Source organism: Ascaphus truei, unplaced genomic scaffold (genome assembly GCF_040206685.1).
Source record: "Ascaphus truei isolate aAscTru1 unplaced genomic scaffold, aAscTru1.hap1 HAP1_SCAFFOLD_737, whole genome shotgun sequence".
Taxonomy (NCBI): Eukaryota; Metazoa; Chordata; class Amphibia; order Anura; family Ascaphidae; genus Ascaphus; species Ascaphus truei.
Genome location: NW_027457072.1, coordinates 1 through 105,000, shown reverse-complemented (window position 1 = coordinate 105,000; position 105,000 = coordinate 1). Strand labels below are relative to the sequence as shown.

At 51.6% G+C, this 105,000-nt stretch overlaps 2 protein-coding genes across 2 annotated transcripts in view; both read right to left on the bottom strand.

The window, feature by feature from the left end:
* Window positions 1-17,413, bottom strand: part of FAM20A (FAM20A golgi associated secretory pathway pseudokinase) — a 47,047-nt gene extending 29,634 nt beyond the window's left edge. Inside the window, exons 1-2 of the mRNA XM_075584758.1 lie at window positions 15,608-17,413; window positions 1-16 (exon numbers count right to left, since the gene is read on the bottom strand). The exon at window positions 1-16 is cut by the window's left edge and continues 169 nt beyond it. Coding sequence (XP_075440873.1) covers window positions 1-16; window positions 15,608-15,933 — 342 coding nt within the window. The 5' untranslated portion in view covers window positions 15,934-17,413. The remainder of the gene's footprint in view (window positions 17-15,607) is intronic.
* A 16,760-nt stretch (window positions 17,414-34,173) lies between these two features.
* LOC142486098 (cilia- and flagella-associated protein 337-like) lies at window positions 34,174-104,139 on the bottom strand (the record flags this gene model as incomplete). The annotated part of the gene is made up of 16 exons (XM_075584759.1): window positions 34,174-35,226; window positions 36,289-36,435; window positions 39,040-39,125; window positions 63,953-64,101; window positions 66,836-67,053; window positions 74,269-74,414; window positions 74,931-75,069; window positions 76,304-76,427; window positions 76,780-76,964; window positions 81,295-81,444; window positions 82,440-82,604; window positions 94,863-95,123; window positions 96,350-96,541; window positions 98,788-98,976; window positions 101,405-101,602; window positions 103,987-104,139. Coding segments are annotated over 16 exons (2,718 nt in total), but the record flags the coding sequence as incomplete, so codon positions are not given.
* Between the last annotated feature and the right edge of the window lie 861 nt (window positions 104,140-105,000).

Genomic DNA, 105,000 nt, shown 5'->3' with positions numbered 1-105,000 from the left:
GTGCGCCCTGCGCCTTCTGCAAAACACGACACGGAAAGCTCAGCGCGCGCGGTCTCATGGGGGCAGTTTGCTGCATGACACAGGTCACCGATAGGCATTTCCAGCCTCCTCTGCACAGCTTTCTAAACTGCTATAGGGCCTTGTGGTCCATATGACAAACAGTGATAGTGCCGATCAGCATACTAGCAGACGGAAATTCCTATTGATTTTGATACTGCCCCGATTGGCACTGTCACAGTTCAATGAATAACTCCTATAGACTCAATGTGAGCCGCACCTTTTACTTATTTCTGATACGACTGTGTAATATATATGTGTAATATATATATATCTCAGACAGCAGTGTCACACTGGGGTATCACAGCCCGCACGGGGGGGACAGATTGAAGGGAATCACAGTAGGGTCGTAATATACAAAACATGGATGATATGGCTTACACTCGCACGTACATTTACACACACTGCTACACAGCAGGCCGACGAACACACACACACAAATAACAGTGTCAGCTGACTCACATATACACACATACTGATACACACAGGTCAGACTGACGCAGATACACTGATACACACAGAACAGACTGACTCACATGTACACACACACTCACAGACACACACACACTCTCACAGACACACACTCACAGACACACACACTCACAGACAGACAGACAGACACACACAGTCACACACACACACACAGGAGACAAGGGATTTCGCACGAGACAGGTACTGAGGGTTTGATCTCCCCGGGGGACCCGCTGTAATTACCTGCCCGGGGCTCTCCTCTCTCCCCTTGTCCTCCTCCTCGGCAACAGCACTTCCACCTGGGTCACCATAATGTGACGCATGTGCCGCGCTCCCCCCGCCACCCGAGTGCCGCGCTCCCCCCCCCATGCCCCGAGTGCCGCGCTCCCCCCGCCCCGCCAGTGACTGCTCAGAGAGGCTGGGGAGGAGGAAATGCGCTGCTCAGGGAGCCGGAGGCGGGGTAATCTCCCGCAGCAACATGAACGCGCCTCCGGCTTTTTTTCCCCTCCTTCAGCGCGAGCGGGGGAAATTAAACAGCAGCACGTGTGCTGCTTGGGTCTATCGTCAAGGGGCAATTTTGGGTCGCCCCTGGCGACCAGGCGATTGGATTTGTCGAACACTGTAATACTGTATATATATATATATATTCTAGTGTCATTGTATTGCTTGGGATGGCAGTGCTGCTTGTTTATAGGATTACTTCTGTACCATTCCAAGATGGTTGAAATACATCTCCAGATGGTATGGGCAATTCTGCTTTTATTCAAAATACAGTTTTGTAGAAATTCACGAGGGGCTTTAATGGTGCTGCAAATCTCAGCTTTTCTGAAGACTGAGTGTATGGAATAAATATTGTAGAATTAGGCTAAACAGCTGCTGATCTCGGATTCAGTGCGAACAGCACTAAAGAGAAGAGCTTTGAAAACCAGGATGACATTTTTGCCAAATCCAGGCTTTGGAACGAGTTTAATAATCCTGCTTTTCGAATGCTGCAGGGGAAAAAAAAAGAAGCAATTAAGCTTTTAGGGGTTGCTTTTAATTTTAGTTTTTCGCCCTAGCCGCGTACGTAGCAGTCGAATCATTCAGTATTTTACCATTTCTGGAAAAAAAAAAATACTAACGGCAAAAATCCAACGTTTCCCCAAGGCTATAAAAACAGACGTTAAGTTATCATCTAAACATACAATGTGTTGCGTGTTTAAGAGGCGTCATGTTATGACAGATCTGACAACGGATCTGCACTTTGTACTTATTGCTATACCGAAGGCCGACTACGCTAGTGTCAGGTTAACCTTGACATAGAGTAGGGGTGGTCAACTCCGATCCTCCTCGACTGAGCCTCTGATTGAGCCACCTGTGCTGAAGCAGGGACATCCTGAAAACCCAACCTGTTGGTGGCCCTTGAGGACTGGCGTTGAACACCCCCTACTCTGATGGAGCCACCTGTGCTGAAGCAGGGACTGATTGAGCCACTTGTGCTGAAGCAGGGACTGATTGAGCCACCTGTGCTGCAGCTGGGACTGATTGAGCCCCTTGTGCTGAAGCAGGGACTGATTGAGCCATCTGTCCGGAAGCAGGGACTGATTGAGCCACCTGCTTTGAAGCAGGGATAAACTGAAAACCTGACCTGTTGATGGCCCTTACGGACTGAAGTTGGTCACTCCTGACATAGAGCATGTAAACTCAGGTCATTTCCCTGCATTGTCTGGAGCAGGACAATGTTCCACCCCCCCCCCCAAATAAAGTCCCACTGCAGCAGAATGAGACCCTGTAAAGAGGCAAAACAATAATTGCCCCAGAGGAATTCAGTAATGGGGTTTCTCTCTTCTGCAGAGATTAATGGAGCCCAAATGCGAGTGTGAAAATGTATAAATCACACCCAGAACCGTGTATGTGTCTAGATCGGGGATCGGCAGGATCGCTGGAAGATCCCCGCGGATAGAGACGATAAATATGGGGCTTTGAATCTGTGCAGCATTCAATTAATAACTATTTCTGTCACCTTCCAAATGAAACATTTCATAAGCGGGAGGGCTCAACCCCAGCCCTCAAGCCTCCCCAGACTGGTCAGGTTTTCAGGATATCCCTGCTTCAGCACAGGTGGCTCAATCAGTCCCTACTTCAGCACAGCTGGCTCAATCAGAGGCTCACCTGTGCTGAAGCTGGGATATCTTGAAAACCAAACCTGTTGGGGAGGGGGCTTGAGGACTGGAGCTGAGCACCCCTGTGATAAAGGATTTCAATGCAACGCCTTGTATTAAAATAGATTTGGGGGAGGGGGGGGTCATTTTTCTATTGCACACAGGATACAGAGGAGGGGGATCCCAAAGACCATTTTTTTGGCTAAGGGCAGTTTACAAACATGGGTAACCATTGTCCTGATGATGCAATGCTCTACCTGCACTGCTGAGAACCCTATGGAATGAGCACGGACTGCACACACAGCTGTGTGCACCTGCTGAACGAGCGGCATCTATCACACAGGTGATGAAAGCAAGACGCTGACAGCACTGTCAGCAATTGGAAATCTACAGAACAAGAATTAAGATGCGACTCCCCCTGCTCACGTAGCTATGGGCATCTTTATGTATATAGCGTCTTCCGTGAACACAGCGCTTTACAGCAGTAAAACGCATGATATAACGGGAAGGAGTGCTTTGTACATAAAAGTAACATGAGGAAAAGGGGTCTCCACCCCGAAGAGTTTACAATCTAAGTGGTAAGTAGGAAGAACGTACAGAGACTGTAGGAGGGTGTTCTGGTACAGTAAGTGTGTCTGCAAGGGGTCAGTGCCTATGAGATGTATAGTATCAGCCAGGGGAGCTACCCATATACTTCGTTGAAGAGGTGTGTTTTAAGAAAGGTCTTAAAGTGGATAGAGAGGGTGTCAGGCGGATATTGAGGGGAAGGGCATTCCAGAGGTGGGGAGCTGTGAGGGAGACAGGTTTTAAGTGAGAGAGGGTTTTAGATACAAAAGGGGTAGAGAGAAGTCATCCTTGAGCAGAACACAAGAGTCAAGCAGGTGTATAGTGAGAGATTAGGTTGATGTGTAAGGAGGAGCAGAGGAGGGTGTAGTGAGATATTAGGGTGAGATATAAGGAGGGACAGAGGAGGGTATAGTGAGAGATTAGGGTGAGATGTAAGGAGGGGCAGAGGAGGGTATAGTGAGAGATTAGGGTGAGATATAAGGAGGGGCAGAGGAGGGTATAGTGAGAGATTAGGATGAGGTGTAAAGAGGGATAGAGGAGGGTATAGTGAGATATTACGTGAGATGTAAGGAAGAAAGTATTAGGGTATAGTGAGAGATTAGGGTGAGATGTAAGGAAGGAAGGATTAGGGTATAGGGAGATATTAGGGTGGGATGTAAGGAAGGAAGGATTAGGGTATAGTGAGAGATTAGGGTGAGATGTAAGGAAGGATTAGGGTATAGTGAGAGATTAGGGTGAGATGTAAGGAAGGATTAGGGTATAGTGAGAGATTATGGTGAGATGTAAGGAAGGATTAGGGTATAGTGAGAGATTAGGGTGAGATGTAAGGAAGGATTAGGGTATAGTGAGAGATTATGGTGAGATGTAAGGAAGGATTAGGGTATAGTGAGAGATTAGGGTGAGATGTAAGGAAGGATTAGGGTATAGTGAGAGATTAGGGTGAGATGTAAGGAAGGATTAGGGTATAGTGAGAGATTAGGGTGAGATGTAAGGAAGGATTAGGGTATAGTGAGAGATTAGGGTGAGATGTAAGGAATGATTAGGGTATAGTGAGAGATTAGGGTGAGATGTAAGGAAGGATTAGGGTATAGTGAGAGATTAGGGTGAGATGTAAGGAAGGATTAGGGTATAGTGAGAGATTATGGTGAGATGTAAGGAAGGATTAGGGTATAGTGAGAGATTAGGGTGAGATGTAAGGAAGGATTAGGGTATATTGAGAGATTAGGGTGAGATGTAAGGAAGGATTAGGGTATAGTGAGAGATTAGGGTGAGATGTAAGGAAGGATTAGGGTATAGTGAGAGATTAGGGTGAGATGTAAGGAAGGATTAGGGTATAGTGAGAGATTAGGGTGAGATGTAAGGAAGGATTAGAGTATAGTGAGAGATTAGGGTGAGATGTAAGGAAGGATTAGAGTATAGTGAGAGATTAGGGTGTGATGTAAGGAAGGATTAGGGTATAGGGAGAGATTAGGGTGAAATGTAAGGAAGAATTAGGGTATAGGGAGATATTAGGGTGAGATGTAAGGAAGGATTAGGGTATATTGAGAGATTAGTGTGAGATGTAAGGAAGGATTAGGGTATAGGGAGATATTAGGGTGAGATGTAAGGAAGGATTAGGGTATTGTGAGAGATTAGGGTGAGATGTAAGGAAGGATTAGGGTATAGGGAGAGATTAGGGTGAGATGTAAGGAAGGATTAGGGTATAGTGAGAGATTAGGGTGAGATATAAGGAAGGAAGGATTAGAGTATAGTGAGAGATTAGGGTGAGATGTAAGGAAGGATTAGGGTATAGTGAGAGATTAGGGTGAGATGTAAGGAAGGATTAGAGTATAGTGAGAGATTAGGGTGAGATGTAAGGAAGGATTAGGGTATAGTGAGAGATTAGGGTGAGATGTAAGGAAGGATTAGGGTATAGTGAGAGATTAGGGTGAGATGTAAGGAAGGATTAGGGTATAGTGAGAGATTAGTGTGAGATGTAAGGAAGGATTAGGGTATAGTGAGAGATTAGTGTGAGATGTAAGGAAGGATTAGGGTATAGTGAGAGATCAGTGTGAGATGTAAGGAAGGCTTAGGGTATAGTGAGAGATCAGGGTGAGATATAAGGAAGGATTGTGGTATAGTGAGAGATTAGTGTGAGATGTAAGGAAGGATTAGGGTATAGTGAGAGATTAGGGTGAGATGTAAGGAAGGATTAGGGTATAGTGAGAGATTAGGGTGAGATGTAAGGAAGGATTAGGGTACAGTATAGTGAGAGATTAGGGTGAGATGTAAGGAAGGATTAGGGTATAGTGAGAGATTAGGGTGAGATGTAAAGAAGGATTAGGGTATAGTGAGAGATTAGGGTGAGATGTAAGGAAGGATTAGGGTATAGCCTTTAAAGTGATGAGGAGAATTTTGTAAGTAATATGGTTTACTGGCTCTGTAACCCAGGGTGTGCTGAAACGCTGTGTAACACGGCAGGCGTACGTTTATAGGGGATTCATGTTAAAATGGACAAGAAGCAAAAAGTGACACACAGTGAGTGCTCATGTGCATGCCATTTCCCAGAATCCCTGGCTGCAGTGGAAGCACTGTATGCTAAGAGATAATGGGGAAGGGCAGGGCTGCAGACCTGTCTGAGGCGTGTGAATGTGCTCACAAGTGATATTTTTATTTGCTGTAACTAATATGTGATTTATCAGGAAGCCAAGAGAGAGAATTCAGCAGGAGAGACGCAGAGACAGATGTAGGAGAGAGTAACATGATTCTAGCTGCAGCGTTTTGTGCATACGTGTATATTTTCAATATAAGGCTGCGGCCCGTTGCCTGCGCTGCACGTGCGTTTGCCAGGCAGGTGGCGCGTGCAGCTGAGTCCCCCGGTCTGCAGTGAGCTGCAGGGGGGAGTGACGGGGGCGCAGCCGTGACATCATCCGACAGGTTTGCCCTCATTGGCTGAACCGCCGGGGGCGTGGCCTAGCGCTCTGTCGCGACTCCTGCTCTCAATTTTTTTGAGAGCAGGAGTTTCTGGCGGTGCAGCGCGGCGGCCCCCCCTCGCAGCGGGCCCGGCCCCATTGTGGGGCGGCTCTCGTCCCTGCAGCGTCCGCCACAGCGGGCGCTGCAGTAGCCAGCGGGGACCTGGCCTTATAGAGATCAGTGGCGAGGCCTTCATCCAGCAGTGTGTAGATCAGGGTGGTAGATTCATCTCAACCTATTCACCTCGTCTACATTCAGTGGGAATAAACCGTGCTGTACACATCCAGCCGGTGGCTCCCCGCTGGACCTGCTGAAAGGCCACATCTGTCTCTTTGCAGACGGATTATTCACTGGAAAGCATTCCCTTGGCCAACACACATCAGTAAGCACAGGACACAGACACAGCAGGGCTGCAGCGTCGTCATTCTGTACATCCTAACACTGTCCCACTGCTACATCCTAACTCTGTCCCACTGCTACATCCTAACACTGTCCCACCGCTACATCCTAACACTGTCCCACCGCTACATCCTAACACTGTCCCACTGCTACATCCTAACACTGTCCCACTACTACATCCTAACACTGTCCCACCGCTACATCCTAACACTGTCCCACCGCTACATCCTAACTCTGTCCCACTGCTACATCCTAACACTGTCCCACCGCTACATCCTAACACTGTCCCACTGCTACATCCTAACACTGTCCCACCGCTACATCCTAACTCTGTCCCACTGCTACATCCTAACACTGTCCCACCGCTACATCCAAACACTGTCCCACTGCTACATCCTAACACTGTCCCACCGCTACATCCTAACACTGTCCCACCGCTACATCCTAACACTGTCCCACCGCTACATCCTAACACTGTCCCACCGCTACATCCAAACACTGTCCCACCGCTACATCCTAACACTGTCCCACCGCTACATCCTAACACTGTCCCACCGCTACATCCTAACACTGCCCCACTGTACATCCTAACACTGTCCCACTGCTACATCCTAACACTGTCCCACCGCTACATCCTAACACTGTCCCACTGTACATCCTAACACTGTCCCACTTCTACATCCTAACACTGTCCCACCGCTACATCCAAACACTGTCCCACCGCTACATCCAAACACTGTCCCACTGTACATCCTAACACTGTCCCACTGCTACATCCTAACACTGTCCCACCGCTACATCCTAACACTGTCCCACTGCTACATCCTAACACTGTCCCACAGCTACATCCTAACACTGTCCCACCGCTACATCCTAACACTGTCCCACCGCTACATCCTAACACTGCCCCACTGTACATCCTAACACTGCCCCACTGCTACATCCTAACACTGCCCCACCGCTACATCCTAACACTGTCCCACTGCTACATCCTAACACTGTCCCACTGCTACATCCTAACACTGTCCCACTCCTACATCCTAACACTGTCCCACCGCTACATCCTAACACTGTCCCACCGCTACATCCTAACACTGTCCCACTCCTACATCCTAACACTGTCCCACTGCTACATCCTAACACTGTCCCACTCCTACATCCTAACACTGTCCCACTGGTACATCCTAACACTGTCCCACCGCTACATCCTAACACTGTCCCACTCCTACATCCTAACACTGTCCCACTGCTACATCCTAACACTGTCCCACTCCTACATCCTAACACTGTCCCACCGCTACATCCTAACACTGTCCCACTCCTACATCCTAACACTGTCCCACCGCTTAATCCTAACACTGTCCCACCGCTACATCCTAACACTGTCCCACTCCTACATCCTAACACTGTCCCACTGCTACATCCTAACACTGTCCCACTCCTACATCCTAACACTGTCCCATCGCTACATCCTAACACTGTCCCACTCCTACATCCTAACACTGTCCCACCGCTACATTCTAACACTGTCCCACTCCTACATCCTAACACTGTCCCACCGCTACATCCTAACACTGTCCCACCGCTACATCCTAACACTGTCCCACCGCTACATCCTAACACTGTCCCACCGCTACATCCTAACACTGTCCCACCACTACATCCTAACACTGTCCCACCGCTACATTCTAACACTGTCCCACCGCTACATCCTAACACTGTCCCACCGCTACATCCTAACACTGTCCCACTCCTACATCCTAACACTGTCCCACCGCTACATCCTATCACTGTCCCACCGCTACATCCTAACACTGTCCCACTGCTACATCCTAACACTGTCCCACTGCTACATCCTAACACTGTCCCACCACTACATCCTAACACTGTCCCACCGCTACATCCTAACACTGTCCCACTCGAACATCCTAACACTGTCCCACTGCTACATCCTAACACTGTCCCACCGCTACATCCTAACACTGTCCCACCGCTACATCCTAACACTTTCCCACTCGAACATCCTAACACTGTCCCACTGCTACATCCTAACACTGTCCCACCGCTACATCCTAACACTGTCCCACTGCTACATCCTAACACTGTCCCACCGCTACATCCTAACACTGTCCCACCGCTACATCCTAACACTGTCCCACCGCTACATCCTAACACTGTCCCACTACTACATCCTAACACTGTCCCACCGCTACATCCTAACACTGTCCCACCGCTACATTCTAACACTGTCCCACCGCTACATCCTAACACTGTCCCACTCCTACATCCTAACACTGTCCCACCGCTACATCCTAACACTGTCCCACCGCTACATCCTAACACTGTCCCACCGCTACATCCTAACACTGTCCCACCGCTACATCCTAACACTGTCCCACTCCTACATCCTAACACTGTCCCACCGCTACATCCTAACACTGTCCCACCGCTACATCCTAACACTGTCCCACCGCTACATCCTAACACTGTCCCACCGCTACATCCTAACACTGTCCCACCGCTACATCCTAACACTGTCCCACCGCTACATCCTAACACTGTCCCACCGCTACATCCTAACACTGTCCCACCGCTACATCCTAACACTGTCCCACTGCTACATCCTAACACTGTCCCACCGCTACATCCTAACACTGTCCCACTGCTACATCCTAACACTGTCCCACTGCTACATCCTAACACTGTCCCACCGCTACATCCTAACACTGTCCCACCGCTACATCCTAACACTGTCCCACCGCTACATCCTAACACTGTCCCACTACTACATCCTAACACTGTCCCACCGCTACATCCTAACACTGTCCCACCGCTACATCCTAACACTGTCCCACTGCTACATCCTAACACTGTCCCACCGCTACATCCTAACACTGTCCCACCGCTACATCCTAACACTGTCCCACCGCTACATCCTAACACTGTCCCACCGCTACATCCTAACACTGTCCCACCGCTACATCCTAACACTGTCCCAACGCTACATCCTAACACTGCCCACTGCTACATCCTAACACTGTCCCACTGCTACATCCTAACACTGTCCCACCGCTACATCCTAACACTGTCCCACCGCTACATCCTAACACTGTCCCACTGCTACATCCTAACACTGTCCCACCGCTACATCCTAACACTGTCCCACCGCTACATCCTAACACTGTCCCACTGCTACATCCTAACACTGTCCCACTGCTACATCCTAACACTGTCCCACCGCTACATCCTAACACTGTCCCACCGCTACATCCTAACACTGTCCCACCGCTACATCCTAACACTGTCCCACCGCTACATCCTAACACTGTCCCACCGCTACATCCTAACACTGTCCCACCGCTACATCCTAACACTGTCCCACTGCTACAGCCTAACACTGTCCCACTGCTACATCCTAACACTGTCCCACAGCTACATCCTAACACTGTCCCACCGCTACATCCTAACACTGTCCCACCGCTACATCCTAACACTGTCCCACTGCTACATTCTAACACTGTCCCACTAATACATCCTAACACTGTCCCACCGCTACATCCTAACACTGTCCCACCGCTAGATCCTAACACTGTCCCACCGCTACATCCTAACACTGTCCCACTGCTACATCCTAACACTGTCCCACCGCTACATCCTAACACTGTCCCACTGCTACATTCTAACACTGTCCCACTAATACATCCTAACACTGTCCCACCGCTACATCCTAACACTGTCCCACCGCTAGATCCTAACACTGTCCCACCGCTACATCCTAACACTGCCTCACCGCTACATCCTAACACTGTCCCACCGCTACATCCTAACACTGTCCCACCGCTACATCCTAACTCTGTCCCACTGCTACATCCTAACACTGTCCCACCGCTACATCCTAACACTGTCCCACCGCTACATCCTAATACTGTCCCACTGCTACATCCTAACACTGTCCCACTGCTACATCCTAACACTGTCCCACCGCTACATCCTAACACTGTCCCACCGCTACATCCTAACACTGTCCCACCGCTACATCCTAACACTGTCCCACTGCTACATCCTAACACTGCCCCACTGCTACATCCTAACACTGCCCCACCGCTACATCCTAACACTGTCCCACCGCTACATCCTAACACTGTCCCACCGCTACATCCTAACACTGTCCCACTGCTACATCCTAACACTGTCCCACTGCTATATCCTAACACTATCCCACCGCTACATCCTAACACTGTCCCACTGCTACATCCTAACACTGTCCCACCGCTACATCCTAACACTGTCCCACCGCTACATCCTAACACTGTCCCACCGCTACATCCTAACACTGTCCCACCGCTACATCCTAACACTGTCCCACCGCTACATCCTAACACTGTCCCACTGCTACATCCTAACACTGTCCCACCGCTACATCCTAACACTGTCCCACCGCTACATCCTAACACTGTCCCACCGCTACATCCTAACACTGTCCCACTGCTACATCCTAACACTCTCCCACTGCTACATCCTAACACTCTCCCACTGCTACATCCTAACACTGTCCCACCGCTACATCCTAACTTTGTCCCACTGCTACATCCTAACACTGTCCCACTGCTACATCCTAACACTGTCCCACTGCTACATCCTAACACTGTCCCACTGCTACATCCTAACACTGTCCCACTGCTACATCCTAACACTGTCCCACTGCTACATCCTAACACTGTCCCACCGCTACATCCTAACACTGTCCCACTGCTACAGCACCAAATAGTTTGGGAAAAACTCAACAGGCATGGAAACAATGGAGACCCTTAATAGTCCGGCCTCAATGTGTTGCAGGGTCTAGTGCTGAAAGGGGTTAAAGAGGCAGCAACTCATTTAGAGTGAGTTCCTAAGGCCTGGGGGGGGGGGGCAAACTCCAGTCCTCAAGGGCCACCAACAGATTAGGTTTTCAGGATATCCCTGCTTCAGCACAAGTGGCTCAATCAGTCCCTGCTCAGCACAGGTGGCTCAGAGGCTCAGCCTTCGACTGCCTCTGATTGAGCCACCTGTGCTGAAGCAGGGATATCCTGAAAACCAGACCTGCTGGTGGCCCTTGAGGACCGGAGTCGCCCCCCCCCCTGACCTAAGGCGATTATTTATAACACACGCACACAGTATTAGAGGTACCAGCATCTAAGTTGGTGGGGGACCCCCCCCTCTCCCATACCCACCTAGAAACCTATACCAGAGAAAAAGAAAGACGTAGCGCACTTAAATATACCCGCAAAATATACGGAAATAATATACTTGGCAGAAAAAAGACATTCTGATTAAATACATTTACAATAACGCAGCGCAGACAACCATACCAATTACACAAAAAAAGAAGGGGGGACTGACGTCTGGATGACGCTGCGGCGAGTGGCAGGATGCTTCGGGGGTACAGACTCAGCCGCTGCCCCGCGTGGAAGGGTTAGCAATTTATTTCCGCGCTGCCCTGATACTGAAATGTGCGCGGACTATCACGTGTGTGTATTCGCATCGCGGCGCTGGGCTCCCTCACCCACCTTAAACGCGGACCCCTCCGAGTTACTCATCGTGCGGAGACGTCAGCAGCTAAGGGGTGAGCCGGAGTAATGAATTTCCCAGCATGCCGAGGTATGCAGTGTTGGCGTTCCTGCGAGACGTGTGTCAGTGGACGGGACCTCCGCCTTCGTCCCGAGAAATCTGTCTGTCTGCCACATTTTTCTCTAATGACTAAACCTTTTTTCTTTCCTTTCCGGAGCCGTTCAGCTGCTGAGGCCGAGTCCTGAGAGCTTCCCTGTGTCCCAGCTTTTCGTTGCGTGACATCGGGAAGCATCATATAAATCCGGGAACATTAATGAGGCAATCCAAGCTTTTTATTTTTTTTTTGTACATGGGGTTGAAGCAGGGGGGGGGGTCTCCGGAGCTGAACCCCGTTACTCTCAGCTGCGGGGACCCCCTGCATCCAGAGATACAGACCCTCCGTAGGGGGATCGCGTAATGGCGGAGTTTCCAAGCTCCCGCGTCCTGACCGGCCAATAGGAAACCGTGATGTCATCCGGTGCGGCTTCCTTATTAGCCTTCGTGACGCGGGAACTTTAAACCTGCAGGAGATACCGGCACCCCCTTCGGAGGTCTGTGTCTCAGGAAGCAGGGGGTCCCCGGAGCTGAGAGTAATGGGGTTCATCTCTGGAGACCCCCTGCTTCAATTCTACATTAAATTTTTTTAAAGGTGTCATAACTACTAGAGTGTATTTAAAGAAGATAAATACTGGGAAAAGTAGCGCCGGTATTTCCATGCATTTCACTCACCCGCGTCACTAGAATGTTCCCATTGTCACAGCAGATTAAAACCGCCATTTTGTTTCCCCTTTCAGGGGTGAGGACCCCCGACTTCACACCCATGTTTAAAAAGAATGGGGAGACAGTCCCCTTTCATTTTATTCTTGGTTTTGAACCCACCGGTTTGCGTCCGGTATAAAACGGCTCCTCCCCTGCGCACACGGCTGACCCCTCTCACATCAACGGGGTGACAATGTGGGCCTAGATATTCTCCATGTCTGACTCCCCGTAACAGTAAATCAGGGGGTGGGCCAACTCCAGTCCTCAAGGGCCACCAAACACGGCAGGTTTTCAGGATATCCCTGCTTCAGCACAGGTGGCTCAGTCGTAGATGCCAGCAGAAGCTGAGTGTCAAGGGTCACAAGTGACCTTTTTGCATATATAAGGTATACACATAGTTTGTGTATATATATATATTTTTATATTCACCCCCCACTTACCTTGTAGTATATATATATAGATAAGACCAGTACTCTATTTTATCTTTACTACTGAGATGCAGAGTTTTGTGTGTGTGTGTGTGTGTGTGTGTGTGTGTGTGTGTGTGTGTGTGTGTGTGTGTGTGTGTGTGTCAGTGTGTGTGTGTGCACACACACACACACACACTATTTATCTCACCAGCAGTACAGAAGTCATCTTTCGGACGGACATTGCCACGAAGACATTTAATGACACGTCATTAATCAAAATGCCAAAATGCAAGAAAATAAATAAAACAGGTGGCATCCTTAGACAAACAGGAACTATTCTGTTCTGTTTGTTTTACGCAGGGTTAGGTAATATTTAACCATTTTGCTGCTAGAGAGTGTGGCATTGACTTAAACTTCAAATCCCAGTTAAACTGACCCATTTATTCCTAAAACGTGTCCGTTTCACCTTTTGAATTTTAATTGAATATTGTACAGTGAGACCCGTCCCGTTTAGTGGAGAAATATAACGTGAAAAGATTTACATTGTTAAAAAATAAAAAATTAAAGAAATATCTTTATAGGTCAGGATTGATATGCGGTTTATGATATGTAATGTAAATATAATAAAATAAATGTGTATATATACCCACACCTTAATGATTATCCATCTATCTTGTATATAGGGTCTGTGTATAGAATTGTGTTTATATAGCATGAACATTGTATGCAGCCCTTTGCAAAGTTACAATATAAGGTAAATAAATGACACACTATGGAGGTAAGCGCAACAGGTACATAATAACGTGCGGGAGATCCTGCCGTGAAGAGCTTATACAGATATGCCTGTATATAAACATATAGGTAGGTTCATTATAGAAAACTATGGCTATATGTATGAACATATAGGGATATTAAAACCATGTACAGATAATGTAAACCATGTACATGTAGGGTATAGATAAATATATGAACATATGTGATCATAGATATGTGTGTGTGTGTGTGTGTGTGTGTGTGTGTGTGTGTGTGTGTGTGTGTGTGTGTGTGTGTGTGTGTGTGTGTGTGTGTGTGTGTGTGTGTGTGTGACACAGTGTGTGTGTGACACAGTGTGTGTGTATATATACATATAGATGGATTGAATAATTATAAGAAACTATGAATATGCATGAACATTTATGGATATTGGTACACGTATATACACTTATGGATATAGAAGATAGAATAATATTAACATACAGGTAGTCCTCGTTTTACAACGCTTCGCTTTACAACGAATGGCTTATCCAACGCTGTGCAATGCATACCTATATTCATTTTTACAACGCCAAAATGGCTTATCCAACGCTGTTACGACTTTTTGCAACGTTGTGTATGTGTGTATATATATACACATTCACATAAACAACGTTGCAACGCGTCGTAAGAGCGTATATATAATATTATACTATATAATATTATATTATACTATATAATATATTATTTATTATGTTATATTATATATATATTACAGTATATACACTATATCATTTATGTGTGTGCTGCATATCTTATTGCCTGCATAAAATATTTGGTGTATTTTAGTGTTAAAAATGCCTTCAGGAACGGAACCTTTCATTTAAACGGTGTTCCTATGGGAAAACGTGTTTCTCTTTACAACGTTTCGCTTTACAACGCCATTTTGAGTAACGCATTGTGTCGGATAACCGAGGACTGCCTGTATATGGATACAGATGTACCTGCGTGTATATATACAGACAGGTTGTTTGCTTATAGGAAGCTATGGATACATGCATGCACATATTGATACCTCTATATATACACTCAGATATAAACACGATTTAATATGAACTATGAACACACGTGTGTGTGTGTGTGTGTGTGTGTGTGTGTGTGTGTGTGTGTGTGTGTGTGTGTGTGTGTGTGTGTGTGTGTATAGAACCCATTTCTGTATAGGTATGTGTGTATATATGTCTTTTATATGACTCTATAGATATATGTATGAACATTTAGTTATTGTTACCTGAATATATACTTATAGATGATGAAATAATAACATATATGGATATACACATATGTATGTGTACTACACACACACCACACATGTTCCCTCCATTCAGATCACTACAGAGGTTAGGTTACCTACATTGATTCCCCCCCACCTCACCCCAACCAACCCCACCTCACCCCAACCAACCCCACTGTGTATTAACCCTTAACCACTGTCACCCCCTGACCCTGGGGGGGGGGGGGGTATCTGCCCCTCACCTATTGGCACTGATCACCCTCTTGCTGTAGCTGCGGGCGGCCTCGGTGGGGCTGAGCAGCCGGTCCCGGGGAGGGAGCTCTATGTCCGGGGTCCGGTACAGAGGGTGAGACAGGAGGTCACGGAGCTTGGAGCCGGTGCCTCCCTGATCCTGCCCCAGGGAGGAGGCGCTGCCCCCGCCGGGAGGAGGCGCCCTGCACTCACAACCTCCGCTGCCGCGGCTCAGACTGACCAGGAGTCCGGGCCACAGGTGGAAGTAAATATCCGCGGCCAGGAGGGAGGACAGGAGGCCGACCAGGAGCACCCGGTCCCGGCGGAGCACCCACATACTGCCCGGGGGGTGCGGGTGGGGGGCACAGGGTGCTATGTCCTGGTGCTGGTGGTGGGTGACAGGGTGCTATATCCTGGTGCTGCTGGTGGGTGACAGGGTGCTATATCCTGGTGCTGCTGGTGGGTGACAGGGTGCTATATCCTGGTGCTGCTGGTGGGTGACACAGGGTGCTATATCCTGGTGGTGCTGGTGGGTGACAGGGTGCTATATCCTGGTGCTGCTGGTGGGTGACAGGGTGCTATATCCTGGTGCTGCTGGTGGGTGACACAGGGTGCTATATCCTGGTGCTGCTGGTGGGTGACAGGGTGCTATATCCTGGTGCTGTTGGGTGCTATATCCTGGTGCTGGTGGGTGACAGGGTGCTATATCCTGGTGATGCTGGTGGGTGACAGGGTGCTATATCCTGGTGCTGTTGGTGAGTGACACAGGGTGCTATGTCCTGGTGCTGTTGGTGGGTGACAGGGTGCTATATCCTGGTGCTGTTGGTGGGTGACACAGGGTGCTATATCCTGGTGCTGTTGGTGAGTGACACAGGGTGCTATGTCCTGGTGCTGTTTGGTGACACAGGGTGCTATATCCTGGTGCTGTTGGTGGGTGACACCGGGTGCTATATCCTGGTGCTGCTGGTGGGTGACAGGGTGCTATATCCTGGTGCTCTTGGTGAGTGACACAGGGTGCTATGTCCTGGTGCTGTTTGGTGACACAGGGTGCTATATCCTGGTGCTGTTGGTGGGTGACACAGGGTGCTATATCCTGCTCCTGTTGGTGGGTGACAAAGGGTGCTATATCCTGGTGCTGTTGGGTGACAACTATATCCTGGTGCTGTTGGGTGACACAGGGTGCTATATCCTGGTGCTGTTGGTGGGTGTCACAGGGTGCTATATCCTGGTGCTGTTGCTGGGTGACACAGGGTGCTATATCCTGGTGCTGTTGGTGGGTGACACAGGGTGCTATATCCTGGTGCTGTTGGTGGGTTACAGGGTGCTATGTCCTTGTGCTGTTGGGTGACACAGGGTGCTCTGTCCTGGTGCTGTTGGTGGGTGACACAGGGTGCTATATCCTGGTGCTGTTGGGTGACACGGTGCTATATCCTGGTGCTGTTGGGTGACACAGGGTGCTATATCCTGGTGCTGTTGGTGGGTGACACAGGGTGCTATATCCTGGTGCTTTTGGTGGGTGACAGGGTGCTATGTCCTGTTGCTGTTGGTGGGTGACACAGGGTTCTATAATGTCCTGGTTTTGTTGGGTGACAGGGTGCTATGTCCTGCTGCTGTTGGGTGACAGGGTGCTATGTCCTGGGTGCCTGTGCTGGAAGTTGCATGCTGGTGTGGGTGCTGTACTCCCGGTTTCTTGGCTGCAGGGTGATTGTTAGTGCAGGATACCCAGGGTGATGTGTGTGCTGTAAACTGGATGTTGTGGATGGGTGCAGAGTGGTGGGTGCTCCCCGGAGCTGTCACTGTGTCCCGCAGTCTGCCCGAGAGCTGCAGAAATGAGAGCAGCCGGAGCTTAACCCTACACTGCACCCTGCACTGAGCTCCCTACTTAACCCTACCCTGCACCCTGCACTGAGCTCACTACTTAACCCTACCCTGCACCCTGCACTGAGCTCACTACTTAACCCTGCACTGCACCCTGCGCTGAGCTCACTACTTAACCCTACCCTGCACTGAGCTCACTACTTAACCCTGCACTGCACCCTGCGCTGAGCTCACTACTTAACCCTACACTGCACCCTACACTGAGCTCTCTACTTAACCCTACCCTGCACTGAGCTCACTACTTAACCCTTCACTGCACCCTGCACTGAGCTCACTACTTAACCCTACACTGCACCCTACACTGAGCTCTCTACTTAACCCTACCCTGCACTGAGCTCACTACTTAACCCTACCCTGCACCCTGTACTGAGCTCACTATTAACCCTACACTGCACCCTGCACTGAGCTCACTACTTAACCCTACCCTGCACCCTGTACTGAGCTCACTATTAACCCTACCCTGCACCCTGCACTGAGCTCACTACTCAACCCTACCCTGCACCCTGCACTGAGCTCACTACTTAACCCTACCCTGCACCCTGCACTGAGCTCACTACTTAACCCTACCCTGCACCCTGCACTGAGCTCACTACTTAACCCTACACTGCACCCTGCGCTGAGCTCACTACTTAACCCTAACCTGCACCCTACACTGAGCTCACTACTTAACCCTACCCTGCACTGAGCTCACTATTAACCCTACCCTGCACCCTGCACTGAGCTCACTACTTAACCCTACCCTGCACCCTGCACTGAGCTCACTATTTAACCCTACCCTGCACCCTGCACTGAGCTCACTATTTAACCCTACCCTGCACCCTGCACCGAGCTCACTATTAACCCTACACTGCACCCTGCACTGAGCTCACTACTTAACCCTGCACTGCGCCCTGAACTGAGCTCACTGCTTAACCCTACCCTGCACTGAGCTCACTATTAACCCTACCCTGCACCCTGCACTGAGCTCACTACTTAACCCTACCCTGCACCATGCGCTGAGCTCACTACTTAACCCTACCCTGCACCCTGCACTGAGCTCACTATTAACCCTGCCCTGCACCCTGCACCGAGCTCACTATTAACCCTACACTGCACCCTGCACTGAGCTCACTACTTAACCCTACCCTGCACCATGCACTGAGCTCACTATTAACCCTACCCTGCACCCTGCACCGAGCTCACTATTAACCCTACACTGCACCCTGCACTGAGCTCACTACTTAACCCTACCCTGCACCCTGCACTGAGCTCACTATTTAACCCTACCCTGCACCCTGCACCGAGCTCACTATTAACCCTACACTGCACCCTGCACTGAGATCACTACTTTACCCTACCCTGCACTGAGCTCACTACTTAACCCTGCACTGCACCCTGCACTGAGCTCACTAATTCAGCCTGCACTACAACCTGCACTGAGCTCACTAATTCAGCCTGCACTACACCCTGCACTGAGCTCATTACTTATTCCTACACTGCACCCTGCACTGAGCTCACTACTTAACCCTACACTGCACCCTGCACTGGGCTCACTACTTAACCCTACACTGCACCCTGCACTGAGCTCACTACTTAACCCTACCCTGCACTGAGCTCACTACTTAACCCTGCACTGCACCCTGCACTGAGCTCACTAATTCAGCCTGCACTACAACCTGCACTGAGCTCACTAATTCAGCCTGCACTACACCCTGCACTGAGCTCATTACTTATTCCTACACTGCACCCTGCACTGAGCTCACTACTTAACCCTACACTGCACCCTGCACTGAGCTCACTACTTAACCCTACACTGCACCCTGCACTGAGCTCACTACTTAACCCTACACTGCACCCTGCACTGAGCTCACTACTTAACCCTACACTGCACCCTGCGCTGAGCTCACTACTTAACCCTACACTACACCCTGCGCTGAGCTCACTACTTAACCCTACACTGTACCCTGCGCAGAGCTCACTATTTAACCCTACACTGCACCCTGCACTGAGCTCACTACTTAACCCTACACTGCACCCTGCACTGAGCTCACTGCTTAACCCTGCGCTGAGCTAGCTGCTTAACCTGCACTTCACCCAGCACTGAGCTCACTGCTTAACCTGCACTGCACCCTGTGCTGAGCTCACTACTTAACCTGCACTGCACCCTGCACTGCTCACTGCTTAACCCTTCACGGAGCTCACTGCTTAACCCTTCCCTGAACTTTGCGCTGAGCTCACTACTGCACCCTGAAGTGTGTGACAGGTGGCATGATATACAGGTAGGTGTAGTTTTGGTGTGTAAGGCAGAGATAGTTGCAAGAGAAAGATTCCTTTAGAAACGAATGTTTCTAATGATATAAAATATGTACTGAATTTGTTTAGGTTGAAATAAAAGTACTGTGTTCTTTCCAAGGTTACAATACAAGGTTACAAATCCTCTCCAGCCCGTGTCTCCCCACTGCTGGATGAAGCCTCCCCAGTGATCTCCCCGGTCCTGTGGTTCCAGCCTCTCGTCTCCACGTCGCTCCCACACATTCCCTCATCTCATCCTCTCCAGCCCGTGTCTCCCCACTGCTGGATACAGACTCCCCAGTGATCTCCCAGGTCTTGCGGTTACAGCCTCTCTTCTCCACGTCGCTCCCACACATTCCCTCATCCCATCCTCTCCAGCCTGTGTCTCCCTACTGCTGGATGAAGCCTCCCCAGTGATCCCCCAGGTACTGCGGTTCCAGCCTCTCTTCTCCACGTCGCTCCCACACATTCCCTCATCTCATCCTCTCCAGCCCGTGTCTCCCCACTGCTGGATGAAGCCTCCCCAGTGATCTCCCAGGTCCTGCGGTTACAGCCTCTTCTCCACGTCGCTCCCACACATTCCCTCATCTCATCCTCTCCAGCCCGTGTCTCCCCACTGCTGGATACAGACTCCCCAGTGATCTCCCAGGTCCTGCGGTTACAGCCTCTCTTCTCCACGTCGCTCCCAGACATTCCCTCATCCCATCCTCTCCAGCCCGTGTCTCCCCACTGCTGGATGAAGCCTCCCCAGTGATCTCCCAGGTCCTGCGGTTACAGCCTCTCTTCTCCACGTCGCTCCCACACATTCCCTCATCTCATCCTCTCCAGCCCGTGTCTCCCCACTGCTGGATGAAGCCTCCCCAGTGATCTCCCAGGTCCTGCGGTTACAGCCTCTCTTCTCCACGTCGCTCCCACACATTCCCTCATCCCATCCTCTCCAGCCCGTGTCTCCCCACTGCTGGATGAAGCCTCCCCAGTGATCTTCCAGGTCCTGCGGTTACAGCCTCTCTTCTCCACGTCACTCCCACACATTCCCTCATCTCATCCTCCCCAGCCCGTGTCTCCCCACTGCTGGATGAAGCCTCCCCAGTGATCTCCCAGGTCCTGCGGTTACAGCCTCTCTTCTCCACGTCGCTCCCACATTCCCTCATCCCATCCTCCCCACCCCGTGTCTCCCCACTGCTGGATGAAGCCTCCCCAGTGATCTCCCAGGTCCTGCGGTTACAGCCTCTCTTCTCCACGTCGCTCCCACACATTCCCTCAACCCATCCTCCCATCTCACTTTGAGTCTTGATATTTGACCGGAATTCAAAAGGCCATTTTGGTCCAACAATGGTCATTTCTTCCTGCGATATGACTGACTGACACACACCTACCTACCTGGGCCTTGAAGACTGGAGTTGAGCACCCCTGGGATAGGTTACCCTCTTATGACATATTGTGTCTGTTTTACAGATACCACGAAGCTTCCTTTGAAATCCCTTCTGGTGTCGGAGTAATGGGGTTAGAGCCCTCTGCCTTTGAACGTGGTTTTAAAGCAGCAATACTACATTCCCCCCCTTTCTTTTCTTATTATTATTTGTAAATCTGTACAAATCTTCATTGTGTGCCTAACATAATGGCCGCCTTTCAGTTTCATTCAATCCTTCAGTCAGTGTAACTCAGCAGCTACAGTGTATCCTGATATCACTAAGGTAACACTATCCATTGTTGCAGTTTGCAGCTCAAACTGCTGGGAACATTGGCAACAAATGATCACAAACAGGAAAGTGTTGCAAAGATCTTGACTGCTGGGGAGGTAGGCTAAAGCCTGCTATACGTAGAAAAAGTGGCGGTGCATCTGCTGCTGGTGAAGAAGAATAATGGACCAAAAACTGCAAAGAACTAGGTGCAAAAATGTATTAAACGCACATTAAAAGCAGCAAAAAATACCTCTGACGCGTTTCACGTGGAACCCCACGCTTTATCAAATCAAATCAAAGGATGCTTTAAAACTTATTGAAAATGTCATTAAGAGTTGAATAATAAAAAAAGGCAGTAAGTATTATCTAATACTACAGAACAAATGTGTATATATATATATATATATATATATATATATATATATATATATATATATATATGTGTGTATAATAAAGATTTCACATGTTTTGATGCTTTAAGCAGCATTTGCTGTCCTGGAATATGCTGCATTATAGCACAGTGCTGAGTATGACTGCACATTTCCACCAGTATAAAGATGATTGATATAAAAGGCCAGTCCTTCCTAGGAGCAGAGTATTAATGGCATAGACATGTTTAAAAGTTTCCCACCTGCCCAGGGGAGGGGGGGGGGGTTCCAGGATCTTCAGGGATCCACTGGCTCACTAGATACCAGAACCGGGCAAGGATTCTTGCCCAGTGGACATAAAATGACCACGAGGTAGATCTCGCTTTAGTTGGCAGGGGTCCCCGGAGGTTGAGGCACATGGCAGGCGCCACGTCACTTACGTGTCTTTGTCGATGTACTACGCTCAAGCTGCGTTAAAAAGTCATTTATTTTTGGCATACAGATATACGTATGTCTGTCTCTGGCAACAGGGGGTCCCCCGGAGTTGAAATGAATGGGGTCCACCTCTGGAAACCCCCCGCTTCAATACAGTATATTAAAAAAAATGATTTAATGGCAGACTAGTGTATAAGAGCTGCTCAGGGAGACACAGAGAGAGGCTGCTTCTCTCGTGGACACGGAGGCAGGAAATCTTCCTACACCTGCAATGGTATATATTCAAAATATATGTGTCTGAGCGCACAAAATAAATGAAATGCGTCACAATCGTCAGCCAAGGTAAGCTTGACGCAAACCCTAAAAAGTGTCAATAGTCAAAGCGCAGAATTAAGTTGTATCAGCCCAAAATGTTGTTGACACGACTAGGATGTATTATTATATAAGTTGCCAAAAGGTTTTCATTTCATAGTATGGCTATTGTAAATAACAGTATTTACTTAAGAAAGAAAGAATCCCGTTGTTGCTGCACCAGTGTAACCCTCAGTCGTGTAAAAACTTTTTATTCAATATATCTAAAAAATATACACGTGTGTTTCTATGTTTGTAACGACGAGAACAATAAAATAAATTGAAAACGAAAAAGCCGTGATTGGTGAAACGTGTGTCGGGTGCGTCGGACGTCACCTCCCAAGGGGCGACGGCTTATCGGACAGGCGCGCGTCGCGGTCCTAGTCAGAGTGCTTAGGAGACCGCACCGTGGGCAGCAATAACGCGCCGACATACTCTATGTACATCATCTTGTTCTATATTCTAATAGTGCAGCGCAAACCTGTACATTGAAACAGTTTATCGGCCAGCTCGTCCATCCAGTGTATCCTCAAATACTAGTGCACGCTTAAACCTAAAGCGTCCACCAAGTGTGATACAGCTGAGCAGACTAACTGCACACCCAGCACCGGGGAATTTGCACCGCTGTGGGTACTTGCCGCCATACTGAGTGGAATTCCACTGCTCTATTTAAGAGAATATAGTGCAGTGTATATCTTATTCAGGGGTGCGCAAACTTTTGTTGGTGCGTGTCCCCGCCCCTGCCTGCTCTCGTCCTTTGATGCGCCCCTCTCCTTACCGTGTGGGGCGTCACGTGACCCGCGGCATCATTTGACGTCATGTTACCATGGTAACCGTGACATCACGTAACCCCGCCGCGGCATTTGACGGCGCGTTGCCGTGGTCACGCGTCCTACAGCCGGCTGAACCTCGGTAAGTAGAGGTTGCAGAGGCCTCACGCGGGCCCCCGGCATTTAATTTAAATGGGAAGAGCGCGGGACCTCTGCAACTGCCCGCGCCCCCCCTTAAAAAAGTCTCGTGCCCTGGCCATACATGTATCCAGATGAGGTCAGCCTGATATAAGAGTTTTACATTATCTGTGTCAGGTATAACTGTGCAAGCTACACTATACCCAACAAGGTCACGTGAGCATGAGATACATGTATCTAGCTATAATATATAGCAATATATAGAAGATTGCACACGGGATACTAAGTTCACTTCTATTGATTTACCCAATATATATATATATATATATATATATATATATATATATATATATATATATATATATATATATATATATATATATATATATATATATATATATATATATTATAATAAAGGGATATAGAAGATCATTTGAACTATTTGAGCTCCCATTACTCTTAGTGAAAAAGCTTATTTTTCACAAGTATGTTAAATAATACACTAATAATCTGTATATTTACTGGTACTAGTTATAAATAATATGACATTAATACCTGATAATTACCAACATTAGTTACAATTTAAATTAAAGAAGCAATCCAAGCAATAAATAAATCCGTTCTGTAGTATTAGATAATACTTACTGCATTTTTTTTAAATTCACCTCTTAATGGCATTTTAATGAGTATTAATATACGGAGCATCCTTTGATTTCTATAGCAGGATTTAGCCCACCTCCCCAGCAGTGCAAGTTCTTTGTAACACTTTCCTGTTTGTGATAATTTGTTGCCAATGTTCCCAGCAGTTTGAGCTGCAAAGAGTAACAATAGATACTGTTGCCTTATTAATATAAGGATACATTGTAGCTGCTGAGTTACACTGACTGAAGGATTGACTAAAACTGAAAGGTGGCCATTTAGTGAACCCTGGGAAGTAGGATATTCGCTGATCGATTGGTGAACGACTCGATCAGCAGCTTAGGTAATTAGTTTTCAATAAAGGTAATCAAAGGCTGCATATAAAAAAATGATACTTTTTTCGTTTTCATACGTGCCACTTGCGTTGCCTCTTTAAAACAGAATTGTTTGTATTTCTTCTATAGATCAATTCGGAATTCAACATGAAACGTGTAAAAAATGCTCAACTCCTGTCCTCAAGACACCCCCCAACAGGTCAGGTTTTAATAACATCCCCGCTTCGGCACAGGGGGGTCAATCAGTCTCTGCTTCAGCACAGGTGGCTCAATCGGTCCCTGCTTCAGCACAGCTGGCTCAGTCGGTCCCTGCTTAAACACAGATGGCTCCATCAGTTCCTGCTTCAGCACAAATGGCCTCAATCAATTGAGCCACCTGTGCTGAAGCAGGGATATCCTGAAAACCTGACCTGTTGGGGGGGAGGGGGGTGGGGTGGGCTTGAGGACTGCAGTTCTGCACCGCTGGGATAGAGGACCTAACTGTTGTGAGTACTTCTGTACATTACTGGTTAGCACTGAAATTTTGCTGCAGGAAACAAAAAAACTGAAACAAAATCTTAATATATAAGCCTCTATATATTGATTTTCATAACATACAGCGAGCTTACACAGTCTTTCCCGGGTCATTTACAGTATATCATCGCCAGGCAGAATGAGACTCGGGCACCCAGTCAGTTATAAATCTCAGAGAATCGATAGCCAGTTCCAGCCCTGAGAAGGCGCAGTTCCAGCGCCGCCAGAGTGAATCATGGCAGGCGGATTACCGGGACAGCAAGGCGACTCTAACCTCACAAAAGTTACAAGCGTGAGGAGGCGGAGCACCTGACTCAACTAGCAATACGCTTAATGGGTTAACATGGGCTGTAGAGGTTTGCGGAAACTGTCCGAAATGTAGTTACAACATGTCCTTAAATTAGATTCCTTACACCAGCGGTTCCCAGCCTTTATCACACTGCGCCCCCCCTGCTAGAAAATATCAGTCCCGCGAGCCCCTAATGAATAAATCTTATCACCGACTCCTCAGACTGTCGCTAACACGGTGTGACCGATCCCAGATTATAGAAGTAAACTACTTGTATCACCCACCCCGTGCCCGTATTCTTCTCGCCGTCTGACAGCAGACCACGTGTGGCCCAGTAAGTTATTAATAGGGAGTCAGGCCCCAGCTGTAGTCAGAAGTCTGAGAGCTTAAAGTAGAGGGGTTACACCAGGGGTGCACAAGATTTTTTGGGGGGAGCCGCGGCACTGGCCAGGGGATTGCGCGCGAGGCCTCTGTAACTCGTTTACCTTGATTCAGCTGGCTTCGGGCGACGCGTTGCCATGGCAATGCAGCGTCAAATGATGCCGCGGGGGTCAGGTGACGTGACATCGCAAGACCCTGCGGCATCATTTGACGCTTTAGACAAGGTAAGGGGGGGGGGGCGCGAGCCGTAAGGAAGAGCAGGCGGGCGGGGGGGGGGGGGCAAAAAGTTTACACACCCAAAGGAAAAAACCGCAGGAGAACTTCACGTGGCAGGAATAATAAAAGACAATTTAAAGGTCAATAAAATCACTCAACAAGTGTTAAAGAAAAGGGTTGTTTAATTTGGGCTTTGTTTTAAAACATCATCTGCTTATTGCACAATCCGAGTCACCAGCGGAAAGAAGTTTAAACTGGTCGGACGCTTCAGACAACACTGTGTGTGTTCATGCAATTTTTGGATCTAGAATTGGGTTTAAAAGAAGCATTTGTATTTTGCATTTTTTAGTACCTAGATAATGAAGGGAGGGGAGAAATGACAATAATAAGGAACACATTCTGGGCGTGTGTGTCACATTAGTGCGCCCGGTTCTGGGTCACCTGAAAACGCTAACACAATTTCTAGGGCGCTGTAAAGTGCAGGCACTGCAGGGGTTACACAATGTTGCAAGACAAGTCTGCAGAAAACCACAGTAACAACAAAATGACTGTTTGTCACCCAGACGTGCGCTTATCTAGGCATAATTACTGTCTGAATCAGCCGGTAAACTATCATTAAATAGGGTTTTGCTCACTATGTGACAGGGGAGAGTCAGCGTAGGTTAAACTTTTGTAGACAGGCAAAGGTTTTGGCTTCTGGTGAGTTTAGTCTCTGTGGCAGAGAACCAACAGAAGGGCGGCAAGGGGCTTGGAAGTAAGCCATTGATCAGCCCCCCCAGCCCATTTGCCCCTTCACCCCCCCAAGCCCATTTGCCCCTTCACCTCACAAGAAAGCCATTGATCAGCCCCCCCAGCCCATTTTCCCTTTCACCCCCCAGCCTATTTTCCCTTTCACCCTCCAGCCCATTTGCCCCTTCATCCCCATCTGCCCCTTCACACACACACCCATCTTCCCCTTCACCACCCATCTGCACCTTCACACACCCTCATCTGCCCCATCACCCCCTCATCTTCCCCTTCACATCACCCATCTGCCTCTTCACCCCCCATCTGCCCCTTTACCTCCCCCATCTGCCCCTTTACCTCCCACATCTGCCCCTTTACCTCCCACATCTGCCCCTTTACCTCCCACATCTGCCCCTTTACCTCCCACATCTGCCCCTTCACCCCCCCATCTGCCCCTTCACACACCGCCATCTGCCCCTTCACACACCCGCCACCTGCCCCTTCACACCCCCCCATCTGCCCCAGCACACACCCCCCATCTGACCTTTCACACACCCCTCATCTGCCCCTTCACACACCTCCATCTGCCCCTTCATCCCCCCTGCCTGCCTCTTCATCCCCCATCTGCCCCTTTACCCTCACCCCCCATCTCTCCTTGACAGGAAGCAGGGAACTAAATGGTTGGGGAGGGGTAGCGGGCTAGAGAGTGGTATTTAGCAGGAGTCCACTCTGCTGGGGGCACAGTTTTGAATAATTTCCCTGCCCCCAAGTTAAGGTTAGGCAGGACTAACATATTTTTGTACCAAGTAGAGGCACTCACCGCTCTCCCGGTGGAACTGCAGCACCAGCCAGTCCAGGGGACGCATACAATGAACTAAGAACTGGGCACCGACTTACCGCCCGCCCCCCCGGGAAAAGATTGGCAGGCTGGATGCCTCAACTCTGCGGTGGGGCCGGCTGTGACCAACGCAACAGGTGGAAAGCTAGGAGCGCCAACTGTGTGGGAGGGCCCAAGACTACACTGGCTTCAGCACCCGTGGCCCAGGGAAAGCCACGCCTGTAGGACGTCCATAATACCCATAGGGGGTCATGCACTAAGCAGTGATAAGTGGGTTTTCTGGGTGCTATGCATAAAGCAGTGATAAGTGCGTTTAAGTGAGATAACTGCCTTTATAGCGTGATACTGCCTGATGTGAGATTCACAAAGCAGTGATAACACTGCAGTATCGTGCTATAATGGCTACATAAAAGCACTTATCACTGCTTTGTGAATGTCACAGCGGGTAGTATCACGCTATAATGGCTTTTTATCTTACTTAAAAGCACTTATCACTGCTTAGTGCATAACCCCCATAGTCTTTTAAGAAATGTTTAAATAAAGCGAAGACCTTTTTCTTCCAATTAACAAGATGTGGTCTTAGAATCCCTCTACTCTTTCCTAAATCTGTCTCTGCGTCTCCCCTGCTGAAATCCCTCTCCCGGCTTCCTATCAAATCCCGCATCTCACACTCAATTCTCCTCCTCACTTTTAAAGCTTTACACTCTTCTGCCCCTCCTTACATCTCAGCCCTAATTTCTCGCTATGCACCATCCCCAATCTTGCGTTCTGCTCAAGGATGTCTTCTCTCTACCCCCTTTGTATCTACAGCCCTCTCCCACCTTAAACCTTTCTCCCTGACTGCCCCACACCTCTGGAATGCCCTTCCCCCTCAATACCCGACTAGCACCCTCTCGCTCCACCTTTAAGACCCACCTTAGGCCACACCTGCTTAAAGAAGCATATGAGTAGCTCCATGGCTAACATGATACATAAACCTCGGCCCCCTTCAGACGCACTAACCAGAACAGCCTCCTACTGTCTCTGTGCATTCTTCCTACCTACCAATTAGATTGTGAAATGAGGGGAAAGCACACCCTTTTGATAGCACTCATTGTAAAGTATGATATGATGGAACATTTTAAAATAAAACTTTATTTATATTTGAAAAAATAAAAAAAGGTTACAAAAAAACATCAATAAATGTGTATAACTAAATCTACCTAAATTATATATAAGTGAATATATCACTACGGTGACTAAACATATAAGACAGACCAAAGAGCTAAATACATAAATAACTAAAACTGAAACAGAGAGGAAATCCTTAACATTATATTACATTAATAGTAATTAGAACCTCAATAGGTCACAGTTGATAGTGGATAGCCCCTAGGTACAGCACTAGAAGTAATTAAAAACCTGTATATCATGAACAGGTAGCGTAAGACTGATAATGTTAATATTTACAAATAAATGACGTATACTTATTCCTACAAAAAACCTGTAGTTGGTACAATATATAGTAAAGTACCTAATGTGATAGCTATATTACATAGGCACACAAACTGTGTTAGAACGCCTTGAGGCACGAATCAAAGTTCGTATCAATTTACAGCCTCATTAACACATGAACAGATTACTATGATATATACATACAAGTGAATCAAGTGCAAAGAGCCCACAAAGTGTGTTGATGTGGCTCTGAGGCACGGATCAAGTCTGTATCCAGTTATAGCCTCCTAAGCTAATATTATAATGTACTCTAAGTAATCAGAAAATCAATAGCTCATAAAAAGTCAAAGACATGCAGTGAGGAACAAATATGTCGCAGACAGACAGGGTGTATCAAAAGGCTCACACACACTTGGTAAAGCAGCCAGCAACTGTATTGGCTACATACAGTGCCAAGAGGAGCAATCAAGTAGCACTGCAACAGTATCTATATCAATATCTCATATGTTGCTATTACCATCGTCATGGTATAGCATTAGGCTGAGTTGTAGAGGGAGAGGGGGTTGGCCCGGTATTAAAGGGGTTGCACCCCATATGGCCACCCCCTGACCTCACCAGGGAGGCAAGGGGTTAACTGGACTGCGGTCCAGAAATGTGGTTTACACCTTGTCATGTCATGAAAATGTATGTTCCCCTGTTCCCATGTTTCATTATAATCCTGTATTTTAAAGATGTTTTAAAGTGCATTTCTGTATCTCCAGTTCTGGAGGTCGCAGAGAGTTGATATTTGGCCAATATGTGGAGTCACAGTAGGCATTAAAAACTGGCAAATTTCGACCCGCTGAGCCCACCAGAATGGAACTTATTAATATGTGTAGATATTAAAGTGTATATATAGGGTATTTTGGATCTGTTCTGAAAATGCAGACTCCCTCTGCTATGCTAATATGTCATGAAGGGCAGCCGGTTGATTGAGCCTAAGCACTGTGATCAAAAGTTAACTGCCTGATTGTTTACACTAAGTACTAATCAACAGACCCAGTACTAATCAACAGATTCTGCCACTCTAATTGTTACCTGAGGGTGGAGAATCATCAAACTGAAGTGGTTTGTAAGTATTATGTCTACACCTACAAACAATGCAGATACTTCATTTGGTAGACTGGTCGTTGCCCCTGATTTAATTATGGGGCTAAACATAGAGTCCCAGTACACATGGGCTAATTAGCTGGGGGGCATGGGTTAATCTCTGTCTCCACGTTAGGGATTGGATACAGATAATTGTTCACCAATGTTAAGAATAGGGTTACACAGGTATATAAACTGTGTCAACCCTACAGTTTTTAGTTGTTCTTCTGATTCCATCTGGGATGTCACCGAATTGCTGGAGAATTGCTAGCTGATACTTCTCCATCCCCCAACCCTAAGTAAGTGTTACCTTCTTGCCTGTTAATTGTACTATATTGCTGTGTTCACCTTTTTTAAGGAATAAATATATTTTATTATATCTAAGCCTCGTTCAGTTCAACCCAGATATTTGGTGTTCATTATATCTTGTCATAAGCTACCGTGACATGAGTCCATGGTGCCTATTTCTAGTGCTGTACCTAGGGGCTATCCACTATCAACTGTGACCTATTGAGGTTCTAATTAGTATTAATGTAATATAATGTTAAGGATTTCCCCTCTGGTTCGGTTTTAGTTATTTATGTATTTAGCACTTTGGTCTGTCTTATATGTTTAGTCACCGTAGTGATATATTCACTTATATATAATTTAGGTAGATTTAGTTATACACATTTATTGATGTTTTTTTGTAACCTTTTTTTATTTTTTCAAATATAAATATAAATAAAGTTTTATTTTAAAATTTTCCATCATATCATACTTTACAATGAGTGCTATCAAAAGGGTGTGCTTTCCCCTCATTTCATAACCGTTCTCTATCCCCTTTTGCACCTTTGTTACCAATTTATTTTGTTTGAGCTGAAGTGAGAGTTTCTTTCCCCTCCCACTTTACCCCATATTTTCTACTCCTCTTCCGAAATTTTACTTTTATGTCTAAAGAACTTATTCCCATGATCTGTTATTTGTATTATTTGTTATTTATATGATTGTCACGTGTATTACTGCTGTGAAGCGCTATGTACACTAATGGCGCTATATAAAGACATACATACATACATACATTATTCATTCCAGGTGGTATTAAATGAAATTATAAGACAGACTGGGACACTCAGCCTTTTACCTCACAATAATTTGTGGCGAATGTGTTGAGCAAAATATATCTGTGATCTGAGGGAGAGTAAAATCTGGTCAATATTAATGGGGAAATGGTCGATATTAATGTTAACTAGTAACCTGCTTTATCTTGTTGCCGGAACGAGAAAGGTGTTACATTTAGTGTTTTGAAGATGGATGAGAGGGGGTGTGAAGCACAAATACTTTTTAATTACCAACCAGGCTTACCACTTCTTTTTGTTTGACAAACTAACAGTTTAATAGTAGTGTAAGGAATCCGCTCCTGGGTTTGGCTGGAACTCATCCTTACAGAGCTATAGTGTTTCCAGACAAACCTCCTGTCTAAAACCTGCAATCAAGAATCACCTGCTCCTGCAATTAGACTGCAGCCTGCTTCTTGCTGCCTCCTATGCAGCTCTGCCTCATTGACTGCCTGTTCTATTTAACTCCTGCCACTCCCCCCAGAAAGTGGCTGAATATAGACTTTGTCAAGTAACTGTGCTTGCCACAGCACCTCTCTTTGGCCTGCCTTGGCCTTTTTGCCATAGCTCCTAGTTTCTGGCAGACTCCGCCACGCTGAAGCGGTTACACTGAAGCCCTGTTTTTCTGTCCTGTCTGCAGTTCCTGTTCCCCGTGACCTTCCAGTGGCCTCCACCACTCTCAGCTGTACCCGGCTAGGGTGTGCTGTTCTGTGCTGAAGCACTGGATCCCCAGTTTCTGCTCTCTGCGCTGAAGCGGTGCAGTTCCGGTTCCTGCCCTGTACGCTGAAGCGGCGTAGTTCCAGTGTTCGGCTCTCTACGCTGAAGTGACTTCTACCTTGTTTCCTGATGATGACCTCAGCTGGTGACCACAACCTTCGTTCCTGTGCTGCCTGCCCTGACCCTGGCTTGTCTACCGATTACCTTCTCCAGGGTACATTTGACCACGGAATTCGCAACCCGGATCCGGCTTCGTGGTCTACGGTCAGTGTATACCTATCCCCACCACAGCCCTGCGGTCCGTTCCAGGTTTGTGGTGAGCATAACCGTTACAAGTAGCCATCTGCAGTGTCTTCTTATGCCACAGATTGTGTGTAGCTTTCAGTCCTCTCGGGAGGTTAAAATGGCCAACATAATGTGAGGCGATACAATCAGGGAACCTGTATTCTACGGCTGCATCTCCATAACCTCACCAAGACAGGTTGGATGCCGCCAGGAGTGATGCCGGCAGCTATTTTACGTTGTAGAGAAGCCCTGAAGCTTCAAGTCTAAATGGAAAAGCAGGGAGATATTCGGCAGTAAGGGGGGTTCCTGTGACTTGAATGGCATTTAGTGTCAGATAAGGCGTGTTAACACGCAACAGACCTGTAGTGAATCTGCTCCTAAGAGATGGTAGCGTGACCCCACCAAATGAATGTAATGTTAACCAATGTAGCAGGAGCCGGTGACGTAACCACACCACCTTTAAACCCCGCAGAATGGGGTGGGGGTCCGACACTGGAAGTTTGGGCCCAGGCCAGAAGTTGAGGCCCAACTTCCGCTGCCAGGGCCCTCACGCCATCACCCCACCTACTGGTGTCCCGGTAACCGCCAGACCAAACTTCCACATCCACCTGCGTGGCTCCAGCTTCCCACTGACATGGGACCGGAGTTCCCCCCCCCATCCCATATAGTAGAATTCTTGGAATAGGGATTGGGTGAGAGAAGGGGACCTTTAAACATTTCTTGCAGGGGGCCCCCAAATATGTAGTTACGCCAGTGGCAGGAGGACTTACCTCTTTAAGGAAAGTCAAGCCTGTAATTAGTGATAGAGTTGTAGGTGCGTGGGTAGGGGCCCGGCTGCCGTGTGATGCTCAGTATGTACCCGTGAGTGTTTGACACCCTTCCGAACGCCCGGCGGTCCGAGAATCACCAACAAGCGGTTATTTCCGACCAGCGTCTAGGTAGGTGGATTTACACTTGGGGCGTTCATCCACCAATTCCAGTCCCAGAACTCCCATTGCCAGACAATGACCCCATAAACCCCATATTAACAGAAACCTTACAGTGCTTATGGGGGTAGGGGGGGGCTTCGGATAGCAGGAGGGTTTGGGAATACCGACCCGCAGGAGGTGAAGGTCCGAGAGAGAAAATAAAAGTAAACATTACAGAGTAAACAGTCACCCTACAAGGACTGAAATCGGTGAGACTTTGGGGTTTTTGCACACCCTAAGAAAAAGAAACGCCTAGTAGCTCCTTTGTTAAACCCGCCCAAAAAAGCGCTGGGATTATCCAACATTTACAGTCATCTTAAGCAGGGGTGCTCAACTCCAGTTCTCAAGGCCCCTCAAAGGGTCAGGTTTTAAGGATATCCCTGCTTCAGCACAGGTGGTCCAATTAGTGGCTCACCCGTGCTGAAGCAGGGACTGATTGAGCCACCTGTGCTGAAGCAGGGATTGATTGAGCCACCTGTGCTGAAGCAGGGACTGCTTGAGCCACCTGTGCTGAAGCAGGGACTGATTGAGCCACCTGTGCTGAAGCAGGGATTGATTGAATCACCTTTGCTGAAGCTGGGATATCCTGCAAACCTGACCTGTTGGTGGCCCTCGAGCACTGGAGTTGCCCCTCCCATGCTTTAAATGAACCAATATGAGTTCTTCACCAATGCATTGCAGGGGTCGTGTTCGCTAAAGGTTTAGGATTTAGGATAAGGAGGGACGGAGGGGGTCACCTTAATATTTGAAACGCTTCTATCTCCTGAACAGGGCATCGCATTTTAAAAATAGAAACAGTGGGGGGGCTTCATCCAGTGGTGGGGAGACAAGAGAGAGGAGAGAGAAACATCGCTTGTGAGCACAGTCACATGTCTTAGACGGGTCTGTACCCCTGCCTTTCACCAATATCACCCAGCATACAGTGCTTCCACTGCAGCAAGGGATTCTGGGAAATGACATGCAAATGTGCACACAGGGTCATCTGTGGATTTCAAGCAAAAGGTGACACGGTGTGCTCATTTGCATGTCATTTCCCAGAATCCCTTGCTGCAGTGGGAGCACTGTATGCTGTGTGATAATGGTGAAAGGCAGGGTTGCAGACCTGCCTAAGACATGTGACTGTGCTTACAAGCGACATTTTCATTTGTTATATGCTAACGGTGGAGGTTTGTTGTCACCTTTTCACCCACCATAACTTATCTAATGTGTATGTATGCATGCATATATGCATATATGCGCCCTGGGGCAATCAAAGGGTTAAATGAACCTATAGATGGGACACTAGGAGCGCATGACTTTAGATATTGCATTAATAAAACAAGCTAGGCACCATAAGATGAATCTATAAATCACTTTTCAGGCCCTGTACATAGAATATCTGAATATCATTGAGTTACATCTTTAAACGGTAGATCCCCAGCTAGCAGTAAATATACGTCCTTTCCAGGGCTCTAAAATCCAAGGCCACTAGCACCTTAAACACGGGTCGATATATTTACATACGCAACGGATTTAGGTATTAATAATCAAATGAAATACAGTCGCGGTATTTGTATGAACGAATATCTGGACAGAAAAGTCCATGTTCATGTAGAAATGTCCATTCTCGTCCCGAGTCTGAGAGTCGACATATCGAGCGATTTTGCCCAATGTGATTTCGGGTGGGTCTACAGCAATTGTGGCCAACTCCAGCCCTCAAGGGCCACCAACAGCTCAGGTTTTAAGGATATCCCTGCTTCAGCACAGGTGGCTGTCACCTGTGCTGAAGCAGGGATATCCTTAAAACGTGACCTGTTGGTGGCCCGTGAGAACAGGGGTTGGCCACCCCTGGTATATAGGAACAGTTAAATAATAGACACATCCAAATGGGATCCATCAGATTTGCATGCCTTGTACCAACGTCAGAAGGAGCACCCCCTAGAGGCTTGGTGGTGATAGGCCTGATCGATCCCTTATTAAACCACGCTGGGTCTTTGCCTCTTATGCAGTGGGGGAAACAAAGGCGTTTTCCCGTGTAGCGTTGGAGATATTATGCCGCCCGTTAGGCTGGATTCCCGCAGGTTCTCTCTGCGCGTTGCATGTAGAGCTGTGTACTCCGCCGGCGCCGCGAAGGCGAAACTCTCGCTGGTCGTTGGCGGCAGATTAGCCGGCAGCGTGAACTCCTGCACCTCCTGCAAGACATCGTCGTTCAGATTACGCGGCAATGTCTCAACGTAGCTCGTGTGCGTCTAGCGCCTACATCCGTGAGAGATTAGCGTGTGGGTATTATGGAAGGAGGTGCCCAATACATATATTATAATGCGAATTAAATGATGAATGCATAACGTTTATTATAATGAAACAATATTATTATTATCTGTCTCCTTTATTGCATTAAAAAAAAAACCCGCGGCACGGATGACCTTGCGACTTCCTATTGGCTCCTGTGCCGCTGGAGTTTTAAACCTCCATATGCTTTACCCAGCCAGGGACGCTATTGGTGGCACCTTTTTTTAGGTAAGTATCCCGGGAAGCAGGGGGTAACCGCTGGTGAAATTAATGTGTTTTAGCTCCGGAGACCCCTTGTTTCAAATTATTATTATTATTATTAATAATAATAATTAAAATTATTATCAGTGATTGAGCCACCTGTGCTGAAGCAGGGATATCCATAAAAGCTGGCCTGTTGGTTGCCCTTGAGGACTGAGGTTGAGCCCCTTGACCTAGATGGAACTACACCTTTAATTAACACCTGTTAGACTCAGACAAAAATCTTATTTCAACAGGTTGCAGGAGGTTTGATACGTAGCCAGGTTAGATTGCAAGCTCTCCAGGCCAGGGATGGAATCGTGTCGCAGAGAGTGCACATATAATACATAGCGCACCAGTAAATGATTGCTGTTTATAAGTATATTGGTGAATATGATCTATCAGTAAAGGATCCTGTGCTGCGCCTGACGCTGGCTTAATAATGGGCGGTTTGTCAGTGGAACGTGCAGCCAGTTAAGTGGACCAGGAATGTGAGAGATTACTTTGTAATCAGAGGGTAGGAACTCAACCGAGGATAAGAGACACTGCGAGACCTCTTGCTATGCTGCTGCTAGGAATGGAATGAGCTGCTAAGGTTCCACCCCAGGGGTGGCTGCACAAGCATGAAGTGTTTCAGAATGTGTTATGAACCCCTTTGCATTATCTGCCCCTCTAGCGGCAAAAACGGTTAATGCCACCCGTAGTCCGTGCACTGCCCTGCTTACCGAAGTAGGTAAGGCCTGGAATGGGGAGCACAGGTGCCCGAAGCGGGTCAACTTGTTCACATCGATGTCTGCAGCAAGGTGCCGGCGTTCCTTCCTCGCTGCCATCTTCTTCATCAGTCCCTCCTGCATGCGCCCCCCTGAGACAGCCTGTGGAGCAAGAAGCGCCCGTCCCTGGGGTCAGTTGGAGGTGTCTGCAGCCTACTCAAGCCAAGTCTGTTACCCTCTCCCACCTAACACCTCTCACCGACTGCCCCACACCTCTGGAATACCTCCCCCTCAATATCCGACTGGCACCCTCTCTCTCCACCCATAGGAGCTTTCTTAAAACACACCTCTGTAACGAAGCATATGAGCCCTGCTGGCTCACACTATACATCTCATATTACTGACCATGGCCCCCTGCAGACGCACTTACCAGAACACCCTCCTACTGTCTCTGTACGTTCTCCCCACTTACCACTTAGATTGTAAGCTCTTCGGGGCAGGGACTCCTTTTCCCAATGTTACTTTTATATCTGAAGCGCTTATTCCCAGTATGTGTTATATTATTACATCCCGTGTGTTACTGCTGTGACGCGCTGGGCACGTAGATGGCGCTATACACATACATACCCTGGGAGTGCCCGCTTATCTCTCTGTGCCACAAGTTATTCGATTGGAGAATTGTTGTCCCCGTATTATAAAGCCATCAAATGCATTAATATTGTGTCCCTGCCACACCTTCCTGCTGCTTCTCTACGGCTCTTATTCTGCAAGGTGCAAATAGCCCCGACCATGTCGCCATTGACGTGAATTGGGCTCTCCATGCAAAAGAACCAGATCAGAACCGGAACTAGATCAGAACTATTTGCACTGTACAGAACATGGGCCTGCATCTCATATCATGCCATTAGAATGCAAGCTCTGTTGGTCAGGAACTTCCTGTCCCCTTTGTGTTTCCTCTCCTATTTAGTGCTCTGGCGTGTAAGTGTATATGTCACATCCTGGCATTTCCTGCATACTCCCGCTACCTGTGCACATGGTTGGTGTTACTGTATATAAAGTAGAAAATATTATTATAATGTGCAGTATAAAGCATAACTGTCACCTCTCCGCCCCTTTCACCTGTACCCCTCACTGCCCCTACCTGGGGGACTCAGTCACACTCAGTATACGCCCAGCACCTTCTCTCCCCACCTTAAGTCAAACCTTGAAACTCGCCTCTTACAGTAAATGAAGCATCTCAATAACCTGGACTCCTGGTTACTGTCCCACACCCACAGTAACCCCTACCAACGATTGTGGCCAAGCACTGCCATCTACTGCACTTACCCACCATCAAGGCCAAGCACTGCAATCTACTGCACCTACCCACCACCAAGGCCAGGCACTGCCATCTACTGCACTTACGCACCATCAAGGCCAAGCACTGCAATCTACTGCACTTACCCACCATCAAGGCCAGGCACTGCCATCTACTGCACTTACCCACCATCAAGGCCAAGCACTGCAATCTACTGCACTTACCCACCATCAAGGCCAGGCACTGCCATCTACTGCACTTACCCACCATCAAGGCCAGGCACTGCCATCTACTGCACTTACCCACCATCAAGGCCAGGCACTGCAATCTACTGCACTTACCCACCATCAAGGCCAAGCACTGCAATCTAATGCACTTACCCACCATCAAGGCCAGGCACTGCAATCTACTGCACTTACCCACCATCAAGGCCAAGCACTGCAATCTAATGCACTTACCCACCATCAAGGCCAGGCACTGCAATCTACTGCACTTACCCACCATCAAGGCCAGGCACTGCAATCTAATGCACTTACCCACCATCAAGGCCAGGCACTGCCATCTACTGCACCTACCCACCACCAAGGCCAGGCACTGCCATCTACTGCACTTACGCACCATCAAGGCCAAGCACTGCCATCTACTGCACTTACCCACCATCAAGGCCAGGCACTGCCATCTACTGCACTTACCCACCATCAAGGCCAAGCACTGCAATCTACTGCACTTACCCACCATCAAGGCCAGGCACTGCCATCTACTGCACTTACCCACCATCAAGGCCAGGCACTGCCATCTACTGCACTTACCCACCATCAAGGCCAGGCACTGCAATCTACTGCACTTACCCACCATCAAGTCCAAGCACTGCAATCTAATGCACTTACCCACCATCAAGGCCAGGCACTGCAATCTACTGCACTTACCCGCCATCAAGGCCAAGCACTGCAATCTAATGCACTTACCCACCATCAAGGCCAGGCACTGCAATCTACTGCACTTACCCACCATCAAGGCCAGGCACTGCAATCTAATGCACTTACCCACCATCAAGGCCAGGCACTGCCATCTACTGCACTTATTCCCTCACCTGCTGTCTCTGTAACTCTGCCAACATACCACTTAGATTGTAAGCTCTCCGGGGCAGGGATTTCCTTTCCTATTGTCTGACTTTGTTGCACTTATTGTATTATTATAATTCCCTGTACTGTGTTGTCTCTTTGTAAAGTGCTGAGTACACTGTGTGCTACAGTACATACATGAAGATACACTTTCAGTGCTGTTATCTACAGTTACTATTATTTAGACAGATGCCTCCGGCAGAGTTGATCGTTTTTTTTGGCGTCGGTTTCGTCTATAATCATGTGTCGCCCTGTGGTGGAGTGATAACGGCGGCAGGCAGATGTAACACGTGATAACAACATGTTAACTAGATTACGGTTTCGGCCTGCAGTACAAATCTCGCTCACCTCCCTATCATTAACGTCTGTTTCACTCTGTGGCTGGGAGCCTGCTCCTAATCCGGGCCCCATGCTTTCGGACGGGTGTGACCGTGCTGCAGATGGGAGATTAAGCATGGAATTAGAAATGCTGCCTGGGGATGGCTGATTAGAAAAGGAAAACATGGCTCTTTCCGATGAGAGGTGTATTCCTGGGCGGGATAACGCGCTCTCTTCCAGGAAGAAGGCAGGGCACCATTAACCTGCTGACAGGTGTTCCACACCAGAGGTGGCTGCATGTGTACTAGGGAAGCATCGTGGAAAATCTCTTTGGACCCATTTTTGTTGGCAGAGGGATATCGCCGCAGAATAGGAAAGCCTCCCATGCCATATAAACCGAGACGCACAGGCTTGCAGTGCAGGAATATGTAGGAATATATAAGCGTGTGGATTAGTGTGTATCTTTGTGCTTGTGTCAGTGTGCGCATGCACAACTCGGCATATCAGTGTGTCTGGTGTGGTAAGCCAACATGTATCAGTGGCTTTGTCTGTGTATTATTTGTCTGTGTCTTAGTACATATGTGTATAGGCTTACTGTGTGATTGTCCAGTGTGTATTTGTGTCTGGGAGTATGAGTGTGTTAAGGTGTGTATAATCTTCATGAGCATCAGTGTGTTTGTATGTGTCTGTGTGCCGTTGCACGGGGGTGTGAGTGCCGTTGCACGGGGGTGTCTGTGTGCCGTTGCACGGGGGTGTCTGTGTGCCGTTGCACGGGGGTGTCTGTGTGCCGTTGCACGGGGGTGTCTGTGTGCCGTTGCGCGGGGGTGTCTGTGTGCCGTTGCGCGGGGGTGTCTGTGTGCCGTTGCGCGGGGGTGTCTGTGTGCCGTTGCACGGCGGTGTCTGTGTGCCGTTGCACGGGGCTGTCTGTGTGCCGTTGCACGGGGTGTTTGTGCCGTTGCACGGGGGTGTCTGTGTGCCGTTGCACGGGGTGTGTGCCGTTGCGCGGGGTGTCTGTGTGCCGTTGCACGGGGTGCCTGTGTGCCGTTGCGCGGGGGTGTCTGGGTGCCGTTGCACGAGGTGTCTGTGTGCCGTTGCACGGGGGTGTCTGTGTGCCGTTGCACGGGGGTGTCTGTGTGCCGTTGCACGGGGTGTCTGTGTGCCGTTGCACGGGGGTGTCTGTGTGCCGTTGCGCGGGGGTGTCTGTGCCGTTGCACGGGGGTGTCTGTGTGCCATTGCACGGGGTGTGTGTGCCGTTGCACGGGGGTGTCTGTGTGCCGTTGCACGGGGGTGTCTGTGTGCCGTTGCACGGGGGTGTCTGTGTGCCGTTGCACGGGGTGTCTGTGTGCCGTTGCACGGGGTGTCTGTGTGCCGTTGCACGGGGGTGTGTGTGCCGTTGCACGGGGTGTCTGTGTGCCGTTGCACGGGGTGTCTGTGTGCCGTTGCACGGGGTGTCTGTGTGCCGTTGCACGGGGTGTCTGTGTGCCGTTGCACGGGGTGTCTGTGTGCCGTTGCACGGGGGTGTCTGTGTGCCGTTGCACGGGGTGTCTGTGTGCCGTTGCACGGGGGTGTCTGTGTGCCATTGCACGGGGGTGTCTGTGTGCCATTGCACGGGGTGTGTGTGCCGTTGCAATGGGGTGTCTGTGTGCCGTTGCACGGGGGTGTGTGTGTGCCGTTGCACGAGGTGTCTGTGTGCCGTTGCACGGGGTGTCTGTGTGCCGTTGCACGGGGGTGTCTGTGTGACATGGGGGTGTCTGCGTGCCGTTGCACGGGGGTGTCTGCGTGCCGTTGCACGGGGGTGTCTGTGTGCCGTTGCACGGGGGTGTCTGCGTGCCGTTGCGCGGGGGTGTCTGCGTGCCGTTGCGCGGGGGTGTCTGTGTGCCGTTGCGCGGGGGTGTCTGTGTGCCGTTGCGCGGCGGTGTCTGTGTGCCGTTGCGCGGGGGTGTCTGTGTGCCGTTGCACGGGGGTGTCTGTGTGCCGTTGCACGGGGGTGTGTGTGCCGTTGCACGGGGGTGTCTGTGTGCCGTTGCACGGGGGTGTCTGTGTGCCGTTGCACGGGGGTGTGTGTGCCGTTGCACGGGGGTGTCTGTGTGCCTTTGCACGGGGGTGTCTGTGTGCCGTTGCACGGCGGTGTCTGTGTGCCGTTGCACGGGGGTGTCTGTGCCGTTGCACGGGGTGTCTGTGTGCCGTAGCGTGGGGGTGTCTGTGCCGTTGCACGGGGGTGTCTGCGTGCCGTTGCGCGGAGGTGTCTGTGTGCCGTTGCACGGGGGTGTCTGTGTGCCGTTGCACGGGGGTGTCTGTGTGCCGTTGCACGGGGGTGTCTGTGTGCCGTTGCACGGGGGTGTGTGTGCCGTTGCACGGGGGTGTCTGTGTGCCGTTGCACGGGGGTGTCTGTGCCGTTGTGCGGGGGTGTCTGTGTGCCGTTGCACGGGGGTGTCTGTGTGCCGTTGCACGGGGGTGTCTGTGTGCCGTTGCACGGGGGTGTCTGTGTGCCGTTGCACGGGGGTGTCTGTGCCGTTGCACGGGGGTGTCTGCGTGCCGTTGCACGGGGGTGTCTGCGTGCCGTTGCACGGGGGTGTCTGTGTGCCGTTGCGCGGCGGTGTCTGTGTGCCGTTGCGCGGGGGTGTCTGTGTGCCGTTGCACGGGGTGTCTGTGTGCCGTTGCGCGGAGGTGTCTGTGTGCCGTTGCACGGGGGTGTCTGTGTGCCGTTGCACGGGGGTGTCTGTGTGCCGTTGCACGGGGGTGTCTGTGTGCCGTTGCACGGGGGTGTCTGTGTGCCGTTGCACGGGGGTGTGTGTGCCGTTGCACGGGGGTGTCTGTGTGCTGTTGCACGGGGGTGTCTGTGTGCCGTTGCACGGCGGTGTCTGTGTGCCGTTGCACGGGGGTGTCTGTGCCGTTGCACGGAGGTGTCTGTGTGCCGTAGCGTGGGGGTGTCTGTGCCGTTGCACGGGGGTGTCTGCGTGCCGTTGCACGGGGGTGTCTGTGTGCCGTTGCACGGCGGTGTCTGTGTGCCGTTGCACGGGGGTGTCTGTGCCGTTGCACGGAGGTGTCTGTGTGCCGTAGCGTGGGGGTGTCTGTGCCGTTGCACGGGGGTGTCTGCGTGCCGTTGCACGGGGGTGTCTGCGTGCCGTTGCACGGAGGTGTCTGTGTGCCATAGCGCGGGGGTGTCTGTGTGCCGTAGCACGGGGTGTGTGTGCCGTTGCACGGGGGTGTCTGTGTGCCGTTGCGCGGGGGTGTCTGTGTGCCGTTGCACGGAGGTGTCTGTGTGCCGTTGCACGGGGTGTCTGTGTGCCGTTGCGCGGAGGTGTCTGTGTGCCGTTGCACGGGGTGTGTCTGTGCCGTTGCACGGGGGTGTCTGTGTGCCGTTGCACGGGGGTGTCTGTGTGGCACGGGGGTGTCTGCGTGCCGTTGCACGGGGGTGTCTGCGTGCCGTTGCGCGGGGGTGTCTGCGTGCCGTTGCACGGAGGTGTCTGTGTGCCGTTGCACGGGGGTGTCTGTGCCGTTGCGCGGGGGTGTCTGCGTGCCGTTGCGCGGGGGTGTCTGCGTGCCGTTGCGCGGGGTGTCTGTGTGCCGTTGCGCGGGGGTGTCTGTGTGCCGTTGCGCGGGGGTGTCTGTGTGCCGTTGCACGGGGGTGTCTGTGTGCCGTTGCACGGGGGTGTCTGTGTGCCGTTGCACGGGGGTGTCTGTGTGCCGTTGCACGGGGGTGTCTGTGTGCCGTTGCACGGGGCTGTCTGTGTGCCGTTGCGCGGGGGTATCTGTGTGCCGTTGCGCGGGTGTGTCTGTGTGCCGTTGCACGGGGGTGTCTGTGTGCCGTTGCACGGGGGTGTCTGGGTGCCGTTGCACGGGGGTGTCTGCGTGCCGTTGCACGGGGGTGTCTGCGTGCCGTTGCACGGGGGTGTCTGCGTGCCGTTGCACGGGGGTGTCTGCGTGCCGTTGCACGGGGGTGTCTGCGTGCCGTTGCACGGGGGTGTCTGCGTGCCGTTGCACGGGGGTGTCTGCGTGCCGTTGCACGGGGGTGTCTGCGTGCCGTAGCACGGGGGTGTCTGCGTGCCGTTGCACGGGGGTGTCTGCGTGCCGTTTCACGGGGGTGTCTGCGTGCCCCCGGCACGGGGGTGTCTGCGTGCCGTTGCACGGGGGTGTCTGTGTGCCATTGCGCGGGGGTGTCTGTGTGCCGTTGCACGGAGGTGTCTGTGTGCCGTTGCACGGGGTGTCTGTGTGCCGTTGCACGGGGGTGTCTGTGTGCCGTTGCGCGGGGGTGTGTGTGCCGTTGCACGGGGGTGTCTGTGTGCCGTTGCACCGGGGTGTCTGTGTGCCGTTGCACGGCGGTGTCTGTGTGCCGTTGCATGGGGGTGTCTGTGCCATTGCACGGAGGTGTCTGTGTGCCGTAGCGCGGGGGTGTCTGTGCCGTTGCACGGGGGTGTCTGTGCCGTTGCACGGGGGTGTCTGTGTGCCGTTGCACGGCGTTGTCTGTGTGCCGTTGCACGGGGGTGTCTGTGCCGTTGCACGGAGGTGTCTGTGTGCCGTTGCACGGAGGTGTCTGTGTGCCGTTGAACGGGGGTGTCTGTGTGCCGTTGCACGGGGTGTGTGTGCCGTTGCACGGGGTGTGTGTGCCGTTGCACGGAGGTGTCTGTGTGCCGTTGCACGGAGGTGTCTGTGTGCCATTGCACGGGGTGTCTGTGTGCCGTTGCACGGGGGTGTCTGTGCCGTTGCACGGAGGTGTCTGTGTGCCGTTGCACGGAGGTGTCTGTGTGCCGTTGCACGGGGGTGTCTGTGTGCCATTGCACGGGGGTGTCTGTGTGCCGTTGCACGGGGGTGTCTGTGTGCCATTGCACGGGGGTGTCTGTGTGCCGTTGCACGGGGGTGTCTGTGTGCCGTTGCACGGGGTGTCTGGGTGCCGTTGCACGGGGGTGTCTGGGTGCCGTTGCACGGGGGTGTCTGTGTGCCGTTGCACGGGGGTGTCTGGGTGCCGTTGCGCGGGGTGTCTGTGTGCCGTTGCGCGGGGTGTCTGGGTGCCGTTGCACGGGGGTGTCTGTGTGCCGTTGCACGGGGGTGTCTGTGTGCCGTTGCGCGGGGTGTCTGTGTGCCGTTGCACGGGGGTGTCTGTGTGCCGTTGCACGGGGGTGTCTGTGTGCCGTTGCACGGGGGTGTCTGTGTGCCGTTGCACGGAGGTTTCTGTGTGCCGTTGCACGGGGGTGTCTGTGTGCCGTTGCACGGGGGTGTGTGCCGTTGCACGGGGGTGTCTGTGTGCCGTTGCATGGGGGTGTCTGTGTGCCGTTGCACGGGGGTATCTGTGCCGTTGCACGGAGGTGTCTGTGTGCCGTAGCGCGTGGGTGTCTGCGTGCCATTGCACGGAGGTGTCTGTGTGCCGTTGCACGGGGGTGTCTGTGTGCCGTAGCACGGGGTGTGTGTGCCGTTGCACGGGGGTGTCTGTGTGCCGTTGCACGGGGTGTGTGTGCCGTTGCACGGGGGTGTCTGTGTGCCGTTGCATGGGGTGTGTGTGCCGTTGCACGGGGGTGTCTGCGTGCCGTTGCACGGGGTGTGTGTGCCGTTGCACGGGGGTGTCTGTGTGCCGTTGCACGGGGTGCCTGTGTGCCGTTGCACGGGGGTGTCTGTGTGCCGTGTCACGGCGGTGTCTGTGTGCCGTAGCACGGTGGTGTCTGTGTGCCGTTGCACGGGGGTGTCTGTGTGCCGTTGCGCGGGGTGTCTGTGTGCCGTTGCGCGGGGTGTCTGGGTGCCGTTGCACGGGGGTGTCTGTGTGCCGTTGCACGGGGGTGTCTGTGTGCCGTTGCACGGGGGTGTCTGTGTGCCGTTGCGCGGGGTGTCTGTGTGCCGTTGCACGGGGGTGTCTGTGTGCCGTTGCACGGGGGTGTCTGTGTGCCGTTGCACGGGGGTGTCTGTGTGCCGTTGCACGGCGGTGTCTGTGTGCCGTTGCACGGGGGTGTCTGTGCCGTTGCGCGGGGGTGTCTGTGTGCCGTTGCACGGGGGTGTCTGTGTGCCGTTGCACGGGGGTGTCTGTGTGCCGTTGCACGGGGGTGTCTGTGTGCCGTTGCACGGGGGTGTCTGTGCCGTTGCACGGGGGTGTCTGCGTGCCGTTGCACGGGGGTGTCTGCGTGCCGTTGCACGGGGGTGTCTGTGTGCCGTTGCGCGGCGGTGTCTGTGTGCCGTTGCGCGGGGGTGTGTGTGCCGTTGCACGGGGTGTCTGTGTGCCGTTGCACGGGGTGTCTGTGTGCCGTTGCACGGGGTGTCTGTGTGCCGTTGCACGGGGTGTCTGTGTGCCGTTGCACGGGGTGTCTGTGTGCCGTTGCACGGGGGTGTCTGTGTGCCGTTGCACGGGGTGTCTGTGTGCCGTTGCACGGGGGTGTCTGTGTGCCATTGCACGGGGGTGTCTGTGTGCCATTGCACGGGGTGTGTGTGCCGTTGCAATGGGGTGTCTGTGTGCCGTTGCACGGGGGTGTGTGTGTGCCGTTGCACGAGGTGTCTGTGTGCCGTTGCACGGGGTGTCTGTGTGCCGTTGCACGGGGGTGTCTGTGTGACATGGGGGTGTCTGCGTGCTGTTGCACGGGGGTGTCTGCGTGCCGTTGCACGGGGGTGTCTGTGTGCCGTTGCGCGGCGGTGTCTGTGTGCCGTTGCGCGGGGGTGTCTGTGTGCCGTTGCACGGGGTGTCTGTGTGCCGTTGCGCGGAGGTGTCTGTGTGCCGTTGCACGGGGGTGTCTGTGTGCCGTTGCACGGGGGTGTCTGTGTGCCGTTGCACGGGGGTGTCTGTGTGCCGTTGCACGGGGGTGTCTGTGTGCCGTTGCACGGGGGTGTGTGTGCCGTTGCACGGGGGTGTCTGTGTGCTGTTGCACGGGGGTGTCTGTGTGCCGTTGCACGGCGGTGTCTGTGTGCCGTTGCACGGGGGTGTCTGTGCCGTTGCACGGAGGTGTCTGTGTGCCGTAGCGTGGGGGTGTCTGTGCCGTTGCACGGGGGTGTCTGCGTGCCGTTGCACGGGGGTGTCTGTGTGCCGTTGCACGGCGGTGTCTGTGTGCCGTTGCACGGGGGTGTCTGTGCCGTTGCACGGAGGTGTCTGTGTGCCGTAGCGTGGGGGTGTCTGTGCCGTTGCACGGGGGTGTCTGCGTGCCGTTGCACGGGGGTGTCTGCGTGCCGTTGCACGGAGGTGTCTGTGTGCCATAGCGCGGGGGTGTCTGTGTGCCGTAGCACGGGGTGTGTGTGCCGTTGCACGGGGGTGTCTGTGTGCCGTTGCGCGGGGGTGTCTGTGTGCCGTTGCACGGAGGTGTCTGTGTGCCGTTGCACGGGGTGTCTGTGTGCCGTTGCGCGGAGGTGTCTGTGTGCCGTTGCACGGGGTGTGTCTGTGCCGTTGCACGGGGGTGTCTGTGTGCCGTTGCACGGGGGTGTCTGTGTGGCACGGGGGTGTCTGCGTGCCGTTGCACGGGGGTGTCTGCGTGCCGTTGCGCGGGGGTGTCTGCGTGCCGTTGCACGGAGGTGTCTGTGTGCCGTTGCACGGGGGTGTCTGTGCCGTTGCGCGGGGGTGTCTGCGTGCCGTTGCGCGGGGGTGTCTGCGTGCCGTTGCGCGGGGTGTCTGTGTGCCGTTGCGCGGGGGTGTCTGTGTGCCGTTGCGCGGGGGTGTCTGTGTGCCGTTGCACGGGGGTGTCTGTGTGCCGTTGCACGGGGGTGTCTGTGTGCCGTTGCACGGGGGTGTCTGTGTGCCGTTGCACGGGGGTGTCTGTGTGCCGTTGCACGGGGCTGTCTGTGTGCCGTTGCGCGGGGGTATCTGTGTGCCGTTGCGCGGGTGTGTCTGTGTGCCGTTGCACGGGGGTGTCTGTGTGCCGTTGCACGGGGGTGTCTGGGTGCCGTTGCACGGGGGTGTCTGCGTGCCGTTGCACGGGGGTGTCTGCGTGCCGTTGCACGGGGGTGTCTGCGTGCCGTTGCACGGGGGTGTCTGCGTGCCGTTGCACGGGGGTGTCTGCGTGCCGTTGCACGGTGGTGTCTGCGTGCCGTTGCACGGGGGTGTCTGCGTGCCGTTGCACGGGGGTGTCTGCGTGCCGTAGCACGGGGGTGTCTGCGTGCCGTTGCACGGGGGTGTCTGCGTGCCGTTGCGCGGCGGTGTCTGTGTGCCGTTGCGCGGGGGTGTGTGTGCCGTTGCACGGGGTGTCTGTGTGCCGTTGCACGGGGTGTCTGTGTGCCGTTGCACGGGGTGTCTGTGTGCCGTTGCACGGGGTGTCTGTGTGCCGTTGCACGGGGTGTCTGTGTGCCGTTGCACGGGGGTGTCTGTGTGCCGTTGCACGGGGTGTCTGTGTGCCGTTGCACGGGGGTGTCTGTGTGCCATTGCACGGGGGTGTCTGTGTGCCATTGCACGGGGTGTGTGTGCCGTTGCAATGGGGTGTCTGTGTGCCGTTGCACGGGGGTGTGTGTGTGCCGTTGCACGAGGTGTCTGTGTGCCGTTGCACGGGGTGTCTGTGTGCCGTTGCACGGGGGTGTCTGTGTGACATGGGGGTGTCTGCGTGCTGTTGCACGGGGGTGTCTGCGTGCCGTTGCACGGGGGTGTCTGTGTGCCGTTGCGCGGCGGTGTCTGTGTGCCGTTGCGCGGGGGTGTCTGTGTGCCGTTGCACGGGGTGTCTGTGTGCCGTTGCGCGGAGGTGTCTGTGTGCCGTTGCACGGGGGTGTCTGTGTGCCGTTGCACGGGGGTGTCTGTGTGCCGTTGCACGGGGGTGTCTGTGTGCCGTTGCACGGGGGTGTCTGTGTGCCGTTGCACGGGGGTGTGTGTGCCGTTGCACGGGGGTGTCTGTGTGCTGTTGCACGGGGGTGTCTGTGTGCCGTTGCACGGCGGTGTCTGTGTGCCGTTGCACGGGGGTGTCTGTGCCGTTGCACGGAGGTGTCTGTGTGCCGTAGCGTGGGGGTGTCTGTGCCGTTGCACGGGGGTGTCTGCGTGCCGTTGCACGGGGGTGTCTGTGTGCCGTTGCACGGCGGTGTCTGTGTGCCGTTGCACGGGGGTGTCTGTGCCGTTGCACGGAGGTGTCTGTGTGCCGTAGCGTGGGGGTGTCTGTGCCGTTGCACGGGGGTGTCTGCGTGCCGTTGCACGGGGGTGTCTGCGTGCCGTTGCACGGAGGTGTCTGTGTGCCATAGCGCGGGGGTGTCTGTGTGCCGTAGCACGGGGTGTGTGTGCCGTTGCACGGGGGTGTCTGTGTGCCGTTGCGCGGGGGTGTCTGTGTGCCGTTGCACGGAGGTGTCTGTGTGCCGTTGCACGGGGTGTCTGTGTGCCGTTGCGCGGAGGTGTCTGTGTGCCGTTGCACGGGGTGTGTCTGTGCCGTTGCACGGGGGTGTCTGTGTGCCGTTGCACGGGGGTGTCTGTGTGGCACGGGGGTGTCTGCGTGCCGTTGCACGGGGGTGTCTGCGTGCCGTTGCGCGGGGGTGTCTGCGTGCCGTTGCACGGAGGTGTCTGTGTGCCGTTGCACGGGGGTGTCTGTGCCGTTGCGCGGGGGTGTCTGCGTGCCGTTGCGCGGGGGTGTCTGCGTGCCGTTGCGCGGGGTGTCTGTGTGCCGTTGCGCGGGGGTGTCTGTGTGCCGTTGCGCGGGGGTGTCTGTGTGCCGTTGCACGGGGGTGTCTGTGTGCCGTTGCACGGGGGTGTCTGTGTGCCGTTGCACGGGGGTGTCTGTGTGCCGTTGCACGGGGGTGTCTGTGTGCCGTTGCACGGGGCTGTCTGTGTGCCGTTGCGCGGGGGTATCTGTGTGCCGTTGCGCGGGTGTGTCTGTGTGCCGTTGCACGGGGGTGTCTGTGTGCCGTTGCACGGGGGTGTCTGGGTGCCGTTGCACGGGGGTGTCTGCGTGCCGTTGCACGGGGGTGTCTGCGTGCCGTTGCACGGGGGTGTCTGCGTGCCGTTGCACGGGGGTGTCTGCGTGCCGTTGCACGGGGGTGTCTGCGTGCCGTTGCACGGGGGTGTCTGCGTGCCGTTGCACGGGGGTGTCTGCGTGCCGTTGCACGGGGGTGTCTGCGTGCCGTAGCACGGGGGTGTCTGCGTGCCGTTGCACGGGGGTGTCTGCGTGCCGTTTCACGGGGGTGTCTGCGTGCCCCCGGCACGGGGGTGTCTGCGTGCCGTTGCACGGGGGTGTCTGTGTGCCATTGCGCGGGGGTGTCTGTGTGCCGTTGCACGGAGGTGTCTGTGTGCCGTTGCACGGGGTGTCTGTGTGCCGTTGCACGGGGGTGTCTGTGTGCCGTTGCGCGGGGGTGTGTGTGCCGTTGCACGGGGGTGTCTGTGTGCCGTTGCACCGGGGTGTCTGTGTGCCGTTGCACGGCGGTGTCTGTGTGCCGTTGCATGGGGGTGTCTGTGCCATTGCACGGAGGTGTCTGTGTGCCGTAGCGCGGGGGTGTCTGTGCCGTTGCACGGGGGTGTCTGTGCCGTTGCACGGGGGTGTCTGTGTGCCGTTGCACGGCGTTGTCTGTGTGCCGTTGCACGGGGGTGTCTGTGCCGTTGCACGGAGGTGTCTGTGTGCCGTTGCACGGAGGTGTCTGTGTGCCGTTGAACGGGGGTGTCTGTGTGCCGTTGCACGGGGTGTGTGTGCCGTTGCACGGGGTGTGTGTGCCGTTGCACGGAGGTGTCTGTGTGCCGTTGCACGGAGGTGTCTGTGTGCCATTGCACGGGGTGTCTGTGTGCCGTTGCACGGGGGTGTCTGTGCCGTTGCACGGAGGTGTCTGTGTGCCGTTGCACGGAGGTGTCTGTGTGCCGTTGCACGGGGGTGTCTGTGTGCCATTGCACGGGGGTGTCTGTGTGCCGTTGCACGGGGGTGTCTGTGTGCCATTGCACGGGGGTGTCTGTGTGCCGTTGCACGGGGGTGTCTGTGTGCCGTTGCACGGGGTGTCTGGGTGCCGTTGCACGGGGGTGTCTGGGTGCCGTTGCACGGGGGTGTCTGTGTGCCGTTGCACGGGGGTGTCTGGGTGCCGTTGCGCGGGGTGTCTGTGTGCCGTTGCGCGGGGTGTCTGGGTGCCGTTGCACGGGGGTGTCTGTGTGCCGTTGCACGGGGGTGTCTGTGTGCCGTTGCGCGGGGTGTCTGTGTGCCGTTGCACGGGGGTGTCTGTGTGCCGTTGCACGGGGGTGTCTGTGTGCCGTTGCACGGGGGTGTCTGTGTGCCGTTGCACGGAGGTTTCTGTGTGCCGTTGCACGGGGGTGTCTGTGTGCCGTTGCACGGGGGTGTGTGCCGTTGCACGGGGGTGTCTGTGTGCCGTTGCATGGGGGTGTCTGTGTGCCGTTGCACGGGGGTATCTGTGCCGTTGCACGGAGGTGTCTGTGTGCCGTAGCGCGTGGGTGTCTGCGTGCCATTGCACGGAGGTGTCTGTGTGCCGTTGCACGGGGGTGTCTGTGTGCCGTAGCACGGGGTGTGTGTGCCGTTGCACGGGGGTGTCTGTGTGCCGTTGCACGGGGTGTGTGTGCCGTTGCACGGGGGTGTCTGTGTGCCGTTGCATGGGGTGTGTGTGCCGTTGCACGGGGGTGTCTGCGTGCCGTTGCACGGGGTGTGTGTGCCGTTGCACGGGGGTGTCTGTGTGCCGTTGCACGGGGTGCCTGTGTGCCGTTGCACGGGGGTGTCTGTGTGCCGTGTCACGGCGGTGTCTGTGTGCCGTAGCACGGTGGTGTCTGTGTGCCGTTGCACGGGGGTGTCTGTGTGCCGTTGCGCGGGGTGTCTGTGTGCCGTTGCGCGGGGTGTCTGGGTGCCGTTGCACGGGGGTGTCTGTGTGCCGTTGCACGGGGGTGTCTGTGTGCCGTTGCGCGGGGTGTCTGTGTGCCGTTGCACGGGGGTGTCTGTGTGCCGTTGCACGGGGGTGTCTGTGTGCCGTTGCACGGGGGTGTCTGTGTGCCGTTGCACGGCGGTGTCTGTGTGACGTTGCACGGGGGTGTCTGTGCCGTTGTGCGGGGGTGTCTGTGTGCCGTTGCACGGGGGTGTCTGTGTGCCGTTGCACGGGGGTGTCTGTGTGCCGTTGCACGGGGGTGTCTGTGTGCCGTTGCACGGGGGTGTCTGTGCCGTTGCACGGGGGTGTCTGCGTGCCGTTGCACGGGGGTGTCTGCGTGCCGTTGCACGGGGGTGTCTGTGTGCCGTTGCGCGGCGGTGTCTGTGTGCCGTTGCGCGGGGGTGTCTGTGTGCCGTTGCACGGGGTGTCTGTGTGCCGTTGCGCGGAGGTGTCTGTGTGCCGTTGCACGGGGGTGTCTGTGTGCCGTTGCACGGGGGTGTCTGTGTGCCGTTGCACGGGGGTGTCTGTGTGCCGTTGCACGGGGGTGTCTGTGTGCCGTTGCACGGGGGTGTGTGTGCCGTTGCACGGGGGTGTCTGTGTGCTGTTGCACGGGGGTGTCTGTGTGCCGTTGCACGGCGGTGTCTGTGTGCCGTTGCACGGGGGTGTCTGTGCCGTTGCACGGAGGTGTCTGTGTGCCGTAGCGTGGGGGTGTCTGTGCCGTTGCACGGGGGTGTCTGCGTGCCGTTGCACGGGGGTGTCTGTGTGCCGTTGCACGGCGGTGTCTGTGTGCCGTTGCACGGGGGTGTCTGTGCCGTTGCACGGAGGTGTCTGTGTGCCGTAGCGTGGGGGTGTCTGTGCCGTTGCACGGGGGTGTCTGCGTGCCGTTGCACGGGGGTGTCTGTGTGCCGTTGCACGGAGGTGTCTGTGCCGTTGCACGGGGGTGTCTGTGTGCCGTTGCACGGGGGTGTCTGTGCCGTTGCACGGGGGTGTCTGTGCCGTTGCACGGAGGTGTCTGTGTGCCGTAGCGTGGGGGTGTCTGTGCCGTTGCACGGGGGTGTCTGCGTGCCGTTGCACGGGGGTGTCTGCGTGCCGTTGCACGGAGGTGTCTGTGTGCCATAGCGCGGGGGTGTCTGTGTGCCGTAGCACGGGGTGTGTGTGCCGTTGCACGGGGGTGTCTGTGTGCCGTTGCGCGGGGGTGTCTGTGTGCCGTTGCACGGAGGTGTCTGTGTGCCGTTGCACGGGGTGTCTGTGTGCCGTTGCGCGGAGGTGTCTGTGTGCCGTTGCACGGGGTGTGTCTGTGCCGTTGCACGGGGGTGTCTGTGTGCCGTTGCACGGGGGTGTCTGTGTGGCACGGGGGTGTCTGCGTGCCGTTGCACGGGGGTGTCTGCATGCCGTTGCGCGGGGGTGTCTGCGTGCCGTTGCACGGAGGTGTCTGTGTGCCGTTGCACGGGGGTGTCTGTGTGCCGTAGCACGGGGTGTGTGTGCCGTTGCACGGGGGTGTCTGTGTGCCGTTGCGCGGGGGTGTCTGTGTGCCGTTGCACGGAGGTGTCTGTGTGCCGTTGCACGGGGTGTCTGTGTGCCGTTGCGCGGAGGTGTCTGTGTGCCGTTGCACGGGGTGTGTCTGTGCCGTTGCACGGGGGTGTCTGTGTGCCGTTGCACGGGGGTGTCTGTGTGGCACGGGGGTGTCTGCGTGCCGTTGCACGGGGGTGTCTGCGTGCCGTTGCGCGGGGGTGTCTGCGTGCCGTTGCACGGAGGTGTCTGTGTGCCGTTGCACGGGGGTGTCTGTGCCGTTGCGCGGGGGTGTCTGCGTGCCGTTGCGCGGGGTGTCTGCGTGCCGTTGCGCGGGGGTGTCTGTGTGCCGTTGCGCGGGGGTGTCTGTGTGCCGTTGCACGGGGGTGTCTGTGTGCCGTTGCACGGGGGTGTCTGTGTGCCGTTGCACGGGGGTGTCTGTGTGCCGTTGCACGGGGGTGTCTGTGTGCCGTTGCACGGGGCTGTCTGTGTGCCGTTGCGCGGGGGTATCTGTGTGCCGTTGCGCGGGTGTGTCTGTGTGCCGTTGCACGGGGGTGTCTGTGTGCCGTTGCACGGGGGTGTCTGGGTGCCGTTGCACGGGGGTGTCTGCGTGCCGTTGCACGGGGGTGTCTGCGTGCCGTTGCACGGGGGTGTCTGCATGCCGTTGCACGGGGGTGTCTGCGTGCCGTTGCACGGGGGTGTCTGCGTGCCGTTGCACGGGGGTGTCTGCGTGCCGTTGCACGGGGGTGTCTGCGTGCCGTAGCACGGGGGTGTCTGCGTGCCGTTGCACGGGGGTGTCTGCGTGCCGTTTCACGGGGGTGTCTGCGTGCCCCCGGCACGGGGGTGTCTGCGTGCCGTTGCACGGGGGTGTCTGTGTGCCATTGCGCGGGGGTGTCTGTGTGCCGTTGCACGGAGGTGTCTGTGTGCCGTTGCACGGGGTGTCTGTGTGCCGTTGCACGGGGGTGTCTGTGTGCCGTTGCGCGGGGGTGTGTGTGCCGTTGCACGGGGGTGTCTGTGTGCCGTTGCACCGGGGTGTCTGTGTGCCGTTGCACGGCGGTGTCTGTGTGCCGTTGCATGGGGGTGTCTGTGCCATTGCACGGAGGTGTCTGTGTGCCGTAGCGCGGGGGTGTCTGTGCCGTTGCACGGGGGTGTCTGTGCCGTTGCACGGGGGTGTCTGTGTGCCGTTGCACGGCGTTGTCTGTGTGCCGTTGCACGGGGGTGTCTGTGCCGTTGCACGGAGGTGTCTGTGTGCCGTTGCACGGAGGTGTCTGTGTGCCGTTGAACGGGGGTGTCTGTGTGCCGTTGCACGGGGTGTGTATGCCGTTGCACGGGGTGTGTGTGCCGTTGCACGGAGGTGTCTGTGTGCCGTTGCACGGGGGTGTCTGTGTGCCATTGCACGGGGTGTCTGTGTGCCGTTGCACGGGGGTGTCTGTGCCGTTGCACGGAGGTGTCTGTGTGCCGTTGCACGGAGGTGTCTGTGTGCTGTTGCACGGGGGTGTCTGTGTGCCATTGCACGGGGGTGTCTGTGTGCCGTTGCACGGGGGTGTCTGTGTGCCATTGCACGGGGGTGTCTGTGTGCCGTTGCACGGGGGTGTCTGTGTGCCGTTGCACGGGGTGTCTGGGTGCCGTTGCACGGGGGTGTCTGGGTGCCGTTGCACGGGGGTGTCTGTGTGCCGTTGCACGGGGGTGTCTGGGTGCCGTTGCGCGGGGTGTCTGTGTGCCGTTGCGCGGGGTGTCTGGGTGCCGTTGCACGGGGGTGTCTGTGTGCCGTTGCACGGGGGTGTCTGTGTGCCGTTGCGCGGTGTGTCTGTGTGCCGTTGCACGGGGGTGTCTGTGTGCCGTTGCACGGGGGTGTCTGTGTGCCGTTGCACGGGGGTGTCTGTGTGCCGTTGCACGGAGGTTTCTGTGTGCCGTTGCACGGGGGTGTCTGTGTGCCGTTGCACGGGGGTGTGTGCCGTTGCACGGGGGTGTCTGTGTGCCGTTGCATGGGGGTGTCTGTGTGCCGTTGCACGGGGGTATCTGTGCCGTTGCACGGAGGTGTCTGTGTGCCGTAGCGCGTGGGTGTCTGCGTGCCATTGCACGGAGGTGTCTGTGTGCCGTTGCACGGGGGTGTCTGTGTGCCGTAGCACGGGGTGTGTGTGCCGTTGCACGGGGGTGTCTGTGTGCCGTTGCACGGGGTGTGTGTGCCGTTGCACGGGGGTGTCTGTGTGCCGTTGCATGGGGTGTGTGTGCCGTTGCACGGGGGTGTCTGCGTGCCGTTGCACGGGGTGTGTGTGCCGTTGCACGGGGGTGTCTGTGTGCCGTTGCACGGGGTGCCTGTGTGCCGTTGCACGGGGGTGTCTGTGTGCCGTTGCACGGCGGTGTCTGTGTGCCGTAGCACGGTGGTGTCTGTGTGCCGTTGCACGGGGGTGTCTGTGTGCCGTTGCGCGGGGTGTCTGTGTGCCGTTGCGCGGGGTGTCTGGGTGCCGTTGCACGGGGGTGTCTGTGTGCCGTTGCACGGGGGTGTCTGTGTGCCGTTGCGCGGGGTGTCTGTGTGCCGTTGCATGGGGGTGTCTGTGTGCCGTTGCACGGGGGTGTCTGTGTGCCGTTGCACGGAGGTTTCTGTGTGCCGTTGCACGGGGGTGTCTGTGTGCCGTTGCACGGAGGTTTCTGCGTGCCGTTGCACGGGGGTGTCTGCGTGCCGTTGCACGGGGGTGTCTGTGTGCCATTGCACGGGGGTGTCTGTGTGCCGTTGCATGGGGGTATCTGTGCCGTTGCACGGAGGTGTCTGCGTGCCGTAGCGCGGGGGTGTCTGCGTGCCGTTGCACGGAGGTGTCTGTGTGCCGTTGCACGGGGGTGTCTGTGTGCCGTAGCACGGGGTGTGTGTGCCGTTGCACGGGGGTGTCTGTGTGCCGTTGCACGGGGTGTGTGTGCCGTTGCACGGGGGTGTCTGTGTGCCGTTGCATGGGGTGTGTGTGCCGTTGCACAGGGGTGTCTGCGTGCCGTTGCACGGGGTGTGTGTGCCGTTGCACGGGGGTGTCTGTGTGCCGTTGCACGGGGTGCCTGTGTGCCGTTGCACGGGGGTGTCTGTGTGCCGTTGCACGGCGGTGTCTGTGTGCCGTAGCACGGTGGTGTCTGTGTGCCGTTACACGGGGGTGTCTGTGCCGTTGCACGGGGTGTCTGTGCCGTTGCACGGGGGTGTCTGTGTGCCATTGCACGGGAGTGTCTGTGTGCCGTTGCACGGGGGTGTCTGTGTGCCGTTGCACGGAGGTGTCTGTGTGTCGTTGCACGGGGGTGTCTGTATGCCGTTGCACGGGGGTGTCTGTGTGCCGTTGCACGGGGGTGTCTGTGTGCCGTTGCACTGGGGTGTCTGTGTGCCGTTGCACGGGGGTGTCTGTGTGCCGTTGCACGGAGGTTTCTGTGTGCCGTTGCACGGGGGTGTCTGTGTGCCGTTGCACGGAGGTTTCTGCGTGCCGTTGCACGGGGGTGTCTGCGTGCCGTTGCACGGGGGTGTCTGTGTGCCGTTGCACGGGGGTGTCTGTGTGCCGTTGCACGGGGGTATCTGTGCCGTTGCACGGAGGTGTCTGCGTGCCGTAGCGCGGGGGTGTCTGCGTGCCGTTGCACGGAGGTGTCTGTGTGCCGTTGCACGGGGGTGTCTGTGTGCCGTAGCACGGGGTGTGTGTGCCGTTGCACGGGGGTGTCTGTGTGCCATTGCACGGGGTGTGTGTGCCGTTGCACGGGGGTGTCTGTGTGCCGTTGCATGGGGTGTGTGTGCCGTTGCACGGGGGTGTCTGCGTGCCGTTGCACGGGGTGTGTGTGCCGTTGCACGGGGGTGTCTGTGTGCCGTTGCACGGGGTGCCTGTGTGCCGTTGCACGGGGGTGTCTGTGTGCCGTTGCACGGCGGTGTCTGTGTGCCGTAGCACGGTGGTGTCTGTGTGCCGTTACACGGGGGTGTCTGTGCCGTTGCACGGGGTGTCTGTGCCGTTGCACGGGGGTGTCTGTGTGCCATTGCACGGGAGTGTCTGTGTGCCGTTGCACGGGGGTGTCTGTGTGCCGTTGCACGGGGGTGTCTGTGTGCCGTTGCACGGGGGTGTCTGTGTGCCGTTGCGCGGGGTGTCTGTGTGCCGTTGCGTGGGGTGTCTGGGTGCCGTTGCACGGGGGTGTCTGTTTGCCGTTGCACGGGGGTGTCTGTGTGCCGTTGCGCGGGGTGTCTGTGTGCCGTTGCACGGGGGTGTCTGTGTGCCGTTGCACGGGGGTGTCTGTGTGCCGTTGCACGGGGGTGTGTGCCGTTGCACGGAGGTGTCTGTGTGCCGTTGCACGGGGGTGTCTGTGTGCCGTTGCACGGGGGGGTGTGCCGTTGCACGGGGGTGTCTGCGTGCCGTTGCACGGGGGTGTCTGTGTGCCGTTGCACGGGGGTGTCTTTGTGCCGTTGCACGGGGGTGTCTGTGCCGTTGCACGGAGGTGTCTGTGTGCCGTAGCGCGGGGGTGTCTGTGTGCCGTTGCACAGGGTGTCTGTGTGCCGTAGCACGGGGTGTGTGTGCCGTTGCACGGGGGTGTCTGTGTGCCGTTGCACGGGGTGTGTGTGCCGTTGCACGGGGGTGTCTGCGTGCCGTTGCGCGGAGGTGTCTGTGTGCCGTTGCACGGGGGTGTGTGTGCCGTTGCGCGGGGTCTGTGTGCCGTTGCACGGAGGTGTCTGTGTGCCGTTGCATGGGGGTGTCTGTGTGCCGTTGCACGGGGTGTGTCTGTGTGCCGTTGCACGGGGTGTGTCTGTGTGCCGTTGCACGGGGTGTGTGTGCCATTGCACGGGGGTGTCTGTGTGCCGTTGCACGGGGGTGTCTGTGTGCCGTTGCACGGGGGTGTCTGTGTGCCGTTGCACGGGGGTGTCTGTGTGCCGTTGCATGGGGGTGTCTGTGTGCCGTTGCACGGGGGTGTCTGTGTGCCGTTGCACGGGGGTGTCTGTGTGCCGTTGCACGGGGGTGTCTGTGTGCCGTTGCACGGGGGTGTCTGTGTGCCGTAGCGCGGGGGTGTCTGTGCCGTTGCACGGGGGTGTCTGTGTGCCGTTGCGCGGGGTGTGTGTGCCGTTGCGCGGGGTGTGTGTGCCGTTGCATGGGGGTGTGTGTGCCGTTGCACGGGGTGTGTCTGTGTGCCGTTGCACGGGGGTGTCTGTGTGCCGTTGCACGGGGGTGTCTGTGTGCCGTTGCACGGGGTGTCTGTGTGCCGTTGCACGGGGTGTGTGTGCCGTTGCACAGGGTGTGTGCGCCGTTGCACGGGGTGTGTGCGCCGTTGCACGGGGTGTGTCTGTGTGCCGTTGCACGGGGGTGTCTGTGTGCCGTTGCACAGGGGTGTCTGTGTGCCGTTGCGCGGGGTCTGTGCGCCGTTGCACGGGGTGTGTGTGCCGTTGCGCGGGGTGTGTGTGCCATTGCACGGGGGTGTCTGTGTGCCGTTGCACGGGGGTGTCTGTGTGCCGTTGCACGGGGTGTCTGTGTGCCGTTGCACGGGGGTGTCTGTGTGCCGTTGCACGGGGTGTGTGTGCCGTTGCACGGGGTGTGTGCGCCGTTGCACGGGGTGTGTGTGCCGTTGCACGGGGTGTGTGCGCCGTTGCATGGGGTGTGTGCGCCGTTGCACGGGGTGTGTGCGCCGTTGCACGGGGTGTGTGCGCCGTTGCACGGGGTGTGTGTGCCGTTGCACAGGTGTGTGCGCCGTTGCACGGGGGTGTGTGCGCCGTTGCATGTGGTGTGTGCGCCGTTGCACGGGGTGTGTGCGCCGTTGCACGTGTGTCAGTATCTGTGAGTATAAGGCCTAGATACACTACACTCAGTTAAGTCCAGGAATATAATGGGACTTTGCCTAAAACAAGAACGGACATTATATTCCCTGAATTAACGTGGTATCCACAACGCTACCTATACGCAAAAACCACGTCCCAACCAACATATTGCGTTATCTTCTAGTGCTGGCGTTACTCCGATCCAGACCCCGAAATCCGGGGTTTGCTGAAGTGAAGAGGGGAAATAACGCCAAGAAATAATATATGTAAATATATATATATATATATACAATAATACAGGCATACCCCGGTTTAAGTACACTCACTTTAAGTACACTCGCGAGTAAGTACATCTCGCTCAATAGGCAAATGGCAGATCACGCATGTGCCAGTCAGCACGTCCTGAACAGCAATACCGGCTCCCTACCTGTACCGAAGCTGTGCGCAAGCAGGGAGACTATAGAGCCTGTTACAAATGTGTTATTTACATCAGTTATGCACTTATATGACGATTGCAGTACAGTACATGCATCGATAAGTGGGAAAAAGGTAGTGCTTCACTTTAAGTACATTTTCGCTTTACATACATGCTCCGGTCCCATTGCGTAGGTTAATGCGGGGTATGCCTGTACTGAGTTAAGTTATGGTGAGTAAAAAAAGTGACAAAAACCCTCCACAGGAAAGCAAATATGCAAATATAGCTGTATGCTCATCTGCATGTCTTAGGCAGGTCTGCAACCCCGCCTTTCCCCATTATCACCCAGCATACAGCACTTCCACTGCAGCAAGGGAATCTGGGAAATGACATGCAAATGAGCACACAGTGTCACTTTTTGCCTCAAAACCATTTTTAACATATATATATATACTAGCTGAGAGCCCGGCGTTGCCCGGGATGTTTGTGGTGTGGGTGTGGCATTTGGGTGGGGAGTGGTAGTGCTGCTGTGGCTGTACTTATGGTGATTGTATCGGTGTGCTGATTTGGGAGGGTTTGGTGCTGATGTGGGGGTGCGGATGTGGGTGTGCCGATGGGGGAGGTGCAAAGGTGGCGATGTGTGGGTGCTGATGGTGTTGATGGGGGCTGGGAATGGCGGGGGGAGCCGAGAATGCCAGTGTGCTGGGGGGGCATGGGATACCGTGTGTGATGTGGTGGTGCTGGGGATAGTGTGTGTGTGTGTGGTGTATACATTGTATGTGTGTGTGTGTGTGTATACATGTGTGTGTATGTGTACGTGTGTGTGTGTATACATGTGTGTGTATACATGTGTGTGTATACATGTTTGTGTGTATACATTGTATGTGTGTGTGTGTGTATACACGTGTGTGTGTGTATACACACGTGTGTGTGTGTATACACGTGTGTGTGTATACACGTGTATACATGTTTGTGTGTGTGTATACATGTTTGTGTGTATACATTGTGTGTGTGTGTATACATGTGTGTGTATATACGTGTGTGTGTACCATTATGTGTGTATACCTGTGTGTATACGTGTGTGAGTGTATGTCTCCATATGTGTGTGTGTATGTCTCCGTGTGTGTGTGTGTACATGTACATGTGTGTGTGTGTGTACGTGTCCATGTACGTGTGTGTGTCTACGTGTGTGTGTATCTGTGTTTGTGTATACGTGTGTGTGTTTGTGTGTACGTGTGTGTGTGTGTCTACTTGTGTGTGTGTGTCTGTGTTTGTGTATACGTGTGTGTGTCTACGTGTGTGTGTGTCTATGTGTGTGTGTGTGAGTCTACGTGTGTGTGTGTGTGTCTACGTGTGTGTGTGTGTGTGTGTGTCTACGTGTGTGTGTGTGTGTGTGTGTGTCTACGTGTCCTTTGGCCCGTCACTCCGCCTCAGGCCAATGAGAGGTGTGCGGGGGCGGGCCAAGGGACCAATGAGGTGGGAAGGGGGGGGAGGGAGGAGGTGGGAAGGGGGGGGGGAGGAGGTGGAAGGGGGGGGGGAGGAGGTGGGAAGGGGGGGGGGGAGGAGGTGGGAAGGGGGGGAGGAGGTGGGAAGGGGGGGGGAGGAGGTGGGAAGGGGGGGGGGGGGAGGAGTGGGAAGGGGGGGGGAGGAGGTGGGAAGGGGGGGGAGGAGGTGGGAAGGGGGGGGGAGTGAGAAGAGGAGGGGGGGGAGGAGGTGGGAGGGGGGGGGAGGGAGGTGGGAGGGGGGGGAGGAGGTGGGAGGGGGGGGGAGGAGGTGGGAGGGGGGAGGGGGGGGAGGAGGTGAGGGGGGGGGGAGGAGGTGGGGGGGGGGGAGGAGGTGGAAGGGGGGGGAGGAGGTGGGAGGGGGGGAGGAGGTGGGAGGGGGGGGGAGGAGGTGGGAGGGGGGGGAGGAGGTGGGGGGGGAAGGAGGTGGGGAGGAGGTGGGAAGGGGGGGGAGGAGGTGGAAGGGGGGGGAGGAGGTGGGAAGGGGGGGGAAGGAGGTGGGAAGGGGAGGAGGAGGTGGGGAAGGGGGGGGAGAGGAGGTGGAAGGGGGGGGGAGGAGGTGGGAAGGGGGGGGGAAGGAGGTGGAAGGGGAGGAGGAGGTGGGAAGGGGGGGGAGAGGAGGTGGGAAGGGGGGGGGAGGAGGTGGGAAGGGGGGGGGAGGAGGTGGGAAGGGGGGGGGAGGTGGGGGGGGGAGGAGGTGGGGGGAGGAGGTGGGAAGGGGGGGGAGGAGGTGGGAAGGGGGGAGGAGGTGGGGGGGGGGAGGAGGTGGGGGGAGGAGGTGGGAAGGGGGGGGAGGAGGTGGGAAGTGGGGGAGGTGGGAAGGGGGGGGGAGAGGAGGTGGGAAGGGGGGGGGAGGAGGTGGGAAGGGGGGGGGGAGGAGTGTAAAGGGAAGGGGGGGAGGTGGGAAGGGGGGGGAGGAGGTGTAAAGGAAGGGGGGAGGTGGGAAGGAAGGGGAGGAGGTGGGAAGGGGGGGGAAGGAGGTGGGAAGGGGGGGGGAAGGAGGTGGGGAAAGGGGGGGAGGTGGTGGGAAGGGGGGGAGGTGGTGGGAAGGTGGGAAGGGGGGGGAGGTGGTGTGAAGGGGGGGGAGGTGGTGTGAAGGTGGGGGGAGGTGGTGTGAAGGTGGTGGGAGGTTGTAAGGGGGGAGTGAAGGGGAGGTGAAGGGAGGTGAAGGGGAGGTGAAGGGGGGTGAAGGTGGGTGGTAGGTTGTAAGGGGGGAGTGAAGGGGAGGTGGAGGGGAGGTGAAGGGGAGGTGAAGGGGGGGGAGGTGGAGGGGAGGTGAAGGGGGGGGGAGGGAGGGGAGGTGAAGGGGGGGTGGAGGGGAGGTGAAGGGGGGGTGGAGGGGAGGTGAAGGGGGGGGGGGGGTGAAGGGGGGGTGGAGGGGAGGTGAAGGGGGGGTGAAGGGGGGGTGGAGGGGAGGTGAAGGGGGGGTGGAGGGGGGAAGGGGGGGAGGAGGGGGGGAGGAGGGGGGAAGGGGGGGAGGAGGGGGGGAGGGGGAAGGGGGGAGAAGGGTGGGGGAGGTGGGGGGGGAGAAGGGGGGGGAGGTGGGGGGGGAGAAGGGGGGGGGAGGTGGTGGGGTGGAGGGGAGGTGAAGGGGGGGTGGAGGAGAGGTGAAGGGTGGGTGGAGGAGAGGTGAGAGGGGGTGGAGGGGAGGTGGAGGGGAGGGTGGAGGGGGTGGAGGGGAGGTGGAGGGGGTGAAGGGGAGATGGAGGGGGGGTGAAGGGGAGGTGGAGGGGGGGTGAAGGGGAGGTGGAGGGGGGGTGAAGGGGAGGTGGGAAGGGGGGGGAGGAGGTTGGGAAGGGGGGGGGAGGAGGTGGGAAGGGGGGGAGGAGGTGGGAAGGGGGGGAGGAGGTGGGAAGGGGGGGGTGGGAGGAGGTGGGAAGGGGGGGAGTTGGGAAGGGGGGGAGGAGGTGGAAAGGGGGGGAGGAGGTGGGAAGGGGGGGAGGAGTGGGAAGGGGGGGGGAGGAGGTGGGAAGGGGGGGAGGTGGTGGAAGGGGGGGGAGGTGGTGGAAGGGGGGGAGGTGGTGGAAGGGGGGGGAGGTGGTGGGAAGGGGGGAGGTGGTGGGAAGGTGGGAAGGGGGGGGAGGTGGTGTGAAGGTGGGGGGAGGTGGTGAGGAGGGGGGAGGTTGTAAGGGGGGAGTGAAGGGAAGGTGAAGGGGGGGTGAAGGGGGGGTTAAGGTGGGGGTGGAGGGGAGGTGAAGGGGAGGGTGAGGGGAGGTGAAGGGGGGGTGGAGGGGAGGTGAAGGGGGGGTGGAAGGAGGTGAAGGGGGGGGTGGAGGGGGGGAGGTGGTGGGGAGGTGAAGGGGGTGGGTGGAGGAGAGGTGAAGGGGGGTGGGTGGAGGAGAGGTGAAGGGGGGGTGGAGGAGAGGTGAAGGGGGGGTGGAGGAGGAGGTGAAGGGGGGGGTTGAGGGGAGGCGAAAGGGGGGGTGGAGGGGAGGTGGAGGGGGGTGGAGGTGGAGGGGGGTGGAGCGTTGGAGGGGGGTGAAGGGGAGGTGGAGGGGGGTGAAGCGGAGGTGGAGGGGGGTGAAGGGGGGGTGAAGGGAGGTGGAGGGGGGGTTGAAGGGGGGTGGAGGGGGGTGAAGGGGAGGTGAGGGGGGTGAAGGGGAGGTGGAGGGGGGTGAAGGGGGGGGTGAAGGGGAGTGTGGAGGGGGGCGTGAAGGGAGGTGAGGGGGGGTGAAGGGTGGTGGGGGGGGTGAAGGGAGGTGGAGGGGGGGTGAAGGGGAGGTGGAAGGGAGGGGAGGTGAAGGGGGTGAGGGTAGGTGAAGGCCGCTCACTCACCCGTCCGGCCCGCTCACTCACCTAACCGGCAGCTCCCTCACCCGTCCGGCAGCTCACGCACACGTCCGGCAGCTCACACGTGGATCTGAGTCAGCGTGTTGTAGTGGCCGCTCCCCCGCTGTGTCCCGGGCGCTCGCTCCCCACTGACTGTAGCGTCGCCGGGGGGGATGGGGTGGAGGGGCGGAAAGGGGGTGAGGGGAGGTGAAGGGGGGTGAGGGGAGGTGAAAGGCCGCTCCCTGAGGCAGGAGGCCCGCGCTTCCCCTCTCCGTGGAGCGGCGCACGTGAGGGGGAGAGCAGGAGGCCCGGGCCGCGCTTCCCCTATCCGGGAGCGGCGCACGTGAGGGGGAGAGCAGGAGGCCCGGGCCGCGCCGCGAGGGAGGAGGAGGCTGGAGTTTGCTGCTCTCCGCGGCGCACGGTGAGGGTGATGGTGCGGCTGGGGGGATGTTGCGGAGCGTGGGGATTTGGGTGAGGTGGAGAGGGGGAGAGAGTGAGGGGCACCGGGAGAGGAGGGGGGGTGTGTGTGTGTGTGTGTGGAAGGTGAGCTGCGGTCCAACTGACGGGGGAGAGGTGTGTGTGTGTGTGTTTTTTATTTTTTTTGTTTGGCCCGTGGGCGGAGGGTGCGGGGGCGGGCAGGCCAAGGGACCAATGAGATTGCCGCTAGGGACGCAGACATACAGTGCTTTCAGAAATATATAGTAGAGATATATACGCTTAAGAGTAGAGAGGTGGGATAAAATCCAAAATCAGCGCTTCAGCGGATGAGATACACCAAAATTGGTACATGTAATGATCAGGATATGGAGAAGTATATATACAATAATAGTAGTATTGGACCCAGTGCAAACGCAGAGGTGTATAATTAAAAATAATGTCTTTTGGTGAGGGACTATTTAATGCCTAGTGGCACCTCACAGACAAAGAACAGTCTTACCTGCTGCACTGTACCGGTCTAGAAGTCCCCTTGAATCCATGGAATGGGAAATCACAATACTCACTAGTATAATCTTCACTCCATTGGTGCGTGCGTCACGCAGAGTAGATACACAACAGCTTGAAATCCAAAGATTAGCAGCGGAGCACAGCCAAGGAATGGGCCAGCACCAGCAGATGGAAGGTTAAAAATAATTATTTATTAAGCATGCTTTAATAAATAATTATTTTTAACCTTCCAACTGCTGGTGCTGGCCCCATTCCTTGGCTGTGCTCCGCTGCTAATCTTTGGATTTCAAGCTGTTATATATACGCTTAAGACACCCTGCCTGTCAGCCCATCTAGGTTCAGACTCACCCGCCTGTAAAATGTCGACACCTCCTGTCTTTATGTATCTCTGCGGGTTCTTTGTGTTGTAAGTTCTCTGTTCTGTGACCCGCACCTGTTTCTGTTCTGTTGGGTTCCTAGATTCCTTCATCTCTGCTTTAGGCAAAGAGTCTCTTACACTAAAAAAAAAAATCACAATACCCATTACAGCTGCAGACCAAATAATATCCTACATGTGTGTTTTTTATTAATAAATCAGTTCTGTACTATGAGAAAATACTTGTAGCCTTTTTTTTAAAAAACAACTCTGAATTAAATTTTAATGTATTATAATGTAACAAGCCATTTTCGTTTCTATAGCAACCATTTGCAAAGTCACACCCCCTTCCTCTTCTGAAACAGGCTCTGGCACACCCCTTTTTGAGCCCCCGCCCTCTCTAGCATTGCACCAATTGTATCTAGTGACTGCCTGGTCACATGATCTTCCCCACAGAACTTTGCATCTTTGGTCCTCTTCTGCTGCACTGACAGCCATTTATTGAACCCCCACGCGCCGAATCTTTGCCGATTGATCACAGGAGAACGGATCGGTCAGCAACTTAGCTAATTACTCATCATTGTATTGATGCACATATTAAAGGGGAAATAAATAATAATAAAAAAATAAATATGACAGCTTGGACTGCGGCTTGAAAGTCATGGCTTGAAAATAAATTATCTTTCAAAAATACTTTTCTGGTTCATCCTAATCCCATATTTCCCCTTCTAACCCCCCAGTGCTTTTTCGATCCCAGAGAAATATTATCGTTAATGATAAATATGGAGACCCTTAAATATGGCCGCCGCTGTAAATGTTCGTAGACTGACCTTGCCGCTCAGCCTGACTCACAGACTTTATTGGGTATGATGTTTAATCTGCATCGGACATTCAATGGAAGGAGACTTTTTGGTCTAACATGTGAAAAGTTCTAGAGCTGTCCTAAACTATGATCCAAGCAAGGAGTGGGTAACTCCAAGCCTCAAGGGCCACCAACAGGTCAGGTTTTCAGGATATCCCTGCTTCAGCACAGGTGGCACAATCAGTCCCAGCTTCAGCACAGGTGGCTCAGTCACTGCTTCAGCACAGGTGGCTCAGTCTTCGACTGAGTCAATGATTGCGCCACCGATGCTGAAGCAGGGATATCCTGAAAACCTGACCTGTTGGTGGCCCTTGAGGACAGGTGTCGTTCCTCCCTGACGTGTATTACATGCCTAAGTGCTGCCGTAATTACGTCCGTGGGGCTGCAGAATTGGCCACGTTATTTTTAAATATTTGCTTCCACAATGTCATGTAATCTTCTGTAGGTTTTATTCTTAACCCCTCCCCTGCCAGAGAGGGCTCTGCAACACGAGGATATCCCCCCCCCCCCATTCACATGCTTGGGGCGGGGGGAGGAGCGTGGCTAATTGCTGGCTGCTGGGCTAGGATCTCCCCCCCCCATTTCGCATAAAATCCCGCTGGGCTGGCGGGCAGGCTGGTGGGTTTTAACAGTGGATGTTAAAATAAAGCTGTGACCTTTTCTTCCAGCGTTGTGTGGTCTCACGTTATTGGTTTAGCGTTACGAAGGAAGGTCGGCGCATTAAGCCTTTAAGGGTCTCACCATGGTGATGCCTTTTTTAACCCAAATCTGACACCTGTAAGTATATTTAATGTATTTATTAAAGAAACTTGGGTGGGGTGAGATTTCCTCTGGCTGCTCCCTTCGGTGTGATGTCACAGTGTGATGTCACAGTGTGATGTCACAGTGTGATGTCACAGTGTGATGTCACAGTGTGATGTCACAGTGTGATGTCACAGTGTGATGTCACAGTGTGATGTCACAGTGTGATGTCACAGTGAGTCCCTCCTCCCCACCTCCCCTTATCTTTATTTGTTCTCTGATAAGGACAGGGGGTATAAGGGGAAAGAAAACCAAGAAAACTTGGTTCACAAACACTTCCCCCAATCAGAGGCCCCTACGAAATTCAACTTATAACTAATTTCCCCTGAAATTAGAGCAGTCAAACGCTTGTTATTAGCATCGTTAGATCTGCTTATTGAAGCCAGTTACATTTGTGTTACTGGCCGACGACCATTACCGGGCATAACCTACATCTGTAGGCTACAGATTTCAATTATTTATTTTTTTATTTATAAAATCTGTTACCAGGAAGTAATACATTGAGAGTTACCTCTCGTTTTCAAGTATGTCCTGGGCACAGAGTAAAACAAATAATACATGGTTACAAATACAGTTACATAAAAGAACAGGGTATACATTATATACAAGACATTGCGTGCACAGTTAAAGAAAATATATATTATGAGCGTATATGCGTCAATGCAACTGGCACAACCCAAACCGGATTGAGAGCGACATCTTTGGATCGGCGATTAGTGACGCGCTGGCGTAACCAACGCACACATCACTTCGGTTATTTTTCCAGGCGTTTTGAACTCTAACCTTAAACATGCCAAACATTTACCCACTCCCCTCTCCAAATGGCGTGGGAACACAACACAGGGGACACCGCTACAGGTGAAGGGTATTTGCTGTTCTAAGGAACCGTTGGGGTTTCCACACGTAATAGGTTTGTCTGAGATGTGTGAAGTGGGGTTTTTATCTTTGATAAAAAAGGGGACAGTGGCGGATTTCCCATCAGGCCTGCTAGGCCTGGGCCTAAGGCGGCAAAATTTTGGGGGCGACAGAATTTGGAGACGGCAATTGCGATTGGCAAATGCGCAGCCGGCAAGTGCCAAATGCGCATGCACACCCCGTGGCATCACGTTGCCATGGCAACGGGACGGCGCGGCACTGGAGGATGAGGGCGGCACCAAGTAAGGGCCTGAGGGCGCCATTTTGTTTTTTCATCTGGCACCAGCTACAATCTTACATGTTGTGTTGGTACGTCGCAGGATTTCTCAGATTCCAGCTCTTTGTCTGCCCAAAAGTGCCCACGTATTTGCCATCAAAGGTCCAGAGCTTGGCCGTCCTGTCCGAGGACGCGCTGGTGACAAAAGGTTCGGCGTCGAATAGGAAATATTCCACGGCCACCACGGTGCCATCATGAGCCCTCCAGCAGAAGAGCAACGGGGGTCTCTGTTCCTGCGACTGTTACAAAGTATCACAAGGTTAGTTTTTTCTTAGGAATTTACGGTTCGTAGAATATGAAATTATATTCTGCAATTAAAGCAGCTACAGTATGGTAACCTCACTTTAAAGTCTCACAACAGTTATAAAATCACGTCCTTCAGCATAGGTTCAACTTACGTATGTCTTTTTTCAAACTCGTCTAAACTATGTAACAATGTAACTATATAACATGTTTTACCAGGAAGTAATACATTGAGAATTACCCCTCATTTTCATGTATGTTCTGGGCACGGAGTTATGATAACAATACATGTTACATGAAATGAGCAGAGGTTATACATTCAATTTAAAGGACATTTCATGGACAGTGTAAGGGAGTGAAGAGGTTAACTCCCTTTGCAAGCATCAGGAGACTGCACAGATGTCGGGTTTCCTGCATGTGATATGTAAAACCCCTGATTGAGCAGGGATAAAAGGTAGGAAGTTGCCAGAGACAATGAGACTGGTTTTCCCCAGAGAGAGGGGAAGTGAAACTTCTCCTAACCAGGAGGGAGCCTGGTTGTTCTGGACCCTAGGACTGCAGGAAGCAGGCCTGCGGGGTCCAGCTAGGAATCCCACCCAGGATGAAGATTACTATGTACTGGACATTCCCTGCTCCCCTGAACTGGTTGCTGTAAGAGCTACACAGAGACCCTGGGATAGGAATCCCCTGCAATAACAGATAAGAGCTAGATAAGATTCTGCAATGTTGAAAGACTTTGTTTGCATAGGATAGTATATGTTTTGTTCTGATAACCAGCTTAGCTGGCGCCCCGTTAGAAGGGACTCAAGCAAAGTTTGGTTAGTTTCTCTATAGAGAATAGGTGTTTGTCTTATGATTTTGGTTTAGCTTAAAGGGACAGTGTTCAGTTGTTTGTGTGGAGAATAAAACCACTTATTGTTATGATTTACCCAGAAAAGCATCTGTGGTTTCCTCTCTAACCTCGCCTACAGGCCGCTTCGACACAGACAGATAGGCGTGGGACATAGTAAGTTCAACCTCGCTGAGGCGGGCTGAGCAGATGCACTAACCCCCTGCATCTGTCATCAGCGCAGCTATAGTTTCCCCCTCCGCATGCGTGCTGATGCGTGCGGAGGCTCAGAAACTTTGCCGAGACAGGCAAGTTTCAAATTTGCCGCCCGGGGAAGCGAAGGAGCGGTCACGTGCTGCTCCCATCCAATGGGAGCGGGGGACTAGCCCCGCCTCCTGACACGCCTCCGTTCCGCCTCTGCCCCCAGAGGGCGCTCATTGCCTCGCCTGCAAGGACAGAAAAAAAGCACCATTTTCAGCAGGCGAGGCAGAGCAGGAGCGCGGCTGAACCCTCTATGTCCCAGGCCTTAGAGACAATAGTGTTATCGGCGTATGTAACTGTTACAGACAAGATTAAAATGGGAGACAGCTCAAGTCTTTGGAAGAACTCCAAGCAATATCCCAATTTTTTTTTTAAAATGTGTTCTGTAGTTGCTGCAGAAAGATGAGATTGCTACTTTTCAGGCGATTAGGGATAAATTCGAGATCCAGGGCCTTCACCTGTTTAAATACCTGCAAGTGCGACACTTCCTTCTATCCCTCTCACCAACCTCTAAATTCCCCAAATTAACCAGATTCGAAACCCTCTGTACCAAAACAACCTATCAAAAAGGCCTGATCTCTCAAATATATAAAGGACTAGCTGAGAGACCCGGCGTTGCCCGGGATGTAAATGTGTAATAGGTAGTATTATTTATAAATGGTGGAACAATAGGTGACTATTTGTTGGAAAGGTTGGATAATAATGTTGAAAAGAAAGATGGAAGAAAATGTAATACGATGTTGTATAAAAATGGTTTATTGTAAACACATCACAGTACAATGTATATTTTGGTGACATAAGTGATGTGAAAATGTAAGGCGTGTGTCCTGCTAGGGTGTGAGCGTGTGTGAGGCGGCAGGTGGGTGTTCAGTACGGGTGGCGCATGGGTAGTGAGTGCTGGCTGTGGGTCGGGGTCCTGCTGGGGTGTGAGGCGGCGGGTGTGTGGCGAGTGCGGGTGACAGCTGGTCAGTGATATTGTTGCGTAGGGGCAGGATGCGGCAGGTGTGTGTCGAGTGTGTGGGGTGGGTGAGAGGCGGCGGGTGTGTGTCGAGTGGCGGGTGTCTGTTGAGTGCGTGCGGCGGCTGTGTGGCGCAGGGGTGTGAGCGGTGGGCGGGTGAAAGGCAGAGGCAGGAGGGTCGGACGAAAGGCATTGAAGGAGGGGAGGTGAGGTCGGAGGGGTGGTGGGGGGTGGTGAGGGGAGGTGAAGGGGGGCGGAGGGGAGGTGAGGAGGATGGGTGGTGAGGGGGGGGATGGTGAGGGGAGGAGAAAGGGGGGCGGAGGGGAGGTGAAAGGGGGGCGGAGGGGAGGTGAAGGGGGGGCGGAGGGGAGGTGAAGGGGGGCGGAGGGGAGGTGAAGGGGGGGGCGGAGGGGAGGTGAAGGGGGGGCGGAGGGGAGGTGAAGGGGGGGCGGAGGGGAGGTGAAGGGGGGGCGGAGGGGAGGTGAAGGGGGGGGGCGGAGGGGGTAGGTGGGAAGGGTGGAGGTGGGGGGCTGGGGGGGAGGGGGAGGTGAAGGGGGGGTGAGGGTAGATGAAGGGGGGGTGGAGGGGGGAGGTGGTGGTAAGGGGGGGTGGTGGTGGGAAGGGGGGGAGGTGGTGGGAAGGTGGGAAGGGGGGGAGGTGGTGGGAAGGGGGGGAGGTGGTGGGAAGGGAGGGGAGGTGGTGGGAAGGGGCGGCAGGTGGTGGGAAGGGGGGGGAGGTGGTGGGAAGGGGGGGAAGGTGGTGGGAAGGTGGAAAGGGGGGGAGGTGGTGGAAAGGGGGGGTGAGGTGGTGGGGAGGTGGTGGGAAGGTGGGAAGGTGGGAGGTTGTAAGGGGGGAGTGAAGGTGGGGGTGGAGGGGGCGGTGATTGTGGGGGTGGAGGGGGAGGTGAAGGTAGGGGTGGAGGGGAGGTGAAGGTAGGGGTGGAGGGGAGGTGAAGCAGGGGTGGAGGGGAGGGGTGGAGGGGGGGTGGAGGGGAGGGGTGGAGGGGAGGTGAAGGGGGGGGGTGGAGGGGAGGTGAAGGGGGGGGTGGAGGGGAGGTGAAGGGGGGGGGGGTGGAGGGGAGGTGAAGGGGGGGGGGTGGAGGGGAGGTGAAGGGGGGGGTGGAAAGGAGGTGAAGGGGGGGGGTGGAGGGGAGGTGAAGGGGGGGTTGAGGGGAGGTGAAGGGGGGGGTGGAGGGGAGGTGAAGGGGGGGGTGTGAAGGGGAGGTGAAGGGGGGGGGGGGGGGTGGAGGGGGTGGTGAAGGGGGGGGGGGTGGAGGGGTGGTGAAGGGGGGGGGGGGGTGGAGGGGTGGTGAAGGGGGGGGGTGGAGGGGAGGGTGGAGGGGAGGTGAAGGGGGGGGTGGAGGGGGAGGTGAGGGGGGGGGTGGAGGGGAGGTGAAGGGGGGGGTGGAGGGGAGGTGAGGGGAGGTGAAGGGGGGGTGGAGGGGAGGTGAAGGGGGGGTGGAGGGGGGGTGGAGGGGAGGTGAAGGGGGGGTGGAGGTGAGGTGAGGGGGGTGGTGGAGGGGAGGTGAAAAGGGGGGGGTGGAGGGGAGGTGAAGGGGGGGGGGTGGAGGGGGGGGTGAAGGGGAGGTGAAGGGGGGGTGGAGGGGAGGTGGAGGTGGGGGGGGGGGTGGAGGGGGGTGGGGGGTGTGAGGTGGGGGGGGGTGGAGAGGAGGTGAAGGGGGGGGTGGAGGGGAGGTTAAGGGGGGGGTGGAGGGGAGGGTTAAGGGGGGGGTGGAGGGGAGGTTAAGGGGGGGTTGGAGGGGGGGTAAGTGGAGGGAGGGGGGGTGGAGGGAGGGGATGTGGAAGGGAGGGGATGTGGAAGGGAGGGGATGGGGAAGTGGAAGGGAGGGGAAGTGGAGGGAGGGGTGGGTGAGGGGAGGTGAAGGCCGCTCACTCACCCGTCCGGCAGCTCCCACGTGGATCTGAGGCGGGAGGCAGCGTGTTGTGGCAGCTCCCCCGCTGTGTCCCTGGCGCTCGCTCCCCCGCTGACTGTAGCGGCGCCGGGGGGGTGGAGGGGAAGTGAGTGAGGGAAGGTGAAGGGGGGTGAGGGGAGGTGAAGGGGGGTGAGGGGAGGTGAAGACCGCTCACTCACCCGTCCGGCAGCTCCCTCACCCGTCCGGCAGCTCCCACGTGGAGGGGGGGGTGAAAGCGCGGGAAACAGGGAGAGGCGGAGGAAGAGGCGGAGCCTCGGGACCGGTGGGGAAGAGAGCGGGAGATGTGCTGCTAACACTGTGAGCCCGCTAATGTATGTAACACCGTGTGTGCAGGGGGGGGGGTTGTGTGTGTATAGTGATGTGTGTGTGTGTGTGTGTGTGTGTGTGTGTGTATAGTGATGTGTGTGTGTGTGTGTATAGTGATGTGTGTGTGTGTGTGTGTGTGTGTGTATAGTGATGTGTGTGTGTGTGTGTGTATAGTGATGTGTGTGTGTGTGTGTGTGTGTGTGTGTGTATAGTGATGTGTGTGTGTATAGTGATGTGTGTGTGTGTGTGTGTGTGTGTGTGTGTGTGTGTGTGTGTGTGTGTGTGTGTGTATAGTGATGTGTGTGTGTGTGTGTGTGTGTGTGTGTGGTGTGTGTATAGTGATGTGTGTGTGTGTGTGTGTGTGTGTATAGTGATGTGTGTGTGTGTGTGTGTGTGTGTTTGTATAGTGATGTGTGTGTGTGTGTGTGTGTGTATAGTGATGTGTGTGTGTGTGTGTGTGTGTGTGTGTATAGTGATGTGTGTGTGTATAGTGATGTGTGTGTGTGTGTGTGTCATTCACTCCGCCTGAGGCCAATGAGAGGTGTGCGGGGGCGGGCGGCCCAAGGGAGCAATCTTATTGGCCTGGCCCAAGGTCCAATGAGATTGCCGCTAGGGACACGGGGAGGCGCACAGGGAGACACATACAGACCCGGACACATAGAACACTTTCACAAATATATAGTAGATTAGAGCCCCCCTCAAGTCCACCCAACCATCGATATATGCAAAGATGGTCTGAGGAATTAGGCCTCTCAATAGACTCAGAAGATTGGGAGGAGATCTGGGAGCAGGCCCCTAAAACATCAATTTGCACAACAATAAAAGAGAACATATATAAAATTCTATTTCAGTGGTACCTGACTCCCGCTAGGCTGAGCCAGATTTACCCCGGCGCAGTTGACCTGTGCTGGTGTGGATGTGGTCAAAAGGGGGACACATTTGGTGGTCATGTCCGGAGATTCAGAAATTCTGGACCATGATCCAGAGGCTCTACACGAAGTTACGGGACTATCCCTACCCTTGGACCCATTGACCCTGGTGCTGAACAAACCTATCGAAGATCTCCCCCACCAATGTCCAGACTAGTAACGGCCATATTGACGGCGGCCAGGTGTTCCATAGCAGCCGCTTGGAAGCAGACCAAAGCCCCCTCTAGATCTACTGTCACCAGAAGAATCAACGAAGTTATGACGATGGAGAAATTGACCGCCTTGCTCCAAAAGAAAATACCCCAATTCCTGAATACCTGGGACCCCTGGCTAACAAAATAAACCCAACCGTACCAAGTCGCGGAGGCAGGAGCGCGCCTCTTTCCCCCCCCCCTCTCCTAGGTTTCCCCCCCCTTCCCTCCCCATATACCCCTGTATGTCTTCTTCCCTCCCCCCCCCTCTCCCCACCCTCTACATCCCCCCACCCAAGAAAATGGAAAAGGTTATATGGTCACTTTCAGATTGTTAAAAAGCACCACTGTCATGGGATCATGACACCCTTGTATGTACTGCATTGTCTGATTGTGTCCAATAAAAAAATTGATACAAAAAAATGTGTTCTGTAGTATTAGATAATATTACATTTTTTTTTTATTATTCAACTCTTAATGGCCTTTTGAATGAGTTTTAATATTGTGCGCATCCTTTGGTTTCTATAGCAGCAGTTTACCATGGAGACGCGTCGCTGGAAGGGAAGTAAAAGTTACCGAGGCCTTGTGCGATCCCCGGCATTTATTTTAAATGCTTTCAGGGAAGCGTGGGGCCTCTGTAACAGCTGCGCTCCTCCCCCCCCCCCGAAAATCTTGCGCCCCCCACTCCTCTAGAACACCCCAAATCTCCCTGATACGGCTCATTTGGGCTTCACAGCCAAACTGCGTTTCCCCTCCAAATTCAATTCCATACACAACGCTTTAAACCTCACAGGCCTAATAATGTCGCCAAATTAATCGTCTTTCAGCGTAATAACCCCAGCCGGCGACTGGAACATGGTGGGCGTGCTGTATATAGTCTCAGAATCGAGCGATTTTAGAGAATTTTGCAAACTAGTGGATTAAATGAATTTGCACGGCATGTTGATGTAATGATCGGCGTATCGTCTGCGAACCCTGAGGCATGTTTAGCGGACCTCTGGCACACGGTTAGCCCGCACCTCTATAACCCTGCTTATACTGCTCTGCTTTATATTATATTGAGGTGCAGTGGATATTCTCAGTGCTTCCCAATAAATGCTGCATTACTACATCCCACCGTTTTTCTAATTTGTATATATAAAGCGTGTGACAATGTAACATTCTACATTCTTATCTAAGCTGGCAATCGTTTGTTGCTCCTCTTATAAATCTGTAAAAATCCTGCTTGTATGCCTAACATAATGGCTGCCTTTCAGTTTCAATCGATGCTTCAGTCAGTGCAACTCAGCAGCTACAATATATCCTGATATTACTAAGGTAGCATTGACTATTGTTACAGTTTGCAGCTCAAACTGCTGGGAACATTGGCAACAAAGGATCACAAACAGGAAAGTGTTGCCAAAGATCTTGCACTGCTGGAGAGGTGGGCACAACCTGCTACAGAAATCAAAGGATGCTTTAAAACTCATTACAAATGGCATTAAAAGTTGAATAATAATAAAAAAAAAGTAGTATCTAATACTACAGAACTGATTTAAAAAAAACAAAACAAAAAACTAACACACATTTGGATATTTCCTGGTGTTCTTCCAAAGACTTGATGCTGTCTCACATTTTTAAGTTGAATATATATATTTTTTAAATAAAAAAAAAAACAGTCACTATTTTCTAATACTACAGAACTGAGATATACTGTATATATACATATGTACACACACAAACACACAAACACACACACGTTGCTGCTTTCCTTGTTACACGACTTTCCCCACTGTGGTAGATCGAGACGGAAACCCCTATTTACCTGCGCAGTGCCCTGCAGGCCGTAGTCAGAAATATCCCACACCTGGATACACCCAGACGTGTCTCCTGTTACCAGGGTACTGTTACTTCCATTACTTGATAATCCAAAGACCGATTCATCAGCGTTATTGGGAGCGTAGAAATGTCCTGCCAATTAAATCCATATTAGGAAAGAAATAGAGTATCGGCTAGTTATACTATATATTATTTGGGGGAAAGGAATGGGAATTATTCTGGGCTGCCTTTCTCACTTGGCCTGTGAGCATTATGCGGGGGGTTATTTATTCAACTGCAGTAGTGCCGATTGGAGCATGAAACCACCGACCATAGTGCCCTGATTGGCACTATCACGGTTGACTGGACACCGGCTAATTATCTTAGAGGAGAGGCAAGAAAGGGCGAAAGATACAGTAGGGCAAAAAGAAACACTAGCATAAGCTGGAAGGCAGGATGTTCCCTTTTGCTGAAACAGTAGTTGAGGCATGGAACAGCCTTTCAGCAGAAGTAGTAAGGGGCAGTTTACATGGCTACATTCAATGTCTAGGGCCCCTCTCCAGCGGGATGGGAAGTCGCTTAATTGAATCTTTGAGTTGCAAAGCTCAGTGTTGCGTTGGCTATTAAATCGCTCGAGTCTCTCCATCCCGGCCGATCCCTAAGAATTACCAAACTGGCGCCGTTGATCGAACACGCTCCACAGCGTAGGGTCCCCAGCCTCCGAGCTGATGAGAATAGCCGCGTCTTTCTGGGCGCCGGTTGTTGCGCGTTGCTGGAGGAAGATGACTTTGTCCACAGAGGGTGAGATCTAAAGGATCAGGGTCACAGGACGGGTCTGGGGTGTTATTAATGGACACTGACTGGGGAGACGGCAGAGAAAGAAGAGGGAAGGAGGCGAACTGCGTCATTGGTATCAAGCGCGATATCCGGGAGATTGATTTTACATTGTTAGGTGGAACTCGTAATAGGAACTAGTAATAATATATTAATAGTGCTTCAGAAGTTACGGGGTTAAAAAAAATAATCTAACTCCACTACAACCCCTGTTCAGTGTTTACATACAGTGTGTGTGCGCGCGCGTGTGTGTGCGTGTGTATAATATATATATATATCCAATAAAGAATGTCACGTGTGAGCACAGTCACATGTCTTAGGCTTCGGGCATGGTCAGCGCCCGTGCTGAGGCGCGCTGCTGCCTCGGCAGTGAGCCCCTGCAGCCGCAATGAGGGGCGAACCATCTCCGTGACGTCACAGGCCCCCCCCCCCCCGACACGCCCTCCGGACGGTGCGCGGTCTAAGACCAGGGATAGCACCCGCTTTCCCTCAGCCTCAGCGTGCCTCTGCCCGGCTGGATTCACCCTGGACGCAGCCTTAGACAGGTCTGCACACTGCCTTTCACCATTATCACCTAGCATACAGTACTCCCACTGCAGAAAGGGATTCTGGGAAATGATTTGCAAATGGTCACACAATGTGGCACCTTTGCCTGAAATCCATTTTTTACATGGAACACTTTATAACCCTTATAAGCAAATGCTTCGCTGTTCACACAGCTTTCAAGCAGAGCATGGGGTTAGATGCAAAGCCAGTCAAACCACTCACAGACAGGTACCCCCCTGCTTCCTGATATATTTACAAGAGAAGGTGCGGCCGGCGTCACGTGGGTTAATGGGAAGCTGCAACGGATATGGCATCACAGATTCCTATTGGCCCATGTGACACGGGCGATTTAAGGCTCGATTTTGTTGTCCCTGGAGGTGAACATTCCCGCATCAGACAGGTCGCTTTTGAACATGTGTCTACGTTTCGATTCTCAAGTACACCCTGGCCCGTGTAACATATATATATATATACACACACGCCCGTGCAAGTTAATGTCGGAAGTTAATTCTGACAAACCAATTTCATGGCAATGAAGGGAATGTAAATTAACTTTTTTTACTACGGAGTGATGTAAATAAATGAGCATCTCTAACAAACAAGTGACTGCAAACAGTTACTGTTCATGTTTGTACAAAGACAGAGGGTCAGAACGGTCAGACCAGAAAGTGGATTTTGTACCTGATCTCCGAGCTCGGTCTCTTCTGGCGATATTTACTTCCTGGGCGCCCCGTATCCTCACGGCCTCCTCTCCCAGCACTGCCCATATGAGGTTTACTAAGCTGTCTGTAAAAAGGCAGAGCCACAAATTTAGATAAATTCCTTGGCCCCCACAAGGGGTATTCAGGGCATAAAGATTGTATCACTAGGGGATTGCACACCATATACACTCTGATACACATATTAATGCACAGATACACACACCACAACACACTGATACATATCACACAGGCACTTCACTTATTGATACACACACACAAAGATGCAAAGTCCAAACATAGACACACTGATAAGTACAATGATATATATTACACACACAGCCACACATGTTTATATTAAACTGCTGAAACGATAAGACTGATGTTTTTGGGGTGCTATGCCTTTGGTTACATGACTTGATGTACAGCATGCTTGGTACCTGGTATGGTGACACCTCCTCAGATATTGGTACAATCTCTGTGTTTCCGTGTTCCACACGATTATCTCGCCATCAAAGCTGGCGGTGGCCAGGAGCCCCAGGGACGGGCAGAAGTCTGCGGTCAGGATGTCCTCTCTGTGCACCTGACCTCCTTTCCAAGAGTCATCAGCCGACACATACATGTTCTGGGAGCACATCATTCATGGTTAATACCTATGGCAGGCCAGGTATGGTCACCGAGAGGCTACCTCCTAGCTACGTCCAGCCAATGACGTTACAAGTCTATGGAGTTCAAGTTGACTGTCAACTGGCTCTCCAGCCTTCGATGCCGTGTCAGAAAGTGTTTCTCCAATACAAAGTGATGTGTGATCCCTCGAAGTGTAGTGAGGGGGAACTGATTACATGGCGTTGTTGTTTTTTAATAGGTTTTATTTTTTGTATTTTCCTGATTTTTTAGGAGATCAGAAAAAGCTGGTAGGAGACAAAGCTGTAAATGGGCGTAACTCCTAGGGTATTTAATACTCTGCTAGTGAAACCTCTCTGCATTCAGGTGCCTCGCCTCTGCCGTATGTATGTTGTGCCGAGGTTCAGAGACATGAAGACGTTCCCTGCGTGCAAATAGGGATTTAAACCCACATGTATCTGCTCAGTGGTCTATAGGCCGTAGTCTGAAATACCCCAAACCTGGATACACCCAGATGTCTCCCCTGATGCCAGGATACTGTTGCTTACACACTGAGTGCTCATTTGCATGTCATTACCCAGAGTCCCTTGCTGCAGTGGAAACATTGTATGCCAAGAGATAAAGGGTTGCTGTCTGAGACGTGGGAATGGGCTCACAAGGGGTTTTTATCAGCTTTATTGGTAGCTGCTAGGATTCGGTTCCATCCATCTACCAATGAGGCTTGGATTTTCTCTGAGGGCCCCCCACTCACATACAGTATGGCCATGTGAGTAGAACTTATATTAGCAGTTATATTCCACCACCACTGTCACACATCAGTGACATACACCCATTGTGTTTCCCCTCTATCTCTCTTTGAGATCACCTCCACTATCAGTGACTTATGAAGTGACCATCCAGACGAGGCTGACAACAGTGTGATGGGCATACACTCACACATGGCCGTGTGAGTGGCTTTATGATTATTTCCCCAATATCCCCTCCACCCCTGTGCTTTTTATACTGATTTGGCTTCATGCCACACTACATAAGCATACTAATTTTGTGTTTTCCTTTTCTTTGATTTTTTGTGCTCACCATATTGTGTTTTCTTATTGGTAGCATAGAAATATCCTGTAATCATATCATTATCCACTGAACCAGAATGGGGCCAGTGATGCAGATGGATGCCATGAAATTGTGGTTTAGTGAATGTAAGAGGAATAAGAGAAGTGGAATGGAACCTGCCTGATCTTGGGATTAGTGGTTGGGTGAACTCAATGAAGCAGTTACAGGCTGTTACTGAACAGCACAGTGATGTTGCAGAAGACCACAATTCGTACATTTTCAGCTTCAACTGGTTAGTACTCTATTGTATCCTGCGGCCCCCGCGAGGTGGTAGCGGGGGTGCTCTTCCCCATCGCTCTTTTCTGTCCCCACGAGGCACGAGGTGATAGTGCGGTGCGCCTCCGTCCCCGGTTCTCCCGCTGCCTGCCGGGTGGGAGGTAGTAGCGGGGGTGCTCCTCCCCGTCCCCGGTGCTCTTCCCCGTCCCCGCGAGGTGATAGCGGGGTGCTCCTCCGTCCCCGGCTCTCCCACTGCCTGCCGGGAGGTGGTAGCGGGGGTGTTCCTCCCCGTCGCTCGTCCCCGCGAGGCGGTAATGGAGGTGCTCCTCTCCGTCCCCGGTGCTCCCGCTGCCCGCTGGGCGGGAGGTGTAGCGGGAGTGTTCCGTCCCCCCCCCCCTATGTCCCCAGCACTCCCGGTGCCCGCGCGAGGCGGGTAATTGGCGCGGGGGGGGGGGGGTCAGTGGTGGTGCTGGTCACGGCCTTTCCTCTCTTCCTCAACCCCCCGTGTGTGTAGAGTGTGTGTGTGTATATGGGAGAGAGAGAGTGTGTGTGTGTGTGTGTGTATGGGAGAGAGAGAGAGTGTGTGTGTGTGTGTGTATGGGAGAGAGAGCGTGTGTATGTATGGGAGAGTGTGTGTGTATGAGAGAGAAGAGAGAGAGTGTGTGTGTGTATGAGAGTGTGTGTTTGAGAGAGTGTGTGTATGAGAGAGAGAGTGTGGGTGTGCAGGACACCAGAGGTACCCCCCAATCATAAGTCACCCAGTCAGTCACCCCCTCCCCACCCAATCCCCCAGTCGGTCACCCCCCAGTCAGTCACCCCCCCAATCAGTCAGTCACCTCCTCTGTCTCTCTCTCCCCTCTCCCCCTATCTCTCTCTCTCCTCTCCCCCCTATCTCTCTCTGTCTCTCTCCCCCCTCTCTCTCTCCTCTCCCCCCTATCTCTCTGTCTCTCTCCCCCTATCTCTCTCTCCCCTCTCCCCCTATCTCTCTCTCCCCTCTCCCCCCTATCTCTCCCTCCCCTCTCCCCCCTATCTCTCTCTCCCCTCTCCCCCCTATCTCTCTCTCCCCTCTCCCCTATCTCTCTCTCCCCTCTCCCCTATCTCTCTCTCCCCTATCTCTCTCTCCCCCCTATCTCTCTCTCCCCTCTCCCCCCTATCTCTCTCACCTCTCCCCCCTATCTCTCTCCCTCTCTCCCCCTCTCCCTCCCTCTCCCTCCCTCTCCCTCCCTATCCCTCCCTATCCCTCCCTCCCTCTCCCTCCCTCCCTATCCCTCCCTCCCTATCCCTCCCTCCCTATCCCTCCCTCTCTCCCTCCGTCTCCCTCCGTCTCCCTCCGTCTCCCTCTCTCCCTCCGTCTCCCTCTCTCCCCTCCGTCTCCCTCTCTCCCCTCCGTCTCCCTCTCTCCCCTCCGTCTCTCCCCTCCATCTCTCCCCTCTCTCTGTCTCTCTCTCCCCTCTCTCTGTCTCTCTCTCCCCTCTCCCCTCTCTCTGTCTCTCTCCCCTGTCTGTCTCTCCCCTCTCTCTGTCTGTCTCCCCTCTCTGTTTCTCTCTCTCTCCTCTCTGTCTGTGTGTGTGTCTCTCCTCTCTGTCTCCCACACTCTGGATCTGGATATCTTATTTACCCTGTATATCTTAACTGTCCTTTACTACACCGAAATAACCTATACTGCTTTCTTCCAGATCTGACTCTCAAGCTTCACGCGGGAGACATCGGAATCCCCCCTAACCCAGAAGACAGGTAGGGAACACCTCCCCTCCAACATATAACATTGCGGGAATGAGGGTACCTGGACATTGAGGCGCTGCGGATCAGGTAAGATCCCAGGCGGGATTGCTGCTTTAGATATTTTGAAGTGGGGGCATCCAGACACTGGTTAATGGGTGCAGGAAACTAGTCACACACACACGCACGTAACAAGGGCTAATTGTAGTAAAGTATAAATGTAATACAATAAATAAACTTATGTCAAAAACGAATGTTGTTCTTACTAGGAATTTATTCCATTTGGGGGGGAGGGCGGGTCTAGGTGGCGAGTAGATTTTTTTGTTCGGCGAGTAGATTTTTGGGTGATTTGTCAAGCACTGATCATATTTATACACTCAATGAATCCCTGGCCTGAAATGGTTAATATTTTGTGCACAGACTTGCAATTTACATCTGAGCATTAATACTCCAGCTTGTAATTATAAGCCAGTTTGCACGCAGTATTATATTTGTTAACCAACTCCCGCTATGTTACACCTCTGTGTATTTTGTCTCCAGTTTAGAGATCACATCTGATAAAGAGACGCCTGCGCTCTCGAAATCGTACGCACAAGGCGACCTTGTATGATTTGATACTTTGGTTCAGCGAAAGGTATCACCACCTGCGAAGTCAGCGAAAGGTATCACCACCTGCGAAGTATCTGACTCTTTCTGTGGCTGTGAGCAGTGGACCAACGTGGGCATTTTTTCGGATGTAGTTGACATGTAAACGTGCGACTCGTCACAAGCTCGTGTACAGCGTATGGCCCGTATTTGCGAAGCAGTGCTATGCCAGAAGCATGGCCGCCATGATCGTGTACGCCCCCCAGCAGCTCTTTTCTCTCCCGCACTTAGCTGTGGCGTCCGCCCTCCTTCTCCTTCTGAACTGCAGCATCAAATCATGCAGCGGACGTCACCAACGGGACGTGGCACGGCATCGTGTTGCCATGGTAACGAGATGTCGTGACGTCCTCTGACGCTGCGGTGGAGGAGGGCGGCAGCAAGGAGTGACAAACACATGCAACATAGCCGGGCCGAGGCGACTGCCGAGCCCCGGTAATTTGTACCGGCAACGCCCCCTCCCTTCTCGTCGGCCCTGGCCAGAAGACTGCTCCCATCACTGGAAGGTGTCTGGTGGAATAGCACTACTTCGTAAATATTGCCTATGTCTATGAAGAGCATAGGTTGGTTCACTGCAAAGACCAGCAAACATACTCTTGGGTAATTGGCAGTGTTAGGATGGATTGTATAGCATCCAAATCACTCACCTCCATTTGCGTTGTATCATAAATCACAATTTTCCGATTCCACCCGACTGTAAGGAATTTGTGTTCCCTCAGTGGTAGGATGCAGGTGACCTCGGCATCTTCCACCGCCTGCAGCCTGTGCAAGTTGTGTCCGTTCTGCACATTCCAGATCTGGGACAATTAAGAGACATATTTACTGGCGTTCTCGTTAATCACACCTGCACACAAGTACCCCCGTACACAACAATGCAGAGTTATTGTCAGGTGAGTTAATCATGTTTGTCACGTACGGCACTCCTGTGAGCACGTGACCGGCATACAGGGCAAGGGTTAATACTCCGCTCGCAAGCGGTCCCACTCTTCAGCTCTGCAAAGGTCCCTCCGATGGACAATAGACCCCCTAAAGGACAAGGGTTAACACACATATCTGCCAGGGTCCAAAGTCCCTGTTTATTGTATAAAAAAATATGCACTTTACACACAAAAATCCGCTGTAGCAAAATGTGTCTGAAAATGTAAATACTCTCTCCAGAGAGTGCAACAGTTCATTTGGAGCCCACAGCATTACTTATTAAATGTTTTAATATATATATATATATATATATATATATATATATATATATATATATATATATATATATATATATATACACAGTGCTTAGATGACAGAAAAGGGATTACAATAACATACAATTACAATAAATGTAGAACAGTTTCTCAAAGTAAAAAGGATACACGTAAACAGAAAAATATATACATTACCATATTACATAGTTACATGCAGTAGTTGAGGTTGAAAAAAGACATATATCCATCAAGTTCAACCTATGCTAAATTTAGACAAATTTCTGTCATAGGTCTACCCCAGAGAGGTCACTGGTGCAGAGAAATTAGATATCATGTGTTTGGCCCAAACACACCTCTGTTGAAATCTGATTTTTCATAAAACCTTGCTGTCTTATGTAGTTTCTTTTGAAACAACATAAGCCCACCCCATCGTAAATCAGCTGTGAGATAATTTGATGTAATAAAATGGTATTGTTTTTATTTTAACCTGGGTTTCTGATTCAGAATCAATAGATAGCCAAGTACTTTAATTGAGTACAAATGGTTATTTTTCGTGCTGCGACTCCATTGAGCGACTGCGCTGGTTCTCGCGTACATACCTTCAGTGTGCCATTCCTGGCGCCCGTAATGAGCTTCCTCTGGGACTTGTCAAACGCCATGCAGGTGATTTCTTCCCGTCCATGCACATTGTTGAGTAGGAGGCATTTAGTGCCTGTTTCAACATCCCAAACCGCGACCGTAGAATCCTCGCTGCCCGTTACCACCTGGAAACGGAATGCAGATTCCATCTATCGTGCCTTATATACGATTTAAAATATAAAATATATAAAATATAAAATATTGTTGCGACTCCTGATTAGGGTGTCAACCCAAGTGGGACTTGAAACAAAAAAATTGTTTTATTTATATGCAGCCTTTGATTACCTATATTGACCACTAATTACCTAAGCTGCCGATCGATTTGTTCTCCCGTGATCGATCAGCAAAGATCCGCTTCCCTGGGTTCACTAAATGGCCCCCTTTCCGTTTCAATCAAGCCATCAATCAGTGTAAGTCAGCAGCTACAATGTATTCTTATATTACTAAGGTAACATTATCTACTATTACAGTTTGCAGCTCAAACTGCTGGGAACATTGGCAACAAAGTATCACAAACCGGAAAGTGTTATAAAGATCTTGCACTGCTGGGGAGGTGGCTAAACCTGCTATAGAGATCAACGGATGCTCCGTATATTAATACTCATTAAAAATGTCATTAAGAGTTGTATTAAAAAAAGAAGTTATCTAATACTACAGAACTGATTTATTAAAAAAATTAAAGTAGGAAATATATTGCCTGGGTTGCTTCTTTAAAGCAGCAGTTGTCTCTCCCCTTTTTTTTATTACCAGGACAGAATGCCGGGGGTCCCTGGAGTCGCACGGTGCTATTTTCAGCTCGGGGGACCCACTGGCTCCTGAGATACTTACCCATGAAGATAGCGTGGGCACTTCCTGGTATTTACATTTCACGTGCCACGCCGGCCAATATAGTAAGCCGCAACGGCTGATGTTACGGCTTCCCGTGGCATGACGTGGGAGATTTATATATTTAAATAGGTCACATATTGAGGCGGGGGGGGGGGGGATGGATCACACAGGAAGCCAACGGCCGTTTCACGCTTCGTCAGGGCGGGACAGGCAGCGTTACACGCGAAATGGGCGTCGGCTTCCGTTGTGATCCATCTCCCGGTAGCGCTGGAAGGTCGGTGTACAGACGTAGTAAGACTTACTGTCCGAATCGCTGCGGATGAAGAAGCAAAAGTCTACGGCGCGGGGGACAATGTCTGCTGCCATCGCGCTGTGAAGGGCCTGTGCTCCTGAATGGGACCACCCCCCCCTGCAGTGTTAAACCTTCGGTGTCGTGGCCTGAGACGGTCTCTGTTGCGTGACCACGGCAACGCAACCACTAAGGTGTGCTCCACCTGTAGATGTGGTGTATTTTGGGGCTTTGTGATGATCTCTGGTGGAATTGTGGTTTTTAAAGCTGCAGTTCAGTCAATATCCTGCATGTGTGTTTTTAATAAATCAGTTCTGTAGTAAGAAAATATACTTTTAGCATTTTCTGTTTTTAAAAAAACAACTTTGAAAGACCAATTTTCTTGTATTCTATTTTAACAGCCATTTGCTAAGGCGCTGCCCCTTCATGTCCTGTCACAAGCCCTGGCACACCCCTTTGTCAGCCCTGCCCTCCCTCTAGCACATGTCAGTGCAGGAGTGCTCATGAATATTCATAAGATTCCACTGAGTGACAGAGGCTGTAAGGTTAAAAACTGTATCTGCCAGCTCTGTTCTTTTCAGGGACTGAACAGGTTAAAATAAATATGTGTCAAGCTTTATTTTCGCAAGAAGACTAGATGGTAAAAGTATTTCAGCTTTAGACCAGCTGTCCCAGGATATCTATTACATAAGAAACAAGATTATAAGAAACAAGACCTCTAGTCTTGTTTCTGACCCCATTAGTAGTTATTGACCTTTGATCCATATTTCTACTAATTTAGGCCAGATGATATATGTCATTTTAGATGTATGATCTATACATGGGAACTGAATTTGTAACAGATGTATGAAATTGACACACGATGTATTGTCCTTGCCTTTTGTATAAATATTCCTCTGTTAAGCATATTAAAACAGAGGTGATGACTCGGCTACCTTGTGTGCATTGAGTCTTTGCTTCTCCGAGCTCGACTATCATATCTGAGACCAGAAGCATATAGCAGCTGCGTGATGAATCTCCCCGGGTCGAGTAGAAGAAGTTGCCTGCTCTAAGGTCTGGTCAGGTAGACTGGACCTAACAAATGGTGTCAGAAGTGGGATTTGCACAGAAAAAAGGTGAGAAAAACATATTTTATTGTTTCTCACCGTTTCTCTGCGAATCTAAAGAACCTAAATTTTATAGGGCAGAAGAATCGAGAGTTTGAGTCTCCGATTTATATAACAAAGGGTTGGAGTCCCAATTGTTTAATTGAGAATCGAGAGTTTGAGTCTCCGATTTATATAACAAAGGGTTGGAGTCCCATTTGTTTAATTGAAACGGGCTGTACTGATATGGTGTCTCAGATATGATGGTAATTTAGGATAAGCTAATAATTGTTTAGGTTAAGATATTAAGAATGATAAGACTAACCTTATTGTATGCTTGTTAAGATAAAATTCCTTTATAAATTGTTTATGGGATTATAGGTATACTGTATGAAGAAATGTACTGTAGGATGAGTTAAAATAACCCTTATGGATGAATGCAGTGTGGCATAGGTGCCTCAATTAACTCTCAAGCACAGCAACAAAGCTGGGAAGATAAAAGATTTTTTTTTTTGTCTGTCTCCCTCTCAAGTTGCCTGCATGTATAAACCGCTCTAGCCCCCACCTTTTTTCCCCCCAGTGATTTGTTACACAGGAAAGGAACAGGAATGTTGAAGACAGAGAAGAAAAAAAGAGAGAGACAAGAATTAGAAAGTTGAAATAATAAGAATTTTGTTTTATAGGACAAGTTACAGAGATGGTTTTCTTTTTGTTGAAATGTTGTTAGCAAGTCAGCAGAGCTCTTAGGAGAGAGAAAGACAGAAACATATAATTTTTCCAATTTAATTTTAAGACATGCAAACCCAAATTATTTGTGCCACATTAACCAAGTATGAGTGTATTTTAAGTTGAATTAATAATATTTTCCCGTCTGAATTGAAAAGTGGAAAACAAGAGTATAACAGGTATAGGTTTCTTTTTCCATTAGAATGTTTTTATTACATTTTCAGGCATGAATATGATAAAAAGGTTGATTGTATGTAATCCCTGTGTGTGTGCTTGTAAGAATCTGAGTGAATTCTATCCATATGAAAGTGTTATTTGCATTGAATAATAAGAAAAACGGTTTATTGTATGTATACAAAATTACTATTCAGGGCAAGTGCTTCTAAAATAAGAATATAATTAATTGCTCATGTTGAAATTTAATTTTTAAAAGGAGTACACCCCCATTATAATATAAACTAATTAATACTGGAAAGGGGAAAGTTTTGGGTATCTGTGGAGAAAAAAAGAATAAAGAAAGGATTAATTATTTTTGTATACAGTTCTGTCACTGGAATAATAAGGATGTTTATCGTACTGGCCAGGCGATTTATTTCCTTAAACAGAATTACAATTCTTTTTCTCTAAATCTCCACAGATAAAATCAGGTGAATATATTATATAGAAATAACAGGCGAAATATATTCTAGACACAAAGCTAACTAGAAGCTCAGCATTTTAAAATTAGTTTTAAAAGTTAATTATGATATGAAAAAAAAGGATATCTTTATAAATTTAGTCTGCAGGATCAAATTGTTTTGTTTTCCTATTTATTAGAATAGGTGAGAAAATATGTGTCTGTTATTTTTGTAAAAACTGGTTGAATGTGTGAATGAAGCGTAAAATTCTGTTTGTTTTGTGTCTGCACTCTGTGCTGTTTTTGTGTATAACCAGTAACTAAAACTGTCTAAAGTATATATTAAGTCTATAATATTCTGTTAAACAAAGATCCAGTTTTAATTTTTGAATACCAGTAACATTATCGGGCTCTGTGACGAGCTGCATATTTCAAGCTGTCCTAAATTGTATTGCAGTAACCAGTAATTAACCTTTTTTTTTTGTTACAAGGTTCTGGCAGGAAGCCCAGAGAGTTATTTTGAGCTTGGTATATGGCTTGAAATGGAAACAGTTGTAAATTGATTAATATAGAGTTCAAATGAACAAAGGACAGTAACCTAGAATGAGCACTCTAAACACCTGGTGGGTGGGTAATAAAGTGGTTAAAACTTAAATCTTTAATATCCGTGTAAAATGATGGGAATTAAAACAGATATTAAATGCTCAGAACCTATAGTATGAGCACAATGTAATGTTCTGGATCACTGATTAACTGCATAGAATCATTAAACTAGTGTCTTGCAGTGCGAACAGTGAAGTGGATAAAGTAACCACTAGTCCAATGTAATCAGCACAAAATACTCTAGTGCTGATGTACGTATAAGTGTGCAGACCCTGAAATAGCAGTAAAGCAATGGACAAGGAAAACTGACCCTAGCGAGGTCTGCCAGTATACTAGAGGGTTCTATGTGGAATTATTTTTCTGCAAAGTTGATCAAATATTTAATATTTTATCATTTTTTAACCATCTTTTTCTCTCAAATGTGTCCCACCTTTAAATCTGTGTCTATGAGTTTTTTTATGCTACAGGTTGTTCTTTCAGCAAACCAGATGTTATTTGGTGTTCTAAAAGTTTCTGTCAGAAGACTATAGCAGATTATATTTATATTCAGTAGGGTTTTTTTTTTTTTGAGATTTTTAATGTAAATTTTATACCCAAAGGTTTCAGGTTAGTTTTGCTATACGTCAAGCAATTCCATTAAGGTTATGCTTTAAATGCTGTTATCCTTTATGTGATATTGTTCACATGTAATAAAAGTGAACAAAAGGAGGGTGTTATTGCTGTTATTATTGCTGGCTGCCCCTGAAACCGAATGGCAAGGGCTGAGATTGTCAGCTCTTGGGTCTAATATTGTACCTTACTGTGTTGCCTATAATTTTTCCCTTTGATACTGTCCCCCATAGGGGTATAAGCTAGGAACTGTGTATGTGGGATTAACTGTGTAAGACCAGTGGGCTAGTTAATGCATTCTCTGTGTATTCCCTTTGCCTCATGGGACTGCAGCTGTCTGTGCGAGTTTATAAGTGGATTGCCTTGTATGGGTGGCCCCTTATGAGAAATAGCTGCAGAGCAGTCTCCTGGCACATGATAGAAAACGGAGGGGATATTTTGGCCTGTCAGCAAGGTATTCTTAGCTGGTGTCTTAGAGAAGAGAAGGTTTTAGAACCCCACATGATAGGTGCAAATGGTGGAGTGCAAGCTCTTGTGTCTACATGTTGGTTGTATGTGTTTTAAACATACAATGCATTGTGCTTGTCCTGTGATTTAAACCCAGGTTGGTGAATTAGCATGTGAATAAGCATTCCAATGCCCCAGCTCAGATATGGAGTGCTTGAAAGTGAACTGACCCTGTTATTTCCTATGTCATGTTCCATTAGCCCTTGAACTGTGAAATTTTGTGTGTCAGTTTTAGGGGGATATTTGGGTGGAAATATAATTATTATGGTTGCAGGAGTGAGGGGTCCAAAGTGCTGGTAGTCACTTAATTTTCCCCAGCAAGCAGGCATGATTTGACAGTGCGCAGGGTGAATTACACTAGGGCTTCCCTGTGTCCCCCAAACTCCTTGATTTTGAGCCCAAATCCCCCCAAGTTATTTCCCTAATAAGTATAAGGTCCCCCAAAGTATATTCTCTGTTTCTTGTGTTTCTGTGTGTTTCCAAGGTCCTATCCGAATAAACCGCAATGTATTTTTCTGCCTGTTTTGCTTTGTGACCGATCCCTTAAATATAAAGGTGTATTTGGCCTGGCCTACCGTGACAATCAGAAAGAATTTTTCTCATGGGAAAACCAATGGTCGCCCCAGGTACATTTTAGATTTAATGTTGTATGATTATGCTCTAAACAGACGATTTTAATCAGCGTCTATTGTGTGAAACTAATGCAATTGTTTGAGTGTCTCATGTTCAGGTGCAGTCCTTCTAATTAGATGAAGATAAAGGTGACGCAAAAGCGCTTTTCATCTAAAGTGGAGAGGCCCATTCCAGATGCTACCCCGTCAGAGTATTTTCCTGGATCCATGTTACATAAGTGCACCCACAGTCGCTTCAAAATTAAACCTCAATACAGAAGGGAAGGCCTAAAGACACAGTTATTTTCAGTTGGTGTTTTGGGTCACAATAAAACCCGGCACTAACCAAAGAAGGAGAAAAGTTCGTACCAGAAATCCGGACCTCAATATATGAACTTTGAACTTTTTAATAACCTTTTTTACAGGTTTTATTATTTTAATTACAATGTTTATGCTGTTAGGTTTATATAAGTGGTGTTCACATTAAGATGATAGGGTAGTAACAGGAATATTTTGTTTAATAATATGTCTTTTGTTTTATTGTCCTGTGTATAGCATATATGCACACCTTTTTGTTATATAATGGAATCCTGGTAAACAAAGCCCACATCTTATGTGCAATGTAACCCAATGTACTATCCATACCCAATAAGTTGCACCCCAGGAACACGAGAGTTATATTTAACCCCTTGAAAAAAGACAAGAATGCTATAAGATATTTGTAGAACTATATATATATAAAAGAAACTGGTTACGAAGGGAGTAGAAATACGACTTTGCCCTAGGGAAGTTATTGACTCTGTGATAGAAGGATAGATAAAGTATTATCCTGCAACTAGACCAGGTTATGTTATTTGGGAAAGTGATTTTAGTGTTTAAAGGTAGAAATGAGGGTTGGGATTTGTTGGGACTTGGTGGTTAGATTATTTCGCTGGGAGCGAAGCTAGTGGATGTTTTTGTATGTATGTTTGTCCTACTCATTACTCTCTGTGTTATGAACAGCAATACTTTGGTCCAGAAGTGTGTTGCAACCCCCCCACCGATGCTATGTCTCTTTTTGGTGATGAAAATGTCAGCAGTCCCCCAGAAGAAGAGACCAAAAAAGAAATCAACTGGGCCGATACAATGGCCAGATAGGAATCAAGTTATGCACTATGGGACTATTTTTTTGGTCCAGCAGGACTATGATATGGTTAACCGTTCTTTAAAAAGACTGTCTCTAAAGGATACGAGGGGGCTGAGAAGATTGGATATGAGGAAGGTGGGAAGGGTGTGTGTCAACCACAAGGAAAGGATCACAAGTCAGCCATTTTGACTATGGCATCCATTTTGTCTGTTCCGATATTCTGAGTAAATGTAGTATGTAAGATGTATGTGTTGGGCAGTCGCTCCTAGGAAATATTAACCCACACCAACCCCCACTTATGCTCAGAAATAGAATTTAAATAATGTTCCCCCTACCTAAGCAAAGGATACGAAATTGAAAGGCATTAATTATTAAAAGTAGCTCAGTTAAGAGAGTTGCGGGAGGTCTAATACCTTTTTAGGAATGTATGATTTATATGCAAAAGGGGATTTTTTAGTAGTCAATATAGATGCCGTTTTTAACGATACTAAAGACGCTATTTTAAGACTCAGTAGCAAATAGCAACAAATTAGAGCAACAGTATTGCAAAATTGTATGGCACTAGATTATCTCTTGGCAGCAAAAGGAGGGGTTTGTAAGTTAGTAGGTAAAGAATGTTGTGTTTATATTGATGACCAATCAAAAAGTATACATCATGACATGGACACTCTACCAGAAATTCAATCTAGAATGCGAGAGGAACCAAAAGGGTTCGATTGGACATTTGGTCTTGGAAATTGGCTAGGTGCGTTGGGAATGAAAATTCTTTATGGAATCATGGCAATCGCAAGTTTATTACTTTGTGTGTATATGTTAATTCAGATGGCTAAAAGTGTAATCAGCTCTATTTTTGCCAAAAGAAAGCTGCTTCTGCTTCTAGCTCTACAGTTATGTATATGTTTCCCACAATGAGAGCGAGAAATACCAATAGTCTTGGTACTCGTCAACCACCCATATGTTCATCTCTGATTATCAAACGAGGTACCTAAAAGAGATAGGTTTCTGCATCCCCATGGTCTCTTAGAGGTTTCTCCCTTGGAGTTTTTCCTCTCCTGAGTGGTATGTAGAAGAATAAATGGGACTGGTCGATTGGATTGTTCTTCCAGAACAAAAGGAGGGAATGTAAGGTTAAAAACTGTATCTGCCAGCTCTGTTCTTTTCAGGGACTGAACAGGTTAAAATAAATATGTGTCAAGCTTTATTTTCGCAAGAAGACTAGATGGTAAAAGTATTTCAGCTTTAGACCAGCTGTCCCAGGATATCTATTACATAAGAAACAAGATTATAAGAAACAAGACCTCTAGTCTTGTTTCTGACCCCATTAGTAGTTATTGACCTTTGATCCATATTTCTACTAATTTAGGCCAGATGATATATGTCATTTTAGATGTATGATCTATACATGGGAACTGAATTTGTAACAGATGTATGAAATTGACACACGATGTATTGTCCTTGCCTTTTGTATAAATATTCCTCTGTTAAGCATATTAAAACAGAGGTGATGACTCGGCTACCTTGTGTGCATTGAGTCTTTGCTTCTCCGAGCTCGACTATCATATCTGAGACCAGAAGCATATAGCAGCTGCGTGATGAATCTCCCCGGGTCGAGTAGAAGAAGTTGCCTGCTCTAAGGTCTGGTCAGGTAGACTGGACCTAACAGAGGCAGAATATAAACATATGCCAGCTCTAATTATGTCACCAAATTTCGCCTATCAATACATGGAGAACGAATTGACCTGCAGCTATACAGTTCTTTAGGTAATTAGAGATTGCCCACATGAAAATATTGAAGTAAAAAAATAAATAAAATTAAAAAAAAGACTGAACTGCAGCTTTAATTGGTGAGAATAAATGGATTGTTGTTAGGATGAGGTGCACTCTTCCCATCTTTCTATATCCATCACAGCTATATGTATGTATAGCGTCACGTAGCGCCCACAGTGTACTCAGCGCTTTACAAAAGAGACAATACCGTGCAGGGAATTATACTACAATAAGCTCAGGAAAGTCAGACAATAGGAAGCGAAATCCCTGCACCGGAGAGCTTACAATCTAAGTGTTATGTTGGGAGAGTTACAGAAACAACAGGTGAGGGAGTAAGTGCAGTAGGTGACAGTGCCTGGCCTTGATGGTGGGTAAGTGAAGTAGGTGGCAGTGTCTGGCCTTGATGGTGGTTGGTGTATACTGAGGGTGAGGGAGTCCCACAGGTAAGGGGCTGTGAGGGGGGAAGGGTTCCTGGTGAGAGAACAGAAGAGGTGAAAGTGGTGGAGAGGAGACAGTTATGGGCAGAGTGCAGGAGACGAGCAGGGGCATAACGAGAGATCAGAGAGGGATATGTAGGAAGGAGCACGTGAGAGGAGAGTCTTGAATGTATGGAGGAGAACTTTGTGGGTGATCCGAAACTTGTTGGGAAGTCAGGAGAGGGAATTAAGGAGGAGATGAGCAGAGGCAGTTCTGGGAGAAATTATCGTAGCAGCAGAGTTTGGGATAGACTACAAAGGAAGAAGTTGTGAGACAGGACATACATCTTATTATGGAGATCGTTGGATGAGATGATACCAGCAGATGTAGAAAGGGCATGGAGGCATGGAGGGGTTGGTCTTCTTTCCAAATATATTAAATGCCACGAAAGGGGATATTAGAAGTTAGTGGGGATAGGGCATTTGAGAGAGAGAATCCTTCTAACTAACCTCTACATTTCTTCCCTCCAACCCATAGGAAGCCGGGGGTCCCCAGAGATGAACCGTATAATTTTGGTTTCAGAGTACCCACTTGCTTCCCAAGATACATACCTGTGAAGGTAGCGCTGGTACCGTCCCCTCCTGGGGAAACAATATGGGGGTTTAGTGGGCCAATGGGAAGCTACGACATCATCTGTCATGGCTTCCTATTGGTCCACATGATGAGGGGTATTTAATGATGCAGATGTACCAGCACTAGCTTTACAGGTAAGTACCTTGGGAACAAGGATGTCCCCGGTGCTAAAATGACCGAGTTCTGTGGACCCCCTACTTCACATCCATGTATAACACAAAAGGAGTTCTTAACTGCACCTTTAAGTAGCCGAAACAAATGATAATTTTCCCGTTTCTCACAATATGAACTTAATAAATAAGTTGGACTTCCGTTCAGAGTCCAAAATAAATATCGTCTGTCCTGGCATGAGTTGCTGGCTCTGTACTTTAACCCAGACTTGGCTGACACAGATTTGTGCTGCGATGAAATATTGTAGGGCAACCCTTGCAAAGGGAGGAAGTTAAATTGACGCAAACAATGTGCCAAGTTCTATGTCCAAACCCAAAATGTTCAGATCTGCAGTTTAAACCACACCGCGCAAGTCACCTTATTTAGGCCGCGTCCACGCTAAGAAACTCGCATGTGACGTCACGCGCGTTTTTCGTCCAAGCGATCTGTGGCCAGTGATCCACAGCGACGGGGAGGCGTGCCGGAGCCGTGTGTCCATGATGTCACGAGCAGTTCGCTCTCATTGCCCGTCGCGCGCCAAAAAAAAAAATAATGAAAAACTAGTCGCACCGTCGCTCACGTGCGCGCACGCTCTATGGACGTTCGCAAAGACTTAATGTGTTTAATCGCGCCACTCTAAGCATGGAAACTGCCTTAGGCTAGGGCCATGGTGCCTTCGCTCGCGCTGAGGCGTGCGGAGGCTGTGGGAAAGCGGGCGCTTTCCCTGACCATGGTGGACGGGCCGTGGGGGCATTCCTGGGGGAGATCCTTGGGGCGTCACGGAGCTGGTTCGCCCTCATTGGGCGAAACGCTCACGTGACCTGTCTGTCGCGCTGAGAAATCAGTTTAACTGATTTCTCACGCAACGCGCGCCCCCTCCTGCTTCCGCACGGACGCGCCCGCACACCGCACGGACGCGAACACTGCCTTAAGGCAGCCTGTGCGCTCAGCATGCGGACACCTCCGCACGGTCTGCGGTACCATGACCCCAGCCTTAGAAGGCAAACTCTTTCATAATTGGGTAAAAATATATCAAGTATCTACTTTCTCCCTGGAAAGAATTCCCTGGTTGAAATGCAACAGAAGGATACATTGTCTCCCACGTTTTCCTCCTATACCTTCCTGCTAGAATCCATCATCTGCTTCCCAGTATGACGATGGTTAAGGGACATGGCAAGTTTGGGTTAAAAAAAAAGAAAGAAGAAAAAGACGCTAACAAAAACGGCAGGTTTAATGTGATTTTTCTGGCCTTCCCCCCAGCACCCGGGAGGTTAAACAAACCCCAGATCTCACATGCAAGATGACTCCCTTTCCGGATGAAATAGCCGAACAATGAATATTTCTGTATTTATTTCTTTTATTTAAACTCGGCTGCTCAATCGGCCGTGACAGACGGCCGTGTTTCTCCTCTGAAATGAAATGCAAATTCAGGTCCCAAATTGCTGGGAAATTGCCCTCTTTTTTCTTTTTTTTTTATAAGGTTGCGAGATGTCAGTTGATCAGCTTTTTATTACCTCCGCGGAAGCCGCGAGGGCCTTTTCTGGAAGGCCGTAATCGCTGTACCGTGGGAAGCTTCGTCTTTACCTTTCTGATTTTCCTGCTGACTTGGGCTACAGAACGGTTTACGTAGAGTGATTCAGCTGTGTCTTGTTGGAAAATTGGCATAGTTAAAGGAGAAGTCCGTCCTAGACTCACTCCTATTTTTTTGGGGAGGGGGTTGCAGGAGGTCTGACGAGCCGAACCCTGTTAATTTGAGCCCCGGGGACCCCCTGCTTCCGGAGATATCTCCGTAGGGGGTGCCAGTAGCCACTCCGCTTGACTAGCAGGGTTCAAAGCTTCCACGCTCTGCGGGCCAATAGGAAGCCGTGATGTCATCAGGTTCGGCTTTTCCCATTGACCCATGTGACACGGGAGCTTTAAACTTTGCAGAGATACCGGCACCCCCTTCGGAGGTATATATCTCTGGAAGCAGGGGGTCCCCGGAGCTGAAATTAACAGGGTTCAGCTCCGGAGACCCCCCCCCCTCCTGCTTCAACCCTATGTTAAAAAAAAAGTTAAAAAAACACGAAACATGAATTACTCCTTTTAAGATATATCAAGGCAAAAAGCCGGTGCACAGGATGTATGATAGTTAAAGCAAATCCATTTTTAGTTCACAAAAATGCCAAAGTGCAGGTTTGAAAATGAAATGTAAATTAGGCTGGAAGTACCGTCACACTGATTGCATCCCCAAAATACTTCTTCATTTATGTCAATTTCCATAGCAAAGGAATATATTGTAATGTACTATATTCTATATAGAGTAAACATAAAATTGAAACGACACAAAGTTACCAGAGTCTCCTCGTGCGTTGTGAATGCCTTGTGCGTTGCCAAACAGCCGCGGCCAACTGCGCCAGACCCGGTGACGCCTCACCTGGTGAAAGAAAGCATTGTAAAGGACCCCAGACAGGGGGGCCTCATGCGTGACCAGCGTCTCCTCGTCCGGGTCGACCCGCGCCAGCCTCAACATCCCGATGTAATCGGCGTACGCCACAAGCAGGCGAGGGGAAGATTGCTGCACCAGCAGGAAGGGGAAGTCGCCTTGTTCCTGCACCCGTCCGGGCTGGACGCAGGGGAACCTGAGCACCAGAGTTTGCAGGCAGCTGTGCGACGAGATGTCCCAAACCTTCAGGACCTGGGGAACGGGAAGAATCGTGGGGGTTTTAACCCTTCTGCGGACAGTCCCACTCCAGCATCTCATAGTTACATAGTAGGTGAGGTTGAAAAAAGACATAGGTCCATCAAGTTCAACCTATGCTAAATTTAGACAACAGATACTTTATACTTTAACTATACTTACTTATTGATCCAGAGGAAGGCAAACAAAAAACCCCAGTGATATATCATCCAATGATATCTCATTAGGGGAAAAATGAATTCCTTCCTGACTCCAAGAATTGGCAATCGGATTAATCCCTGGATCAACATCCTTCCCATGTATACTTATTTGGTATATCCCTGTATACCTTCCCATCTAAAATGATGTCCAACCTTTTTTTGAACAAATCTATTGTATCTGCCATCACAGTCTCAATGGGTAATGAATCCCACACTGTAACTGCCCTTACTGTAAAGAACCCTTTCCTTTGTTGCTGGTGAAATCTCCTTTCCTCCAACCTTAAGGGATGGCCCCGAGTCCTTTGTACTGCCCGTGGGATGAATAGTTCTTTTGAAAGCTCCTTGTATTGTCCCCGAATATATTTGTATATAGTTATCATATCCCCTCTTAGACGCCTCTTTTCTAATGTAAATAAATCTCAAGGGTTAAAGATCCCCGGGTGTTTTTTGCCAGGTTCCAGTTGGACAATAGAAATGATACTTTATGCAAAAGACGTTTTGAATGTGATGAATGCTGCGAGCCCCCAATTAAATAAATCTTATTGCTGACTCCTCAGACTATTGCTATCAAAACTGTGTGAGCGATCCCAAGCAGTATTGTGTCCTGAGCTCGTGGGGGGAACATACGCTTAATAATCCCTCTAACTTCCCCTTCAGTGTGTGCAGGCAGCAAGGGTGAATGGGTATAGCTGTCACTCACTGCGGGAGCTTCCAAAGTCACGTCCCACAATGCCTTGCTGCTGTGGATGCAAAGGATTGTGAGGGAGCAACTTTGGAACCTCCTGCTGTGACAACGATACCCCCCATATTAAGGTGCAGTTTGGGGTCTTACTAAGTGCACAGTCCCCACACGGGCTCAGGAACCCGCTATACTGTCTGGAAGCCGCCATTAAGAACCCCTTTAAGACACCTCACAAACTCCATGGGGTTCCAGAACGCCTCTGTTGGGAATCGCTGGCTTAGGCCATATCTGTGGTCAGAGATGAGACTAGTAAGACAATGGTTGTATACTTATATACATACTGAGTCCTTGGAGAAGCTGAATATCTGTCTCAGGGGCTCATATATGGCCACGTCCAGAATGGCCATGGTGTGTTCTGGCAGGACAGCGATGGGTCTGTTCGGAACGTACTGGTTCCAGAGCCGAACTTTATGGTCCAGTCCTCCTGTGGCGAGCAGGTTGAGTGTTTTGCAATAGTCGAAGCATCGAACACCCTGGGAGAAGAGGATGAATAGAAGCTGCCATGTATAATTCAGGATAACATTAATAAGGGCGTTCACAGATTTGGCATTGGGGGTCGAACTCCAAACCAACCCTCGTAATAAATTCCCAAATACGAGCCCAAACCCCAGAGGGTCATCCTCTGATTCCTTTTTTTGTGGGGGGGGGGGTTGTTTTGTTTTGTAGTAAACTTGGCAAATTGTTGAGTTTGGGAACCCCCCAAAAAAGTGAGCTTTTGCAAAAAAAATGCCAATTATTATTATTTTTTCCCATTAATTTTGGCAAATAGAAAACCAAAACACTAATAACAGTACATCCCTTTAATAATTAGATTGCATGCTCTGCGTATACTGTCAGGAACATGTAAGAAAAACATATTAAGAACGGGTGCTGAAATTTAATGGTGCATTTCATGCGAAAGTCTAATTTTTTCTGTCACATTTCAGCTCCTGTGACCTCCCTGCTTCCCGCGTTACTTACCTCCGTAAGAGCTGCTGGTACCTCCTGATTCTTAAATCTTCCAGGACGCGCAGGCCAATAGGAAGTCACGCCGATGATGTCACGGGTTCCTATTGGCCTGCGCCCTGCGGGAAATGTAAACCTCTAATCTGTATCCCCAACAGAGGATGGTACCGGGGGAACTTTCGGAAACAAGTATCTCAGAGACCAATGGGTTCCCCGGAGCTTAAATTAACGCTGCTTCACCTCCGGAGACCCCCCATGGGAAAACAAAAACCTGAGCGGGACCGCACCTTGAAAATTAATTAACTCCTGCATTGTCAGAGGCACGTATAATACAGCGCCAGGCTCTTAAGACAGCAAAAGGGTTCATATGTAACGACATCATAGTTACATAGTTACATAGTAGATGAGGTTGAAAAAAGACGTACGTCCATCAAGTTCAACCTATGCTAAATTTAGACAACAGATACTTTATCCTATATCTATACTTACTTATTGATCCAGTGGAAAGCAAACAAAAAACACCATAGTCATATCATCCAATGATATCTCATAAGGGGAAAAATAAATTCCTTCCTGACTCCAAGAATTGGCAATCGGATTAATCCCTGGATCAACATCCTTCCCATGTATACTTATTTGGTATATCCCTGTATACCTTTCCTTTCTAAAGAGATGTCCAACCTTTTTTTGAACAAATCTATTGTATCTGCCATCACAGTCTCCATGGGTAATGAATTCCACATTTTAACTGCCCTTACTGTAAAGAACCCTTTCCTTTGTTGCTGGTGAAATCTCCTTTCCTCCAACCTAAAGGGATGACCCGAGTCCTTTGTACTGCCCTTGGGATGAATATATTACAAAGATACGCCCTTTCCTCTGTTGCTCGACAGCTAAAACTCTGACACAGACCCTCATTCTCTCCCGTCTTAATTACTGTAACTTGCTGCTGTCCGGCCTTCTTGCCTCTCACCTGTCTCCCCTACAATATATCCTAAACGCTGCTGCCAGAATCACTCTACTCTTACCTAAATCTGTCTCCGCGTCTCCCCTGCTAAAATCACTCTCCTGGCTTCCTATCAAATCCCGCATCTCGCACTCAATTCTCCTCCTCACTCTTAAAGCTTTACACTCTTCTGCCCCTCCTTACATCTCAGCCCTAATTTCTCATTATGCACCAACCAGACTCTTGCGTTCTGCTCAAGGATGTCTTCTCTCTACCCCCTTTTTATCTAAAGCCCTCTCCCACCTTAAACCTTTCTCACTGACTGCCCCACACCTCTGGAATGCCCTTCCCCTCAATACCCGACTAGCACCCTCTCTATCCACCTTTAAGACCCACCTTAAGACACATCTGCTTAAAGAAGCATATGCGTAGCACCGAAGACACTACTAGACACATGATACATAAAGCTTGGCCCCCTGCAGACGCACTTACCAGAACTCCCTCCTACTGTCTCTGTACGTTCCTCCTACATACCATTTAGATTGTAAGCTCCTCGGAGCAGGGACCCCTCTTCCTAAATGTTACATTTATGTCTGAAGCACTTATTCCCATGACCCGTTATTTATATTACTGTATTTGTTATTTATATGACTGTCACGTGTATTACTACTGTGAAGCGCTATGTACATTAATGGCACTATATAAAGACATACAATACAATAGTTCTTTTGAAAGCTCCTTGTATTGTCCCTGAATATATTTGTATATAGTTATCATATCCCCTCTTAGACGCCTCTTTTCTAATGTAAATAAATCTAATTTACATCAAACCTTGTTAATCTTCCACGTGTAAATCTTTCCTTTTCGGGTAATATCCATGATGACCACGGAGGCCCGGTTGCTGCTGGACGAGGTAATGATGAGGTCTTGCCCTGGGACGTACAGGAGTTTAGTAATGGCTTCTGGGTGTACATCGGGGATGGATTGGTAGTTTAGAAGATTGCTGTGGTCTTTAATTTCCTGGTTGAAAGGCAGAAGAAGGATGGGCTTTCATGCTTGGACACTAAATCCAGGCCGGTCTGATCTTACGCTACTAAGCCAAATATGCTAACAGACCAGCAAAATGGGAATAGAAAGCTAAGAATGGACTATGTAGTAAGAAAGGAGGGAGAGGGAGTACGGGGTACGATGCCTTTTATTGGGCCAACAAGAAGTTGATCTGTTACAAGCTTTGCAACCGCTCATGGTCCTTCATCAGGTTCCTGAGCATAACATATCATTATTGGTCCAATAAAAGGTATCATACCCCCTACTCCCTCTTCCCCCTTCCGAGACTAGCGATGATCACTCTTCTAAATCCTTACAAGATCACTTCCTGCTTCCGTTGATGTAGACGGAAGGGGAGGGACCTACCCTTCACGGTTATTCAGCGGTCGGCGCTCTTGACTGCGAACGCTCCCCTTGAAACACCCTCTAGAGAAGTAGCACGACTCCCATGACGTACTGATTGCATCGTAGGGGCTCCCTTGGGGGGGAGGGGGTGGGGGAGCACCATTCATGATGTATGCTGCAGGGCACTGCAGGGGTTAAGTTATGACGATTAATAAATCCACATTTGTATACCGTGGACTCGCCTAGCGTATTGCCGTGAGATGTATGTTTGGTGACACAGGCAAGTCACCAACCCTGGAAACACCTGGAAGAGGTTATTCTTCATATAATTCATAGCAAGCTAATGGCGTGCGTTCCACTGGGGTTACATGATGCACAATTTTTGACAGAGGGTATCACGTTATAAGGCGCAATAGTAGTTTTTCTAAATAAGGCGGCCGTGATCTTGGGCGGATAGCTTGGCAAAACCATGTAAATATATCCTAGGGCAGCGGTGCGCAAACTGGGGCGCAGGATTTTTGTGGGGGGGGGGGCGGCGCAGGCAGTTGCAGAGGCCCCGCGCTCTTTCCTGAGGCATTTAAATTAAAAACCAGGGGACCACAAGGCCACTGCAACCTGTACTTAGCCGGCTTCTGCCGCGGGGTCATGTGACGTGCCGCATCGTCATGACTAAGCGCGTCAAATGACGCTGCGGGGTCACATGACGTCATGTCATGTGACCCTCGGCGTCATTTGACGCCGGATCACTCGGGAGGGGGGGGGTGTGAGCGCAGGGACCGAGACACGGGGGGGGGGGGGGCGCAGCCAAAAAACTTTGCGCACCCCTGTCCTAAGGAATTTTACCTACTAAATTTAATTAAAGAAAACCAAAACATGGTTTGATCCCAGACATATTCCAGCTTCCTCGTAAGTGGAAGACCAATGTGGAATGATATATATATATACATATATATTACAGCTCAAGCCCGGTATAACACAATCTGTTACAACGCGAATCCGCTTATAACGCGATGCAAGCGTGGCTCCAAATATTCTTTACAACACGATTATTGGTATCTAAAATACTTTATTGTACAATGTATACAATTGTACATTATTTCTAACGCGATCCGCTTATAACGCGAAGCAATTCTTTGGACCCCAACCACAGCGTTATAAGTAGGTTGAGCTGTATATGGCTGTGAGGATCCCTAGATATTCTGAAGCCAGAGTCACGTGTGATGTGTGAATAGCCCCAGATAGCTCAACTTACAAGCACAACAAGTTCCTTGTCTTTTCTTCACTTTATTGGGGAAAGCATAGATACACAAAGGCACTTGTGGATGATGGTGTTGTGAGAGAGTGTCTCTATAGTGAGTGCTTGATAGTAGGGAAAGGTGAAAAGGATTGGACCTTGCCAGGGTAGTAGCAGGAAGATGCTGTACTCACGGTGGAAAAGGAAGTGAGGAGCAAGGGTCACACAAGAAGTGAGATGGGACAAACTAACTGTCAGCAAGGCAGAGGGGAGGGCAGAATAGCCCATTCTGAGAAAGACCTCAGAGGTTGCTATAGCAACTCACAGACCTCATGAACAGAGACAGGAATAGAAACATTGTATAAATCACACAGGCACAGTGTGTGTGTGCAGAGCAAATATACATGCAGCTGAAATCAGGAACTGACAGGCAGAAGCTGCAAAGAAGGGGGGGGGGGGGGTGATCAGAGAGAGCAGAAATGGGATTACTTGTTCCATGACACTCCCCGTCTGGTATCTGGAGATACCACTATATAACTGGAATATGTGGAACATATGTGCAATGCATGACAAAGATAACAACGTATTCACAAAACAATGCGAAAGTCCATGTCCACACAAAGATGCGATACCAGCCGGTATCACTGGCTTCAAAGTCCCTTGGCAAAGGTTCTTTGGCAAAGGATGCCAAGCGGGTGCACCGGTCCAGGTTAGCTGGGTGCACCACAATGTCTTTTGCAAAAGTCTCTGGTCATGTTTCTTCTTAGATTTGTGAGAGAACAGTCCTTTTATCTCCGTGGTATTCTCTACAGAGGGCATCACCTTGTGGATGTGCCAGTCGTGATAGTCTGTCACTCCGTCACCTGGTGTTTGACGGAAGGTAATGGCTTCTGGCTCCTTTCGAATCAGCACTCCTGGAAGACTGTCTGACAAGTCTGGTCCAGTGCGTAGGGCGTCGTTTGGAGAGGCTACCTGGTGCTGAGCATTGGAGCTGAACGTTGCCCAGATCTGACCGGGTTTCTGATGGTGGTGGACACCAGATGATGGAAGATACCAACATTCTTCACCTTCCTTCAGTGAGGGTGCTGGCTTTGCGTGGCCGCTAAGGAATGTCTTCTGGATGAAGGCCACAAAGTTATGTTTGGGCTCCGGTTTCCTTTGTAGGTCTCAGCGGAGTGAAGTGAGCCTAGAGATGGCATGTATTCTGTTGTTTGGGAGGCGTCTTTTTGGTGAACGGAATGGTAGCGGGGTCACCCAACTGCCCAATCTGTCCTTGAAGAGCTCCTTATCCATTAACTTCTGGAATTCTCCATCTTCCATCGATGGTGCTTGTTTTTTACTGTCCCTTGTTGTCTGGAACGCTGTGCACCCTAGGCCGTTGGAACGTTTCTCTTGCACGAGAACATCTCCATGTATTTTGGTGAAACGCCTTTGTGTGTCTCTGTGTTAACTGCCGTCAGGAGGTTGTCTTCTCCCTGGACATAACGAAGAACAGTCTCTTTTGCCCTTGTAAATCCCTTTATGAAATGTCTCTGCGACTGTCTCTTTTTAGACGTGTGAGAGGACAATCTTTTTGCCCCTGTGGCTTCACCTGCAGGGTGCAATCTTTTGCAGCTGTACCAGCCGTGGCGGCTGGCTGCTCTGCCACTTGGTATTCTGTGGAAAGGAATGGCTGTACGTCTCAGTTGAACCATTGCTTGCAGAAGTTTTGTCCGATTGTTTCTCTTAGTTTGGGCGATCCTTTCGTTGGTCACCTTCAGGAGGTTGCTTTCTTCCTTCGGTGGAGTCGACTCATCATCCTCAGTTGTCTGGACTGCTGAGCATCCTAGGCCATCGTCACATCCCGCTGATGCGAAGATGTTTTGGTTGTTCTCAGGGGTAAGACCTTGTCTCTCCTCCTTGCTTGGCCCTCCTGTCACTTGGATATGACCAATACATGAGTCGGAGAGGGATGCATGTCCACATTCTGTTATCGCTGTTCTGCGGGCGTCAACATAGTCTGGTTCTTGCCCTTCGTCAATGCACACGTTGCCCACTATCACCCATCCTAGGTCAAGCCTTTGGGCGAATGGCGGGTTGTGGGGTCCGTTGCGCTGTTTACGGACTTTGTGCACCCTCAGGATGTCCCTACAGAGCAGCAGCAAGATCTTGGCGCCTTGTTCTACCGGCGGGATGTATTTGGCTATTCCTCTGAGGTGTGGGTGATGGCGTGCCACGTCTGGTGTGGGAATCTCGTCCCTGTTTGCAGTCATGTAGCTGCACTCGATGAGTGTGGGGAGAGCTATCTTCACTCCGTTGTCCACTGAACGTATAACGTAGCCGCTTGCTCTTCTCCCTGTTGTCTCAGCTCCACAGGTTCTGAGGGTGTAGGGTGAGGCATTGTCTTGTGCGTTGAATAAGTTGAAGAATTCCGTCGTCGCTAATGATCTGTTACTTTGATCGTCGAGGATTGCATACATCCAGATAGCCCTCTCAGGTTGTCCCTGGGGGTGCACTGCGACGAGGCATATTTTGGAGCAGGTCTTTTTGTCACTTCCTTTTCCGCAAACCTCGGTGCACTGAGACGTGACAGATGTTGGCTCTCCTTCTCCTTCCTCCCGGCCATGCTCTGCTATGGAGGATGGGTTGTTGAGTTGGTGGAGTGTCAGCGCCTCTGGATGTAGCGATGTTACGTGCTTGTCACTTTTACACACTGCACATTTGATGGCCTCTTTACAGTCTTTGGCTAGGCAAGTCGTGGAATCGCAGCACCTGAAGCAGACTCCGAATTCTTCGAGTAACTTCTTGCGTTCCTCTAGGGACTTCATCCTGAACCCAAAACATCTGTTAAGTGGGTGTGGCTTTTATGTATGGGACATTCCCTGTTTGGGTCCCTTGGTTTCTTGTCTCCGGCGACCGACTGATCGGGAGTAGTTTGGGTCGTGGGGGACACGTCCGTCCTGTGGACCGAGATGAGTGTTACCGTATCTCGCTACTGGTCTCTCATTCCTCAGGTTGCTTGCACTGTGTGTGGTCTGCGCACCCAAGATGAAAATGGGATCGTTCCTTGTCCTTGCCGCTCCGCGGATGAATCTCAAGAAGAATGAGAAGGGAGGGAAGGCGACTTGCTTCTCCCTTTTGTATTTGGAGCCTTGTGACGTCCATCTTTCTTGGAGTTTGTAGGGTAGCTTCTCCAAGATGGGTCTCACTCCGCGAGCTGAGTCTAGGACGTTGAGACCTGTTAAGGAATGGTCTGTTCTTGCAAACTCCAGCTCCTGCGGCAGATCCCCGAGTTCTCGCAACTTCGAGTAGTCCTTGACTGTGATCCAAGGGAAGTCGTCGACTCTTTTGAAGAGTGCGTCTTCGACCGCTTCGGGGCTACCGTAGCACTCCTCTAGCCTTTCCCATACCAAGTCAAGACCTACTTGGGGGTGATTCACGTTCGCTGCCCTGAGTCTCTTCGCATGTTCTATGGATTCTTTCCCCAGCCATTTGGTTAGCAGGCCTAGTTCTTCCCTTGCGGAGAAGTCCAGACTCTTGATTGCGTCTTTGAACGTGGACTTCCATATTCGGTAGTTCTAAAGACGGTCGTCAAAGTTGGTAAGTCATGTTTGTACCATGTCACGCCGGATCATGTACTTGCCCATGTCTGTCAGACCTGAGGCATCGGTATGTTGGTCGCGTTCTGAGGTAGTTGCCGGGAGGGTCCTTGCGGTCGCCTCTTCATTGGCGTGGACGCGTGATGACTGCTGGTCAGTGTGAGGTGCTGTGTTTTCCCGTGCGGGTGTACCTGGATTGCGAGCCTGTTGTAGTGCATCCGTGTGCGCACTGGCGTGTGGATCACTGTTGCGGCTGTGGTTATCCCAGGTAGCGTGTACCCTTAAAGGAACAGCGTCTTCTCCACGTGGACCTAGCAAGTCTTCGGGTCTTTGGAGTCACTCCCGTGTGTTGAGATGGTGCGCTGGTATTTACGCTGAAGAGGCTCCTTACGGAGTCTTCAGTGCGTTGAGGCTATCCATCTGTACGGTTGCTCCCCGCCATCCTGTTGCACGGCTGCTTCTAAGACTTCAGCTTGGGCTATGGCGGCAGCAGCTTCCCTCTCTTGATTTAGGGCCTCTAGGTTAACGTCCACCTCTGTCTTTTTCCGTGCAGCGGTGGCAGTGGCTGCGGCAGCGGCTGTCTGCTCCTCCTCTTCTATGCGGGCCCTTTCTAGTTTCATGGCTGCCTCTTTCTAAGCGTATGCAGCCCTGGCACGTGCGGCCTCTGCGGTGGCTCGCGCCTTGGTGGCGTTTGCGCTTGCGCTAGACACGTGAGATTGCGCTGATCTTGCTGACCTTGATGAATGCCTGGATGCGCTGGAGCGCTGTGTTGCAGTTTCCAGCAAAAGGTCTTTTCTCTGGTCTTCGACCTCAGTGATAGTGGTCTGCACGAAGCCGTCA